At 42.4% G+C, this 129,599-nt stretch overlaps 4 protein-coding genes across 5 annotated transcripts in view; 2 read left to right on the top strand and 2 right to left on the bottom strand.

Moving 5' to 3' along the window:
• The first annotated feature begins 1,023 nt into the window (after positions 1-1,023).
• Positions 1,024-27,254, top strand: ERICH5 (glutamate rich 5). Its single transcript, XM_049633057.1, has 3 exons — positions 1,024-1,455; positions 21,985-23,010; positions 24,470-27,254. Exons 1-3 carry the CDS (start codon positions 1,398-1,400, stop codon positions 24,580-24,582), a joined length of 1,197 nt encoding a protein of 398 aa, XP_049489014.1. The 5' UTR covers positions 1,024-1,397; the 3' UTR covers positions 24,583-27,254.
• Positions 27,255-33,354: 6,100 nt separating this feature from the next.
• On the bottom strand, positions 33,355-46,984 carry RIDA (reactive intermediate imine deaminase A homolog). The gene is made up of 6 exons (XM_049633048.1): positions 46,822-46,984; positions 38,775-38,880; positions 36,561-36,615; positions 36,242-36,310; positions 35,437-35,492; positions 33,355-34,131 (listed from the first exon to the last, which is right to left on the bottom strand). The coding sequence occupies exons 1-6, from the start codon at positions 46,884-46,886 to the stop codon at positions 34,069-34,071; spliced, it is 414 nt and encodes a 137-aa protein (XP_049489005.1). The 5' UTR covers positions 46,887-46,984; the 3' UTR covers positions 33,355-34,068.
• A 55-nt stretch (positions 46,985-47,039) lies between these two features.
• Positions 47,040-82,446, top strand: POP1 (POP1 homolog, ribonuclease P/MRP subunit). 2 transcript variants are annotated; one of them, XM_049633047.1, is made up of 16 exons: positions 47,040-47,191; positions 48,143-48,286; positions 49,987-50,154; positions 51,617-51,792; positions 53,086-53,334; positions 57,685-57,772; positions 58,198-58,385; positions 59,267-59,523; positions 59,647-59,740; positions 62,263-62,374; positions 62,948-63,067; positions 68,813-68,928; positions 71,013-71,204; positions 72,626-72,780; positions 77,671-78,012; positions 78,917-82,446. In XM_049633047.1, the coding sequence occupies exons 2-16, from the start codon at positions 48,145-48,147 to the stop codon at positions 79,569-79,571; spliced, it is 3,054 nt and encodes a 1,017-aa protein (XP_049489004.1). In that variant the 5' UTR covers positions 47,040-47,191; positions 48,143-48,144; the 3' UTR covers positions 79,572-82,446. The 2 variants fall into 2 exon arrangements, with proteins under 2 accessions (XP_049489004.1, XP_049489003.1); XM_049633046.1 differs by having other exon boundaries at positions 47,040-48,286.
• A 25,366-nt stretch (positions 82,447-107,812) lies between these two features.
• Positions 107,813-129,599, bottom strand: part of NIPAL2 (NIPA like domain containing 2) — an 82,106-nt gene continuing 60,319 nt past the window's right edge. The window contains exons 6-11 of the mRNA XM_049633045.1: positions 127,126-127,222; positions 119,677-119,812; positions 117,705-117,793; positions 113,255-113,318; positions 111,986-112,080; positions 107,813-110,586 (exon numbers count right to left, since the gene is read on the bottom strand). Coding sequence (XP_049489002.1) covers positions 110,474-110,586; positions 111,986-112,080; positions 113,255-113,318; positions 117,705-117,793; positions 119,677-119,812; positions 127,126-127,222 — 594 coding nt within the window. The 3' untranslated portion in view covers positions 107,813-110,473. The remainder of the gene's footprint in view (positions 110,587-111,985; positions 112,081-113,254; positions 113,319-117,704; positions 117,794-119,676; positions 119,813-127,125; positions 127,223-129,599) is intronic.

Below are 129,599 nucleotides of genomic sequence, written 5' to 3'. Positions count from 1 at the left end.
TCCGACTTCGGCTCAGGTCATGATCTTACAGTTTGTAAGTTCAAGCCCTGCATCGGGCTCTGTGCTGACAGCTCAGAGCCTGGAGCCTGTTTCAGATTCTGTGCCTCCCTCTCTCTCTGACCTTCCCCCATTCATGCTCTGTCTCTCTCTGTCTCAAAAATAAATAAACGTTAAAAAAAGAAAATCACCATTTGATAGCCATCATAGTAATAACTGATCCCAGCAGGAATGTTAATGTATGCTAACAGTAGCAGATAAAAGTTTGATGAGATACAGGGTATTAGTCTTAAAGTCTTTCCCCATAAATTATGAGAGTAAAATCGTAACTTTTTGGCGGCAAACCTGGCAAACACTACCCTAACTAATCAAAGTTAACATCACCAGCAAGGGGACATCATGTGCCTATGTTACGACATAACATCTTGTATTCCAGCCCAAACTGCATTGCCTGAAAACAGTCATAAGGAAACATCAGACAAATCCAAATTGAGAAATATTCTACAAAATAAATGGCCTGTTCTCTTAAAAAATGTCAAGGTCATGAAAGACAAAGACTGGGGAACTACATCAGATTAAAGCAAACTAGGGGCACCTGGGTGACTCAGCCCGTTAAGCATCTGACTTCAGCTCAGTTCATGATCTCACGCTTCATGGGTTCGAGCCCCACGTAGGCTCTGTGCTGACAGCTCAGGGCCTGGAGCCTGCTTCAGATTCTGTGTCTCCCTCTCTCCCTGCCCTTCCCCTGCTCACACTCTGTCTCTCTCTCTCAGAAATAAATAAACATTAAAGCAAACTAAAGAGGCATGACAACTAAATGTAATGTGTGGTCCTGGATTGGACAATTGGCCAACGTTGAATATGAGGTGGATTAAATAGTATTAACAGCAAACTTCCTTGTGGTAACACAACTGCTGTTATGTAAGAACAGATCTGCCATCCAAAGCTGGTCTACCAATCAATAGCCACGGGCCACAATCGCCTCCTCCCCCCGTCCCAGCTATTTAGTGATGATTCAGATGAGCCCTCCCAGTCCTTCGTTCTTTCTCCGGGGCATCCTCCCTATGACTCTCTTGAGTCTTTTTTCCTCTCCTCCTTGACCCCACCCTCCACCTCCTGCCAACCGGGCTCCCTGTTCCTGTCTTCTGCTTCCTCGTTCCCGCCTGTCCGGCCCCCTGGCCCCTTCCACCTCCCGTCGGCAACCTTCCCTCGCAGGTGCGCCCGACACTCCGGCGCTCCGCTGTGCGCTTGCGCTCTGCCCCCGCCAGAGCCGGGCCAGCCGCCGGAGAAGCTTCTGCGCCGCCGGTGCAGTTTGCGCGGGATCCGAGCTCCTGGCCGACGCTCGCGCCAGGCTGGGACAGGTGGCTGCGCTCACCCACAAGGCCGCCCTTCTGCCCGCGATGGGCTGCTCCAGCAGCGCCCTCAACAAGGCCGGCGACGGCAACAGGCTCCGCAGCGGTGAGCAGGGGACCCGGCTCCACCCTCGCCCGGGCCTCGGGGTCGCCTTGCTCCCTAGGGTTCCGAAAGGTGCGACCCGCCCGGCAGGGGGCGGGCTGCTCGCTGAGGACGGGAGTGGAACCCAGGGCAGAGCGCCCCTCCCTCCCGAACTGCAAACTAATTTGCAGCGGGTGCGGGAGCTGCGGCGTGGAGGTCCCGGTGCGCCCCAGCCGCGCGCGCTGCCGGACGCGGGAGGCCGAGGGCCGGGCCCGGGGTTATCCGCGGGGCGAGCGGGGAGGTGGCGTTAAACCCCTACCGCGCTTGGCCGGGGGTTCCCTTAAACAGATGAGTAATTTCCTGCCCTTACAAGAAGTGCTATTTAATCTCCTAAAAGTGCGAACTTTCAGATCATATAAAGCTGCAAATTCCCTGGGAACCATTAGTTTCTGGTCCTAAGGAGAAACGTGATCCCCGTTTTTCTACCAAGACCTTGCCCTTCCGTCAGCATTTCAGCATCAGAGATGGTAACGGATGCGGAGAGCACAGATGGACATTCACTCCATCAAGTAGGATCCTGCACTTTTGAAGAGGTCAGATACACTTCCCCTGCCCTTCGCTTCAGTGTTTCTTGACGAATATGCGTGCCATATAAAGCGGTCATCACCGAAATTCAACAAATATATTTTGAGCGTCTATTATGCGATAGCCAGGTGCCTGGCTAGATGCTGGAGATACAAGTGACCCTACTTTTGAGGGTCAGGGATAGAAGAGACAGGCAATAAACAAGTTAAACGAATGATTAAGATACGTTTCTGACCGTGGTAAATCCTGTGAAAAGAGTAAGCAGATTAATGAACTAGAGAATGGGTTTTATAAGCACTTCTTAGATTTTGAATGGCTGACATTTTGGATAAAGCTTCGAAGGTTAAGTAAATTCCTTCAAATTAGTTTGCAGTCATATTCAAGGCTACCTGAAGGGGAAAATTTGCACTCAAGTTCATTCTTTTCCACAGGTCTTCTTTTAGCATCTTGTGTTATTCCAATAACACAGAAATGTCTTTCTCTCTGATTTTGTAGTAGCACAGGGTTTTCGTGAATGCTGTTTCAGAGTTGAGACACCGTGTCCTAGTTAGAAGTATGTTGCGTTGAATTCATTTTCGTGGTGTGTTATAATTTATTTTTAATTTCAGTAGATAACAGAAAGCAATAAAAAGTTTAGAAATAAGCAAAGTAATTAAAGCCATGTTTAAGTGTGATTCCAAACCCTTTGTCTCTGACAATACAAAGTGAAGAAATATCCATTTCTTGTGTACAATAGTTGCTGACCTTTCTCCTAAAGAAAAGAAAGCCTCTGTACCCCAAATATGCTCTCAAGAGGCCAGTGCAAAAAGTTAGTTAACTGATTAATTAGAGGCTAGTACAAGGAGCAATTTCTTTAACATTTCATTTTATTTTATGAAGTCAGGTGGATTTTGCATCCTGCTCCATGATAAATCCTTGTTGGTTTCAATATGAAAAATTGAGGAGAATTGATGCTTCAGGAAGGTACACCATATTTGGTTTTTCTCATCCCCTTCCATGGTCCCAGATATCCTAGGAGTAACATACTGATTTAAAAAGCAGAGAACTAAATCGTCATAGATTTTTTTTGATAAAAACATGACTGAGGGGAATGTTACTCTTAGGGAAGGGCAAAAGTATCCAATAGGAGGAAAGGGTTTTTAATCCTCTCAAAAAATAATGAACAACGTTTAAAAAAGAAAAAACAACTTTATCACCAGTATTAATAACTGTCTACATAAGTCACACCTTTTCATTTTTTATTCATGCTTTCATCATTGTTCTAAGTTTTCACAGATGTTGTTCTGAAAGAAATATTTAAATGCCTGACAACCAGTTTCAGTGCATTGAAAATTAATTAACACGCTACATAAACTGCTCAATGCACGTATTAAATCAGTCAACAGGTGCATTTTGCTTTTGATGCCCAATCACACAATACTCTCTTGTAATTGGATACTATTGTGTGTTCATCAGCATTTCAATGCTGATCCATGATCTTGGAGGCTCAATAAATAATTCATTCCTGTTTCTGCAGCTCAAAACTTCTTTAAATCCTATATAGAATCCTAAGTCTGTGGGTATGAGCTTTTAGATGAAAAAATCCAAGTATATTAAATGTCCTGTATATGCATTTACTCACTGTACCCCTGGTACCTAACAATATTTGGCGCATAGTTGTTGAATGAATTACTTCATTTACTCTTTAAGACAATACTATGACTAAGTATTATGATCATCTCCATTTCACACATAAGGAGCCCTGTGACCTTGGGCAAATTATCTACTCTTAAAAGTCAGAGCTGGGCTTTGAATTCAGGTACTCTGATTCCAGAGCTTGACTTCTTTCTCTTTAAACCACCTGTGATAACTAGATTTAAATCTGATTTATTTTATTTTTTTATTTTTTTTAATGTTTATTTATTTTTGAGAGAGAGAGAGAGAGACAGCGTGTGAGCAGGGAAGGGGCAGAGAGAGAGGGAGACACAGAATCCAAAGCAGGCTCCAGGCTCCTCGCTGTCCTCACAGAGCCTGAAATGGGGCTTGAACTCACCAACAGTGAGATCATGACCTGACGGAAGTCAGATACTTAACCGACTGACCCACCCGGGCACCCCGATTTAAATCTGATTTAAATTTCAGATCACTCTGGATCCCCATTAGAGGTGTGTTCATCCACTATGCAAACAACAAAAGAAATACAATAAAATGTAATAGAGCGTTATAATTTAATAAATTTAATAATATAATCACAATATTATAATCTCTAAATAAGATATGTATTGTAATATATTATACAGATGTGATATATAACTTATAAATTTATTGGATATTAATATATAATATACATATTTTAACACATATTTGTTTACCCCTAGATAAGTTGGTAAAATATGAAGCTTATATATATTACTTCCAACTATAAACTATAAATATTTGGGGGACATTTGTTTAACCCTAGAGGTTTTTTTTAATGTTTATTTATTTATTTTGAGAGAGAGAGAGAGCAGGGAAGGGGCAGAGAGAGAGGGAGGAAGAGAGAATCCCAAGCAGGCTCCGTACTGCCAGCGCAGAGCCCAATGTGGGGCTCAAACCCATGAACCATGAGATCATGACCTGAGCTGAACCTAAGAGCTGGACTCAGTCGATGGACTGAGCCACCCAGGTGCCCCTAACCTTAGATGTACATAGATGTAGAGAAACTACCAGTGTCCTCCCATAGAGATACAGATAATCTTCCTATCATACCAGAGATTCTTTAAATTTACAGTATCAACCTTTAAAAATTTTTTTTTAATGTTTATTTACTTTTTGAGAGAGAGAGAAGGCATGCGGGAGGAGCAGACGGGGGCAGACAGAGGATCCAAAGTGGGCTCTGCATTGACAGCAAATAGCCAGATGTAGCGCTTGAACTCATGAACCAGGAGATCATGACCTGTGCCAAAGTCGGATGCTTAATCGACTGAGCCACCCAGGCACCCATCACAATATCAACCTTAAAACCCTATGGGTTGATGTTAAAATATATGAACTAGCCTGTAAACTGGATTTGTGTTGACAGTTCTGCCCAACTTAATTTTCTGTAACTGGCTTAAGAACTGTTGTACATGATGCAGTATTAGCCTATAAGCAAAAGAATCATTAAATAATGGGTTGGCGTAGGTTACCTCTGAGATCTCTTATAGCTCTAAAATCCTATAGCATTAAAATATGAAGCTGTTTATTTTCTGGGCTTAAGTTTAAATCAGGTAGCAGCTACTTGATTAGGTTGCTGTTAGGCTGAATAGGAAAAATCCATTCTACCGATCACACAGATGCATTTGTTCTGACCCAACAGACACCAGATGACTGACTAGGGAAAGAGGTGTGGAGGGATCAGGACAAAGGTGGATAGTCAACTAACTACCCAGTGCTACTCAAAGTGTAGAGCAGGGCCTGGTACATGGTACGCATAGATTTTTACTCAATGCCTTAAAATGTGCAAGGAAAGAGGCTTTTCTTTCCAGAAGGACTATTAGACAGATTGAGTGGAATTTCTTATGTTTGTGGAAGCAAATTCTAATTATTAGGGCAATATTCTATTCACAATTGCTGTTCTTTTCAGAGCCCCACGGATCTGATGGAATCTGAACACAAAGGTTTTGTTGATTTTACAGACTAATGGACCCACAGGTGTCTAGGTCTTTGTATCCGAACCTTCCTCCCTGCCAGCCTTCTGTGTACATGCACAATTATTGCTTTTCTCTTTCCTAATATAAATCGCCACCCGTTTCTGGCAGACTTTCTTCCTGAGATCTTACAGCTTAAGCACCAGGATTGACAAAGTAAATAGATGGTAATTATTGACAAATTCATTGCTAGGTTAATGTGTACATTTTCACCGACAGCTATAATCATTTGTTTATTCTCACCTGAACTCTTGCTAGCTGCTTGGAGTCCATGTTACCTAGGCAATAGAATGAGGCTTGAATTTCATGCTGTTATGTGAATTGTTCTTTGTTCTGTGGAGATACCTTCAGCCTTCAACCAATATTTTCACATAGTGACATTTCAGTCCTAAGCAGACATTTTTTCTTTGTAATTGAAGAATAAACATCAAGATTAAAACTCATTAAAAAAATTTTTTTAATGTTTATCTTTGAGAGAGAGAGAGACAGAGTGTGAGTGGGCAAGGGGTAGAAAGAGAGGGAGACACAGAATCCGAAGCAGGCTCCAGGCTCCGAGCTATCAGCACAGAGCCGGAAGCGTGGCTCGAACTCACGAACCGTGAGATCATGACCTGAGCTGAAGTCAGACGCTTAACCAACTGAGCCACTCAGGTGCCCCAAAACTCATTTTAATGGACTTTCCTTGCATGCAGATGTTATATAAATGGGGTTTCTTTCTTGAAAATGCTAGAAGTAGGAACCAAGTCTTGTATGTCTTTGTGTCCCCTCTAGAGCCTGGCATACAGAGGATGTTTGGCAAGTTTTTGTTGTAGGGTGGTTATTACATACAGCTAATTAAAATGGAACATAAGAATTGCATACATGGGGGCGCCTGGGTGGCTCAAAGGATTGGGCGTCCAGGCCTAGATTTCGGCTCAGGTCTGGATCTCACAGTTTATGGGTTCAAGCCCCATGTCAGGCTCTGCGCTGACAGTGCAGAGCCTCCTTGGGATTCTGTCTCTCTCTGCTCTGCTCTTTCTCTCTCAAAAATAAATAAATAAACTTTTTAACAAAGAGGGAATTGCTTGAGTGGTTCAAAAATTTGCAAACAGTTGAAAAATGCATGCTGTGAAAAGTATACCTCCGGTCCTGTTTGCACCAGCTACTTAGTTCCAATCACACCCATGGGTAAATACTTTTATTAGGTGGGGTTTTTTAAATTTTTCTAAAGTTTCCTTATACATTGTAAATATTGTTTCCCTCTCTAATCTTCATTATAAAATGTATTATACCCACCATTCTTCACCTTGTTCTTTTCACCTAACAAGACGGACATCTTTCTATCTTGATATATAGAGAACGTCTTTCTCCTTTTTTATCCTTGCTTAATAATCCATCGTGTGATTTGTTTAACCAGTCCCCTATTGATAGGCATTTGGTTTGCTTCCAATTTTTTCTAGTGCAAACAAGGCTGCAACGAATTCCTTTATATATGCATCATTTTGAATGTGTTCAAGCACAGCTGTAGAACAATTTCCCAGAAGTGGCATTATTGGATTAAAGGGTATGTGCATTTATGATTTTGACGGATATCTGCCTAAATGCCTTCCATAAGACTTGTACCAGTTTACACTCTCCTCAACAGTATAGTTCTCTCTCTCTCTCTCTCTCTCTGCCCCTCCCTTGCGCACGCACACACACACACACACACACACACACACACACACACACACTCTGTCTCTCAAAAATAAATAAACATTTAAAGAAAACTAAAAAATAAAAGGGGCACCTGGGTGGCTTAGTCGGTTGAGCCTCCAATTTCGGCTCAGGTCATGATCTAGCTGTTCGTGAGTCTGAGCCCCACATCAGGCTCTGTGCTGACGTCTCAGAGCCTGGAGCCTGCTTTGGATTCTGTGTCTCCTTCTCTGTCTCTGCCCCTCCCCTGCTCACACTCTTCTCTGTCTCTCTCAAAGATAACATTACAAAAAAACAATTTTTTTTTGAAACATTTCAGTAAGTTTCTTATAAAATTGAAGGACTTTCGAGATTAGTGCAGCCACATCAAAACATAGGTGTGAAGAAGTCAGGAGACAAAGCAGGAGCTCCCCTTGGTTCCAGATACTTTGGACTGTGATCTCATTTAATCTCCACAAGAGCCTTCTGAAGCAAACATCTGTATCACCAAATGCAGCTAGGAAACTACAGCTTCATGGGGATAAATAGCTTGTCCGAGATCTCAGAGCTAGCAAGTGATAGGGCTGAAGCCCAGTGTGTGTGACTCAGAAGCTGCTACTCTTTTCACAGTCCAGTTCCATCTGGAGTCTAGTCCACTTCTGCGATAACTCATTGTATGGCCTTCCCTGTAGGAAAAACACAATCCATATTTGTTTGGTGGGTGGATGGGAGAATGGATGGATTGACAGAGATGGGGACTCAGGGGAGTGAGAAGTCCTATTTAGAAAAGCACAGGGATTTCAACAACAGCCAAATGATGGAAAGAACCCAAATGTCCATCAACTGATGAATAGATAAAGAAGATGTGGTTTGTAGATACAATGGAATCCTGCTCAGCAATGAGAAAGAATTAAATCTTGCCATTTTCAACACTGTGGATGGAACTGGAGGGTATTATGTGAAGTGAAATAAGTCAGTCAGAGAAAGACCGATATCGTATGTTTTCACTCATATGTGGATCTTGAGAAACTGAACAGAAGACGTTGGGGAAAGGGAAAGGAAAAAATAGTTTCAAACAGAGAGGGAGGCAAACTATAAGAGACTCTTAAATACAGAGAACAACTGAGGGTTGATGGCAGGGGTGGGGGAGAAGGGAAAATGGGTGATGGGCATTGAGGAGGGCACTTGCTAGGATGAGCACTGGCTGTTGTGTGTAAGCGATGAATCATGGGAATCTACTCTCAAAGCCAAGGGCACACTGTATACGCTGTGTGGTTAGCTAACTTGACAGTAAATGATTTAAAAAAAAAAAAGGCAGAGGGAGAGTAGGAATCAGGACCCAGGTAATAACAGAAACTGGAAGGAAACATTGGTTGAGGTGGGCTTGGGAAGAGAATAGGTTGTGAAGAGGGTCTCCTAATCAGGCAGGAGAAAGTCAACACAGCAAAACAAAGCTTTATTGTGTTCTTTTAATTCATGTTCCTGTAAGGTTGCCACATATCCCAGGTATTATCCACAGTTTCACTTCTGTGTTAATGTTTTATAACATCAAGTTTAAAATAAAAACCTAACACTTGTGGGGGGTTACTGAAAGGCTCACCAAAACTGATAAAAGCATCAAACTTGGCCAGGCTTCAAAAGCTGGTGTGTTTAACTGCATGTAGTTCTAGGTAATTTTTTTAAGCAAAATACCAGAATATAGCTCTCCAGGTGAGTGTTAATGTCTGGGAAGTATCAAAATGACCTCAGAAGCTTCTTTACAGGGGTGCCTGGGTGGCTCAGTCAGTTAACCGTCCAACTTCAGCTTAGGTCATGATCTCGCAGTTCATGGGTTCAAGCCCTGTATCAGGCTCTGTGCTGACAGCTCAGAGCCTGGAGCCTGCTTCGGATTCTGTGTCTCCCTCTCTTTCTGCCCCTCCCCCACTCATTCATTTTCTCTCTCTCTCTCAAAAATAAGTAAACATTAAAAACAAAAAGAAGCTTCTTTACGTTCCCAGGGATGTTGCTATTGTTCACGTTCTTTGAACCCCTCCTTGGGAGTTTACATCAGGTTCTGGAGTTCATTCTTTTGTATATATTCAAGGGTGTCAGAGGTTTGCCCTTTAAAGATTAAGATTGAAAAGAAAAACCACATTGTGTTAAACAGCTAAACACCCATGGGAATTACTTTATGAAGGTAAATGAAATAGGCCAGGCGATGCCAGTGTGCTCAGAAACAAGGAGTGGTCATTGGAAAAAGGCAAGGAAAAGAAAGGGCAGCCTGTGTTGTAGGGGCAACTTCAGCTGACATCACTTTCTTCCCCATGGAAGGACCCAAGGATCTGTGGGTCCCCAGGATAACTGGGCTGGGCTGTGGTGACTGGGTGGCTGGAGTCCCACACCTAGGAGGGATGACCCTTTTTTCTCAAGACTACATACTCAACAGTTCCTTATGGCTGCTCCTCTGTCCTGGCTTCTCTAATGAGACAAAAGAACTCAAGACCCAATAACATGTTCTTCATTCATACTGAACACTGCTTGACATTCAAATCTGTATGGCTCTGAAAACTTGCTTGAGATGAGCACATTATATCAGGCTAGTTTAGATAAATGGAGTGTCCAAATGTACATTAAGTAGAAAAGTCAAGATGCAAGAAGATCAAGAAGCATCCGTAGACAGCAAAATGGCACCCCTGCCCTATTGATCTACTGTATGGTCACCAAAACTCACATTTCATTTATAAACAATGTACTCTGTAGCCATGACAGTGTAGAACAGTGTAGAACATGACAAAGCAGACATCAAAACAGCATGAATTAACACCATCCAAGATAGATATAAAATGAACATGACCTCATAAGCCAAAGATGGAAATGACTCATGTTCAAGAGGCCACTCAACAAGCCTTCTCTATGATCTGAACCCCTAGCATTTCCTGGCTTCTTTGTAGCTGTTCCTTTTGCCTCGCCCCTAGGTACCCCCTTTCCCAGACCCCCCTCTCTCAGTGACGGACCTGTCTCCTCTCCACTAAAAGACATCCACTTCCTTGGATGTAGCATCAAACCAAGGTTTTTTTGTTTGTTTGTTTGTTTTTGACTATCAATTAATAGTCTGTTCCTCTCATCAGGATTTTCCCGTGTGGTGACAATACTTTCTCAAGCCTGTAATATATTTTTCCTTACACTGAGTGAAAATGTTTTCTTCAGAGGCTTGCCTTTAAAACCTCCTCTTAAAGGGTCCCCGCAAGATGAGAACATTCCACGCTTTGCAGACAGCCCTGATTGATCTGTCATTGTTACGTTCTCAGCCTTGCCCACCTAAATACTCCTCTAGTTCTGTTGATGGTGACAGCAATATATTTGTCCCTGTGTTGCATGTATCAGAGTCCCCCAGCCTGTGAGAATGAGTTTCAGTGTGCCAGCATTTCTTCCAGCCCTTAAGGCAGCTGGGCAGGGAGGGACTTTGCTGTTATTGATAGTGATAAGGAACTCTTTCTCCTTTTCCCTTTAGTTGATTTTGGGGAGGGGAGCTATTCTTACCGTTTCCATTTTCCTAAGACTGATAGGAACCACATAGTTTCTTTTGGCTAATTTCCTTTTCCTTTGCAGTGGAGTAGTAGCCTCTATAGACTAGATGGTTATGAGAGGATTTGAATGTGAGTGTGTTTGTGTGTGTGTGTGTGTGTGTGTGTGTGTGTGTAAATTTCAACATATGGGAGACCGTATAGAGTGCTGATTAAGAATGTGGGTCTGGAGTTAGACTGGCTTCAAATCCTGGTTCATGATAACTTATTAGTGGTATAACTTTGAGCCACTCAATCTCCTTGTGCCTCAGTGACTTCATCTGTAAAACGGAATTAACAATAGTACCTATTTCATAGACTTGTTCTAAGGAATAAAATCAGTTAATACATAAAAAGCACTTAGAGGTAGCCTAAATAGTGCTTAGAATAAGGGTTGACAAACTTGCCTGCTGGCCAAATCCAGCCCACCACTTGTTTTCGTAAATGAAGTTTTATAGGAACACAATTATGTCTATTCATTTACATGTCATTTGACTGCTTTCTTACCATGGTGACAGAGTTGAGTAGTTGCAATAATGACCCCAATCCAGCAAAGCTGAAAACATTTACTGTCTGTCCCTTTACAGAAAAAAAAAATTGCTGACCCCTACCTAGAATATTGCCTAGTAAGTCCTCAATAAAAATTGCCTGTCATTAACATCAATTTTAGTAAATCTCAATTTTTTTTGTATTGCTTTTCCAAGATCAAGTTTTGTTTTTTTTCCTCAAGATCAAGTTCTAAATCCTGGAGTTTGTTGATTTCCTGACATTTTCATTTTGGTAAATTTGTAAAAGGAAAGGAACTGTTAAAAATATTAAGTTAGTAATAAGGGCACCTGGGTGGCTCAGTCGGTTAAGTGTACGACTTCAGTTCAGGTCATGATCTCGCGGTTTGTGGGTTCGAGCCCTGCGTCAGGCTCTGTGCTGACAGCTCAGAGCCTGGAGCCTGCTTCAGATTCTCCCTCTCTCTCTGCCCCTCCTCGGCTCATTCTCTATCTCTTTCTCTCTCTCAAAAATAAATAAACATTTGAAAAAAATCTTTAAAAAATTGTCTTTAAAAAAACTATTAAGTTAGTAGTAGCACAAGTGGTACAAAAATAACAAAAAATCATAAAAGTGGAATGGGAATGATCCAAGTTTATGAAACGGTTTTTCTAAAGCTATCAGATGTTATATTGCTAGGTTACATGCTCTTGTACTTTTGCTGCTATATTAAAAAAAAAACTTTTATTTTAGAAAAGTTTTAGATTTACAGAAAATTCATGAAAGTAGTGCAGAGAGTTCTCATAGACCCCATACCCACTTTCCCTTATTACTAACATCTTGCATGAGTAGGGCAGGCTTGTCACAATGAATGAACCAATGCTGATACATTATTATTTTAAAAAATTGTTTTAAGGTTTTTATTTATTTTTGAGACAGAGAAACAGAGCACGAGTGGGGGAGGGGCAAAGAGAGAGAGAGAGAGAGACAGAATTTGAAACAGGCTTCAGGCTCTGAGCTGTTAGCACAGAACCTGAGGCAGGGCTCGAACTCACAAACCATGAGATGGTGACCTGAGCTGAAGTTGGACACTTAACCGACTGAGCCACCCAGGCGCCCCACTGATACATTATTATTTACCAAAGTCCATGCTTTATTCAGATTTCCTCAGTTTTTCTCTAATGTCCTATTTCTGTTCTAGAGTCCCATTCAGGATTCCACACTACAGTTAGTTGTTGTGTTTCCTTAGGCCCCTCTTGACTATGACAGTTTCTCAGACTTGTTTTCGATGACCTTGACAGTTTTGAGTACTGGTCAGGTATTTTGAGGACCATCCCTCAATTGGGATTTATCTGTTGCTTTTCTTATGATGCTCCTAGGCTTGTGGGTTTTGGGAGGAAGACCACAGAGGTAAAGTGCCCTTCACATCACATCATATCAAGGGTACAAGTTCTCAGTGTGACTTATTACTGCCTCCTAAGCTTTTCTAAGATTCTGAAGCATGAAGGAGGGCGAATGTAGATTTTTGTTTTATACTCTAGTCTTACTGAAATCTTACAGTTAAATTTAAAAAAAAAATTTTTTTTAATGTTTATTTATCTTTGAGAGAGAGAGAGAGAGAGAGAGAGAGAGCGAGCAGGGGAGGAGCAGAAAGAGAGACACAGAATCTGAAGCAGGATCCATCCAGACTCTGAGTTGTCAGCACAGAGCCTGACCTGGGGCTCGAATCCATGAACTGTGAGATCATGACCTGTGCTGAAGTCGGATGCTTAACCCACTTACCTTGTGGAGTTTTTAGGAAGATTGAGTGAGATAATCCACAAAAAGCCCTAGGCAGAATGCCTCAATAAACATCAGCCACAAGGCCTGTTCAGGTTGGTGAAGTGTCGCAACTTATGCCTATTAGAGACATGATCTTCACTTTCTCCCTCCTCTCCTTGCTCATCGAGATGCCTTTGATTTCGTAGACTCGATTTCTGCCCAAATGTTGGATCCCCGTGTGCCAGTAATGACCATCAGTCAATGAAGCGGTCTTTTTTTAGTGGTGAATACTGTTGATAATTTCAAAAGTGATGTTTTCTGCAATAGCTTCTTTGAAGTAAGAGTCTATCTTCTAGGAGTCTAAAAGAAATAAAATGAAATTGGAAAATCTTTTCTGAAGGAGGTAACTATTTGTCATTACTTGGCTCTGTAGCTTTTAGATATCAGCCTTCCCCCTCTTCAGGCCCTACATCTCCATGTATGCTCATCAAGTGTTCCAGAAGTGTCTCTGCAACTACATGTTCTTGTTTCTTTATAGTTACATTTCCACATTAGGTTTACCTTCATATTTTATCAAATTTACTTTGTGATGGTCAAAACTAAGTTTAAATGTATCAAACCAGGTAGTTCTATTAAAAAAGATGGCTTGTTCAGGGTGCCTGGTGGCTCAGTCAGTTAAGCATCGGACTTTAGCTCAGGTCACGATCTCACTGTTCATGGGTTCGAACCCTGCGTCAGGCTGTGTTGACAAATTCTCTGTCTCCCTCTCCCTCTGTCCCTCTGTTGCTCACGTGCTCTCTCCCTCTCTCTCTCTCTCAAAAATAAATAAACATTAAAAAAAAAAAGAAGCTTCATGGGTGCCTGGGTGGGGCTCAGTTGGTTAGGCATCCAACTCTTGATTTTGGTTCAGGTCATGATCTCATGGTTCGTGAGTTCGAGCCCCACGTTGGGCTCTGCACTGACAGCGCTGAGCCTGCTTGGGATTCTCTCTGCCCCTTCCCTGCCCATGCTCTTTCTCTCAAAATAAATAGATAAATAAATAACATTTAAAAAATTATTTTAAAAAAATATGGCTTTTCCGATTTTTATTTACCATCTCTAGGATTTTTTTTTGCCTGATGGTTTCACACTTCAGTTACATGGGGTATTGCTTAAGTTCATCTCTCTTCAACATGAATGCCCTGCCAACATCTACTGACTGACAGAACGCGCCCTTGGGGCTTAGCATTTGTGCCACGGCCCGCGAGGAAAGTGTTTTTACATACTTTAGTGAGGGAAGAGCACAGACACATCTAGAATAGCTCCACAAATGTTTGTTGGATAAATGATATGATGAAAGTGGGGAGAAAACAAAGAAAGAAAATGGGAAAGAAGATGAGTAGACTCTTCCCTTGGGGCTGACTCATGTGGCATCTGGGTTCCCAAAGCCCAAAAGCTGCAGGAACCTAGAAATGGTGGCAGCAAGGGAAAATACCAGGGAACCCCCCCCCCCCCCCCCCCCCACCCCCGCCATTCTCATTGATTCTCTAGAAAACCCAGCAGACAAACCAGTGAGGTCTCTGGGATGTCTGATGGGTCATAGCCATGGGATAGGAAATATTGACCTCAAGTTTTTCTCCTCGCTGGGTAGAAACTTTTCATTTCTGATTAGGGTAATGAACGGAGTTGAAAAGCTTTCATTGTAATGTGAATTTCAGGTATGTTAGCTCTAGTTCTAATCCCTTCTGTAATGTTGCCTAGTATTTAACTTCTTTGTGTGCCTATCACAACGGTGCTTACAACCAGGGTTCTGTTAGTTCAGCTGTCACAACAAATTTGTGCATGGATCAACTTACAACAGAATCAAGAGAGATAATGAGCACCAAAGGATTAGGCCCAGAGCAGTGTATGATTTGATAAAATGTAGGGTTCAGAAAACAGACACATCTTTAAACAACTTTGGATGTGGAAACAATGCATCTCTCCACAATATTTATTATATAGTAATACAGATTAGGCACAGAATGTCTTCTGTGTGTGGACCAAAAAATCTCACTGCTTCAAGTTAGAGTGCTAGAAGAAATGATGTAGTACCTTCTTCTACCTCAAGGAGGTATATCTGGGATTCACAAAACCACACAGACAGAGCATGTGGAGATTCTTGGGTGAGAGGTAAGGCATAGGTACCAAGTCGTACTTAGTGAGGGAAGTAGCCATTATTTGAATTTCCATGCAGACAGTAAACTTTTTTTTTTCTGACAATAAACTTAAGGATGGAAGGGACCAGATCTTCCTTGTCAACCGCTGTAAACTGCTCAGCTCAGAAGAGGCATATTAGGCACTCGAATACTTGAATTCAGTGAATAAGTGAAATCAAAGCCAACAAACAGTGGGGCGCCTGGGTGGCGCAGTCGGTTAAGCGTCCGACTTCAGCCAGGTCACGATCTCGCGGTCTGTGAGTTCGAGCCCCGCGTCAGGCTCTGGGCTGATGGCTCGGAGCCTGGAGCCTGTTTCCGATTCTGTGTCTCCCTCTCTCTCTGCCCCTCCCCCGTTCATGCTCTGTCTCTCTCTGTCCCAAAAATAAATAAAAAACGTTGAAAAAAAAAATTAAAAAAAAAAAAAAGCCAACAAACAGAATGAAAGAGATTTATTTATAAAAAGCTGCTGGTGGACTTTATTAATGCCAGTCAAGTCCTGCCTGACATTATGAATACTATCACATTATTGATCAATAATCACATTAAAAAAATTTTTTTAATGTTTTTATCTTATTTTTGAGACAGAGACAGAGCATGAGCAGGGGAGGGGCAGAGAGGGAGACACAGAATCCAAAGCAGGCTCCAGGCTCTGAGCTCTCAGCACAGAGCCTGACGCGGGGCTTGAACTCATGACCTGAGCTGAAGTCGGACGCCCAACCGACTGAGCCACCCAGACACCCCAATCAGTAATCACATTTTATTTTTTTTTTTTTTTAATTTTTTTCAACGTTTTTTATTTATTTTTGGGACAGAGAGAGACAGAGCATGAACGGGGGAGGGGCAGATAGAGAGGGAGACACAGAATCGGAAACAGGCTCCGGGCTCCGAGCCATCAGCCCAGAGCCTGACGCGGGGCTCGAACTCACGGACCGCGAGATCGTGACCTGGCTGAAGTCGGACGCTTAACCGACTGCGCCACCCAGGCGCCCCAGTAATCACATTTTAAAACTTACCATGGTAACGACACAATTCTGTAGGTCAACATTGATAGTTTTATAGTGTTTAGGGGACTATTTATCCAAGCTCTTTAATGTTGACGTTCATTCTTTCTGTTGCTCAGTTAGCTATAATTTATTTGACAGGGGCCACCACTAGACCACACAGGACCTTTGTGAAATTAGAAAAAGATGCCCTCCCCGCCCCTGACACATGCAGCCTTGCAGCCTGCAGGTGCACAGAGGCTGGAGTTGAGCTCTCTCTCTCTCTCTCTCTTTCTCTCCCTCTCAGAATGCCCTGTGCAGTGAGAAACCCGCACCTGCCTAGCTGTATGCTGCTCCCCCCAGTTTACTGAGTACCTTCTCACGTCACACAGTATATTGGGGAATACGCATATTATCACCTCAGTCAATTCTCCAAAGTGGCCTGAAAGGCAGCTCTCATATTCCCATTTTACAGATAAGGAAACTGAGGTCTAGAGAGGTTAGGAGCTTGTCTAGATTGTACAGTTGAATAAACGGTGAAATCAGGATTCACATCCAACATCAGAACAGTCTGGAATGCACTGTTCCAGCTGAAGAGGAGGAAGATCAAACAGATCCAAAAATCCTACTTCCCTCAGCGGCTGGGGATAAAAACATTCTGAAGGATATGCAGTCTGGTGCCTGAGAGGAAGTGTTTGTGGCAACTGTAGACTTCATTGCTGTATTCTCTGAGAGGCGGTTTGAAATTACCATTTATTTTCCAACCTTTTCAGTTTTTTACTTCGATCTCTTTTTTTCTGAATAAGCTTAGAGAAAGGTACCGATACTAGAATGAATGAAATTACCTTACGTGTCTGTTTGCCCACCATAATGTCTTCCTTTCTAGGGCCATCAAGTGAGGTATGATACCGGTGACGGCTAGCATGGACTGTCACTCAGTGGTGCCGGTCACTGTGCCGGTGCTTTCCACTAGCAATGTGATGCATGGAGTCCTCACAACGACTCTGCTGATACTGTTCCCATTTTACAGGTGGTGAAACTGAGGCACAAAAAAGGCTTAATCAGGCTAGTGAGTACAGGAATCAGGACTTGAACCCGCCACATTATGGGTGTTGTCTTCAAGGTCATATGATCTCTGCCCTGCCTTTTAGAACAGATTGTGCTTTACTCTCACATAGGAAAAAAGAACTTTGGGGCTATTAGGTAAGAACTATTACCTCCAGGGGCACCTGAGTGGCTCATTTGGTTAAGCGTCCAACTTCACCTCACGTCATGATCTCACAGTTCATGGGTTCAAGTCCCATGTCAGGCTCTGGCTGACAGGTCAGAGCCTGGAGCCTGCTTTGGATTCTGACACTCTCTCTCCCTCTCTCTGCCCCTCCCTTATTCTCTCTCTCTCTCTCTCTCTCTCTCTCTCTCTCAAAAATAAGTAAATAAACATTAAAAAACAAAGGAGAAATAAAAAGAACTATTACCTCCAAAAGCATTCCTTTCAAAATTCAAGCAGAATGCAGTTCATTAATATAAATACAAAAGGAATGTGGTGTCACCAAACTTTTCTCTTTTTTTTTTTTTTGGTGATTATTTTATTTATTTTTGATTTTTTTCCTCAAGTTTTTATTTAAATTCCAGTTAGTTAACACAGAGTGCAATATTATAGTTTCAAGTGTAGAACTGAGTGATTCATCACTTTCATACAACACCCAGTGCTCATCACAAAACTGCCCTCCTTAGTACCCATCACCCATCTAGCCCATCCCCCATCCACCTCCCCTCCAGTAATCCTCAGGTTTGTTCTCTATAGTTAAGATTTGGTGATTAAAAAAAAAAAAGTTTTGGTGATCATTTTATTTATCTATTTGTAAAAGTTTATTGACTTATTTTGAGAGAGAGAGAGAGAGCAGGGGAGGGGCAGATAGAGAATCACAAGCAGCCTCTGTGCTGCCAGCATGGAGCCTGACGCAGAGCTCGAACTCACGAACCGCGAGATCATGACCTGAACCAAAACCAAGAGTCAGATGGCTTAACCGACTGAGCCACCCAGGTGCCCCAAGATTTGGTGATCATTTTTAAGATGTTTTATCTCCTTTGAGCTACCTTAGAAAAATATTAGAGACAGTGACATTCTTCTGTAATATTTCCCAGTTTGGCTGACTATTTTCAGGTTATATTATAAAAATATTACATGTCAAAGACATTTGCCTACTTCAAGTATATCAATAAGATTAGGAAAAGTACCTAAGAATGAAAATTGATACTGTGATCATGGGCATAAATGTTCTAGTTATGGCAAAAATTGATAGAACACTTGAGTATTTGTGACACTATTCATGGAAAATAACTTTTTATAAAACTTTTGTTTTTGGAGAAGAAAACTTGATTTAGTCTGATAGCATAATATGTTTTTCAAAATATAGAATTGAGTGACTTTGGTTTGGGTGTGTTGACACATTCCCCCCCATGGCTTTCTGCTCTAGAAGAATGATGCCTTTAGAATGCACCCACAGCTGGCACAGTTGGATGAAAGTCGTTCATGTCATTTAACTGACAGTACTAATCACCGTAATAACTATTTTACCAGAAAATATAATTTGGCAGACATCTGTGATTAGTATACTAACACATTTCCTTGTTAATTTCCTTAGACAACCCTCACCAGAACATCCTTCGTGTGATCTGAATGAATCGTCTTGTCATAATGAATTATTTTGTAGGCCTGAGAAATCACTTTTATTAAGTTGCCTTAAGTGCTATTAATTTGAAAACCTTCTTCATGATGAGGCCTGAGGGAGAGGCGTAGGATAGCCCTTCTCCCTATTCTGACATATGACCCCTGGGGGGCCCACAGCCAGGGCCCTGAACTTCCCCACATCCTTCCCAAACTCTGCTTCTCCAAGCCTCAGCTTGAATTACTCTCCACCCAGGGCTTCTCACCTAGCCCCAGAGGCCGGGTGGGAAATGATTTAATGTGAACACATGTATTAAGAAGAAAAACAATTGGCAGTGAGTTGAATTAATGACAACACATAAACTAAGGAAGTGAAGACAATGACAATTATTATTTCAGGGAAATACAAAAATAAATTTACGCAGAGTAAGAGCTTACTGTTTGGCTCAGTTCTTCCTAGCAGACATACTCATTCTATGGACATGCACTTGAATGTTGATTTACCCAAATTACAACATGATTACTATGTTAAATGATTGCTAATATATAGTTGGTGAATTGAAAGGAAATGTTAGTGTGTAATGGGAGAGGGTGTGGTGATAGAGGTAGGAGGAGAAGGAACCAAAGCCTTTATTTTCCAGAGTGGGAGTTCATTAAAAAGCCCAAACCGAAAAATCGTGAAGTAGCAATTTGCTTAGAGATATAGAAGAAAAATACCCCTTCAGACAGCTAAAAGAATTAAAATATTTGCCCCTAGGGAAGGGGAAATGGGAGAGGAGATCTGAGTATTGGTTGTGCATTTTACATTAAATAAGCGATATTCAGTATAAATGTATGCATATGTAACTGGGGTGAGGAGTAACTTAGGGAAAAAATATTAAAACAATTTTTTTTACATTTATTTATTTTTGAGAGACAGAGAGAGACAGAGCACAAGTGGGGGAGGGGCAGAGAAAGAATGAGACAGAATCTGAAACAGGCTCCAGGCTCTGAGCTCTCGGCACAGACCAGACATGGGGCTCGAACCCACAAATCGTGAGATCATGACCTGAGCTGAAGTTCATGCTGAACGAGCAGAGCCACCCACGTGCCCCAGGGAAAAAAGATTTAAAAAAAGAAGAAAAGAAAAACAATCTTTGGGGGGAGAAAAAGGGTAGAAGTATATCACCTAGAGGTCCATTTTAACATGTTGGTTTATTTTCTCTCAGTGTTTTCACCATCCATTTGTGATTTACTTTTTCTTCCTCCCCCTTTCCCTTCCAATCATTGACATTGCTATACTCATACTATATGTGAAATTGGTAGCTAACTTACTGAGCACTTAAGTGCACGCAAGACCTTGTGCCAATACACATTTTATATGCATCATTTCGTTTGATTAACCCAACTGTGTGTGCCAATATTTTAACTTATTATATCATAAATATATTTTTTAAGTTTTATATATTTATTTTGAGAGAAACAGAGATAGTGTGAGAAGGGGAGGGGCAGAGAGAGAGAGAGGGAGAGAGAGAATCCAAGCAGGCTCCATGCTGTCAGCGCTGAGCCAGACGTGGGGCTCGAACCCACGAAACCACGAGATCGTGACCTGAGGTGAAACCAACAATTGGATGCTCAACTGACTGAGCCACCCAGGTGCCCCATAAATATTTTCTTATATTAACATATCATCTTCATAACCATCTTTTTTCATGGTGCAGTAATATTCCATCCAGCAGAATATTTATCTTTTCCCCAACTTATTAGACTTTTAAGTTGTTTTTAATTTTTGCTATTGTGAAGAATACTGAGATGATATATATATCAAAAAATATATATTTTCCTGACATTTGTGCTTTTAGGATAAATTTCCAGAAGGAGGATTACTGGGTCAAAGAGTATAATCATGTTGCCAAGTTGCTTAGCTGTCTAGGGCACTTTTGTGTTCCTCCTTTAATGTTGATGCCTCGTGCAGCCTTGAGATGGGGGGAGAGAGAGATTCACTGCCATTTTACAGATGTGACAATTAGGAGCTAAGTCCCCAAGGTCACACAGCAGGGGGAAGAGCCAGAATTACAATGCATGGTTCCCAACTCTTTCTTGATTTCTGCCCCCCAGATGAAATGAAACGCAGGTTGAACTGTCCCTGCCACTTTCCTTCCCAGACATCTTGATCTTTACCGAGTGGAGCTTCTCTGTCATGGGGCATTTTCCTTCCACTGAGACCCATTCTGCTTTGGGAAAAAGTAAGACCTCTGTAGCAGCCCAACACCACACACTGAAATCTTCTAAGGCTAAGGGTGAGAAGGAGAAAGACCATGAGAAAAAGCAAAGTGAAATGTGCTTATTGAGAATGTGGGAAGGTGTCTAAGGAGCAAACAAGAAAATATTGTAGTTTTGGAGGACGTGTTAGAGCTGAACACAGTAAAGAAGTTTGACTTGGGGAATGTTTAGGTCATGGTATGGCCTCTCTTTACTCAACTATACACAGGACTCTCTCTTTTAAGTTTGTTTATTTATTCTGGGGGGGGGGGGAGAAGGGCAGAGAGAGAGAGAGGGAAGGAGAGAGAGAATCCAAAGCAGGCTCCACACTGTCAGTGCAGAGCCAAATGCGGGACTCAGTCTCACGCACCCTGAGACCATGACCTGAGCAGAAATCAAGAGTCGGACTCTTCAAGAGTCGGACGCTTAACCGATAGAGCTACCCAGGCGTCCCACCACCGGACTCTCTTAAATCTACTTCTTTTTTTTTTTATGTTTATTTATTTTTGAGAGAGAGAGAGACAGAGCACGAGCAGGGGAGGGTCAGAGAGCGAGGGAGACCCAGAATCCGAAGCAGGCTCCAGGCTCTGAGCTGTCAGCACAGAGCCCAACGTGGGGCTCAAACTCATGAATGGTGAGATCATGACCTGAGCCGAAGTGGGATGCTTAACCGACTGAGCCACCCTGGCGCCCCTTAAATCTACTACTTGATTGTGATATATTTTCTGAGGATAGAAACTAACCAAAAATTTGTATTTTTTCTTTTTCAAGTGAATATTCAAAAAGTAACTTTGCATATCTATTTTTCAACCATAGAAGAAAGTGAGTCCTGTTTTGCCCAACCCAAACCACATACTCCGGGAAAAGAATCATCTACTCTTTACGGCAAGGTACAAAAGGAAAGTCCTCCTCCATTAGAGAAGCTCAAGATTTCAGCAGCGTCTACAGCTAATGGTGTTAAATCCCTCTGGGAACAGCCCCTGGCAGATGATACTACAGACCCACCAGGACCTACAGAAGACGCTCAGCCTTTAGAAGGACCCAGGGAATCTGAGCCACTTCAGCCACATGTCAAAGATGATACTCCCGGAGCAGGAGAGAAGAATGACATGGAAGCAGTGACAGAGGCTCAGTCTTTAAAAGGAAATGCTGAGACTGAATCTGTAGGAAGAGATACCAAGTATCAGCCGTCGAGGATCACAGGAGAGAGGGACTCTCCTGGAGCAGTGGAAGGTACTGAGAATCCACAAACTGCCAGAGAGATGAAACCTCTAGGAACAGCGGAGAAAGTTCCTCCTCTGGAAGCAGCTAGAGAGCCACAACCTCAAGAAGCAATGGGAAAGGGTGAACAGACCCAGCTCCCAAAAACAGTTCCCAAGGAGAATGAATCTCCAGAAGGATTGGAAGGGGGTCAGTTTGTGGAAATGGCTGGAGAGCAGAAACTTCAAGAAACATTGGGAAAAGATGAGCAATCCCAACTTCTAGAAACAATTCCCAAAGAGAGTGAATCTCCAGAAACATTGGAAGGAAGCCAGTTTGTGGAGACAGCTGGAGAGCGGCAACTTCAAGAAACAGTGATAAAAGATGAACAATCCCAACTTCTAGAAACAATTCCCAAAGAGAATGAAACACCAGAAGTATTGGAGGAAAGTCAGTTTGTGGAAACAGCTGTAAACAATGATTTGCTCCATAAAACTCCTGACGGTCTAGGAAACATGGAACAGATTCAACCTGAAGGAATAGTTGGAAGCACGGAGCATCCAGTGGGAATTCTAGAAACAGGAGCTAATATGGAAACGGTCAGGAAAATTCACACTAATGAAGAGGACCAACACATTGAAGGTAAAAGTGATGTTGTCCAAAATTCAGGGTTGTTTAGATGTGCTACGTAAGAGATCATCCCTGGGGATCTCTATTTCAGGGGTTTGAACTTCATTTTACCCAAACCAAAAAGACTTCCATACCTGAAAAACAAGCTCTTAGCTTTCTAGCAAAAATTTTCTAAACCATAGTCCGTGTCTGAAATTTTTAACCTGGAGTTTCATTGTTGAATACACTTGGATGTTGAAGGCAACATGTTAAAATTTCTGAGTTTTTCTGAGTTCGCTTTTCATCAGGCCCCATGGAGGGTACGAGGATCCAAAGTAAAGACGAATAGGTGGTTAGTGGGGGAATTAAGCTTCTAATGAAAGAATACCCACATAATGGATCTTACACTATAATTTTCATCTTTGCCAATCTTATCCTTAGAAAATTACGGTCAGTCTGCTTGTGTCCTCGTATAGTCCTCTTGTCTTTCTGGGAAGACTGGAGGAAATGTATTATGTCTTGGTAAAATGTGTTTTTAAAATGTACCTCGCCAGCATAAAACAAAGGGTATCCATACTGTTCTTTATTAGAATTATAATTTAAAAATAACATTTCTTCTGGGACATGATTTACATTTTGGTAAATTTTAGCTTCATACTACAGCATAATTAAATAAAGCACACATCTGTCTGTTTCTTGATTCATTTATTACCCCAGCAGTTTTTGAGTGCTAATCATATGCCAAGTTCTAGGGGTACAGGAGATAGGCCCTGTCCTCACGGTGCTCATAGGCTAGCGGGAAGAAGGCAGAATGGAAACAAGTTACCACAATCTATCGAGGTAAGTGCTTTAATGAAGGTGTAGAAAAGTGCTCCAGGAAAAACAGGGCAGATGTACTTGTTGCACTAGGGTTAGCAAACTCAAGTCGTTAGGGCCTAGGATAATGACCGTGAGTGAAGCGAGGGGCACATGTTATGGCATGGGGAGCCCTGGGGACCGTGGTGAACAGGAGCACTGTCCTAGCAAAAGAGGCACCGCTTCTTGGCTCCATCCATGAGCATGGGGGTCAGTGTGGCCCATTCTGATTTCTTAGGGAGACAGATTTGTATCTACAACGTCCAGACTTTTAAATATTTGCAATCTTTTTTTTTTTAATCTCTCTTTTTTTAATGTTTGTTTTTGAGAGAGAGAGAAAAAGAGACAGAGTGCCAGCAAGGGAGGGGCAGAGAGAGAGGGAGACACAGAATCTGAAGTAGGCTCCAGGCTCAGAGCTGTCAGCACAGAGCCCAACGCAGGGCTCAAAGTCATGAACCGTGAGATCATGACCTGAGCTGAAGGTGCCCCAGGGCAGTTGCCTTTCTAGATACCATCAGAGAAATTTATTAATTTGACCTAAAGAGCAGAAACTGCCCCACTGGAAGTCAGCTGTGAGGTGCTTTATTGTCAATGATAAATGAGAGTATCTTAATATCTCCTTTGGTTACTTTTCCAGGTGAGACAGGAGAAAAAGTTGAAACAGAGATGGAGGATGAGAAAGTAAGTGAAGGGACTGGAACAAAAGAAGAAGAAACAGGGGAAGCTGTGGACCTTTCAGCAGCCATGTAGATGGATGTGGTAGCAGAAGGATGAATAGGCACAGGTGTTGTGATAGAAAATGTAGTGAAGTGTGTGACTTCGGATCTGATTGTGTCTATAAATGTCTATGTGTTTTATACAAGGAGTATGGTTATCATGTTCTTGATTACATTGTTCCATAAAACTGCTAAGCTGTAAACAGTTTTCTCAGGCACTTAGAATAGTTATACATTTAGAACTACAGTAGCCACGGCCAGTAAGGACTGGGGTATAGGATCACTGAAGAGTGTGAGGGTATTTTCTTCATTGTGGCAACACATCCATTCGGTTCAGAAAATGACATCCTAAAAAGAAAGTATAAACCTTAGGTGTAGGTGGCTGGAGAAAGGAGTTAAATTTTAGGGAGCATATGATAATCAAGTAACACAGTTATAATTACAACGGGATAAGAATGAACAACAACATCAGGGCAAAATATATCTAGTGGGTTTTTCTTTTTTATTTCGTTTTTTTTTTTTTTTTTTTTTTTTTTTTTTTTTTTTTTTTTTTTTTTCCTGTTGCAGAATTTAAAGCTGGTAGGAACTTACTCACCTTAAGTCTGTCTACTACCATAGACTCTTATTTATGTCAAAGGAGTGCAGTCTCTGGTGCTGTTGCAAGATCAGGCATTTCCACACTGAAAGGCTACACGTTTTTCCAGGTGCCATTTTAAATCAGTTGTTGATTTTACACTTATGTGAAGGGTTTCATTGGTGTTATCCTTTTAACTGACATTAAAGGCGTTTGAAACTTATTGACTTTTAAACGTATTTCAGAGACAACAGACAGCAAGAATTAAAACCTAGATTTGCTGCCTATGTGGAATTTATTCCCTGGGTCCTGTTTTGTTTTGTTTTTCAGATTGCTGTGGCTTAATGTTAGGCTTTAGAGGTAGAAAGGAGCTAAGAAATCAAGATTTAGAAACCATTTATAATATTGCATTAATGTTAAAATGATGCACCATTGAAAGTTACTTTTCACGAATTCTTCCTAAGTTGCCAAGGGATTTTGGTAAAAGATTATACATGAATATAGTAATGACAATAGCAATCTTGTCTACCATTGAGGACCTGTTTATGTTTATGTATATCAGGATAGAATTATATTCTGGAAACATTTTCTTTCCTTTTCTTATTTGTAAATGTGTATTTTTAAGATAACTGCTCAGATGAATTAACTAGACTCTGTTATTTTTAATTTTTTTTAAATTTAGTTAACATATCATGCAATATTGGTTTCAGGTTTAGAATTCAGTGATTCATCACTTACATACAGCACCCAGTGCTCATCACAAGTGACCTACTTACTACCCATCACCCACAGCCCATCTGCCACCCACCTCCCTCCATCAACCCTCAGTTTGTTCTCTGTTGTTAAGGTCTCTTGTGGTTTGTTTCCCTCTCTTCTTTCTCACCACCCCCCCACCGTTCATCTGTTTTGTTTCTTAAATTTCACATATGGGTGGAATCATATGGCATTTGTCTTTCTTGGATTTGACTTATTTCACTTAGCAAAATATATTCTAGCTCCATCCACATCATTGCAAATGGCAAGATTTCATTCTTTTTGACGGCCGAGTAATATTCCATTGTATATAAATAATCTCTTCTTTATCCATTCATCAGTAGACTCTTTTACTTTGGCTTTTATATTAAAATGACTACTAAGATGACTTGTAATTAATTTCAAGAATATAGCATACAGGGAAGAATTATCTTTATTCTGATTTTAATATTAGTTTATGTTTCTGACTTTAGAGTTGAAGTAGACAACAAGAGGGGGTACTTGAGTAGATGATGTCCCCCTTTCTGCAAAGTAGCTCGATTGTGATTTTATTGAGACCAAGGACTGTTTTGTGTATCTTTGATTCAGGCATTTATCTCCTTTCATGGAACATTATAGGCACTTGATAAATATTTGTCAAATCAATACATGAATAATAAATACCCATTTATGTTTAATTCATTAGAAAAGAATATATTTAAGATATCAATTTGTGTAGCACTAACATTTTCTTGAGGGCTGCTCAAACTCAGCAATGTGCTATATATTTGGTGTAGTTTTCTGAAAACAGCAAAATTTTGAGGTCAGGAAGTGTATAAATCAGAACTGATGTAACATCTCTCAAGCTGACTTTTATAATCCAAAGGTGTTTTTCCTGACCAAAAGGTATTTTTATACAGATATCTAGTAAGTAGAGAATGACAGAGCTCAGTGTAAAATATATCTGATCACCTTAAAAGGTGGAATTGTACTTTGTATCAAGTACTAAAATAGTAAGATTCATTTACTTAATAGACATAAAGGTCCATTCTCCGTTGTGTGAATTTTTTTTTTAATCATTAACATGTGTTAAAGAGACCTATTCAGAACTGATTCTTGAGAGAACTCGTTCTCAAAGGCATTATTATATAGTTGTAATATAAAAGTTTTCAAATTGTTTATTAATCCTACTTTTTCCACGAATTACTAAAATAATTTATTCTTAGAAAATTTTGGAAATTTGTATAAATTTCTGGTGCTTTTTATACTTTTGTCTTTCGCCTTTAGTGTGGTTATTAAGACATTTTTAGAAACCGTTCTCATTCTCTTAGATAATATTAGTAAATTTTTATTCAAAACCTATAAAGAAAATTAAAATGTTCCATAATATTTGAATATTCTAACATTGAAATATTTCTTCTAAATAATTATTTATTTTTAAAAATAAAATGAAAGTAATAAGTGCCTGTAGTAAAATTCAAATAATACGGAAAGCTATAAAATGGGCAGCGAAGTTCTTCCTCCCATATCTTTTAGTCCTTCTATGAAAAGATAATAAGGTTTCTTGCATATAGTTCCACAAAAAGGTAATGTACATGCCATGCTATATGCATAAACCAAAACATGAATGTATATTTTCATATCCACATTGTAAAACACAAATGAGAATTTACATAGGCTTTGTATTACGCAAAGTGCATGTGAAACCACGATTCTGTTCTTTCCCGTGTTTAAATGTTTCCCTTTTGCCTAAGACTAGTAGACAGCACACCCAAGTGCTCTCTGCTTCTAAGTGCTCAGACTCTGAGAGATTATTAATTTTGCCCCAGATTCAAAATGCACAAGTTGGACAAAAGGCTTGAACTATTCATGATGAATTAATAGAGAAACTACCTTTGGGGCTGGATTCTCTCATCCTGGGGGGCTGTCTGGCCCCAGGATTGTAGCCCCGTTTGTGTTCTACCAAGATAATCTCAGTATTTTCTATACCTAACTGGGAGGGAAATGGTGAACAAATGATTTGCCTGCTAGCATTCCCAATAGGGAGTGAACGTTTGCATTTACCAACAGAGGGTGCCAGTAGCAAAGCTAGGAAGTTCCCGGTCTGACTCAGGAACACTGGGCCAGAAGTGCTCTGTACCCAGAGTCTCCCGGGGAACCACAAGATAGGAGTGTGTGGTCAACCTGTGACCTTACTGCCTTTTCCATTTCGACTTTGGAGTAAGAGCTCCTAGCATAGCCTTGCGCAGTCAGAACACCAACGTGCCTCCTAACAAATGCTTTGTCCCACACTTGGCCTTGAATTAAGAATGGCTTTAAAAGGAAAATGTTTTTCCCACATTTAACTAATCTGATAGTGTTGGGGAGTCATCACCAAATAACCTTGACAGGGTTTACATCTGTGCTCTCTTGGAAAATACAAAAGCTTGTTAGAGCACCTAATATCACAAACATCTCATTTTTTTTTTAACATTTATTTATTTTTGAGGGAGAGAAACAGAGCACAAGTGGGGGGAGGAGCAGAGAGAGAAGGAGACACAAAATCTGAAGCAGGTTCCAGGCTCTGAGCTGTCAGCACAGAGCCCGACACGGGGCTTGAACCCACAAACCATGAGATCATGACCTGAACCAGAGCCGGACGCTCAACCGACTGAGCCACCCAGGCGCCCCACAGACATCTCATTTTTATAAAGATAATTTGGCGACCTACCTGTGAATTGTTTCACAAATGTCAGCAGTGCGAACATCATAAAGCCACCTACATTTGGAAGGGAGGAGAGAATGACCCTCTTCTTTTTCTCTCCCCACACTGCACCAAATAGCAGGGCAGAGGTGTGTCTGAGAAGTTAAAAGTATTCGTTTACAAGATATCCTTTAATCTGAAACTTTGTCAGCTCTCCTCTTCCTCAGAGTTTATAAAGTTAACGAACATTTGGTTATAATACAAGGTTTTAATTGCAGGAACAGAATCCGTGTAATTCCAGAGAGCAGATGGCAGGTATGGAATTTCTGTGTTCAGTTCTTATTCCGGTCAACAAAAGCTAGGGGACTCCCCAGCATTACTAACCCATGTAGAATCAAATCGGAGGCCATTATTAGCTTTATTCAGTAATGCCACTCAGCGCATTTATTGGGCAATATTTGAGATACTGCAAGCTCACAACTGTATTGTTATTTTTGTGCCTAATGAAAGAAGTCTCCAGACATCAAAGCCAGCCTTTTACCCCTTTGGTTTCATAATGTGCTCTTATTGACATGAATAAACATGTTACTCCTACCCATTACTGGGGACGGAGATCAGTAAGCCTTACCAGTTTCCGGAAAGAGTTCTGAGAAACCAGTTAGGGATACTAATTTTTTTTTGACACTGAAGTATACTTGACAAACATTGGTTTGAAATCTGCCTCAGTTTTTTTCCTTGTAGAACATAAATGGCTTTCAAATTTTTCTTAATAAAAGTAACTGTAGCAAAATATCATTTGTCTGATTATATAAATTGATGAAAAAAGTAATGCATATTATATTGATTTATACAACCGTCATTCCAAATACCTTTACAAAAATTTTTTTAACGTTTATTTTTGAGAGAGAGAGAGAGAGACAGAGCATCAGTGGGGGAGGGGCAGAGAGAGAGGGAGACACAGAATCCGAAGTAGGTTCCAGGCTCTGAGCTGTCATTACAGAGCCCGATGTGGGGCTCGAACTCACAAACCGGGAGATCATGATCTGAGTGGAAGGCAGAGGCGCAACCGACTGAGCCACACAGGCACCCCCAAATACTTTTTAAAAAATTACCCGGGGCACCTGGGTGGCTCAGTCAGGTGAGCGTCTGACTTTCGCTCAGGTCATGATCTCGTGGTTCATGAGTTCAAGCCCCACATGGGACTCATTCCTGTGAGTGCAGAGCCCGCTTCAGATCCTCTGTCCCACTTCCTCTCTGCCCCTCCCCCGCTTGCGCTCTCTCAAAAATAAATAAACCATCTAAAAAATTACTCAATGACAAGAGCAGAGGCTTTCTATGGCAGCTGTACTGTGGTAGGGTGACTTTGGGTTGGCAAGAGTTCAGCCCCAGCACCAACTAGGAAGTCACAAGGTCCACAGGTGACTTTCTAACCATCACCACACTCATAGCAGTTCTGTGAGGGGACAGACAAGTAGTTTATTTCAATTACAGATATTTCTTCTTTAGTGGGTCAGTACGGATTTATTTCATGTTTTCCGGGTATCAGAGTTTTGTTTAAAAAGTGTTTTTGGCAAAAGTAACACTGGTATTGCCTAAGTATTTGAATGTGACACAATGATTATTTAGGTAATAATTGCAAGGAAAGATTTACTATGAAATAATCACTTTTTTCTTAGTGTGAAATGAGCACATGTTCACGGTAGAAACTTCAGATAATATAAACCTTAAAAGATGAAATCTAAATTTTACACATAATTGGTCAAAACTCACGTTGATGTATATGAGGGGTTCTTCTTTTTCTTCAGTATTGGAATACAAAGTTAGCTAAGCTCAGCTATGGATAGAACTTTAAGTCTATTGAAGGGTTGAGTGCAGCATTTCCAGATTTTCCTCATTGGAATCTACTGGGGATAATAGGTTTTAGAGAATGTTCCAATAATAAATATGTGCTATGTTAGTAAATACTAATTAGTGCTATAGAGAGAGAAGCTATGCCCCAGTATGTTAGCACTTAGCTGGCCACAATTTATGATAAATACTTTTTTTGATATCTTAGGGAAAAACACTGAAACTTAATATTTTATTTAGAATCATTTTTAATACTAACTGCTAACCAAATGTTAAAGACTGTGAGCTCTTCAGAGGGCAGGGATGGTGCCCTACTGAGCCTAGTATAAATTTGGCACTCAAATATTTCTTGATGATCAATGCTCTTTAATTTTATATAATCTTGATGGTTTCCTCAGAACTGAATCTAACTGGCTGTAGGGGAAAATGTGGCCAATTTTTTTAATAATTATTTTGTACTGCTGGTTCAATATTTACAATTTTGATTGAATATGTTATTAGAACTAATAAAGTGTTTGAAAATGTTTTGTGGTGTATTTTTTATCTGAAACAATTTTTTATTACAGAAACATACAAAATTACTTTTGGCTCTTTGTGTCCTTCAGAAAGAAAAGTATTCTTTAAATTACACCCTCTGTGAAAGGTAAGGAATTTGACAATAGCAGGGAAATATCTTTTTAGACATCTCATGATCATTTAGTGGTTGCACATTTCAAAAAGTTTGCTATTTCTGTATGTTTGAAAGATGAACTTGAAATAAATGTTCCTTTTCACCTTTAACAAAATCTAGTGATTCTCTTTTAGTATGAAAAGAAGACTCAAAATCCCAACCCAGCCACTAACAAGTTAATTAATTTGGGTAGCAGCATTTTATTTCCAGCTTTTTCATTCTAGGGTTTGAATTGAAGCTATGACCTATTTATAATTATGCCCCTTAGACCCAGTCTGGCTTGTGTCTCTAATTTCCTGGCTACAGTGATTGGTTTAAGAATGGGCCCCTAATCTGAGCTGGACCAATCAGAGGCTTCTCTGGGACACTTGCCAGAGATACCAGGAAATGATGCCTTAATGCTGGAGTTAGGACCTTGGTGGTCTGTGTGTCTGGGCCTGCAGCTACTTCCTCTAAGAGACAGGTGGAGCCAGGAAGTTTTTGGTGTGTAGATGGGTAAATAAAGCCAGCTGTACTCTGGACTTCTCTGCTACACGAGTCTAAGAATTTCTTTTTTTCCACTTAACACTAGTTTGAGTTGCGTTTCTGTCATTTACCAAGAAGAGTCTTGACATTAAAAGTAGAAAGAGATGTTTTATAAAAGAGCTGGAGAAAATATTAAATATAAGAGCAGAAATTAATTATAATAAAAAGATACAATAGAAAGGATCAAGAAAGCCCCCAAAATGATTCTGTAAAAAGGTTAGGAAAGTTGATAAACTCCTGGGCAAGACTGATCTAAAAAAAAAAAAAAAAAAAGAAGGGGTGCCTAGTTCCGCCTTTTCTAGAATGTCCTATAATTGGGATCGTGCTACATACAGCCTCTTCAGATGGACTTCTTTCACTTAGCAACATGCATTTAAGTAAATTTATGCCTTTTAATGGCTTGACAGCTCATTTCTTTTTATTGCCAAATAATGGGAAGGCTTCTAGGATTATCATCATCGTCATAGCTATGTGCCAGGCATTATTCTAAATGCTTTATACATATTAATTTATTTAATCCTTATAACTTTATAAGGTAGGTCCTACTAATATCCCCATTTTATAGATGAATCAGCGCCATTTTACAGAATAGCCCAGAGATCTTAAATGACTTGCCCAAAGTTACAAAGCTTATAAATGGTGGACCAGGATTTGAACTCAGGTAGTTTGGCTCTACAGTACATGTCTTTAACCACTAAACTATACTGCTTCATGTAAAAGTGTCTAAAATAATTTTCAGTGCCTAATCTCATCAATTTACTCTGCCATACTCCCAAACTTGCCTACTTGAAGAGTTGTCATACTTATCTTTTGTTAATAAATTTAGCCATTTAAATTGCAGAAACTTTTGCATCTAGCATGTTATTCCATACGATTAATAATTGTTAAATACTGGTAAATAGAGGTGGCCTTTTTGAGCCTTTGTTGTGTGTTAAACTCTGCAAAGTAATTTTTCATATTATTTCATCCTAATGACATCCCTTTGAGAGGTGCAATTATGTCTCAGGAGTCTGAGGCTTTAAGAGGTTAAATAACTAGCTGAAGGTCGTGTGACTAAGTGGTAGATGTGGGCCTAGAACCCCAATGGAATTACTCCAAAGTCTGTGCTCTTGTTAGATGCTCTAACAAGATTTTGTATACTTAAGAATGGTATGTGTACGTTTAAGAATGTTATGGCGGCCTTGCTGTAATATGATCATCTGGAAAACACAGAACTGTTTGGAGGAGGGGTTAAATCACCTAAGGCATGTTCTCACAAAAGAACACTCTCTGACAGTTTAAAAAATGAGGTAGACATATACCTATGTATACGGAAAATCTTCAAGACAGAAGACAGCAACCTGAGAATAACACAATAAAGTGCCACTTACGTAAACAAGTGGAAACCAAACTGGATGATCAAGTATGTAAAGAAAATGGTCTGCTGGTTATAGTGAAAACTCTTAGCAGTGGTTCTCTTTGGGGAGGTAAGTGGGATAGACAGTGAGTGAAGGGTACTTTTACTTTTTTAAAAAGTTTACTTATTTTGAGAGAGAGAACGCGTGCATGTTCGTGAGCAGGGGTGGGGCAGAGAGAGAGGGAAAGAGAGAATCTCAAGCAGGCTCTGTGCTGGTGGCTCAATCCCACGAACTGTGGGATCATGACCTGAGCCAAAATCCAGAGTCAGACACTTAATCAACTGAGCCGCCCAGGTGCCCCTGGGTACTTCTTTTTAATCTATACACTTCTGCGTTGGAATTTATTCTACAGCAAGGAAGTATTCATGTAGTCCTCATCTAAATTAAAAGACTTTAATGAATCAAACACAAAATAGTTATACACAGCCTGATTACAACAGTGTAAACATGCAGAAAGTCAGAAATAAGTTTTGAGAAAAAAATAGTTGGAGTTTTAACTTCATGGTTCCCCCACCTTTAGGTAAGTGCTTTAATGTATAAATTAAACTGTTAAAAAATAAGTGAACAGATCACACCAAGGAAAATCTGCATGTCTGTTTATTTCCATTAGAAAAATATTATCTATGAAAATTGTGGTCCACTCTCTTCCCCTTCACCTCTATCATTCAAACTTCAGTACTTTAATTTTACTCAAGTGAAAGCAGAGTTATACAGCTGACGTGAGAATTCAATATTGCACATCGTTAAATTAATAGGCTTTAATTGAATTAGGTGTGCTTTTATTATTTATCAGGAATAGCAACCTCTCTCTCCTACATGTTATTTCCCTTTACTTTCATTTATTTGAGGAAGTACGGAATGCACGTTTTTTTCCCCACATCCAGTCACGAGTATGCGTGTGATTTATAACACCAGTAACGGGAGTTGTCATCCAATCTTCAGTTCACACTCAATTCCCCTTATTATATGGTATTTCCATAGTGACTTCCAATGTTTTAGTCAATCATACACTTTCCAACGTCAACTGTAAAAATTAAGATGTTAATTTAAAAACATTATTGAGATTCCAGACTGAATAATGCCGGCCCCGCTTATAGCGACGCCGTTGTGAGAGGTCCTTGGACAGCCACTGCTTCAATCTCCACACGGCTTCCCTGCAGGGAAAATAAGGAAGCAACGTTTAGGTAATTTTTTACAAATTAAGAGAGCTGTGCAATACCTACTAAAAACGTATGCAACTAACAGCAATAGGGCGTTTTTAACATTAAATTTCTCAAAGAAAGAAAGGACGAGGAGGCGTTCCCTGGGAACCTACCACAGGCCAGGCTCCTGTGCCGAACACGTCCATAAGCATTAGCACATAGGATTCTCACTGCAGCTATATCAGACAGTGTTCTCTCCTCAGTCCAGAGAATGATATGCTGAAGCCTGGAGAGGTTATTCAACCTGTCCCAGGACACAGAGCTAAGTGGCAGAGGTTCAAACCCATGTCTTCTGATTCCAAGTTCAGAGCTCATTCTACTATACCCAATACCTTAATTAAGTTTGATGATACTGAGCATTCCGGTAACAGCCAATTAAAACAATAAAAAATACCACTCACAATTACAAGTGGAAGTCAGTAGGGGCTGCTTCTTTGTAGGCAGGAATACCGTGCTACTAAGAGCTTCTGATTAGGCTCGAATACCAAATTAGGAATGGTGAGAAAATATGTGAGCCACTGGTTTTGAGATTCTTTTTCTAATAGAAGGTCTATGTGTGGCCTTAATTTTTAATTTTCTTAATTTTTAAGACAACTTTTAAAAATTTCTTAAGTTTCTTGGGGCATCTAGGTGGCTCAGTCTGTTAAGTGTCAGATTCTTGATTTCAGCTCAGCTCATGATCTCGAAGTTTGTGAGTCTAAGCCCTGCATCAGGCTCTCTGCTGACAGCCCGGAGCCTGCTTGGGATTCCCTGTCTCCTCTCTCTCTCTGCCCCTCCCCGGCTTGTGCTCCCTCTCTCTCTCTCAAAAATTAATAAATTAAAAAAAAATTCTTAAGTTTCTTAATTTTTTTTCCTTGTACATATAATATTGGGTATTTCCTTTTAGTCTTTAAGATCCTGGAAACCAGAGGGGTGCCTGGATGGCTCAGTTGGTTGGGCATCTGACTTAGGCTCAAGTCATGATGTCATTACTCGTGAGTTTAAGCCCTGCGTTGGGCTCTATGCTGACAGCTCAGAGCCTGGAGCCTACTTTGGATTCTGTGTCTCCCTCTCTCTCTACCCCTCCCCGGCTTGTGCTCTGTCTCTCTCTCTCTAAGGTAAATAAACAAACAAACAAAAAAAACAGATCCTGGAAAACAGAGATTATTTCTTTTTTTTCTTTTAAAAATTTCCTGCAAAAGTGCTTAGTTTGTTATATTCAGAAAACAATGTAGGCATTTAAAATTGTGTACATTAGTCATTTTAAAGTGTACTTACTTTGGGCAAAGCAGCAACCTGGTAAGCAGCTCTTGCAGGAAAACTGCTCTTAAAATCTAAATTTAAAAGAATTTCATTTTAGTTTTCAGACACTGTATTGTGACTGCACAATCAAGAATCTGGTAAGTGCTTCATAGATCTATCAGTGCTTAGATACAAGCAACACTGAAAAAAAAGAAGCTAACATTCATATTAGTTTGATAAAATATTTTGCCATAGGATTCCTATGACAGTGAATACTTTTAAACATGTCTTCGCTTTCTGGGAAAAAGGAAAATATTCACATGCTTTGAGACTTTGATCTTGTTTGATATGAATAGGGTTTTATTTTTAAAGTGATACTTATGTGATATGAACTCATTTAAGCATTCAAACAACCCTATAAAGTTTTATCCCCATTTTGCATATGAAGAAACCAAGGCATAAAACCATTAACTAATTAACCAGCTAAGGATTCTGAGAGCCAGAACAGAGATGGTGGCGAGGTCATATCACAGCACTAAAAAATACAATCTATGTGTTATTATTAGGAGGGCTTAAAAGCCTGAGAAGAGTGTATCGATATTAAGCTTTCGGAAAATGAATTTGTAAGACTGTAGTATATTATTCTAGGGAATCCCATAGAAGTATCTTGGATCTTTTTCATGGGGGCACACTGTTTCCAATCAGACAATTCTTTTAGGACAGGATCTATGGCCATTTCTTTAGCATCTCCTATCACTCTTAATTCATAATGGACAATCATTAAGGTCAATACACTCATTTCTCTTAAAACGGAATACAGTAATGAAGCCAAATTACTTACACTGTTTGTAGACTTCATTGACAGTGTTGAAGTCATTTATGTCAGCCAGCAAAACAGTTGTTTTTACCACTAAAAGATACATACATCGTTATTAGGTTTAGCTATTTGGTCTCACTCAAAATATTACTTAGAAAAACATATGGTTCTGCGACTGAATTGATTAAAATGGGACTGAAATTAAAACAGCTTTCAAAAGCAACCAAGATATGGCATGGCATGTTACTGGATGCTCCATATTCTTCAAAAAGAGTTATCAAACAGAAATGTGAAGGAATCAAACAGGTATCAAACAAATGTGAAGGAATATCGAGTTGCTCACCGTTAGTGAAGTCACAGCCTGCAGCTTTCAGAATTTCACCCATGTTTGTAAGAGCCTATGAAGCAAGGCAAGAAAGACCTAAGGCACTGGATGGATGTTACATTAAAGCTTTATTTCAACTCAATTAATCAACTTTTACCAATATCTCCTTAAATAGCTTATATTGCAGAAAAATCCTCCCGTTCTAGGAAATTCTACTCCTTCTGGGCCACCTCTATACAAGGGAATTGCTTCTTGGCTTTCCTGTAATGGAATGAATCTTTCTGAAATATAGTGAGACCTTGTCTCCTTTTGTGAGTAGAAAGACTAGACTGAAGTCTCTTCTTCAGTGCTAGAGGGTGCAAAGTTCTCAGCCAGTGTCCACTAAGCTGAAAGAGATAGCTTCTGGAGTTCAGAACTCTGTATTGCTTTGAGGGTAAATAAGAGCTAGTGAGCATTAAAACATGTTTGCTTTTAAAGCGATAATTGATTTTAAAGAGTTCTTTTTCTCAAAAAACAGTATCAGTAAATTATGCATATGCTTGACACTCTGGCCTTTGGAAAAACATCAGTTTTTCACTCATTCCTTAATGTACAATTTTTTCAATTCATTATTCCTCTTTATTTTACTGGGCACATTATATTTGATATTTTTATTTATTTTTTTCTTCTTTTTTTTGAATTGAGAGAGAGTATACACATGCATGTGGGGGAGGGGCAGAGGGAGGAGGAAGAGAGAGAGAGAGATAGAAAGAGAATTTTAACCAGGCTCCACGCTTAGTGTGGAGTCCGACGCAGGGCTCAATCTCACAACTGTAAGATCACGACCTGAGCTGAAACCAAGAGTCAGGTGCTTAACCGACTGAGACACCCAGGCACCCTGATATTTTTTTTTTTTCAACGTTTTTTATTTTATTTTTGGGACAGAGAGAGACAGAGCATGAACTGGGGAGGGGCAGAGAGAGAGGGAGACACAGAATCGGAAAACACCCTGATATTTTTATTAAAAAAAAAAAAAGTCTTCTAAATAGGTAATACATAGATATGGCAAAAAAATTCAACAGCTATAAAAAAGCCATATACAGTGAAAAGATGTCTCCTACCCTTACTTCCTTCTTCCCCAGCTTCTTGTATATCCTTGAAGAGACAGTCAATACTTACACCAGCATAAATGCACACCACTCCCACCCCACACACCCTCACACACACACACACACACAGATGGTAGCATATTGTGCAAAGCTGTTTTGCATCTGTGTTTTATTCTATCACCTACCAATTTATGTTGGGAGATTTTTCCACATTAATTTAGTTGTATGGAACTAGCATGATTTATTTCATTAGTTCCTTACAGATGGACATTTAGATTGTTTTCTATCTTTGGATATTATAAATGACTCAGTGAATGCATAAAATTATAATTTAATTCTATTTATTGGATTAGAATTATACTCCTCATTCTTATTTTAAAAGACACATATTGCACATAATCTTTTTTTTATTTTTTTAAATTTATTATTTTTTTTAACATTTATTTATTTTTGAGACAGAGAGAGACAGAGCATGAATGGGGGAGGGTCAGAGAGAGGGAGACACAGAATCTGAAACAGGCTCCAGGCTCTGAGCTGTCAGCACAGAGCCTGACGCAGGGCTCGAACTCACAGACCGCGAGATCATGACCTGAGCCGAAGTCGGCTGCTTAACCGACTGAGCCACCCAGGCGCCCCTGCACATAATCTTTGATAGTTCTCTCTTACTAACAAATGTTGACTGTTACTTCTGTGGGTTTGTTTTTTTTTTTTTTCAGCTAAGTGGCCCTGATAAGAAATTTCCCAATCCGTGTGGAAGTGGCAAGATGCTATCTGATTTCAATAATTTAATTGAGATTTAAGTAATTTTATTGAGAGAGCTGACATATAATATTGCATCAGTTTTAGGTATGTAATATGATGATTTGATATATGTATATACTATAAAATAATTACTGCAGTTTAGTGACTATCCAAACATTCAGGTTTGAAGTCACCCTTGGAAGGTAGACTTTTTTGTTGTTGTTAAATGATTCCTCAAAGTTTGGACTTTCTGCTGATATAAAACTGTCTTAAATCAATCAGTAAGTAACTTTAAAAGCATTTATCTGATAACCTCTATAAAAAATCAGCCAAATGTATTCTTAATACTTTCAGTATTAAAAAGCAATAAAGAAGGGAACTTCAAGTGTGAAAAATGACTTACTTGTTTGGCTTCCTCTGCCACCCCTCCTGGCACGAGCTGTCCACTTGCAGGGTCCATGCCTATCTGTCCTGAAATGTAAATGGTCCTGTCGACTAACACAGCCTGACTGCAATAAACGGAAATACAGTATGTATATAAAATATAAAACACAAAATTCAATGCTAAAAGATTTCTTTGCTAGGACACAAAAAGCACAAAATGTAAAATAAAAGAATAATAGGACTTCATTAAAATGAAAACCTTTTGCTTTTTGAAAGAGATCTTTAAGAAAATGGAAACACAAGTCACAGATTGGGAGAAACTATTTGCAAAACATATATCTAACAAAGCACTTGTCCCCAGAATATATAAAGAACTCGTATAGCTCAGTAACATAAACAACCCAATAAAATATGGGCAAGTGATTTGAGCAGATATTTCATAAAAGAAGACATATGAGAGCTAGAGAGTACATAAAAGATGCTCAACATTATTACTGATTAGAAAAATGTAAAGCAAAACCTCACTAAATACCATTACACCCAATAAGATGTCACTGATAACAGTAAGGATTGGTGAGGATGTAGAGTGACCAGAATCCTGTAATATGTACCCCATCGGCGGGAGTGCAAAAATAGTCCAGATGCTTTGGAAAATAGTTTGGCAAGTTTCTTAAAAACTTAAACATATACTTAATATACAACCCAGCAATTTCTTTCTTAGGCAGCTATACCAAAAAGAAAGGAAAATATATGTCCAAAGACTTCACATGACTGTCCAGAACAGCATTATTTATGATAGCAAAAAAGAAAAACAAAAAATAAACATCCACTGATAGATCCAACTAAAGACTACATATTATTTGATTCCACTTATATGAAATTCTAGAAGAGAAAGTGTAACAGCAGAAAGTAGATTAGTGACTTCCTGGGGACAGTGGGGACTGACCACAAATGGGTATGAGGGAATTTTTGGGGGGTGATGGAAATGTGCTAAAACTTGACTGTGGTAGCAAATGCATGGCTCTAAGAATTTACCAAAACTCATGGAACTCTAAACTTAAAATGGGTGAACTTTAATGTAACTTACACCTCAACAGAACTGCAAGACAGTAACAACAAAAATGCAATGCGAAGAGCACTGCTAGAAAAGAAGTAGTTATTCTCGGACAAGATTCATTACTGCTTCTTGAAGTGTCAATTAAGGATCCACCTATGATGGGAACACTTTATTTCTATAAAGTGCTTGTTTTTGGAAAAGGCTTGTTTTGTAATGAGGATACTAAATTTCAGAATTAGGGTACAATCACAAGAAACAGAATAAGCCATGCTGAGACCTGAAAAAGAGTCAAACAAACCAACTTAAAAAAATGTATTAGTTTTTGGATAAAGAAAACACCTCTGTTGTTTCTCTTTTTAATTGTGGTAAAATATATATATATATACATATATAAGATAAAATTTATCATTTTAACCATTTTTAGGTACACAATTCAGTGGCATTAAGTACCACCATTTTTAAAATCCTGATAAAGAAAACTTAGTATCAATTTAAATTTAGAAGTAAAATTGTTTTATCATTTCCATGTTTATTTAGAAAGAGCATCTTCTCATTTCCAACGTTACATTTCTAATATTACATTCTCATTTCTAATCTTCGTTTCCCCTGATTTTCCCTGACCATAATTTTTCTCTTTATGATTTAAAATATAGTATGTATGTATATACTTATGTATGTATGTATGTATGTATGTATGTAAGTTCTACACCAAATGTGGTATTGAATTCATAATCCTGAGATCAAGAGTCGCATGCTCTACTGACTGAGCCAGCCAGGCATCCCTATAATTCTTTTCTTAATTTTTTGAATAAGAGAACATTCACATGGATCAAAAATCTAGAAATACAAATAATCTCAGTGAAAAATCTCCTCCTTTCTCTCCTTATCCTCCTCCTGCCCAGTTTCCAGCCCCTACAGATAACGAATGCTCTCCTTTACGTATTCTTCCAAAGTTTCTGCACGCATATATGAGTAAAAATGAAATATATCTTTTCCCTGTTTATATAACATATGGTATACTAAATGCTCTTCTACATTTTGCTTTTTTCACTCAATGGTATATCGCAATCTTTCTGTAACTATATGCAGAATGCATCCTTATTCTTTTGACAGCTGCATAGTATTTTATTGTTTGGACATACTTTACTAGTTACCATCGATTCCAATATATTTTAAAAATGTATTTATTTATTTATTTAGAGACACAGAGAAAGATCGCAAGCAGGGATAGGACAGAGAGAGAGAAGGAGAAAGAGAATCCCAAGCAGGTTCCGCACTGGTAGTATGGAGCATGATGAGGGGCTCGATCTAACCAACGGTGACATCATGACCTGAGCTGAAATCAAGAGTCCAACACTCAATCGACTGAACCACCTGGGCACCCCTTGATTCCAATATTTTGCTACTGTAAACAAAACTACACTGAAAACCGTATCACACACACACACACACACACACACTTTCCCTGGGCAAGTACTAAGCCTTTCTTTCATCTGAACCTCAGAGGAGCCATTCTTATACCATAAGCAGGATCTTGTCTTATAGTATAACTAGTTCTGTTCTTATCCTATTTCTGGGGTATGCCAGACTGACTGTAAACCCCTTGAAGGCAGGAGCTGTGTCTTACTGTCTCCAGCTGTGCAGGGCCTAGGTGATTCCTTGCACTAGTGGGCACATAATAACTTCTTGTTCATGTTTTGCTCTCTAACCACTTACTAGCTTAAATGACTTTGGCTGTCAGTAAAGTAGCTTTTTAGCAGGACCCACTGGCTTATTGTGTGGGCTTGGAGAGCGAAAGAGGGTAGATTTAAACTTGGTTAATAGGATTTAGAAAGTCTAGAAATTCTTCTCAACTATCTGGGCCATAATAGATAGCTATTCACCCTGGCCCAGAAACAGGTAACTATGGAGTTTGTTAATGTGTAAGCTTTCTTCAGGTTGAAAAGTATCATCAACTAACAAGGTTTCTATTAACTGTCCTATGTAGAATTAGGCTACCTTAGGCCCTTTGCAAAGTAATTTTAACTTTCCCTATATTTGAAATATAGTTTAAGCCCATTTGCATTACCATTGGTCAAAAAATTTATTGGGGCACCTGGGTGGCTCAGTCAGTTGGGCATCTGACTTGGCCTCATGTCATGATCTCACAGTTTGTGAGTTCGAGCCCTGCGTTGAGCTCTGTGTGGTGAGAGCCCAGAGTCTGGAGCCTGCTTCAGATTCTGTATTTCCCTCTCTCTCTGTCCCTCCCCACCACTTGTGCTCTGTGTGTGTCTCTCTCAAAAATAAACATAAAGCAAACAAAAAAAGTAAAAATTTATGATAGTAAAAAGGAATTCATTTATTCTCAGAAAACTAACAGACCTCTAAGACTATCCGAGCTATGTGAATTATCGCTTATAGATTAGTGAAGAGATGTTCACAAAAATAATTAGCTAGTTAGCTCTTCCTGAGAATAAGAAACCTACTATCCACAGACAAGTCATTAGGTTTCCAGAACATTTAAGTGTACTGTTCTACTGCCAGCTCAAAGGATAATAACACTTTCAAAAGAATCTTAGTAAGAATTCTCATTGTAATTGTAATGTATTGTAATCTATGCCACATGGACTATCGCTTCCAAATGTCATGACTATTTGGATAGTGCGCTAACAAAATGGAAAGCAATGCAATGTGATGTTGAAATCTCTCAAGGTTCTGTCCTGGGGTACTCCTGAAATGTGCTCAGCTGATTAGTGAATTGGTGACAACACCCCATCCATCACAATGCCAAGGATTGAAAGTTCAACACATTTGAATTCTTCCTAGAGAAGACCTGGAATTTTCAACAACTGTGCTCATAAAAACTCTGTGCACAAAAATTTGTTTTCAAATGGTTCTTAAAACATGTCTAATTAACTTTATCAGGATATAACTAGTTACTTGGGAGTGTGGTTTTCTTCAAGATAAAATATTGAAAATTAGCACCATTTTTAGTGGCCTTGTATGATCTCTGGATACAAAAGAGCATTAAGGGCACTATGTCCTGGGAAGTCTCCACACAGTGACCTGGTTGATGTTTTTTCTCTCATCATACTGGTATATTAAATTTCCCTTCTTTTTTCTTGCAGCTCTATAAAGTCAACCAGCATATTACTGCCCTGCTTGCTTTCTTAAACAACGTACACACTTGAGGAAGGTGTATGCTCCAGGCTCTATAATCACTTTGTCTGGTTAAGTGTTGATTTTGTTCTGAAGTAAAACCACTGGGTGATTGAGGAAGAACGATCAGAGCAGAGGAGGAAAAAGATTGCTGATTTTTACTTTTATTGTAATACCCCCATAACTATCTTTAATGTCTTCTCCAAATAATTTTTCCTCTTAAAAGAAATCTGACCAGGGGCGCCTGGGTGGCTCAGTCAGTTAAGCGTCTGACTCTTGATTTTAGCTCAGGTCATGATCTCATGGTTTGTGTGTTCAAGCCCCACGTTGGGCTCTGCGCTGACAATCTGGAGCCTGCTTGGGATTCTCTCTACCCCCCTACTCTCTGCCCCTCCCCCACTAGCGTGTGTTCTCTTTCTCTCTCAAAATACATAGAAACATTAAAAAAAAAAAGAAATCTGATCATGTCATTTCCTCTACAAAAACATTTGAATGCTCCTCAATGCATACAAAATAAAGTTTATACTCTTCAGTTTAGCACTGAAAATGATCATAGTCCAGACCTTGCTAAAAGCTAATTTTTAGCAAGAAGCAAAACAAAAATTTAGATTCAAAGTCCAACTCTGAACCTGTGTTTCCCAAAGTGTAGGTCATATACAAACACTGAATCACAGTAAGGAAATGATTCCCTTTTCAATTTTCTTTCAGTAATTCCATAGCAGGAGATAGCAAACTAAATGATGAAGATTGAGCTCTAGAGCTTGACTAAGTTCAAATTCTGTCATATCCCATCCTAGTGGTTGACCTTGGGCATATTATTTAACCACAAGTAGATCAATTTCTTCACCCGAAAAACGAGTACTGTAATAATAACTGTGCACCTAAAGCACCTAGAAGAGTGCTTTGTGCTGAGTGAACATCATTAAATGTTAGCGATTATGACATCAATCCTCTAATTATATGAAAGAAAAAATACCATTTTAGGGGGAAAAAATCTTATCACTTTTTTTTCTCTTTTTTTAAAGTAGGCTTCATGCCCAGTGTAGAGCCCAATGTGGGGCTTGATCTCATGATCCTGAGATCAAGACCTGAGCTGAGACTAAGACGCAGATGCTTGGGGCACCTGGGTGACTCAGCTGATTGAGCACTGGATGCTTGTTTTTGGCTCAGGTCATGATCTCAAGGTCAAAGGACCAAGCCCCGTGTCAGGCTGGGTGTGGAGCCTGCTTAAAGATTCTCTCCCCCTCTGCCCTCTCTGCATTGCCCCCATCCAGCTTGAGCTCTCCCTCTCTAAAAAAAAAAAAAAAAAAAAAAGCCCAACACTTAATCTACTGAGCTACCCAGGTGCCCTGAAATTTATCACTTTTTTTTTTAAGTTTATTTATTTTTGAGAGAGAGAAAGAGAGGGAGAGGATGAGCAGGGGAAGGGCAGATAGAGAAGGAGACAGAGAACCAAAGTGGGCTCTGAGCTGTCAGCCCAGAGCCCAACACGTTGCTTGAACCCACAGACCGCGAGATCATGACCTGACCTGAAGTCTGCCACTTAACCAACTGAGCCACCCAGGCGCCCCTGAAATTTATCACTTTTAACAGAGAGAGCAGTCTTAGGTTCTGAGCCAACTGTGGCAGCTTCCCAGAATTACGCTTTTTACTTATTTGAGCTTATTTTTTTTTTTGACTGTTACCTTCCTCAGGTTGTTTTCTATTTAGAGTACTGTTGTAAAGTTTCCTTTTTAAAGGTGTTAAAGTGAGCCCTCTTAAATAAAAGCGTTAAGTAAATTATGATATAGGTGGTACACAGATTTGGCAAATGGAAAAGAAAAAGAGTAAAAGTCGTAGTTGGATTACTAAAACTTCCTCCAAAAAATATGCCATGTATTCTTCCACCACTATGCCTCAAGTCATTCCCTCGATCTGGAATGAACTTCGCCCAATGACTTTCTGCTGAAGTTCTTAATAAAGTAATTTAAAAATCACTTTACAACAGTACTATACAAATGGCAAACCTAACCTTCAAAACCCAGCTCAAGGACCACCTGTCGCAGGAGTCCTCTTAAATCTTTCTCTTCCTCTGTCCCCAGTTACCAGCAATTTCTTTCTTCTCCTTTTTTTTTTTTGCCATCCCTGCCCCCATGACTCCTTATTCCCACTGCACTTATTTCTAACCCTGCTATCGTAATTATTGTTCTGCCACCTAGGAGTGCTATTTCTCATGGCAGTGTGGTTTAGAGGACGGAGCTAGGGCTTGTTCAAATCCAGTTCTGCCACTTACGGACTGTCTGACCTCGGACACAGGTTTGTTTTTTTTTATAAAATGAGGATGGGACTCAGAGAAGAAGGTGGTTGTCACAGTGGCCGCCATGCAGCATGCACTAAATGAAAATGTTTCCTTTTCTCTCCTCTATGTGTGTGAATGTCTTTCACACTGGATTGATTCTTACACATTTTTTGCATCCTCTGCTGTGCTTGACATAGTGTAGGTACTCAATACATGTATTATATCATAGTCCAAGTGGTTCAGTTGTAGAAGTTTTCCATCTGTGATTCTTTTAACCGTGATCAGATACTACATTTTTAAAAGGAAAAATGGGGAAAGGGTTACATGGTATACTTTATGAAGTATTTAACGTAACAAAAATTATATTAGAGACAAAAAGTCTCCAAGAATGCATAGGATGAGATTTAGTAGTTTTAAAGCTGAGACATTTTAAGAAAATACAGTTTTTTTAAAAAAGTAATTTAGAAACTTCTGGGTGGCTCAGTCGATTAAGCATCAGACTCTTGATTTCGGCTCAGGTCATAATCTTGAGGTTTGTGGGAATGAGCCCCACGTCGGGCTCTGCGCTGTCAGCCTGCGACTCTCTCTTCTCTCTTTCTCTCAAAATAAATAAATAAACTTAAAAAAGAAAGCAATTAACTTTTTTATATTAACAGCACTTCTGACAAGTGGGAGTACATGTACACGGTGTAGACTTTCTGGCCAGTATATACACATTTAGCTAGAGCATGTCAGGGCAATCTTAGCAAATGATTTTCGTTGTGATCTGTTTTTGATTTTATTAGTGGGAAATAAGCATGGGCAACTAATTTATACACATCCCACTGCATTTCTCTTTGGGTTGTAAATATCAGTGTCTTAGGTAGATGAGCAGCGATTTTCTAAGCGTCTCTGTCAAAAAAATTCAGCTCTCCAGAGAGACACATCTGTTCATGGGATTTATTCCTTTGAATTAAGAGAGGGTTAGACCAAACATTATACGAAGTGAAAGAAGTCAGTCACAAAGGACCACATATCGTAGGATTCCATTTACAGAAGTCCAGAACAGGCAAATCCACAGAAACTGAAAGTAAATTAGTGGTTACCAGGGGTTAGCAGGAAAGAATGGGGAGTCACTGCTAATGGGTATGCGGTTTCTTTTGGAGGTGATTAACATATTCTGAAATTATGTATTAGTGAGTATTTTGTGAGTATAATAAAAACAATAACGACAACAACAACAACAACAACACTGACTTGTACACTTTAAGGGGGTGAATTTTATGGGCATGTGAAGTATATCTGGATAAAATGGTTACAAACAAAAAAAAGTCCAAAAATTAAAAAAACTGACCACTTGGCAGGCAGAACTCTGTGGCCTCCAGTTCCGGGCAGAGTCCCAGGGAACACAAGCTCCTGTTGCCAGTGGGGCTCCCACTGGAAAGGGTATGTTAACCCCTTTCCCGGGTTCAGTTTCCCGGGTTCAGCGTGTTCGAGGAGGTTGGACCCGATGAAGGTCGAAGCCCGCTCCAGGTCTGACCCAGAGTTATTCCAACCTCGGATCCCCGACCCCACAAGCCCAGAGTCCATCCGCGCACCCGCCCGCGTCGTTACCTGTATGGACCGATGGCCCCTGGAGCTTTCGCAGTGCTGATCACCTTTCTGATTAAAGATGCCATAGCTAACCCTTTTACTTGCTGCCCTCCAAGAGAGAAATGCTGCACACCGCCCCGGTTTGCGTCTCACGGGACTGACCAACCCAGGGCAGAATCCCGGTGGTAACTTGTTTCCCGGGCGGGGGGGAGGGGGTTCGCTCCGCATTCTGGGAGTTGTAGTCTGTGAGGGGCTCCCGGCCACGTGGAGGCCACGGCCGCGCTGGCGCATGCGCCCTGCAGATCGCTTGCCACACACGTCTCCACGGAGGGGAGTGTTGCAGAGCCTTGTCGTTCTGACCCGAGGAGCCCTGCCTCAGAGCCTTTGGCAGGTAGGTCGTGACGGGCTGGTGTCCCCAGGGTCCGCGAGTTTGGGGGGAGTGTGCGTGGCGGTCCCCCGCCCGGCGCCCGCGCACCGGGCCGGCTTTCCTCCCGGTTTTCTTCCGCTCAGACCCCGCTGACCTCCTCTTCGTCCCTTGCAGCCTGCGCCTGGGCCCCGCTTTGCGGCCCCGCGCCTCCTACGGCCCCTGTGCTCGAGCCCCCTGCGTTGGTCATTTCCTCGCATTGTCCCGCCCGACGGACGCCGTTCTGGGAATGGGCTTGCACCCCTATCCTGCTGACCACTCTAAGGAATGAGTTGGGTCATTCAGGGGACCACGCTGAGATCTGGGCGGCGTCGTCCACCTAACGCCCCTCCCATGTTCCCATTCACGGGTGCCTCTTCTAGCTTTACAGGTCTCCACGCATCCCCCTCACATCTGAAGTGAGAGCCCTGGTGACTGGGATCTGCTTTCAAAAAGGAAGATAGGCTGGTCTCTTGGCAGATAGTCATGCTGTGTCAGAAGGCGTGGTACTTGGCCAAATATTTCTTATTCTGTTCATAAATGTATTATAGGCACACTTTATTCCATTTATGCATGCACGTGTACACTGAGCAAATTTATGTTGAGCCCCACTTTGTGCAAGGCACTCTGCTAGGTGTGATCTGGAATATACTAATAATGGTCTCTTCCATCAATAGACTTATTTTTTTTTTTCTTTTAAATTGGGTTTGTGGTGTTAATACCATTCATGGCTCCCCTAGAGATGCCCTGGTGATGAATCTCTGCTGTAGGTCAGGATCGCGATAGCATTTTGATATCATCAATCCACCTATAATAAATGAAGATTAATTTTACCCAAGAATCAAATTTTGAGTTACATGAATATTTATTTACTAAATGTTTTTTATTTTTGCATGGAAGTTCCCTTTCCCTATACCAAATTTATTATTTTCTTTCCAGAAATGTCTAATGCAAAAGAAAGAAAACATGCTAAGAAAATGAGAAATCAGCCCACCAACGTGACTTTATCCTCTGGCTTCATGGCTGATAGAGCCACAAAGCACTATAATGGAGGTGGGAAATCTTTCCAAGCTCAAAAACAAGGTAAGATACACACGGTACTCTCTCCACTCTGTTTGGATCAAAATGCTTATGTCAGCTCTTTTTGATAGTTATTATTTAAATGGTTAAATGACCTGCACTTTTTAAAAACAGATCAGTTGACCTTCATTATTTGCACATTTTGTTTTGCCCATTCACTTAGTTGTTAAGTTTATTTGTAACCCCCAAATTAATACTCATGGTACTTTGGTGGTTATTCGTGGATTTGCGAGGAGAGGGAAAAAATTTGAGTCACTCCATGTGGGCATTCTCAGCTGAGGTTCCCAGCTGCCTTGGTTCAACTTTCTTACAGAGATGGCCAGAGGGTGGAGACTCTGATGGGCCAGTGCGGCATAATTCGGGAAGCCCCTGCTCTAGCTGGGGATTGAGTTCTAGTTGTGGGTGGCCTCAGACAGATCACTTAACACTTCTGAGCCTCTTTTTTCTAGTTGTAAAATAAGGGAAACAGAATCTACTAGGATGAGTTGTTTTTATGATTTGAGATCGCAATCCATGTGATGTATATGTATATATATATATGTATATATGTATGTATGTATGTGTGTATATATGTGTATATATGTACGTATATGTGTATGTATACTTGTGTACGTATATACATGTATATATTTCTTGGAACAGTGGTTCAGTATTTGCTAATTCAGCGTTCATTGTGACTTTATAGAGCATAACTATTGGGAATGACAAGAATTGGCTGTATGTATCTTAGAACAGATATATTTCTACCTTAACAGTTATTATTAAATTACACTTCTTTATTTTCTAAAAGAAATAGTGTGTTTTGTATACATTTAACTTGTGTGCTGATTTTAGAACCTTATAAAGTGATATCAAGGTGTTAGTTGTTCATTGGGTAGCAATAGAAAATGCCAGTTTGGGAAGATAGCAAGCAGGTGAGCAAGAACTTTTGGGGGACACTTTAAAGAATAGTGTGCATTGGGTCTGGTGAAGTAAGTTTTAGACTCTTCTATTTGTAAGATTTAGATTTCAGATCCAACAGTTGATGCCTGTCATGCCACATAAGCCTTAATGGGTCTTACCTCATTTAAATCTCCCAGTGACAAACCTTGTAACATGTTTCATGGTTTATAGGGGCTTAATAATTAACAGTGTAATGGGAATAAGAGGAACACTGTAAAATTCTCTGCTAGTCTCTCCCTCCCTTTGCAGACTGTGATTTGATGTCTTAAAGTCAGTGGTTTCAATGCACAGACATTTGTATAGACTTTGCTTTTATTTCTTTTCTTTAATTTAACACAGGCTCCCAACTTGAGTGTGGCAGAGAATTACGACAAAAGACTGAATATACAAAATCATGTAAATTGTAATATTGAAGGGAGCTTAGATTTAAAATTTATGTTGTACTCATAATTTATTGGAGAAAAGTTCGGAGAAAAGTTCCCTCATAATTTATATGCAAGGTTTATTTGTCATGCTGACAAGATGAGCCAGTATGCTGCCTGCTAGCTTTATCACCTTGGTCAAATTAATTCACCTCCCTATTGTAGGTAGATTTCCTCCTCTTTAAGGAAAGATAGTAATAGCCACCTTACTGGCTAGTTGTAGCATTAAAAACCTAATTAGCATTGATTGCCACCCAGCAAATGATGTTCTCCACTGTAATCTGTATTGCTCGTAAGGCTGACATATTTCTTTTTGTTTTCTTTTTGAAAACAAACTAGAGCTTCTTCCTGGAACTTCACGACCGCGGCATACCAAAATGATCCACCATTCCCCAGTTGATCCTGATGTGAATGAACAGTCTTCCTCCAAAATAATGTTTAAAAAAAAGGGAGGATGGAAAGCAGGTCCTGAGGGCACCTCTCAGGAGATTCCCAAGTATATAACTGGTAGGTGTTTGTGAAGAAGTGAAGTTTGATTATACGATGAGCCCTTTGCTTCAGTGCTCTCCACCTTGGCCCTGCCTCCCGGTCTCTCTCCTCTCCTCCTTCCACTGAGGGTTCTTCTCGCCTCTAGTCTGGACTGTGGCTGTAGTTTCCTTGGGCCTGATTGCTCTCCATTCTTCAGTTTCTCTTTTTTTCCTCTTCTTGTTCTTGTAAGTCCTTATCTGTAAACTGTTCTACTTTGTCCTAAAACCTTTTCCCTCGCCCCACTCCTTTTTAAAATATAAAATGGCGTCTACATGCATTCTCCAAGGATGAAACCGAATTTAACACACTCCGAGGGCAACCAAAACCTTTATTATTTTTTTTTTTATTAAAAAAAAATTTTTTTTAATGTTTATTTTTGAGACAGAGAGAGACAGAGCATGAACGGGGGAGGGTCAGAGAGAGAGGGAGACACAGAATCTGAAATAGCCTCCAGGCTCTGAGCTATCAGCACAGAGCCCGACGACGCGGGGCAGGAACTCACAGAATGTGAGATCATGACCTGAGCCGAAGTCGGACGCTCAACCGACTGAGCCACCCAGGTGCCCCAACCAAGACCTTTAAATACCTGTCTCCAGGCCCCTTCAGATCTCTTCTCCTGTTACTCCCTCCCCCCATCACCTGCACCCCTGGTATGCATAACTCTGTATTCATTAGGTATGCCTTCTGGTCTCTGTGCCTGGTGGGAAAAATGCACTTAAATGTCCCCAGCACTTTGTTTACTTCAAAAAAAGGTCTGCTTTTCAATAAGGAAAACTAGTAAAGTTATGATTATATATTTAGAAAAAGCAAAAAATATTAAAGAAAACAAACTTTTGAAGTCACAACCTTTGTGACTTCAATTTTACTTTTTCTTTGTTTTCTTATGTGATTATTGCACTTGAAAATGGTTGTGGTTGGGGTGCCTGGGTGGCTCAGTTGGTTGAGCATCTGATTCTTGATTTTGGCTCAGGTCATGATCCCATGGTTTGTGAGATCAAGTCCCACGTTGTGCTCTGTGATGACAGTGCACAGCCTGCTTGGGGTTTTCTCTCTCTCCCTCTCTCTCTCTCTCTCTGCCCCTTCCCTGCTTACATGCTCTCTCTTCCTCAAAATAAATAAATAACTTTATATTAAAAAAATGGTTGTGATTTATATGCCATGTAGCCCTCTGTTTTAAGGAATTGTTTGTAAACATGCTTTTAAACTTTTTTTATGGTTAAAAAAGTAACACTGAATCCTTATAGAGAACTTGAAAAAAAGTAGAAACAGAATGGCTTTATATATAATACAGATATAGCCACCATCTGTATTAATCTAATTAAGGGTTTGGGTGGTGGGTGAATTTTAAGTTCATATACTTCAAATCTGTCTTCCTTCTGAGATTGACCAGAAGTATTGATTCTAGACTTGTCTTTAATTATCATGCTATTTTTGTCTACAGCTTCTACTTTTGCTCAAGCCCGAGCTGCTGAAATCAGTGCCATGTTGAAAGCAGTGACCCAGAAATCTTCTAATTCACTGGTTTTCCAGACGCTGCCCCGGCACATGAGACGGAGAGCCATGAGCCACAATGTCAAACGCCTTCCCAGGCGGTTGCAGGAAATCGCCCAGAAAGAGGTATATGTTTCACTTAGTGTAAGTGTTCAAGTTAGTAGTTCCTAAAAGAAATTGAGAAATGTTAACCTAATAGAATTAAAGTGAAAACCAAAAGCAATGTACTCTTTTGCATTATTTTTGGATTTAATCATTATCCCCCCACCTTCCTCCTTGCTATCTAATTGGCAAGCAGTTGGATATTACATATAGCATTTGGAAACCCTTTCTTTTTTCTTTCTTTCTTTCTTTCTTTCATTTCTTTGTTTCTTCCTTCCTTCCTTCCTTCCTTTCTTCCTTCCTTCAATTTTTTTTTTTTTCATTAATTTCAGGTCCCTTTTTTTTTTTTTAATGGTGTTAAATAGTTGAGGTTCCGCTGTCAGATTAAAAATAAAATCCTGACCTTCTTACCACATAAGCAATTTTAGCTCTACGTTTTGAGGGTGTGGCCAGCTTAAAGTTGGAAAATCAAGAGAAAAAGCGGCAACAATGCCTAGTACTTGCCTTTTGACTTTTTCAACGTTGAAAACTTGAAACTTGGATTTAATTTTTCCTCAAGTCTAGTTGTTTTTGGCTTTATCAAAATTCTTCGCTTGGACATTTTCAGGTTGTCTCAGCTACCCATGTCTTTTACTAGTTGATTCAAAAGTTCCTCATGGAGTGCCTTCTGTGTGTGGTACTATACTGGTGTTGGGGTGAGAGGAGTTCAGCAAACTAACGGAGAAGAGTTTTGGGTTTTTTTCCCCCATAAAAGTTTAGCTCAGCTATGGAGGAGAGTAAGAGTGAAAACTGAACAGGAATTTTGTGCTTTCTAGATTTAGATTGTCAGGTTTGTCTCCCATGGCATTTGTCTATCAGTACCTAACTGACATTGAAATGTATAAGTTTTCCTCACTTCACGTTTTTCATCCTGTTTTGGGTTTAGTTCCAATCCCAGAGGTTTACAAAACAATAAAACCAATAACAAAAGAGCTGGCATCTTCTTCTCTTGCTCTCTAACATGAATAGCCACAATAAGCTTGCGTTACTGTGTGGAGCATTTTATAAAGACTCTAATCCTCATAGTCCACAAACTTGCCGGTTAGTAAGTGATAGAACTGTGCTTCCTCTCTGAGTTTGCCCGTTTCTGAAACCTTCACGCTTGCCTTCTGTCTGCTCTTTCACTGGAGAAATTGCCAAGTCAAAAAATTAAGCACACTGATGGAGTCTGAAAGGTACTCCCACCTAATCTAAAGTTAGTTGTTTGAATTCCTCACATGTAACTTTTATTTTGAGATAGTTACCAACTAGGACCCGCCTCTCTTCTTGAAATCGCAGGCAGAGAAAGCAGTGCACCAGAAAAAAGAACATTCAAAAAATAAATGCCATAAAGCTCGAAGATGTCACAAAAACCGGGTGCTAGAATTTAACCGTAGACAAAAGAAGAACATATGGTTAGAGACTCACATCTGGCACGCCAAACGGTTTCACATGGTCAAGAAGTGGGGCTACTGTCTCGGGGAGAGGCCGACAGTCAAGAGCCACAGAGCCTGCTACCGAGCCATGACAAACCGTTGCCTTCTCCAGGTATGCTTCTCTAGTTGGTTTTCATTTTATGTTTGTTTAGACGAAATGGAAGTGATGTTTGGGCTCAGCTCTAAAGGATCAGGAAAGGAGAGAGTTGACGTGGCAGAGGAAGTCAGGTAAGAGGGAAGAATTGAAGTAAATTCGATGTGATAAAGATGAAGAGAGTGAGACCATTAAGAGAGGATAACATTGGGGCGCCTGGGTGGCTCAGTCGGTTGAGCGGCCGACTTCGGCTCAGGTCACAATCTCGCGGTCCGTGAGTTCGAGCCCCGCGTCGGGCTCTGTGCTGACGGCTCAGAGCCTGGAGCCTGTTTCAGATTCTGTGTCTCCCTCTCTCTGACCCTCCCCCGTTCATGCTCTGTCTCTCTCTGTCTCAAAAATAAATAAACGTTAAAAAAAAATTAAAAAAAAAAAAAAAAGAGAGGATAACATTAAGGGGAGATTAGTTCTGGAAAAATAGGTAGGAACCAGGTCCTGCAGGGTCTTGGTGGTCATGTTTGAAATTTATTCAGCATTGATTCATTTGGAAGTCATTCATCAACAACAAATATTTGTGTGCCCTTAGCAGTGTTCAGAATGCTGTTGTAGATGTTTAGGATTCAGTGGGATGCTAGGAAGTTTGTTTTAAATTCTCTGAGAGGACAGTTTGTTTTATGCCTGGTAATAGTATTTATCTGGTCGTCCCTCTCCCCTTCCCCAATTGGTAAATCAATGGCTTTCATTCTTCCAGGACATATTTAGAAATTTACTCTTGGAAGATTCTGTCTTCAATGGCAGGATGGCCTTGACCAGGTTTTATTGTTTTTTAAGATTTTTTTATCTGCGTGTAGTTGACAAACAGTTACATTAGTCGCAGGTGTACAAAATAGTGATTCAACTTCTCTGTATTTTATGCTGTGCTCACCACAGTGTAGCTACCTACCATCTGTCACCATCCAGCACTATTGCAGTATCATTGGCTGTATTCCCTGTGCCTGACCCTTTATCCCCCTGACTGATTCGTTCCATAACTAGAAGCCTTGGCCAAGTTTTGAAAACCATTGGTGTTAGGAGTCTCTGATGCCTCTTGAAAGCAGTAGAGGAGAATAATCAATATAAAAACCTTTAAAAAAAAGTTGTGGTAAACTATACATAACATCAAATTTTACCGGTTTAATTACTTATTTAAGATTTTATTATTTATTTTTTAAAGTTTACTTATGTATAAAACATTAAAAAAATTAATTAAAAAAGGGGAACCTGGGTGGCTCAGTTGGTTAAGCATCTTACTTCGCTCAGGTCATGATCTCATGGTTTTGAGTTTGAGCCCCACATGGGGCTCTCTGTTATCAGCACAGAGTCTGCTTGGGATCCTCTGTCCCCCTCTCTCTCTGCCCCTCTCCCGCTTGTTCTTGTTCTCTCTCTCAAAAATAAATAAAACATTAAAAAAGTAATTAAAAAAATAAAGTGCATTTATTTTTAGACACAGAACAAGTGGGGGAGGGGCAGAGAGAGAGGGAGACAGAGAATCCCAAGCAGGCTCCATGCTGCCAGTGCAGAGCCCAGTGGGAGGCTCAAACTCACGAAACTAAGAGATCATGACCTGAGCTGAAACCAAGAGTTGGACACTTAACCGACACCCATGTGCCCAAGGTTTTATTTTTGAATAATCTCTACACCCAGTGTGAGGCTCGAACTTGCAACCCTGAGATCAAGAGTCACATGTTCCACTGACTGAGCCAGCCAGGCACCTCTTTTAAGTATTATTATTATTTTTTAAGGTTTATTTATTTTGAGAGAGAGAAAGAGAACAAGCCGGGAAGGGGGAGAGAGAGGGGAACAGAGAACCTGAAGCAGGCTCCATGTTGACAGCAGAGAGCCCAATGTGGGGCTCAAACCCACAAACTGTGAGATCATGACCTGAGCTAATGTCGGATGCTTAGCTGACTGAGCCACCCAGGCACCCTACCCTTTAATTATTTTAAGTGCACAGTTCTGTGTCATTAACTATAGTCATATTGTTGTCTAAGTGTTATCACCATTCATCCCCAGGTCTTTTTCATCTTCCCCGTTGCTCACTCGCCTACTCCCAGCAACCACCATTCTACTTTCTGTCTTTAGGAATTTGCCTATTCTAGATACCTCATATAAGGAGAATCACACAATATTTATCCTTTTGAGACTGGCTTACATCACTTAACATAACGTCTTCAAGGTTCAGCCATGTTGTGTCGTGTGTTGGAATTTCCCTTCTTTTTAAAGCTGAATAGTACTCCATTGTATGTACATACCACATCTTGTTTGTCTGTTTATCCAGCAACGGACATTTGGATTGCTTCCACCTTTTGGCTGTTGTGAATGATGCTGCTATGAAATGAACTTGCAAATATCTTTTCCAAGTCTCTGTTTTCAGTTCTTTGGGTATATACTTAGAAGTGGAATTGCTGTTTCACATGGTAATACCGTGTTTAATTTTTTGAGGAACTGCTCTACTGTTTCCCATGGAGGCTATGATATTTTTCATTCCAACCTGCAATGTGCCAGCGTTCAATTTCTCCATGTCCTCACTGATACTTACTATTTTTAGTTTATTTGATAATAGCCATCCTAATGGGTGTGAAATAATACAAGAACCTTTTAAGGGCTTTTGATTTGAAGATTCAGCAGCAGAAATCATTGATTATAGTAAAATCCTTTATCTATATTGTGGAAACTGGGATCCAGAGAGATAAAGTGACTTGTCCAGGGTCATGCACCTTGTTGGTGGCTAGGTAGCCTTTGGGCAGCTGATTTCCCTGGCCTGTGCTTTTTCTGCCATACACTGCCATTTCCCAAATTTTAAGACAGATGGGTAAGTTACTTCTTATTTGGGGCAAGATTTTTGCTGCCGTTATCAGATATTTTCTTTACATTTGATCAGCCCTAAGTAATACAAATAATAGCTAATAGTAACAGACATTTTTGAGTACTTAATCTTATGCCAGGCCTGGTTTTAATGGTTTATATACGTTTACTCTTTTAGTCCTTACAACACCACAGCAGACGTAGTTAGCATTATTTCTACTTTACAGATGAGGAAACTAAGGAACAGAGAAGTTATGTAATTTACCCACGGCTATACAGCCAGTGAGTGGTGACGTTGAGATTTCAGCCCAGGTCTGATGCCACGACTTCCAGGCTATTAACCGTTGTTTGGTGCTGACACTCAGTTGTACAGATTTGGGTGTGGTTCACCTGTACACTGATAGCTGACGGTGGATCCCTGCTGCTGGGAAGATTTGTGTGTGTGTAATAGCACTGATTTCTGTGAGTTTGTCAGAAGCTTAGCTGTAGTTTCCCTTTTAGTCTCAGGTGCTGAGTGTACTGAAATTGCTTAAATGTGATGTGGCAGAGGGGCTGGTTTGGGGGTCAGTGAGCCCAACTCGAATGCTGGCTTCTCCACTTGCTGATGTATAGCTTTGTTCAGGGACAGTCTCTGTCGGTATCCTCGTCTGTCATACGGCAGCAGAAAGTACCTGGCTCGTCACGTGTTGGTATGTGTACGATGTAGTAGATGACAGCCCAGGCCCTGGCACTCAGCATCCGTTCAGTGACTGTTACTGTTGTTTTGGTTCTTTAACATACTTGTTTTACTAGCTCAGTTGATCTCTTGCCATCTCATTTAAGTCGGTAAGGTCTTGCTCTCATTAATTTCATTTTTCCTTGAACATTGTTTAGTCAGAGTTGAATATCCTAGTCAAGATTAAGCATGGGAGGAATATAGGATAAATTAATTACGACATTATGTCTCTAGGTTCAGTGTTAAATAATCTTGGAGTCCTGAATTAGCTAACCAAAGTGAACTTTAGCATAACTTTGCAGAATATATTGATATCGTGGTATTCTACTCTGATTTCTTAGATAGATTTGGGGGAGGAATAACCCTTTACTTAGAGGCAGCAGTTTTTATACTCTACTTAAAACTTGTTTGTAAAAATGGCATAAAACGCAGATTAAAAAAAAATGTTTTATTTATTTAAGTAATCTCTGCACCCCATGTGGGGCTCGAATTCATAGCCCCAAGATCAAGAGTCTCATGCTCCTCTTACTGAGCCAGCCAGGTACCCCCACAGATTTTCTTTCTAGAAAAGACACAGTAACTTAAATTTTAAATGAAAATTCATTTTGATTTTGCTTTAGATTGGTTTAAAAATATTTGCTAATGTCCTAAGAATAGACAGGTTTCAGGTTTTGTCTTAAAGAAATGATAGCCTTGGCAATTTGTTCTGAGTCTTGGACTGGTAGAAGTTTTTCTGATGTGACTTTTGGCGTTTTACAATTTTCCCCCATGTCCCATTCTAAGTATTTGATTACGTCTCTTCCTTTGTGCAGGATCTATCCTACTACTGTTGTTTGGAGCTGAAGGGCAAAGAGGAAGAAATACTGAAGGCACTTTCTCCGATGTGTAGCATAGACGCAGGTAAACTGGTTTTAAAGCTGAATGCTCTTTTAGTCTTTGCGTATTTGTTCATTTCATGAGCAAGTAAGTGTTTTGGAATTTAAATATATATAAAATGCGTAAGACAGTTCTTGTTCCCAATGAGAATGTTAATGTAAGAAAGGTGGGGTGGTTTCAAATTATTTGTAGCATTGTTAAGTGGAAGGTGAGAGAACCTTTATTTTGGTGTAGTGAATTCAGTGGGGCAAAAACTCAGTCCCCATTCATTCATTCATTCATTCATTCAGTGTTTATTGAGAATTTACTGTGTGCCAGGCTTTGATCTATGCAGTGGTCAACACCAGCACCTCATCCCTCATAGAGATAGACAGTAGGTAACACGATGGCAATCAGGAAATACTATCTCAGCACTGGAAATCAGAGAATTTTGTTTTTGTTTGTGTCAGGACTGACTTTTGCAGCAGTTCACTACTTGTCTGGAAAACGCCAAGGTAGTGTCATACTTTACCGGGCAAATAAATACCCTAGAGAGATGCTGGGGCCTGTTACGTTTATTTGGAAGCCTGAGTGGACCCCTGGTCACACTTCTGAGAGCAGGCAGTTATGGATCTGGCTTCATCCAACTCTGAAACAGGTATAATCCTTGAGTTATTTCCTCATGACTCTGTTACTGCATTCTTAATTCCTGTTGAAATCAATGCTCTGGAAATTTAAATAGTATAAAAGTTTCGCCGAGAACTTGGTATTAGAATATAGGGAAGAACGTTACGTGAATATGAAATGAAGCAAATCTTGACCTTTCACTTTTTAGTAAATCCTAAGTGGAAGTAGAGATAAAACCCACCATATTATGTATGCAGTGGCTTGAAATGCTGCATTTGGTCTAATGGTCCTACCAGGTCTGAATTGCTTCGTTGGTATCCAGGTCCTTGTAAGAACCTCTTTGATGATAAGAAGCTATTTTGAGTAATTCAGATGATTTCTTTTTTTTTTTTTTTTAAGTTTATTTATTTTGAGAGAGAGAGAGCATGTGTGTGTGTGTGAGGGAGGGACAGAGAGAGAGAGAGACAATCCCAAGCAGGTTCTGTGCTGCCAGCGCAGAGCCTGATGTGGGGCTCGAACACACCAACCTGAGATCATGACCTGAGCCGAAATCAGGAGTTGGGCGCTTAACCGACTGAGCCACCCAGGTGCCCCAAATTCTGATGATTTCTAATCTCTCTTTTTTTTTCTTGGCATAGTCACTGCTTTTTTCTGGTAGACTATAAATTTTCTCTTTAATCTGATTTTGGAAAATGTTAATTGTTCAGAGTAGTCACATTATTTTCATTAATCTTTGACACTTTGAAGTTTTTTTGTTTCAAGTGTTGTGCACTGTTCGGCAGCACCAAAAAAGCTTTTTGATAAATCATGATGAATTTCGTTTAATTTGTAAAGGTATAAAAATGTGTATTTTTAAAGGAAGAAAAAAATAATACGAACTGAACTACCTGAAGTTTTTAAATATTTCCTTAGGATATTTTAGAGGAAATAAAAGCAGCGTGCCAGTGTATGGAACCCATCAAATCAACTGTCTGTACCCCGGAGCCCCTGCTGACACCATCGCAGGAAAAAAGCCAAACGGAACTACCTGATGAGAGAATTGGCAAGAAAAGAAAACGGAAAGATGATGGAGAAAATGCTAAACCGGTTAAAAAAGTCATCGGTGATGGAACTAGAGATCCACATCAACCATATTCTTGGGTCTCTCCAGCCACGGGCGTTATAATCAGGTACAGGTGAATTCTCTCTGAATCCTCCGAACAATTTTAGTGAAGACTTGTTCTGTTTTTGCCAGTGGCTCAGACACTGTGTATGATGAAGGTTTCCATCTTAAGATCTTTTCTCTCTTTCAGTGATTTGACGATGGAGATGAACAGGCTCCGGTTGATCGGTCCACTTTCCCACTCCATCCTAACTGAGGCACTAAAAGCTGCTTCTGTCCATACCGTAAGAGTAAATGTGACTGTAGTGGTTTAATCCAGTTATGTCCTTCCTAGCAAATTTGAAACCTAACATATTTCAGTAGCATTTTGGGCCACGCCCTATGAATGTTTATTTCTCTACTTATGTTTAGTATCAAATACTTTGTCATCTTTCACTTCTAGAGGAACAAATCTAGGGAAATCTAGTAAGTAAACTAACTTGTTTAAGTGCATACTCTCCTTGCAAGTTTGTGAGTTTTGTGGGTAACAGAGAACCCCTAAAATCACTGAAAGTGTGTACCGGGTTTTATTTGTTTGTTTGTACTTGTGTGGTGCGTATTTTCTGGGGCTTGTTTTAAGGGTCTGTGATCCCTAAAAGGTTAAGAGCAATATGTCTAGTGCAGCAGTGTCTAGTAGAATTTTCTGCAAGGATGATAGTCTTCTGTGGCATCTGTATGGTAGCCATTAGCCACATGTAGTTCTTGAGCACTTGAAGTGTGGCTAGTGTTACTGAGGAACTGATTTTGTACCTTCGATTAATTTTAACTAAATAGAGATAGCTCTCTGTGGCTGGTGGCTACCAAGTGGACCACGCAGATATAGAGAGGAGAGATTAAGTTAGGAATCAGACACTCGGATTCAGATCCTATTTGTTTCCTCTGTATTAGTGCAACTCACCCTTCTGTTGACTGTGCCTCTCACAGATTTGACATGGCCAAATAAGATGTTAAGCCTGAATAGGTTTTGAGCTTTTAATGAAGAAAGATACTTTAAAAAACAAAGGCAGTGGGGCGCCTGGGTGGCGCAGTCGGTTAAGCGTCCGACTTCAGCCAGGTCACAATCTCGCGGTCCGTGAGTTCGAGCCCCGCGTCAGGCTCTGGGCTGATGGCTCGGAGCCTGGAGCCTGTTTCCGATTCTGTGTCTCCCTCTCTCTCTGCCCCTCCCCCATTCATGCTCTGTCTCTCTCTGTCCCAAAAATAAATTAAAAAAAAACAAAAAAACAAAAAACAAAGGCAGCTTCTCCTTCCCTCCCTCTCTCTCTCTCTTTCTCTCTCTTCCCCTCTCCATCGCTTCCACACCTGCCTCAACCTCTGTGTCTCTTGCCTGAATACCGAAGCAGCTTTTTCGCTTCCTCTACTGTTCCTTCTTTTCACTCCATTCTCCATGCAGGCAATGGAATAATCTTTTAACAATTTATTCACATCATGTTACTTTCCAATTAAAAGCTTTTGAATAGTTTCTTATTGTATTTATGGTAAAATCCAAAGCCTTTAATATGACTTCATACTCTTGTGCCTTCCTGCGTCTGCCCTCATCTCTCCTCACCTGCATCTCAGTCACACTGGCCTTCTTTCAGGTCCCAGAATATGTCAGATCTCCTCTCCTTTAGAGCCTTCACACCCCCTTTCCCCACCGGGCTGAACTTTCTGCCCCCCACCTCCTCCTCCGGCCCCTGCCTTTTCTTAGCTAAACCTTCCTTGTTCTTCACATTTCAGCCTCTATTATCATTTCCCTCTAGAATCCTTTCCTGACCCCCAAGTTAACTTATATAAGTTATATTTCATTATATTTTGCACATTTCCTCAATTTATATGTCTAGATCTGCTTAGGTACTTATGCGATGTTCACATGGAGCTTTGATGGCAAAGATTCTGTCTCCAGTGCTTAGCACAGTGCCTGGCACAGAGTAGGGGCTCCACTCTAGCTAATAAGTTGCTCAGTGAGGATCTGAACCTAAGAAGTTAGGTTCCAGAGCCTGTACTTTAAACCTGTAAGCTATGTTGTCTGAGTTTCTGTGAGGTAAATAGCCCATATGTTAACATGGTGCTTCTTTAGAATCTGTAGGAGCACATCCTACTTCAGTGAACTTCAGTATGAATCATGGCTATAGGTTCTCTTCCTTGGTGTGTAACTGGTGCTTGAGGTGCTCTTTGGTTTTTTGTTTTAAGGGTTTTTGTGTTTTGTTTTGTTTTGTTTTGTTTTAAGTAATCTCTGTACCCAGCATGGGGCTTGTGACCCCATCGAGAGTCATACTCCTCTCTGCCAACTGAGCCAGCCAGGTATCCCTGAGGTGCTTTTTGAAACCTTGCTCGATTCCTGTTTCTGTCTGAGAAAAATATAAGTAAAGCATTTGTGTGTCTTATTTGAAGTTTTTTGGAATAATGTGATTATAAGATATCTTTTTGCTTTTTCAAACAGAAGGTTTCGTTTTCCTTTGGTGGGGAACGTTTTGTTACTTAAATTGGTATGAAGTTGGTGGTAGTAGGAGAGGAGCAAGGAGCAGGCCTCTTTTGTCCATAGTGTGCTGACAGAAGAATGCAGCTATGGAGTAGCTTGGGTGGTCTCTCTGAAAACCATGGGTATTGTTGTTAGTGTGTGAAATCTCGAGAGAACTGTAACACTATGTCCTTGCCTCTAGTGAGAAGAGTAGTCAGTCTGGTGTTAATTACTGTGTTAAATATAATGGCAGTTTCTCCCATATCACAGCCATAATAAAATTATCAAGTCCAATTCATTATTTGGTGAATAGGAATTGTTATTTTTCAGGAGGGAGAGGACACAGAGAAGACACCTCACCATTGGTGGATTGAAACCTGTAAGAATCCTGATAGCGTTTCCCTTCATCACAAACAAGAAGCCATTTTTGAATTGTTGGGAGGTATTCAGAGGGAATGCTGACTGGGTGGTTTGGGGAAGAAGGGAGGAGTGGGAAGTGGGTTCAAAGAGTGTTTTACAGTTGGGCTGCCTACATGGAGTGGTACTTTTTAACTTGTTACTGCTTGTCATAATATAGCAAGAAAACATGTCGGAGAGGTACCTGACTCAGTGAGCGTGGGAAACGCTATTTGAGTATATGTTAGTATTCCAAATAGCTCCCATTCTGTTATGATAGGTAAACACATAGACCAGGTACTAAACCAAGGACTAAACTTACTTGTATGTAATTGCATTTGTGTATAAAGCTACTGTAGTTATCAGTGATGGCAATATACATGTTCGTGTTGTAAAATAATGTTTTGTTAATTTAATGTTTTTGGTAAGAAACGTCATTCTTTATGAATGTTAATCTACTCCCTAAAAGTATTAATAGGAAAAAAGAGGAATACATGTTTTTTAATAGCCCAAGAAGAAATTTTTATTAAAAAAACTGAAAATATAAGCATATGTATATATATTGTGAGTGACTTTGTGTAAACTTGTTTTTTTTTGTTTGTTTTTATTTTTGTTAAAGGAATAACATCACCAGCAGAAATTCCAGCCGGTACTATTTTGGGACTGACAGTTGGGGATCCTCGAATAAATTTGCCTCAAAAGAGGTCCAGAGTTTTGCCCAACCCAGAAAAATGCCAAGGTAAAGTTTCTAGAACACTCTTGGTTTTCCTTACAGTTTTGAGTAGTTTAGTCCCATTGGAAGAGTTCTGTCTGACACCTCTGCATTAACTTCACTTATGAAAAGTTGAGATGATCTTTACCTGCCTCCTTTTCAAGGTGATTATGACCAAAGGAGATGGTGTGTTTGGAAGTGTCTTTTAGCTTTGAGACATGTAGCCTGATCCTTACGTTCATTTTTTCCCCCTTGAGTTCTTTATTTTTAGTATCTGGTAAAAACTTTCTTTCTGGAAACTGGGTTCTCTGAAAATGGCTGGCATTTCAGAATTTTAATTGTGAGGAAGGGATCCGCACCCGCAGCTGGTCTTGTGCTCATTGGAAGCCTCTGTCTGACCATACAGATGATCCAGGTTCGAATCCTGGCAAGGCCATCCCAGGTGCTGAAGGGTAAGATGTCTTGGTTTAGACTCAGTGGAGTGGCTCACGGGAGTTGTTTGGTGGGGGTGGCCTAGGGCAGGAGCTGGCTAAAATTTTAGTCTAGTCTCACGTTTGCCACACTGGTGCTAATATCTCATTGTATTTACTGTCATTTAAACACTCTTCATTGGAGGAATCATAAAATTTCTGTTGTGAATTTTGAGAGGAAAAATACAGGTATGTGTAGTAACAACTTCAGTTTTGTTTGTTTTTTCGTTTTTTTTTTTTTTTTTTTTTTTTCACCTCCACATGTAGTTAATAGCTTATTAAGGGAGCAATAAATTACTGTCTCAGGACCTTACATGAAAGGTGGATTGGATGAGAGAGGTGTAGAGGTGTTTGAAGATATATAGGCAACTTAGTTAATTATGGAGCCTTAGACTTTTCTCAATGAGTTGTTGCCTCTTTCTTTTCTTTTTTAATGGCATTATGGTCTGGTGCAACCATGAAAATTGTAGTGTTCACTATGCCATTAAATGTTGACTACAATAATCGCCTTAAAGCCATAGTTAAACTCTATTTAGTTTCCTTGGCTGCCTGAAATCCTTTTTTGGAATGAGGCAGTTATATATTAAACACTTTTAAAAAAATGTTTATTTATTTTAGAGAGTGAGTGAGTGGGGGAGTGCAGAGAGAGAGGGAGACAGAGGATCTGAAGCAGGCTCTGTGCTAATAGCAGAGAGCCTCGTTTGGGGCTTGAACTCAACGAACTGTGAGATCATGAACTGAGCTGAAGTCAGAAGCTACTGAGCCACCCCTGTATTAAATACTTTTTAAGGCTTTTATCTTAATATAAATCAGTTCCAGGAAAATTAAAGTTCATCTTGAAAAACATGATTTAATTTCTATAAAAGCTTACTGTATTATCGGTCATTGTATTTTATTAAAACCGTTTTAAGTAATTTCTTTGAAGACATAGTCATATGTGAGTCACATAAAGCAGTAAACTTTTTTAAGCAGTATTATATCAATATTACTAACAAATGTGATATATCATCTAGGATTATAATTCAAAATTAAAGTTAGAAATAAACTTTGATGAGCTGGGTCAATTGATGGAATACTAATCCTTGGAAGAATCTCAATGTCACGATCTAAAACTTAATTCTCTGATATAGAACTTCCAGTTTCTCTTTCTATATCTGAAGTCATTATCTGCCTTTTTGACTTAGGAAATTACAAGGGTTTAAGGAGCTATATGCCAGGAAAGGGGCATTTGCCCCAAAACCTAAATACATATTTTCTTAATTAAAAAAAATTTTTTTAATGTTCATTTTGAGAGAGGGAGGGAGGGAAGGTAGGGACAGAGAGAGAGGGAGAGACAGTATCTGTAGCAGTTCCAGGCTCTGAGCTGTCAGCACAGAGCCCGACATGGGGCTCAAACTCATGAACTGCGAGACCATGACCTGAGCCGAAGTTGGAAGCTTAACTGACTGAGCCACCCAGGGGCCCCATATTTTCTTCTTATATCACAGTATCCGAATGATATATACCCTCTCTTTTCAGAGTTCTCTAATTCCTAGTACACATGAGAAGATAGTTTGTTATCCACATAAGTCAAACCCTTCTTTATGGTTTAAGTAGCACCAAAATTGGTCCATTTTGTCTGTTAACAGCCTTAAAACCTTAAAGGCTAAAGGAGTGTCTTTTCTTACTCATTAAAGCCCCTTTCAGTCACAATTTTTATGTTAATGAGGTGGAAAGCCTCTAAGGATGGTGGGCTGGTGACCAGGGGAACCAACCACAAGGTAAGAAGGTTGGAATTTTCAGCCCTTTTACCCCTGCCCCATCCAGACCTGCTTGTGGAAAGGGGCAGGGGTTAGAGATTGAGTTTCATTGTCAACAGCAATGATTTAATCAGCCTTGCCTACTTGATTAAGCCTCCATAAAAATCTTACACTGTTGGGGTTCGGAGAACTTCCGGTTTTTTAAACACATGGAGGTTTTGGGAAGGTGGTTAAGTCCAAAGAGGTCAAGGGCATCCCTTCCCTCATACCTTACCCTATGCATCTCTTCCATCTGGCTGTTTCTGAGTTAAATCTTTTTATTTAAAAACAGAAAAGAACATTACATTAGTAGTAAGTAAACTGTTTTCTTGAGTTCTGGGAGCCATTCTAGCAAATTATTGAATTTGAGGAGGGGGTCATGGGTGAGACCAATTTATAGCCAGCTGGTCAGAAGTACAGGAAACCAGGGACTTCGAATTGGCATTGGCATCTGAGGAAGGGGCAGTCTTGTGGGACTGAGCCCTGAAACTGTGGGATCTGACACCATCTCCAGGTGGATAGTGTCAGAATTGATTTGGATTGTAGAACATCAGCCGGTGTTGCAGAATTGCTTGCTCTGGGGAAAATGGCTACACATTTGCGTGTCAGAAGTATTGAGAGTAGAACAGCAAGAGTGCAGAGAAGGAAACAGTTTCTTTCAGTGAAGAACCTGAAGTAATGATGCATATTGATGCTTTGAGGGGGGCCTGGGTGGCTCAGTCAGTTGAGTGTCCAACTCTTGATTTCAGCTCAGGTCATGATTCCAGGGTCATGGGATTGAGCCTCTTGTTGGGCTCCGTGCTCAGCGTGGAGCCTGCTTAAGATTCTCTCTCTTTCCCCACCCTGCTCTCTCCCACACTCACGCGTGCACGCTCTCTCAAAATAAAAAATAAAAATGAAGAAAAAGTTTACTTGATCATTTGATTCTTGAATTTGATTTAAATGTTAATAGTGTGTTTTTGCAAATCTTTTCAACGTAACACAGTATTTCACCATGTAAATAAAATCGAATTTCTCTTGTACTGTTATTTTAGTATGTATTCTCTTTCGCATCTGCTGATTTGCCCTGATTGTTTTAACTAGTCTTTGTCTTCCAGAGATGGATTTGCTTTAGACAATGCTTTACGTTGTGCTCATGGAATTTTTATAATCTTTCTCTTTACCCATTCTTTGGTAGTGTGTACCCAAACCACGGGAAGAGTCAAGTTGCCTTTAGAGTGATAGGTGAGAGATTGTCCCTTTTTACAGCTTTTCCAAGCACCTTCAGAGCACTGATCTATAGTTGACTCTGCAAAGTGTCCAATTATTGGTCATTTTGTCCCAACTTCTCTGTTTCTGCTCTTGGGAGAAAAATCCCTCAGCTTCAGCTGTGCCCCTTAAACTGTTCTGCATATTTAATTTAGAGTGAATCTAAAGATTATAAATTTGGTTTATTTGATTCCCAAATGAGAAAAGCATTTATTAATTTCCTTTGCTTCTGTAAGGAAACTTATTAAGAAAGTTTTAATTTAAAATTTGGTCATCCTCAAATCTACTTAAGAAAGGAGGAAACAAGCTATTTCCTTCAACCTTTAAGTTATTCTGGAGTTATGTAGTTAATTAGAAGGCTTTTGCCTGCGTATGAAAGAAAATATGCTTAATATGAGCTTTGGGCAAAGGACTTAGAATTACATTCAGAATTGATAAGTCATTCGAGCCCCACTGACGTGCATGCTGACTCAGCTGGTAATACTCTCTTTCTCTCAACTACTGAAGACTGTTGACCTAAAAGGGCCTTCCCTTTTGCCTTCAGACATATTCTGTTTTGTTTTAAATAGATGTTACATTTTAGAACAGCTTTAGGTTCATAGCAAAATTGAGTGGAAGGAATAGAACGTTCCTGCTCCCACATATGCACAGCCCCCATGAAACTGCATTGACACATGGTTGTGCAGAGTCCATCGTTTATATTACGTTCACTCTTGGTGTTTTATGTGGGATTTGACACATTTATAACAACACGAGTCCACCATTGTAGTATCATAAAATAGTCTCACTGCTCTAAAAATCTGTGCTCTCCCGATTCATCTCTCATTCCCTCTCTCAGCCTTCATCTTTTTACTGTCTTCATAATTTTCTTTTCCAGAATGTCGTATAGGTGGAATCATACAGTATGTATCCTTTTCAGATGATCTTCTTTCACTTTGTAATATGCATCGGAGCTTCTTCCATGTCTTTTCATGGCTTGGTAGCTCATTTCTTTTTAATTCTGAATAAAATTCCATTGTCTGGATATACTACCTACTTTGTTTCATCTATTTGTTTACTATTATTTTTTTAGACTATTTAGAGGTGAGGTCGTGCTTTCCTGTGCCATGTCTTTTGTCTGCAGCCAGCTCTGAATAGAATCTCAGTTCTGTCACTCAGAATCTATGGTGGGACCCCACAGGAAGGCATTCTGGGTAGATAGGGGCTGTTTGAAATGGAGCCCGTTTGCTCCTAGACAGGCTGTGTGAACTTCACGGCACACAGCACTGTTACTCGGGATGCTGTTGGTTATTATCTCTATGAGGAACCGCAGCAACTAGAGGCAGTTTCTGCTTTAAGGAGCTTTTATCTCCGATCTTTTCATCAATTTAATATTCTCTATCTTTGTTCTCCCCTGAAATCTGTCACACTGTGGCTCAGTCACTTCCAACTTCTTTTTTTCTGGCCATCAGACCCATGCAGGTACGTGCCTTTGAGTGACCTTTTTTTATAGGCAGTTTAGACCTTAGCCCAAACTCAGGAATTGTCTTTCTTTCCTTCTTTTTTTTTTTTTCTTTTAATTTTTCAGTCCAAAAAAATAAGATCTGGAAGATTTTTTACCCTTAGTGGACTGCATGTAGGAAATCTCATCTATCAATATATATGTTTATAATTGAAAAAGTTTCTCCTTTTTTTCCCACTAGAGTACTTTTTGGCACAGTGTAGCTTATTTAAAGGGAAGAAGCGATAGATTTCACAGAAAATACGCTCATCTTAAAGGAGTGGGAAAAACATGTTTTACAGAAGGAATAAATACTCCGTGAGAAAGGGTTTTAAGAGACTTGAAATAATAGGGCAGAAGAGAAGGCTGGTATCTGTTGGCTCACCACCATTGGGCCAAGAATGATATTAAGAACCCTGAAACCAATAATCAAAATGTGGCTTGTACTGTCATAGCACATTATAAAGAAATTATTCACCTGTGCAGTAGTTCCTAGAATTTGGTTATCTTAAATGTGGAATTAGACAATTATTTAGAGGCAGTTGAATATGATGTTTATATCTTATACATTAAAAATAAACATCGGAAATAATAAGTTTAGGAGGCTTTGCTATTTCACAGACTAGTATGAAGCCAGCTATAGGGGTAACATAATTTCTAGTCAAGTAAATTTTTCTAGAGAAGTTGAGTGCCTACAGAACATTTTCTTGTAACAGAAGTTCAGCCGGCAATGTTTATAGTTTGACTTCATTGATCTAAAGGATGTAGTTTGAAGGCTATTTCTTTTCCCTCTTAGATAATGAGAAAGTTAGACAGCTGCTTCTGGAGGGTGTGCCTGTGGACTGTGCGCATAGCTTTATTTGGAACCAAGCTATCTGTAAGAATGTCACAGAGAATAAAATCTCGGATCAGGTAACTAATGGTGTAAGGATTATTGGTAAAGTCCTGAAGACAGGTTGAAATTCCTCACTCTAGATGCTGTAAAAGTTATTTCATCCTTTATAGAATCTCATAGACTTCTTTTATTTTTAATCTATTGATCCCTTATTTATGATTTTTTTTCTATTCTTAGAGAAGAATAATCTCTCTAAAAAGTTAACACAGAGAATTTTTCTTAAAATGATAATCCCATGGTTTAAATACATTTTTCTTTTATTGTTTTTTTTCCCCCTTATAAATGTTCTATCTTTAATTTCACAACGATAGAGCTCCTACCAGGACCAGGAATCATAGTAGATGATGGGATAGATGGCTAGGGTATGTTCGAAAAAGTATAGGGTCAAGGGAAGCCGAAAGCCCAGGTGAGGGAAACTGGGGAAGCTTCTTGGATGGAGGAGCTGGAATTTGAGCTCTTAGGTGGGTGGTCAGAATTAGCAAGACTTCTTGGGGCCAGGAGCCAAGGCTGCAGTGAAGAAAGGATTGCTGGAAGTAAGACCAGCATGCGTGAGGGCCCAGGCTAAAAACAGGATGATGTGTTCAAGAGTATCCAAGTAGATTGGTGGCTTGGAGTTGAGGGTGAGGCAGGAGATGAAGAAGTGAATAGGGGCGAGAGCATAAAAGACCTTGAGGCATTTTAAGGATTTGAACAGAAGGTATCAGGTGCCATGGGAAGGTTTTAAGTCGGCCACATGATCAGACATGGCAGCACTGTGGAAGATGCATTAGACTAGGTAGGAATGGGGCTGGAGGTGGAGGAGCTGGAGAGAGGACGTGTGGTTGGATGGCCTTAAAAGAGACCTTGGAAATAGTCCTTAATTGAGGATGTGATGGGGGCCTGAACTGGGGCAGGGTGGCTGGAGTGGAGGGCCTGGGGTTGAATACAGACTCCTGAAGGTAAATCTGACAAGACGCAGTGGTTGCTTCGATGGTGGGAAGTGGGAAAAGAGGAGCCTGGTAGATTAGTTCCTGACAGTCTAGCTTAGATTCCGCACCTCAGGTAAAAGAGAGCCAGAGCCTGATTTGTCACAGCTGCATTCCCAAGTTCTAGAAGAGCGTTTGGCACAAAAATGGTGCTCAGTAAACATTCGAATGGATGAGTAAATGAATGGGCAGTAAATATGAGAATGGATGAATGAATGAGTGACTGAACAATTGTGGCATCAGTCAGCTAGGAGGGGAACATGGGAGGAGAGCAGATGTAGTGGGGACAACTTCAGTCTGGGGTAAGCTGACTGTGAAGGTCCTCAGGACTTTCCAGAGCAGATGCCCAGAGGACAAGTTTTGATCCCAGGAGGCAAAGTCCCGGCTAAGGAGGTAGATATTTTGGAATTAACAACATGTAGAGATGGTAGTGAAAACTCAGCCAGAAGTAAAAATAAGGGAGAATCAGGGCTTGGTCAGGCTTGAGGGAGCAGTTAGACTTGGCAACACGGAGGCAGTCTCTTGCATAGTTTCTCCGGTGAGTGCTAGGCTTCTCTCCTACCTGCTCATCTCTTTTTACAGCTGGCAAGAAAGTCTAAGACGGTGTTGTTCACTGCTCCCTTCAGTACACGTAACAAATAATTTATAGCATCTTCTCTTTTAAATCTTTAAGACCTGGTGAGAAAACCTGGTGAGAGCGTTTTCCCACTTGCCCCTCCTTGAAAAAGTTGTTGATTGTTTGTACCTCTTTCACCTCATGACAACAGATCTTAACCAAAGTAAATGTAGGGACTGAGAATCAGAAGATAAGATTAATCCTGATAGAAGAGATTAGTAGAATGGATGTATATTATTTTATAGCTTTGAGTCATCTGGTATATTGTAGCTCAAATTTAAGATAATTTGGCATTTTCTAACAAAGCTCTTGTATAGAGGAAAATCGTTGTAGGAGGAATACCATGTATTTCAAATGGCTCACATTTATTTATTGATTATTATTTATTGATTGATCATTATTTATTTTTTCTTGTTTTTTAAAAGAGCATTTAACTTTCTAAAGCTGCTTATAGGGAGAACCAGTAGAATCTCCCAGAAAATTAGGGTTGTTTGTCTTGAATTATTTTCTTCCACTTTAGGATTTAAACCGGAAGAGAAGTGAATTGTTGGTGCCCGGGTCACAGCTTGTTTTAGGTCCCCGTGAATCCAAGATACCTATACTTTTGATTCAACAGCCAGGAAGGGTGACTGGTGACGACCGACGAGGCTGGGGAAGTGGCTGGGATGTCCTGCTCCCAAAGGGCTGGGGCATGGCTTTCTGGATTCCATTTGTAAGTTCCTTTTCGATTCTGACTTTACAGTGTGTAAAATACATTCCCAGTAAATACCAAGAGCTGAAAGTGTTCCAGACATTACGCACAACTTAGAAATTGAGTTCTATTTTTCTACCCTTTGAGCTATGATTCTGATATGAGATACTTCATAAAGTCCCTGGAGCCAGATTTTCATTAATAAGAGTTGGGCTGACATAATGTGGATTTCTGAAATTTTAAAAGTGTCCTGATTTTTGAATAGTAGTGGTAACAAAATGTTGAAGTTTTTTTTTTTTTTTTTTTTTTAATTGAAGAAATTTGTTACATTTTAAAAGAATTTTGGGGGCACCTGGGTGGCTGAGTCATTTGGGTATCTGACTTCGCCTCAGGTTCAAGCTCCACATTGGGCTCTGTGCTGACAGCTCAGAGCCTGGAGCCTCCTTCAGATTCTGTATCTCCCTCTCTCATTGCCCCTCTCCTGCACACACTCAGTCTCTCTCTCTCCTTCAAAAATAAACATTAAAAAAAAAGAATTTTTATAATTTTCTAATGTTTACAGATGTATAGAATACATTTTTCATTTTTAAGTGCTGACCGTGTATTCCTAAGTGCAGCTAAAATTTTTATTAAAATCCAGTGTGTTTTTTTCTTCCAAATAGTTTAAATATTATTTTAAGAGAGTAGAAAAGACATGTACAACTGTTAATTCACACAGGTGATTAATTTTAGCAATTATGCCTAGTACAAGAGATACTCAGTTAATCATTTAAGGATGGGAATATTTCTTGGGCGCCTGACTGGCTCAGTCAGTAGAGCATGCAACTCTTGATTTCAGGGTTGTGAGTTCGAGCCCCATGTTGGGCATGGAGCTTACTTAAAAAAAAAAAAAAAAAGAATGGGAATGTTTTTAAATAATTTTAATTTTTAAATTATGAAGTGTTTCAAGCATACAAAAAAGTATAAATCCTGATATAGTGAATACCTGTGTACCCTTCACCCACCATCCAACTTACAGATTTATTGGAAGCACTTTCTCTCTTTTCTCTCCAGTTCCATTTCCCACCCTCCTTCTAAAAGAATCACTATTCCTATTTCCAGTGTTTGTCACTACCTTGCCTATTTTTATAGCTTATTAAGCATGCTTGTATCCCAAAATAAAGTAACTATATTTGACATGTTTTTAAACTTTATATATCTCACCATATATATGCTTTTACAACTTAACCATATTCACTCAACATTGAGAGTTTTCCATATTGATGGGTGACGCTCTGTGTCATCATTTTTACTATTGTATAACCCCTTGTAGGATTATCCCACACTTACCCATTCCCTTTTGATGGGCATTTAGGTTGTTTCCCATTTCCCCAAACAAACATTAAGCACTAATTTTACTGTAAGTTGGTACGTTGTTAAGATCTTTTTGACATTTCTTTTAGATCTATCGAGGTGCAAGAGTTGGTGGGTTAAAAGAGGCTATGGTGCATTCTCAGTATAAAAGATCTCCTGACGTCCCTGGTGATTTCCCAGACTGCCCTGCTGGGGTTCTTTTTGCTGAAGAGCAAGCCAAGGGTCTCCTTGAAAAGTACAAAAGGTAAGAAACCGGCTTCTTTGGTTCCTAATGTCTTAAGAGGAAGGGAAGGGCCTCCTCACTTTGGCCAGTGACATTTGGAATAGCTTCAGTAACTCTTACACTACGTGGAGTTTTCATAGACTTCCTTTAGTTCTTAGTTCACATGACCAAGACATAATTAAGTTAGGATTGTCTCACATCTGGCCCTTCCAGGCTACAGACCCTTCCTTTGGTCATTTGCTGACATTGATGATGGTGCATGCCTAAAACTATGGGCCTGAGTCTCAGACACTTGTTCAAGATTTCCACTACCAGCCCCTGCCCCCTCAAGATAGAATTTGTGTTTTTTTATAACTGGTTATTGAGGTAATAACATATTTATGAAATTAAAAAAAATTTTTTAATGTTTTTCTTTTTTTTTTTTTAATTTTTTTTTTTTTTTAACGTTTATTTATTTTTGAGACAGAGAGAGACAGAGCATGAAGGGGGGAGGGTCAGAGAGAGAGGGAGACACAGAATCCGAAACAGGCTCCAGGCTCTGAGCAGTCAGCACAGAGCCTGACGTGGGGCTTGAACTCACGGACCGCGAGATCATGACCTGAGCCGAAGTCGGACGCTTAACCGACTGAGCCACCCAGGCGCCCCTGTTTTTCTTTATTTTTGAGAGAGAGAGAGACAGATTGTGAGCAGAAGAGGGTCAGAGAGAGAAGGAGACACAGAATCTGAAATAGGCTCCAGGCTCTGAGCTGTCAGCACAGAGCCCGATGTGAGGCTTGAACTCATGAACAGCGAGAGCATGGCCTGAGCCGAGATCATGACCTGGGTCAGATGTCAGATGCTTAACTGACTGAGCGCCCAGGCGCCCCCCATATTTTAAAATTTTATTGAAACTATGGTAATGTGCAAAAATGCTTTGTAAACTGGTGTAGTCCTTCCTTCCAAAGAGATAAGCACTATTTTTGCATTTTGGTATCTATCCATCTAGACTGAGTTTTCTTTTCTTTTTTCTCACTGGGGGAGTGGCCAGTGAGGGGCTTCACCAACCCTTATACTATGAAGTGCATGCTAACTTTGAGAACCTGTATCCTACGACTCTGTGGGCTCCCGGAAACAGAAACTCTCTTGTTTGTTGTGGAATCTGCGACGTCTAGCCAGTGCCTGGTGCACAGTGTCCTTAATAGCTTGTATTAGTTGATTGATGAAGGAGTAGAAAGTGGGATGTCGTAGTTCCTTAACCGTGAGCTCAATTATCGTGCTTTCCTGTTCACGCAGCCACAGAGGCAGGCAGTGCCTGGTTTTCAGACTTTGTCAGGGGATAGGTGAATGAGTGAGTGAGTGAAAGCACAGAGACACTTTCCTGGATTGCTGGCTTACAGGCTCTTAGAGGGCAGTAATCATGTAATCTGTGCCTCCTATAATACGTAGCTCTGGACTTCGATGTGTTTGTTAAGTAATCGACAGTAATACTTATTTCTCATCCTTTAGATTTTTTTTCATGCATACAAATTTTTCTTAAGTACAAATATTTTTTTTCTAGAATGTTTAACTTCTTTATTTAGAGAGCACGTGCAGGCTCGAATTGGGGAGGGGCAGAGAGGGATAGAGAGAGAGAGAGAGGGAGAATCTTAAATAGGTTCCATGCTCAGCACAGAGCCCAACTCAGGGCTTGAGCTCATGACCCTGGGATCATGACCTGAGCTGAAATCAAGAGTTCAGTGCTCAACTGACTGAGCCACTGAGGTGCCTTTGAGGTACAATTAAAACTTTTTTTTGATCTGTATTATTTTTGAGAGAGAGAGAGAGAGAGAGAGAGACAGAGTGCGAGCAGGGGAGGGGCAGAGACAGCGGGAGATACAGAATCTGAAGCAGGCTCTCCAGGCTCTGAGCTGTCAGCACAGAGCCTGATGCAGGACTCGAACTCACAAACTGCAAGATCATGACCTGAGCCGAAGTCAGATGCTTGACTCACTGAGCCACCCAGATGCCCCTAGGTATAATTTTTTTTGAAAAGGGATTATAGTATGAATACTATTTGAAAACCTGCTTTTTTAATTTAGTAATGTATTACGGATGGTTTTCCCATATCAATAAATGTGACTCTAAACCAAGTGTTGGCAAACTTTTTTCACAAAAGGCCAGATGATAAATATTTTTGGCTTTGTGAGCCTTTTGGTTTCTATGGCAGCCGCTCAGCTCAGCCCTGCATTGTGTTACAAAGGCAACCACACATGATGATGCATAAATGAATGAGCATGGCTGTGTGCCAGTCTCACTCTGTTTACGGACACTCAAGTTTGAATTTTGTGTAATTTCATGTGCCATAAAATATTCTTTTTTTAAAACCATTTCAGAATGTATAAGCTTCTTAGCTCATGGGTCATTTAAAAGCAGACAGCAGCCCAGGTTTGATGTGTGAGTCATAATCTGCCAACCCTTGCTCAAAATACATCTGAACAGTTGCACAGGACTCCAGTGTGGGTGTACTGTAATTTATCAGTGGCCCTTTGGGTTATTTCTGATTTTGTGCTATGTGCTTTTATAAATAGCTTTCCATATACATCTTTACACCTTTGTCCGATTTATTCATTCATTTAATATATGTTTATTTAGAACCTGCTATGTGTCAAACACCTTGTAAGCACTGGGGCTACAGCAGGGGAAGGCAGGCAAGGTCTGTTCCTGCCTCCTGGAGCTTATACTCTTTTTGTTTGTTTTTTTGTTTTAGAGTGAGAGAGAGAACATGCATGCGAGAGCTGGGGAGGGGCAGAGGGCAAAAGAGAGAGAATCTGAAGCAGGCTCCACACTCAGCACAGAGCCCGATGTGGGGCTCGACCCTGGGATCATGACCTGAGTTGAAATTAAGAGTCAGAAGCTCAACCGGACACTCAAGTGACTGAGCCACCTAGGTGCCACCCAGATGCCACCCACTGAGCTTATATTCTCGATGAAAGCACATGTTTCCCTGCTGGTGGGAGGGACCCAGGAGAGCGGAGGGAGGCTAACTTTGCAAGAGCAAAGCTCTTGAGTGGGGAAGAGGGGATGGTGTTCTATAGGGTCAGGCTCAGATCTCATTTTAGCAGGCCTGAAGTCTGGCTCTGAGTGAGACGTGAATACAGATTTAGGTAGACTAGGGCAGACGCTAGTGCAGATTACGTGCTACTCTTCTGATCGTGACCGTCCTCTCAGTGAACAGAGAGGCAAGGGTATCAGCTAGGAATAAGAAGGGACCAGAGGCTGCTGGAGATCTGAGGAGAAAAGAATTAACGTGGATAGTTTTCCAGGAGCATGGAACATAGAACTGGCTGGAGAAGTGTAAGGTAGTCCACTTGAGTTTTGTGTTTACGACAGGACTGTTCAGCACTGCTGTGTCTTCTTCCCCAGTTGTGTTCTGCCCATCAGGGGCTGGTGTGGGGTGGGCGGAGGGTTGGATGTAACCGGATGGGCTTTGCCAGCTGGGGTGGGTGGAGGGTCCACGAACAGGAGAGTTTGAGCTTTATAAGGAGAGGTGCAGCACGGTGGTTTACAGTGAGGGGATGTAAATGTACAGTAAACTCTAGTGCTTGACTCGTGGTGGGGAGAGGTAGGTGGGCTGGACTAGGAGTGGGTGTGTGGGCAGCTGATGGGGGACCTGGCTGAGGAGGGAGAGCCAGTGGTTTATCTGATGTCACGTGCTTCAGGGGGCTGGGGTCTTGGGGGGAGGAAGGAGAGGAAGGATGGTCTGTGGGCATCAGGAGGACATCTGCCCCACTCAGGCCCGTGGATGTAAAAACCAAACAGCTGCCTCTGGAGAGGAGCTGGAAGGGAAGAAAGCACTGACCTTAGGCTAAGTCCCACGAATAAGATCTCTGGTTTAAAAAAAAAGATACACATCTCAAGGATTTGTTGTACTATTGACAATTGCTGTTTGTGTTAATTTAGGATTTCATCTGTAGTTAGGAGAGTGCCTGCTTCCCCTTACTCCCAGTAACATAGGATATCACCAACTTTTATTTATTTATTTTTAAAGTTTATTTATGATTTTGAGAGAGAGAGAGTACAAGTGGGGGAGGGACAGAGAGAAAGGGAGAGAGAATTCAAAGCAGGCTCTGCACCCTCAAACTCAGGAACTGTGAGATCATGACCTGACATTTGTGTAAAATGGGTACAAAAAGGAAAGAAATATGTACGTATCTGCACATATGTACAGAAAATGTCTCCAGAAGGGTATGTTAAGAAATGGTACTATCTCTTGTAGGGCAGCTGGTTCATTAATTTCCTTTTAAAGGTCTTCGAGTGAGGCAGGTACCCCAGGAACATTTTTCACCAGCCACAGGTCAAGAGTGAGGGAGAAACTTCACCATCCTTTCTGTTCCTTTAGAACGTAGAATGTTGTAATGTGCAGGGACACCAACTGCACAACTCCAGGGACACCATTCACTTGTAGTCTTTCAAGAACAGCACTCCCTGGAGTTGTGCAGAGGCCACATGGGGCCACTTTGTGGATGCATTACCTTTTGAAATTAAAACTAAAGAGGGATGCCTGGGAGGCTCAGTTGTTTGAGTGTCTGACTCTTGATTTCAGCTCAGGTCATGACCTCACGGTCATGGGATCGAGCTCCACTTCGGGCTCCGTGCTGAGTGTGGAGCCTCCTTAAGATTCTTTCTCTCCCTCTGCTCCTGTCCCCTGCTTGTGTGCTCTCTCCCTCTAAAATAAAAAAATAAATAAATAAAAATAAATAAAATCAAATTAAAACTGAAGAAAACATAAGCTTGGCCAGTAGAGTTGGTGGTTATTCTTTATTGTATTTCTTGGAAAACATTTTTTTTGTATGTTTGTGTTTTAAATAGAGATGTAGTACAAGTGGCCATAATTATTTTAATGGTCCAATCCTAAATTGTTCAAAATTGGTTCTCCACCTTGATTTTCACCAGGCGCCCTCCTGCAAAACGGCCCAACTATGTTAAGCTTGGCACTCTGGCACCTTTCTGCTATCCCTGGGAGCAGTTAACTCAAGAGTGGGAATCAAGAGTCCAGGCCCAAGAGAAATCACCTGTAGCTTCCTCTCCACGTGGCAAGGAGAGTAACTTGAAAAGAGAGAAGGTGCCTTGTACCCCCACGCCTGAAAAATCCGATCAGCTGTCTGATGAAGTGGGCATGTCTCTGATCAGCCCCAGCGAGCCCAGAGAAGTGATGGACACAGAGTGTCCAGCCCAGATGGGGACTGAGTGGGTAACAGGACCAGCTGCCACCAGCAGTCTCCTCTGCGTTCTTAGGTAAGTGCACACGACTTCTGGATGTGTTCTAGATTGTCTGTTTTAATACTGACCGGGCTACAGGATGAAAACGTTATCTTTGTTCCTTTATGCAAAGCCCAAGGGAATGCATGGACTTTCTGGAGGGGAAAGCCAGTCCTCCAGTGTCCATAGAGGACTCAGGGAAATAGCTGAGTCACATTTGATTTGGGGCATGATACTAACTGACCAAATGATTTAAAGTATTGTCATCCATAGACATAAACCAAGGCAGTTGTTCCCTGTGACCTGTTTCATTGGTTTTTGCTTAGAAAGCAGTACCCTCGTGACTGTGACCTTCAGTAATGAGGAACCTCTCGAAGCTCTGAGCAAGTGTTCTTTTCTTAAATCACTGAATTAGATTTTTTCTAGTTCCTTTTCAGTGATCTGAATTTATGAGCGATTAAGTGCACATTCATTGGACCATCATCACGTTGAAGAGGCTACCGTACAAGACATGTTCCTGCTGTAGCCTATTAGACTGTGCTTAAGTTACCTTCTAGTCTGTGCTCATATTTTTAATAAGTGCCCACCTCTCTTGCCTTATATTTATTTTTTATACAGTAACCTTAGATTTCATATCCTTCATTCCCTGTAACTATCTCTCTCAGCCTTAGGTTCTGTCTTTCTGTCTTATTTTTTTTCTGCCTTCATCTTCTTAAACCTTTAATCCTTCAGTGTCTAAGAATAGTAGTCACATAAAAACAAAAATATCATTACAGAAGTGTATTAATGTCTGTTTTTAATTTTTTAAAAATTAGTTTTGATCCTTTCCCACGTAGAGTATTAAAAAAGTCAAATTAACTCTAGCAGTGCCCAATCTTCTAATTGCATGTTTTCTCCTCAAACAAAATATCCTCAAACGTGTGTCTCTAATTCCATATAGGAGTAGAAAATCACTGAAGCAGCTGTCAGCCTGGTGTGGGCCCAGTTCTGGACCCCGTTGGGCAGCCCAGCGAGCTCCCAGCAGCGGGCAGCAAGCATTGACCAGAGAGGCCTGCCTGTCCATCTTGGACCGTTTCCCCAGGGCCCTGGTATGGGTCAGCCTGTCCCTGCTGGGGAAGGGCAGCCCCGAGCCGCACACCATGATCTGTGTTCCAGCCAAGGAGGATTTCCTCCAGCTCAGTCAGGATCGGTTGTACTGTGGGCCCCACGAATCCAAGCACAGTGACCCATTCAAGAGCAAGATCCGGAAACAGAAAGAGAAGAAGAAAATAGAGAAGAGGCAGAACCGAGGGTGCACTGTGTCTGAGGGTCCGGCCGGGGCATACCCTGCGGCTGGGCACCACACTCTGACCCTGGGCTTGTGGTCAGGCCCTCTCCCGGATGTGACTTCTCATTGCTCCAGAGTTCTCCTTGGCTTTGTCACCCAGGGAGATTTCTCCATGGCTGTGGGCTGTGGAGAAGCCCTGGGGTTTGTTAGCTTGACGGGTCTGCTGGATATGCTGTCCGGCCAGCCAGCCGCAGAGAGGGGCCTAGTGTTGCTGAGGGCCCCTGCCTCTTTGCAGTATCGGTTTGCGAGAATTGCCGTGGAGGTGTGAATGCTGGTTTACGTCCTTGCAGGGCGTAGATGTTAACTGTTTGCCAAGTCCCACCACTGGAGAGCTTTGTTTTTGCCATGTTCTGTTTTAAAATACCACGTGAAATGCCTTGGAGACCAGAATAAAAGAATTCTGTATTATGCATGTGATGAAATACTGACATCATTCCATTATTCCAAGATCATTGGTCTCCATCTTTCCCTGCCCTTGCTCAACACTTTAAAATTATTTGCCACGTAGCTTTTATATTTTGGTTTCTTGGCCTGCGTAATTCTTGCTGAAAATAATCAGAAGCTCTCCGTTTTCTTGTTCCTTTTTTATAAGGAACAAAGGGCTGTCAAGTCTGTTTGAAAAGCCTTATAGATGTGTGATAAGCAACAGTGGTTGTTTAATGACTTGATTGCTGCAGAAGAGGAAAAGGCTCTGAACATCTGGCCTCTGTGCATGAAATAGGGTTCCCCCGTCTGGACCATGTTCAATTCCATACCGGAACCCACATGCCTAACGCTTTACACCATGCAGACGGAAATTGTGGAAAATTTATTGCTGCCCATTTTCAGGCAGGCTTGGTGTATGGCAGAGGTGTTGGGGTGGAATCTGAATGGGGTGCTGATCTTTAGGACCCTTTGTTCTCTTTGCTGTTGAACAACGCATGATTCTAGGAGTTTCTGGATTTTTCTGTGCTTTTTGTTTTTGCAAAGAATTTCTCAAAAACACCATAAAGGATGGTTTCTCAAAATATGCTCTATGAAATGTGTTATCTAAAAAAAGAAAAAGATTCCGAGGTCAGATTGATTTGGGAAACTCTGGATTAAACCCAGTTAAGCAATTTCTTTTTAAAGGATTTCTAGAACCTTCCATGTGATAATGCACATTGTGCCTCTCCAGGAAGTGGATAACAGCTTACAGTATTTTCTAAATCTCTTTGATGCCAAACTTCGTTTTGCAAGGAGCACTTTGTAGGACCAGTGTTTTTAGGAACACACTTTGGGGAATGTGGCTGTATACTGCAGCACTCTGCAAGGTAATGACTTTTCTTTTTGATGTTTATTTATTTTTGTGAGAGAGACAGAGTGCAAGTGGGGGAGGGGCAGAGAGAGAGGCAGACACAGAATCTGAAGCGGGCTCCAAGCTCCGAGCTGCCAGCACAGAGCCCGACGTGGGGCTCGAACCCACGAACCACGAGATCGTGACCTGAGCTGAAGTTGGATGCTTAACTGACTGAGCCACCCAGGCATCCCTGCAAGGTGATGATTAAAATAACAAGCTGCTTTTAGACACTCATGCAGTCATGATGTCCACCGGACGTTTGAGCAGGGTGTGAAGGTCTCATCTTGTCCCACAGGAAGAGTAGAGTCATTGCTTTTTTCACTTGTGGAGAAAGTAGGTGCTCATTCACTTTTAGTATCCACGTGTATGTCACACCGTCAGACCCTTGTCTTCCGACCACGCATTTCTAGCAGAGTTTGAGTGTGGTTTGTTTTTTTAACTTAAATGTACAGTTAAGCATTATTTCATGTAAATGCGTTGGGTTTTTGCAGTAGCATTGGTATAAATGCCTTTGGGGGTGATGAGTTGGGGAGAGAGACAGCAAGTGTTACAGTAGCTAATGAAATGTCTGATGTTTCTCCTCTCGCCATGCCTCTGGATGTATTTGTATCCAACCCAAATGAGACTGAAAAAAATAGTGTAACTTAGGGGTGTCTGTAAACAGAATAAATTAAAGTGTCACCTGATGTTCCATTGTGAACGTTTATTGGACCATTCCTCAATTTGTTTTCTAGGCTCTGAGCCACTTCATCTGTGGCTTAGCTCTCTGGATGACAGAAGTCTGAGCGTGCTGTGAATCACCTGACCTCATTCTGTGCAGCGCCCTGCCTGGGGCCTGCTGCCTGCGTCATGAACAGGGCAGTTAACTCTGTTTTGTGGTAGAAGGTCAAAGAACTAGGTGCTGAAAGGATAGACTAGCATTTCCCAAAATCTGTTCGTGGGAGCTCTGGCCCCTGGAGATGTTTCCTGGAAAAATGTGATGGCTAAATAAATTGGGGAAAAGCTGTATTCCGTATTCTCCTATTGAAGATTCACAATGAAGGAGTGTACTCAAGGCCCTGCAGATACCTGCAGGAAGGAAACTCTCTCACAGACCCGCCCCCCCCCTTTTTGTGTTTTTTTTTTATGCCTATTGTCCAGAGAAGACTAGTTTCATAGATTATAGTTTGCAAAACACTGATAAAATATGCACATATTCAGTGAAGGATGCATTTCTTCTATGAAAAAGACATAGGAATGGTCTTATTCTCTACAACAGTAGAATGAATAAACGTGTTTATTTTGATCCTACGAGTGCTACAGAGCTACCAAAAAAGTAGTGTGGCTCCTGGCCTCTTGTCATGGGGGCAGAGTCTTCAGAGTTTGCAAAATCAGGAAGTGTCCTAAAAAGCAGAGTTGTGAGCTGAACGCCTGGAGACCAGCTACTCACTTCCTGAGTTGTGTGAGAAACAACTGATTCTGTAGGATCATGCTCAGCTTTTACATAAGTAATATTTTTACATTAATACATATTCATCATCGAAAACTTAGAAAAAAAAAGAAAACTTAGAACATGCAGATAAGCAACAACAACAAACTTAAAATCACCTGGATTTTCACCACCCAGATGTAACCACTGTTACCTTTCTGGTACATATCCTTCCAGGCCTTGAGGCGTGTGTCTGTAGTTTTCTTTTCGGTAAAATAAAAGAGCTTCATGGGGCACTTGGATGTCTCCGTTGGCTAAGCGTCTCTTGATTTTGGCTCAGGTCGTGATCTCACAGTTCGTGAGTTCGACCCTTGCATTGGGCTCTGTGCTGACAGTGCAGAGCCTGCTTTGGATTCTCTCTCCCCCTCTGCCCCTCCCCTGCTCGTGCACACCTTTCTCTCAAAAAAAAAAAGCTTTGGTAATTGCTCATCTGAAATCCTACGTGGTACCTGTGCAGGTTAAGTGCATATTGCCAGTTCCTTATGGAGCTTGTTTAGTGTGACCCTGAATGTTCATACCTTTATTGTAGGTAACTGACCCATCATGCACTCATTGTATTGCTGACTTGGCTGCTGCAAGCCTGGGCTGGGGGGGGGGGGGGGGGGGGGGGGGGGGGGGGGGGGGGGGGGGGGGGGGGGATCCTTTCTTCCCAGCCAGGGGGAAGTGAGGTGGGCAGTTGACAGCTGGGTGGACTCTGCTGTGGTTTTAACTGGTCGGGACTGGGCTGCTTAGCAGGTAATAGAAGATAACAAAGACCAGCAACTGCGGGTTACTCAGAGTGCCACCCCCAGTTACACAGCGGTTCTGGCCACTGCCGTTCTCTCCAGAAGTCAGTAGCACGGGTCTCTTTGACAACCGTGGCTTTCAGTCCTGGCTGCACGTTAGAATCACCGGACAGCCCAGGCCTCTTCCTCCAGAAAGCAGTCTCGGGTTGGGCCCAAGCAGTGGTATTTCTTTAAAGCCCCAAGGCTGTTCTGATGTGACTTGGGCTGAGGCTGTGGTGGCAGGACGTCTGGCTCTTTGGAGCCCCTGCACCTTGGGAAGGTGTGAATGAACCTCACCACTCTTGTGCCTTTAGCAGGCCCAGCTCACAGGTCTGTCGACTGCACTGTGAAGCAGCTAGGTGGGAACTTAATGAGAGGGCCGGGTGGCCCTGAGTGGGGACTTCCACCTGGGGAGAAGGCCTGGTTTTGAAAGAGAAAACAACCTGGCTCATTACATGTATAGCCTTCACTATTTGGGAGTATAAAATATTTTCTCTGGGTGAGTATCCTTCCAGATCATCAGTTCTCAAACTTGGCTGCACCTGGAATCACTTGGGGAGCTTTCCAAGCCCTGGGGCCTGGGGCCCACCTCCCAGAGATGCTGATTTAACTGGTGAGGGCTGTGACCCAGTGTCTGGGATTCTTAAGAGCTCCCAGAGGTGACTTGGCAGCCAGGGTTGAGAACCAGTTCTAGACTTTTAATATGAGGTTCCGGTATAATTAGGCAAGGACACAGAAGCCTGTCAGTAACGCGGAACCGTGCAGGGTGGGAGCAGATGTAGGCTGTCTTGAGTGGGGGGCACAGCTAACACTGATGGCCCTGGGTAGGATCCTGCTGGACCTGAGGAAACAGCCAAGTTCACGTAATGGCATCTTCCCTTTCCCGCTTCTTTAAAGTTAAAATTTAACCAGGTACGGTTCTGGAAGAACCGTGCTGACCATCTGTGTGCTTTCACCAAGGAAATGTTTATAAACATAGAACTTTCCTTGTTCTTCCCTCCAATGGCTTGTTTTTTGGTTCCTTGAATAACCAAGCTCTTGGTGACTCCAGGACTTGGATGCCCTGTGCTCTGTGTTCATGGAACGTTCCTTCCCCTCTCCTCCCAGTTTCTGCACCCCTGTCCCCTTTTATCCACCCTTCCAAATCGATTTCATATTTCTCAGAGAGGCTTCCCCCTGCCTACATTATTTTCTATCACAGAAGGGGTTTATTTCTTGATGATACCACAACATTCTTTGGTTGTTTACTTGTTTATTACGCTGTGAGCCTCACGAGGGGGAGACCATGTGTTATTTGATCACTCTTGCACCCCAGGCTCTAGCTGAGCCCCTAACCCGTGCCTTGTATTTAGTATATTTTTGTTGAGTTGCTGCATTAATCAAAGCATGTTGATAGTAAATTGTAAGATACTGTTTTATCCGAGGCATATGTTGCAATGGACTAAAGAGCCACTAGGTGGTGCCAAGACCTCATGAGAAAGCAGCCTGCTGGGCAAAAACAACTAAAATACAATTCAGTCGTGTATGTCATTGTGTAAAGGGGGGCGGGGGGTAACGAAGTTACAGATCAATCAATATTCTTTCTTTTGGGGCAGATCCATACTCTTAAAATCCTAGTTTGAAAAGTCTCTGTGATTTTTAAAGAGGGTCCTAGATAAGAAACAATTTGCATATCTCAAAAATGAATCCCTTCCACATTATCCCTGGGAAGTACCCCCCCCCCCCAGCCCCATCACAAGCCGAATGCCTCCAATGGCAGGGAGCTCATTCCTTCAAGGATGCTCCCTTGGCACCATAAGGTGGTTGAACTGCCCCTTCAGCCCCAGCTTAAGCCTATCTCCCCTCCTCCTGACTTATGTCCGCTGATATTGAGAGCCAGGCCTTCTAGGAAGGGAGTTTTGCTTTCTCTTCTCCAGGCTAAACAAGCCTCATTTCTTTAGCTTTCCTTCTTGTTTCCAGCATCTCACGGAGGATCTTAAATTTATTTTTTGGACACAACATAATTTGTTCTATGCACAATCCTGCAAAGCTGGGTGATCCTCAGGCAGGGCCGCTGGCTTCAGGGAGTCTCAAATGTTCTGGGTCACCGTGGGCCCTCTCTGAAGTCTCTGGCTTCCTCTTCCCTTGCTCTGCAGGATTCAGCCGCTACTACTTGAGGCATGCGTGAGCTTGGTGTTTCTCAAAAGCAGAGCCTGGGACAGCTTACCTGCGGGGTGTTTATTTTAGGAAGTGACCTAAGGGGACAGAAATGTGGAGACTGGCAGAGTGCAGGAGGAAGGAGTGGAAGCTGATCCAAGCGTGCATCGTGCATCGTTTAGCCGGTTGCCTGTGGGCTTACGCGCCTCTGAATTGTCCACGAGAGAGAAGGCAGTCTTCAGTTCCCAGCTTTCAGTCCTGCTGGTCAAGGGTTGTCCCGGGGAGCATTCCTTTCCTTGCCCCTCCGGGTTTGTACAGGTGCTAGAATAGCTGAGTCTGCTCTGTGGGCATCCCATGGAAGGCCAGCAAGAAGCCCCTAGGACAGAAACAAGAGGTGCAGCTAAGACAAGGTGCTGTTGGGCCACACCTGTGCCCCGCAGGTTGCTGCAGCTAGAGCTGGACAAGAAGTGTGCCGAGGGAATGTGAGCCGGGACAAAAGATGTCTAGCCCAGAGCTCTCAGGAGATGGGGTGGCTATTTCCCATTGTGACTTGTGAGGAGCCAAGAGGTGTGTGTGTGTGTGTGTGTGTGTGTGCGCGCGTGCGCATGCATGGGGGGCGTGGGAGGAAATGTCAGGGGTGCCTGATGAGCACTCTGGAATAAGTACCAGCAGTTGGCATATAGATGTAAAGTTGATCTTGCCAAAGCGGGGCAGGGGAGGGACAGTTACGGTCAGGCTTCTGCGAGCCCTCAGACTGGATCTGGGCAAGAAGCTTGATTCTCCTGTTTGTGGGCACTACCCGGCGTGGTTCTGAATATTTGCCACTGTGTGCCTGCAACAGTCATTAGGGCACAAGCCCTGACACTGTTGTCGGGAGATGTTCTGTGGGCTCCTCCAGGGCTGGCTTTCCCAGCATTCTTGCCCAGCGAGGCCTGCAACTTCCTTGTGCTCACCCCCTGCCCACTTCATCACCCCCACTCCCAGCCCTCACCCCCTCATGTTGATTGGTTTCCTCAGTAAAGTGGAGGAGGTTGGGGAACAGTCCTGCCTCTTACAGGGCGGTCCTGAGACCCGCAGCATTAGAAGGGCAGGATCTCAGGCTGCACCCCAGACCTGAAACAGGTCTGCACTTGAATAAGACTGCTAACAGGGATTCGTGGTCACAGAAAAGTTGCAGGAGCAGGGGACTGAGTCAGTGGCTTCCGGACCTGGTGATCATCAAAAGCATCTGGGGAGCTTGCTGAAAGAAATTTCTGAGCGTCTGCGGTATGGCCCCCAAGTCTGTCATTTTTATTAAGCACCCTGCATGATTCCAACACAGACCATTCTTGGGATCGGGCTTGAGAATCACCAGGATGGGCATCTTTGGGTTTTTGCCAATCCTGAGATTCTGGTATTTTTGATGCTGACTTTTCACAAATGTGAATGCCACTCTTTCTGGGTGTTAGGCATTCGTAAGGCCTAAATGTTTGCTTGTTTTAATAGTGAGGCCTAGTTTCTGGTTGCTAAATATTCTGGTTGGGAGCTTGTGTTTCTTCCAGCATTTAAGTAATGTCCGGGTACTTTGCCAGGCCCCGCGAGCTCCCACGACCTCACACTTTGGGGATGCTCCGGTGGCGTCTGGGATGGCCCCTCAGCCATTAGGCTCTGGATGGATTTGTCTGAGATGCCAAGACCTGACTCCCTGTTGAGAGATGGAGCCTGAAGCGTCAAAGAGAGAGGTCAGAGCGTCTGTTTGCATTTGGTCTCATCCGGCATCTTGGATGGCCCCGAGTCATTCCTGTCCCCCTACATCATGCCCACACAAGCCTGAGTGGTCTCGAGGAAGCACTCCAAGCCTTTGCCCGGGGAGCCGTGGCTCGGGCGCCTGTGGTGGTGCCCCCCCTCACAAGAGGAGAAGAGCCGAGTGGGCTTGGCACTAACTGGCCCTCAGAGCGCCCAGCACTGGGAGGTGAGAGGAGGGAGGTCGAAGCCCTCAGGGCACCCCACCAGGCTGAGAGGCTACAAGAGTCTCCAGACTGAAAAAGATTTCCTCAGAAGGTCTTCCTGGAACTTGGGCTCTCATGCAAAATAATACCTCATGTCATAAAATTCCATGATGCATCATTGTTTTCTGCCTGTCACTAGCCTATAGGGCTGTCCCTTTGGAAAAGTAGGAACTGCTTCTTACCAAGGGCAGAGCTTGGCTCCCCACACAGCTTGGCACTCTTACAAGTGACCATACCTGGGCTGGGTACTCCCTGTCGGGAAGGAAGTGGTGGCCAAAGAGAAGCAGGCCTTCAGTACGGGGACAATGACGGTTGGAATTTGGGGTTTTGTTTTTCCTGGGCAGGCATCATCACAGAGGGCTCTCCCCCTCCCCGCCCTTCCCAGAGGCCAGAGATGAGGCTAGCTGTGGCCTGGGTGTCCGCCGTGTTCCCAGTCTAAATCTGTAGATTCTTCCCTAAGTCAAAGGGGAAGGGACGGTGGGAGGTGGGGGGTGTGGTAACCAAGAGTCAGGCCAAGAGCAGGGATGGCTAAGGGAGCCCCCAAACCCCAGCATGACACCTCCCTCATCATAGTCATCCATGGTTCCTTAGCCTTTATCTCCCTGAGGTGTGAAAAAAATTGGTTCTACCGGTTTGGCCTGTGGAATGGAGTTTTAGTTCCCAGTTATTTCATTCAGCCATTAGTAATGCTAAAGAGGGAACACTAAGAACCCACCATACACTAGGCTTCATGTGCAATATTCCATTTAGTATTTGCAACCACACTTTTATCATTATCACCATTTTTGCAGACAAGGAAACTGAGGTTTAGAGAGGCTTGATAATTTGCTGGAAAGACACAGAGTCGGGGTTTGGGCATAGATCAGCTGACTTCAAGTCTGAGTTCACAACAGCATGCCATGCGGTCCTTCCACCCATCCCCCATCCATTTGGGTACAACGTGTCTCCTGTTCTGTGCCGGGCACCGGAGGGGTTAGATGCAAACATGAATCAGGCGTGGACTTGTCCTTAAGCACTTCAAGGTCAATGACGTGTTGCTGTGGTGCCATGTGAAGGGTGTTGGGGATTTTGGCTCTTGGTCTGGCATAGGAATCAAGCTTTCTCATCCTGATGTTTTCCTAGGAAAAGATGGTCCTGAGTCCCAGGAGATTTATTTCATTCGCTTTTCTTGCTGTTTAATTTTGCCCTGATATGCTGCTGTTATTTATGACTCCAGCACCACCCAAACCATTCATCTTGCCATCGTTAGGCAGTTATGAAAGGCCTGTGATTACATCTCCCAGTTGGCCTGCTCGTATTTAAAACATCAGCCAAAAGCAAAACATGAAAACACACACACACACACACACAGCCACCCCTTCACCTAGAAAGAAGTGGGTACACTATGCAGCATTCTTTTTCTGAATCCAGAGAGGTCGTCACCAAGCACTGGCCTCTCCTCCCGCTCTGCCCCGTGTTGGTCTCCAAAGCCTCTGCTCATTTAACTTTTTGAATGCTGCCCATAAATCAGTGGGCCTGGCTCCCCAGCCTGCATCACTCTGAGCCTGCTGCTCCCTCGGCGGCTCGTGTGGGCCTCCTTGGGCAGTTACTCAGTCCCGGCAAGGATTAATGTTAATCTCCCGTTCATGTGATTGAGTCAAGAGTTATTCTTTCCATCTGTCACCCCCTAGGCCAGAGTTCTATGTCCTTGCTTCCTCCTTCCCGGAGGTTTCTGAAGGCAAATGGTGGCACCCTGCCCATGGACGTCGCAGGGTGAACGTTGGGCAGCTTTCCTACAGGGCGCCTGGATGAGGCACAGACTTGAGTGATGCGGTGAGAGCTGAGGGGCCCTGAGCAGGCAGGTGCCTTCTTCGACGTGCCCCCCCCCCCCCCAATGCTGCTGAGAAGGAAGATCCCCTAGTCACACAGCTGCCCCGTAGCAGAGCTGGGACCAAGAACCCAGGTCTCCTGACGGGGCCAGGTGCTTTCAAGACCAACTTTTGAATATGGATTTTTTTCCGGAAGAGTCTCAAATCCCTGAAGGAAGAGAGCACGTTGCCATGCTGGATTCAAGTTCTGCATCTCCTCTTTCTTCCTTGCAGCCATCCCAACTTTTCTTCAGCGGTTCTGCCCTGCGCGTTTCTCCTCTCAAGGTGCCACCTAGAATGCTTCCTTCAACTCCCGTCACTTCTTGGCTGAAAGGCAACGGGCGGGTCCTTAAGCAAACTCAGTGTTCTTGTCAATAAAAATGGAAATAAAACTGTTACCTACCTTGCTCTTTTTTTTTTAAAGTTTATTTATTTATTTTGAGAGAGAGTGAGAGAGCATGTGAGTGGGAGAGAGAGAGGGAGAGAGAGAGAATCCCAAGCAGGCTTTGCCGGCATGGGACTCGAACTCACAAACCGTGAGATCATGACCTGAGCTGAAACCAAGAATCATGCGTAACCCATTGAGCCACCCAGGCGCCCCTCTACCTCGTTATCTTGAAGTGAGACTCAGAGGAGCCATAGAAGCCCAAGTGTCTTGTTGAGCACTTGCTGTGTAGCTCTCACAGAGCCTTGGCTTATTTGGCATGGATTATATCTTTAGATCCTCGTGGCGATTCTATGAGTTTTATCATCCCCATTTTATAGAGAGGGAGACTGAGGTTCAGTGAGGTGAGGGAACTGCCAGGGTCACGCCACTCGTTGGGATCAAACCCACATCTGTCAGCGTCCTTACCCAACATGCTCTTTGGTGAGGGTTCGCCACACCCTGTCTTTGTCCCTGTGTCTCACATGCCATTTGGGTTCTCACAGCGACTCCTTCTTCAATGTCTTGGAAAACAGGGCTTAAGCTATCAAGATCAAAATAACCGTGGTCAAAGCAGTGCCTGTCCAATTTCAGGGACTTCACAGGGGAAGAGAGTGGGCCTGAGGATGACCGGCCCAGGACCCGGGTTTTCCTAACTGTGGGCAGGAGAGGATGACGCAGCGACAGGGGCCCGGGGCGCTTCTCCGTCCGTGCAGTTCCCAGGCATGGCCGCGGGGTGGCGCCGTGGACCGACACAGGCGCCCCCATAGGTCTCAGAGAGGAGCCTCAGTTCAGTGCCAGGACTGCTTGGGATGGAGGGACTTTGGGGGACCCAAAAAAGCACCAAGGGAGAGGCGTTCGGTTTTGTTGCTCAGTGCTGCAGCCTGAGAACTGGCCAAGCTCTATGTTCCTGTGGATTCAACGGGTGCTTGTGGAGTTCTATATGCAGACCGGGCCCCCGGCCTTGGGGACCCCAGGGACATGCATGACCAGGTCTATCTTTGTCCCCTCGGAGCACGCGGTCTCTTTGGGAAGGCAGAGGAGGACAATGTCGCTCCCTTCAGAATGAATACAAAGAAAGGACCGTTTGTCATGGTCTTAAAAAAGAATGAAAACTTGTGTTTTCTTTTCTAAGACCAAAAAAACTTCATTCTCTCCCTCATCCACCCCTGGCTGCTCACTGAGGGTGGGTCATCCCCAATCGAAAGTGGAGTCTGAGGATCTTAGGACTGAGATGAATGTTCTAGAGACCAGAAAAGGGCCCTTCTTACTAACACAGCTCACCATTTATACCCAACACCCTATCTCACCTGGGGCAGACCCCTGCCTCACTGAACCTGGCAAGCTCTATTTCTTTCTCAAAACACTGCTCATTCTAACCCTTTTCGTGTCACTTTTCCTGACTCCTCCAGAATTAACTACTCTCTCCTCTGTTGTGTCCCCTCCTATAACTGGGCATCTAATCACATTGTGAAAAAGCTGTTTGCACATCTGTCCTGTTAGACTAAAATGTCCCCCGGGGGGCAGAGCTCCTGGACTTGGATCCCTAGCACCTCGTGCAGTCCCAGACAAGCAAGATGCTCATTAGGTACTCGTTCAATTTAATTGAGTTACTTGAGAGAGAAGGCACACAGGCTTCTTAACACTTATTATCTAATTCAATCCACACAACAGCACTATTTGCTTGGTATTATCTGCACTATTTTATTTTTTTATGATTTAATTCTTAATTTTCATTTTTTAATGTTTATATTGAGAGAGAGAGAGAGAGAGAGAGCAAGCAGGGGAGGAGTAGAGAGAGAGAGGGAATCTGAAGCAGGTTCCAGGCTCTGAGCTGTCAGCACAGAGCCCAAGGCGGGGCTTGAACTCACAAACCGCGAGATTGTGACCTAAGCTGAAGTCCGATGCTCAACTGCCCGAGCCACCCAGGCGCCCCAATAATTATCTGCACTGTTTTATAGATGAGATGATGCTTGCTGCAGCAAGAGATGAACCTTGAAATCTCAACGGCTAAGCACACTCAGCAGTTATACCTTGCTTCACAGTCTGGTGTGAGTTTGACAGCCTTTTCCCCCTTGAAGCTACTTCATTTAGAATACACTCTCCAAGACCTGGTTTAGTCGGCTCCTGCTCCTATAACAAAGTACCGCAGGCGGAGGGAGGAGGGGGGCTTAAACAATAGACGCGCTTTTTTTCACGGTTCTAGAGGATGGGAAGTCCAAGATCAAGGTGCCAACATATTCCGTCCCTGGTGGGGGCGCTCTTCCTGGCTTGCAGATAGTTGTCTTCTGGCTGTGTCCGCCCATGGAAGAGAGCGAGTGAGCAGGACAGTTCTGGTCTCTCTTTTCTCTTCTTATAAATACACGAATCCCATCTTGTCTCCTCACCTCCCCCTCTAAGACCTCACCTAACCCTTATCACCATCCAAAGGCCCCACCTGCAAATACCATCACATTAGGGGTTAGGGCTTCAACATAGGAATTTGGAGGGGGGACGCAAACGTTCGGTTCATAACGGCTGCCACCACACAGGCACATGGATTGTCCTGGCCCCCAAGTTAACCTCTGTTCACGATTCAGTGGCCAAAACTAGCCATGTTGTCCCAACATAAAAGCAGGGCTGGCTGAGAAACTTAACACGCATATTGGGTCAAACACTGCCGCAAAACCACACACACGTGTGCTTATATACACATACATCTACACAAATGCACACGCATCCACGTAAAGATACACATACGTGAGTGCACACACCTATGAGTCATGCTCCAACACAAGTACTAAAAATGAAACGCCACCATAGACGCAGAGAGCTTGCACCATACCACGTGTCCAAAAACTAGAGAGAAAGGACGTGTGTAAAACAAATCTGCAGGCTGGGAAATTAAAAGGGCTGTGTTTCTTAAAAAAGATTTTTTCCCCGCACCATTATTTAGCAAAGTATGATGCTTAGGGCTGAAAGCAAAATGCTGCTGTGGAGGAAAGCTCGAAGAGCAGCAGGCAAAAGCAAGGATGACGTGGAGAGATGCTAATGTTCTTTCTGTTTCTGAGGATAATAGTTCTGGAGACAAGCAGTTCTCGGGCGGTTTATAGAGAGCAGCAAGACATAATCTTTGCAAGATTTAGCTTGAGCACCAGAGACAGTTGTTTTATTTCTCGGAACGAGTTTGCATATATATAGAAGCGGGAGAAGCAGGTGGGGGAATACACCTACGGCCTCACCCTCACCGGGCTTTGTGCTGCGCCCTCCTGGGGGAGTTGGCTGACACGGAGGTTCAAAGGAACTTTAGGGAGGTTACTCGATGACATTTTGACATTGCCGAGATTGGAGGTGACACATCTTTGTGGGAATTAAAATATTTGGGCCAATTATAACAATAAACATGCCCTAAAAGGGAAAAGAGAAAAAAAAGCAGAGGTTTTAAGCCCTCGGTGTTGACTGATCTCTCCCACCCTCATGGGGGAGGCCTGGAGCGAGTGTCTGGGACACAAAGACTTTCTTTCACACGGGCATTTCTGGCCCGGCTCAGGAGATAATGCGATTCCCTGGGAGCTTTGGATTTCACTCTGACAGTTCGCTCCAGTTTGATCAGCATTCTTGGAGAGACAGCTGGGGTTTGGCACCTGTCTGGGCACTCAGAACACGGAGTCCTCTTGGTTTCTGCCTGCAGGGAGCTTGCAGTTTGGCAAGAAAGACAACACATGCATTTTAATAACTGTAAGACAAAGTGGAAGGTGGGAGACAGTGCTGAAGGGTGTGTGTGTGTGTGTGTGTATGCGCATGTGCATGTGTGTGCGTGGGGAGAGGGGGAAAGCGAAGCGATTCCGGGAGTCTTCAGACCAGGCTCGGGAGCATGGGTACAACTCAACCCTCTGACGTGGGAAGAGCACAGGCCCCTGCACACGGTAGCTCCCGCAAGCACCGCAGGGTGCAGCTGGCTCTCGAAGGCAAGTCCACGGGAAGGGCGGGAAGGAGCTGGAGCCATGCCACGGCGGCTCTGCATGCTGTGACATTTGACTTCCTGTGACCGTCAGAAGCCCCCACATCAGCACCAGGGCAGTATGGGAAGCTGCATCTTGCAGTTGGGCCGTGTCTAACGGGAGTGGGGAAGGATCAGAGGCCGAGACAACAGTGTGGAGAGGTGGGTGTGGCCTCGGGGACAGGTGCTTGTCCCTGTGGGGTCTGCTCTCCACACCCAGGCAACCACGGCCAGGGCAGCTGCCTGAACTAGAAGGAGACATCATGATTGTCATCAGTGGCCAGTACCTCCGTCACTGAGTACTTACCTTGCACCAGGAAGCATACGAAGTGCCTTCCACAGGGAGCCTGGAGTCAAGCAGCCTGGATCCAGGGCCCAGCTCCCCACCTCTGCCAACTTCTTAGGCTCAGTTTCCTTATCTGCAAAGCAGAGCAAGTAATGGGAAGTACTGGTTGAGTGCTTACCCTTTGTCCGGCGGTTGGTTTCTGAGCCTGTGCGGTTAGCAGCAAAAGTCTCCTGCCTTGGGCAGCCCTGCTGGGCAGTGATGAGGGCAGTGTGAGATAATGGGGGTGAAGCACTCAGCACTGGGCCTGGCACACAGGGACACCTCCTTGTAAGATGCTGTTATGGATGGAATGCATGTTGCCCCACCCGCCAATTCCTATGTCAAAACTCTTAACTCCACCCCCCAACCCCAGTGTGGACATGGGGCCTTTGGGAGGTGGTTAGGCTTAGATGAGGTCATGTGGGTGGGGCCCCCAACATGGGGTTAGTGTCCTACTAAGAAGAAACCTCAGAGAGCCTGCACTCTCTCCAAGCTTGCACAGAGAAGAGGTCATGTGAGCACATGGTGAGATGGCAGCCACCTATGAGCCAAGAGGACAGGCCTCAGAATGACAGCTCCCTTACTGACACCTTGATTTGGGACGTCTCGTCTCCAGAACCATACGAAATACATTTCTGTTGTTTAAGTCACCCCGTCTATGGCATTTTGTTATGGCAGTCAGAGCAGACTAAGACAGTCACCTCACTTAATCCTTAAATCCCCAGGTCAGTGCCATTAGACCCATTTTCTAGATGAAAAACTGAGGCAAAGAGCATTTCGGGGGCATGACCTGGGCAATACAGCTGCACAAGCTCCAGTTCTAACCCCGGCTCGGAACCGCACCTCCCTGAGGCAGATGGGAGCGTGGTTGCCAGGGTTCAAGTCTCTTGAGTCCTGACTCTTTGTTGCCCACGACAAGTTCCCTTTCCTCAGCTCAACTCAGGAGTCTTATCTGTGAGAGGAGCACAGTTTGGAAAGGTTAATTATGACAGCGACGTTGAGTACAAGCAAGTGCAGGTTCTCTGTCGGGATCTGAGCCCAGATCCATGAGTTACATGAGAAAGACGTGTGGGTGCTGATAGGGCTTTGCAGGGTGGTTGCTTTCGCTAATCCTTCTACTGCTATTAGCTGTTACATAATAACTGGTTCAGAAAATGGTATGGTGCCTTCTCACAAAAGTAAAAATAGAATTACCACATGAGGGGCGCCTGGGTGTCTCAGGCAAGCGTCTGAGTCTTGATTTCAGCTCAGGTCATGACCTCGAGGTTTGTGAGTTCGAGCCCCACATCGTGCTCTGTGCTGACAGCATGGAACTTGCTGGGGATTCTGTCTGTCTCTCACTCTCTCTCAGAATAAATAAACGTAAAAAAAAAAGAGAATTATCATATGATTCAGCAATGTTATACTTCTGATATAAATCCGAAAGAATTGAAAGCAGATACTTCACTATGAGGGACTCGTATATTCATGTTCACAGCAGCCTTATTGACAACAGCCAAGGCGGAGAAGCAATCCATGGATCAATCAACAGATGAACGGATAAACAAAATGCGGTATATGCATACAATGAGATATTACTCAGCCTTAAAAAAGAAGGAAACTCTGACACACTGCACCATGAATGAACCCCGAGGCCATTTTGCTAAGTGAAATACGTCAGCGCAAAAAGGCAAACACCGTGCAGTGACTGTGACAATTCTCATGGTAAGAACTAGCGTAAACATCCAGCCAGAGAGGCCGGCACTGGGCCTTTGGAAGACTGTCCCCTGGGCGAGGGAGGTTTGCCCAGATGGGACTGGGTGAAGATGCCTACCGAGGTTTGCCTCCCCGGTTCTGGAGGTGACAGGACGGAAAGCCGCCAGCCTGTGGTCCCGCCTGGGCTTCACGTTGGTAAGCGGCAGTGGTGTCTCTTCCTGCTCCCGGCCATCTGCCAGCCCTGTGGTTCCAGGGTCCCCTCCCCGCGACGGCCAGAGAGCCGTGTCCTGCGTGAGTCGGCCAATGTGCTGTTTGGTGGCTGGAGGTTAGAAAACTTGGCTGTGACTTCCTTTGACAGTGCATGAGATGCTCAGCCTTTTCTGCTTATTTCTCCAACTGTACAGGGACTGGGAAAGCTCACTTTGATGCCTCCTCTATGAAGCCCTCCTGGTCTCCCCCACCCCAGACTCCATGCAGCTCTTCCTCTGTGCTCCTGTTGGACCTTGATACCCACATGGGAACAGAAGCCACCTGGAACTCTAAACTTGGATGGGAGGGCTGGGTCACTACGGGGCCCCTAGCACACCATGGTGCAATCCCTGTTTGTTCTAGAGGCGAATGAATGAGCAGGGGAGCCCTGGGCATGCAGGAGAGAAGACCCTTGTTCAGCTTTTCCCTCTTTCCTTTGGATCTCACTTCCTTTCCCACGTCCCCCCCCCCCCCCCCCCCCCCCATTCACTGTCATGTTTGTTTAGCCTCCCCTTAGACTTTCCCTCATGCCTGGGGAAATAAAACCCAGTTAGAAGTCAGTTTCAATAGGGTAAGAATTGGGTTGATGTGATTTAATTACTGCCTTTCCCAGAGGCCCTTGTGGGCAATGACTGGATGTCACAGAAGACAGGGTGGTGGGGCACCTGGTGACTCAGTTGGTTATGCTTCCGACTCTCGTTTTCAGCTCAGGTTATGATCTCACAGTTTGTCAGTTCAAGCCCTGCATCTGTCAGCACGGAGCCTGCGTGAGATTATCTCTCCCTCTCCCTCTCTGCTCCTCTCCTACTCATACTCCCTACTTCTCTCAAAAAAAAAAAAAAAAAAAAAAAAAAAAAAAAAGACAGGTCGTAACTGGCTTCCAAGGGAGCTCCCAGGGCACACTCACCTCTGGGTATCCCTTTCCACATTGAATTGGGGCTGGCCTGCATGATGAATAGACTATGGTAGAAGTGATGGGGGGTGACTTCCAAGATCAGGTCAAAAAGGCACCGCAGCCTTGGTCCTCGGATCACTTGCTCTGGAGGGATCCAGCCGCCATGACATGGGGAGACTCAAGCCGTCAGTCCTGGGGAGAGCCGCATGTGGGCAGGAGCATAGGCCCCACGTCCACAGCCAGCAGCAATTTGCCAGTCACATGTGAGCTATTTTAGAAGTGCATCCTCCAAGGGGCGCCTGGGTGGCGCAGTCGGTTAAGCGTCCGGCTTCAGCCAGGTCACGATCTCGTGGTCCGTGAGTTCGAGCCCCGCGTCAGGCTCTGGGCTGATGGCTCGGAGCCTGGAGCCTGTTTCCGATTCTGTGTCTCCCTCTCTCTCTGCCCCTACCCCGTTCATGCTCTGTCTCTCTCTGTCCCAGGAATGAATAAAAAACGTTGAAAAAAAAAATTAAAAAAAAAAAAAAAAAAAAAGAAGTGCATCCTCCAGCCCCGCCACGTCTTCAAATGATGGCTGCCTTCCCTGGTATCCACCTGCAACTTCATGACAGTCCCCTGAGCCAGAAATGCCCACCCAAGCTGTTCTTGAATTCCCGACCCACAGAAATGATTAGAGATAATCAATGGGTATTGGTGTTTATGTCTCTTAAGTTTTGGAAGAACTTGTTATGCAGCATTAGCTAATTAATACACATAGGACTCAAAGGGTAGAATTTCAGACATGAAGACCCTTCCTGTAATTGAACTGCCCACTTCCGCAGTGCAGTCTGGAAGTGTTTTATTTTGTATTTTTAAAAATCTTTTTAGTGTTTATTTATTTTTGACAGAGAGAGAGACAGAGCATGAGCAGGGGAGGGGCAGAGAGAGAGAGGGAGACACAGAATCTGAAACAGGCTCCAGGCTCTGAGCTGTTAGCACAGAGCCTGACGCGGGGCTCGAACCCACAGACCGTGAGATCATGACCTGAGCTGAAGTCGGACGCTCAACCGACTGAGCCACCCAGGCGCCCCTGGGAGTGTTTTAAAGTCACAAGTTCCATGTTGTGGCCCCACCACCAGGCGTCCCGTTCAGCAGCCATGGATTCCCACCCTCATCTGCTGACCTTCAACCCTTCCCTCCTAAGGGGGCCCCAGGAGTATTACACGTGAAGCCCTTGGCTAGGGTTGCAGGGACACAGGGACACAGGGGCTCCCCCGCTCCCATCCCGGACACACGCTCTCCCAGGAACCATGAGGAGCCTCGCTATTGCTTGTCCACTGGAGCCCCACATGTGAGCACCAGGCTGGATGCACCATGGACTCCGGGAGCTGGTGAAGTGCAGGTTCTGTGCAGGAGCAGAGAAGAGGCCATCGTCCCCTGCCTGTGTTGCCTAGGGGAACTGCACAGCCACACTCTTGGGGGCTCCAGGGACCTTAGTCTCCCCACCAAGCAGCATCTACGGCTTGCCTCTCAGCTATCTGAAAGCTCACACGCAGAACCTCAGACCTTCCTCTGCTCAGTTTGGCATTCTTTTGCCCAATAGGAACTCTGTCCTACTCCTTCTGACACCAAACGGCCAGATTCTGGCAGGGACTGGAGGTGATGGAGTGCCGTCGACACCAGCAGTGTCTGAGGGCCCGGGCCAGCCAGCCAAATGCCCTGGGATGCTCAGGCGGAGCCGCTGGCATTACTGCCCTGAGATCCTGTCCACTCTCCTCTATGCTCGTCACACTCCATTTCCCGTGACCGCCTTGCAGCTCCTGGAAGGTGGCTGTGGGCTCCTATTCTGCCCTGCACACCCTTCTTGTTTCTTCAGCACCTACCAGGTTTTGCTGGTGGCGGACTTTCATCGTACTACTTAATATCTGACTCACGGAATCGGTGCTCGAGACCAGCTTTGCTTGATAACCCTGGACACGTTAGGTGTTCTCTCTGTGTGCTTCTGACTCCCACACTTTGCATGCTGTGTGTGTGCCCACAGCACAGCGTCCTTGTCCCTTTGCTGAGCAGCATTCAAGCCGGGCTGTTATCCTTGCTGCTCCAACACGGTCTCCTTGCCATTGTTTTCTTCTTCATTCCTCAGACCTCATCTGAGATAAATCTTCAAGCCCTCCACTCCTCCCCGAGCTGGTCTATGACTCACGAAGCCCCATACTTCAGAACAAACAGGCCGTCCCCAGCCTCCCTGCTCTGCCCTCCCTGACCCAATGCTCTCTCTCCAGCGATGATGGACTTTATTGCAGCGCCGGGTTAGGGTTTGGTCCTGGATTGGTGATGTTATTAAAAACAGATTTAGTAATGCTCCAAGCAGTCAGTCCGCCTGTCCAGTAATGGTTCATCATTGTCATAAAGCTGAGGGGTCAGCTCATCTCTGCTTTTAGGCACGACCACACATACGTCATACCAGAGAGAAGGGCTGATCTTTTATTTGTTGTTAGTTTTCAAAGACCTCCGGAGAGAGTTCGGCCTCCCTCGGAAACCTACTCCGGTGAGAGCCAGCGGCCCCCAGGCTGTGCCGCTGCGCTGTGTGTGTGCATGTGTGCGATGTGCACGCTCCAGGGGTGCTGCAGAGACAGGGACCTTCTGCCCCCACTGCTTGCCCCCTGCCCCCTTCTGCAGGTGCAGGGTGGGAGACAGCTGCAGCAGAGGGGAGCAAGCAAGGAGGGCAGGAGCAGTGCGCCGAGGACTGCGCCGTGCCTTGGGTCCCCACACCACTGAACTCTGTGACCTAAGGCATGCTGATCAGTTTCCTTGCGCCTTAGGCCCTCAACTGTGGTGGGGGAATGATAATGGTTATTTGCAGTGTTCTGAGGCTTGCAGATGATACACGCAAAGTGCCTTGTCCTTAGAAAGTGCATCATAAATGTCTGCTATTATTGGGAATAGAGAAAAAAAAAATGATGCCTGGGGGAGGCAATGGGAACTTTTGGACTTGAGAATCTCCTGAGAACAGAATGTGTGGTCTGTGTGGGCAGACGTCAGCCGGGGGTGAATCCTCCAGGGAGGCTCCTCTGCTCACTGCACCGGGTCACGGAGAAAGCCTGAGGCCGCTCCAGCTGGTAGAGGGGCCCGTCCCTCTCTTGTTTGCATCCTGGATACTTCCAGCTGACTGGCCATGGCATCATGTCCTCAGGCCGTGGGGGGCATGGGCACACTGCTGTGTGTTCTGTAGGGGGGGGCAGTGGGGGGCGATACACATTGCCTGACTTGATGAGAAGCAACTTGTCCCTGGGCTGTTGGTTTCCATGGCAGCACCAGGAAGAGCAGCCAAGCAACCAGGCAGTTGTGCTTGAAAAAAAAAAGTAGTATGATTTGGGAACCTAGTGACTGTCATAGCCCTGTGTATGCAGAATACAGAAATTCATTTATGTAACAAATATTTGATGAGCATCTACCACATTCGAGGCATCGGAGGGCATAACAAAGATCCCTGTTCTTGGGGAGTTCCCACTGTGGCAGGCGAGGGTGGAGAGGCAGACAGCAAACAATAAACATAATAAAGACACAAATTATACAGTATTTTAGGGGGCAAGTGATGCTATGGAGAAAAAGAGGAGGAAGAGAAAAAGGTCATGGGAACTAAGAGTGCTGGGTGAAGGTGGGATGGGTTGCAGCATTAAATACGGTGGTCAGTGACATTTGAGCAAAGATTTAGACAACTTTCAGGGTTAGCATGGTTGTGAGAACAGCATGTGCAAAGGCCCTGAGGCAGAAGTAGGTGTGGTATGTTCAAGGACCAGGGAGAAGGCAGTGAGGCTGGAGGGGAATTGGAGAAGGAGGTCGGAGGGGGCCTTCAGGGCAGAGAGGTCATGGAGGTCAGATCACATAAGGTCTTTGGACTTGGGCCTTTCTACATGAATGACCAGTCAGAGGCTATAGCAATAATCCAATGGGAGATGATAGTTATGACAGTGGAGGTGGTGACAAGTCCAGGGCAAATCCTGTTCCACAAAGAGTTATAATTAGATACCAGGAATCAGATGAGCTTGTAGATGACTAACTCTAAGTGGAATAACCTAAGAGTTGCACCAAAACAACAGCAAAAGAAAGTAGAAGGGATTCTCAAGAGGGAAGGAGCACATCTGGGTGATAAAATCATTAAATCTTCAAGTGTTAGAGATGGGCTTTGAAGGGTGGAGGGTTCCAATGGGGAACAGATGTGGGAAGTCAGTTAGGGCAGGAGTTGCAGCCTGGGAAAAGCAGGAAGGGCAGAGAGGCCGGGACAGGCTTAGGCCTTTCTCTCTCCATCTCTACTCTCCTGCCTCAGCCTGAATCTGAGGGAACAGATTGGGGCAAACTGGTGGGGGAGCTGGGGAGCTGTTTCAGGTAGGAGGTCAGGAGGACCTAAAATGAGGGCAGCAGCTAGGAGTCTAGGAAGAAGGGGAAGCATGGGCAGGATGCTTGGGAGAGAGGTCTAATGTGATCTGTGCGGTGATTGGCTGGCAGACAAGGGAGGAGTCAGAGATGGCCCTGAGGCCCAGCTTGGGCCTAGGGAGCATAGGGGTGCCCCTAAAAGAAGTAGCTGGGTGGCAGGGGTGCAGAAAAGAGGAGAGGTGGTTGGGCGATGACTTTGCTTTTGGACATACCGACACCAAGATGTCCAGGGGGCCGTGGTCAAGCAGGGTTGGGAATGCCGGTCAAAGCTCCACGGCCACACTCCGCTCTCTGCTGATCTGCGCCGATTTGTTTGTTGAGGAGATCACAGAAGCGGCGGGAAGTCTGCAGGACTAGGCTGGGAAAAGGGGCAGGAGCCAGGTGAAACCAACTGGCTGGCTTCGGCAAGCACTGAGTGGTGTCACCTGCACGGGCGCACTGGCGTGACAACTGAACGTCGGATGCCGACCCCTGCCGGTGACAAATGAATACAATCTTACCCGTCTCGTGCTTCAGACTCCGTGTTCCCGGAGGGAGCGTGAACTTCCGGGGGTTGAGGACAGGGGTGTTGCCTTACGGCTTTCACAGTGGGAGGAGGGGGGAGTTTCCGCTTCCCAGCAAGGTCTGTGCCATGGAGGTTCCCCAAACAGGGGGGGTCACGTGCTGGAAGCCACAGGAGATACGAGCCCCTAGGTTACTTGGTTAGTTCTGCTGTAACCACAGATTGGGGGTGCATAAATACAGAAGTGTATTAGCTCATAGTTCTGGGGTCTGGAAGTCCAAGACTAAGGTGCGAGCAGGATCGGTCGCTTCAGAGGGCGGTAGGGCAGAATCTTTCTATGCCTCCCTCCTAGCTTCTGGGAGCCTCAGGTGTTCTTGGGGTCATAGATGGCTGTCTCCTCCCTGCATCTTCACATTGTTTTCCCTCTGTGGACCTCTGTGTCTAAATTTCCCGTTTTTTCCACAAGGACACCAGCGGTAACTGGATCAGGGCCTGCCCTAACTGATCTCATTTTTAACTTGATTACCTCTGTAAAGACCCTCTTTCCATATAAAGTCACATTCTGAGGTAGTGGGGGTTAGGACTTCAGCGCCTACTTTGAGTGGGGGGTGGGGGGTGGGGGACACAAGTCAGCCCATAACCGTCCCCTACAGTGGCACGTTGGTTTGGCTCTTTTTTGTCACTTCATTTCTCTTCCTCTCAAGAACAGGATGGTTTTCATCCTGATGACTTTAGAAAGCTATTTATGTAATTGTCAATTGCTAAATTATGGAAATGAAATAAATCTGCTTTGCTGCTTCAATCATTCATAAAAATCAGTTAATAAGCTTTGGTTTGCTCTCAGCAACTTCTGTTGATAGAGTGTGGATCCAACACTCTGGTAGTGGAGAGTGTCCCTAGCCACGGGATAAATGTTTTTTCCATTATTAACTTTATTGTTGTGGTGCAAAAGTCAGTCGGCAAAGTGAGGCTGTTCTCATTGCTTTTGGACGGGAAAACACGTTCGGCACGTGGGCCATGCACAGGGGCCATATACCAATTTGCAGCGAGGACCCGTCACCCCCAGCCCACCCAGGCACTGGTGGTCTGGTTCGCCACTCAGACCTTTTCTCCAAACCTGTTTGACGTCCCCACGGTTGTCAGAAAGGACTTAAAGTCACACATGTGTCCTTAGGCCCGATATATTTGGCCCCTCTGCTTAGTCCTTTTGAATAAACTTTTTCTGTCTTGTCACCCTGGGCCTTTGCTGGGGACCCCGGGCTCTGCCTGCATTATTCTGAAGGAGGACGTGAGGTCTTTGTTCCAGCCCTCAAGCCCCCTCTTTCTAGCAGTCACCCAGTCCCTCCTGTATCTTCTCTGAGGTCCAGCAGGCCAGAAATAATGAGCTCTGCTGTATAAGTGGGGAAACGGGGTCACCAGAGGCAGACAGGCACCCAGAAATCTGTTTCCTTCTAAATAGAGCTAGAAAAAGGAGTTTGGGGATTCATCCAGCAGAGCCCCCAAGATAAACCTACAAGCAACCAAAGAAAAGGAAGTGGGAACACGGAAGAGAAGAAATCATCACTTTTATGTTCTTTGGAGGGGGTGTTCTCTCCAGATGTCCAGAGAAGCCCCTGGCCTACAGAGAGCAGCGGCGCTGAGTAAATAGGAAACACCAGGAATCTATTTTTATTTGGTGCTGTCTTTACTTTCCCTTGTTTCAGTGGAAAATGAGTCTGGATTCCACAAAACTCCTTAGTGAACAGCAAATATAAGCGGAGGCAATGCCAAGGCTCTCGATCCTCAGCGGTGGTTTGGATCAGTTTCTTCTTTGCGGAGACCTTGGAGGCTGGGGCTGGCTGTGCAGGAAGCAGGTGGCTTGCTTTAGAGGAGGCCCGTGGAAAGGCAATCGAGGGGAGCACTTGGGCCCCTGTAGCAGATTTCGGTCCTCCTCCTCAGAAGCCTGCCCTCCCCACCCCGCTCCACGGCAGCAGCAGTGGAGAAGGGGGGCGCTCCTGCTCATGTCCCCTCCTGATCACGTCCCCATCAGAGTCAGCCCCTGGGGCTGGAGGCTGGAGACCTCTGCGCCACGGGGAGAGCGTGGCCATGGCTCTGCGGTCTGCAGGGATGTCCGACTGGTCCCGAAGCAGGGCAAACTCCGCAGGAGGAACTCCTCGTTTGGCCAAAGGGCTGCATTGCTTGGAGATGCCTTCCTCCACCCCTGCCCTGTTCATTTCTCTGGTGTTGCCGTAGGGCCACCCGTAGGGAGCTGGTGGATAGTCAAGGAATGAGGTGATCATAAGCCTCTTTTGCTACTGAACTCGGGACTTTTTCTTGTTTGTATGTTTAGGTGCGACTGATGTTTCCCTCTACATTGGGAAGGTTTCCCATTATGTCTGCTGCTCCCCTCGGAACACCTGTCTTCATCCCGCTGCCCTCCTCCAGCACCGCCCCCCCTCCCCCCCAAGCAGATGCCTTGGCTATTCTTAAATTACCATATATCAGGTTTACTACACTTTTAAAAAAGAACAAGGATATGATGTTCATTAAGAATAAGCCTAGGAGCCACCAGAAACTTGTGGTCATTTTCTTGGGCCCACCTTCTCCTGTCTCCTATCTGAAGACCGCCCCCTACTGGTTACGGACTGTCATTGAACAGTGCTGCCCTGTAATTTGAATGCTGGGAAGAGCTTCTTCCTGAATTTCCTGAAGCGATTCTCAAATGGGCTTATCCTTTCCCCTTATGTGCTAGCAGCAGCCACATCTAACTAATGTTTTCTGTTAACCCCATGAGTGTTGGGAAAAATCAGACCCTTCCCGTGGCCAGGAACTCAGTCTCTCCAGCCAGCTGGAGAAGGGGTTGGCTGTTATTTTTTTTAATGCTAATTTATTTTGAGACGGCAAGTGCAGGAGGGGCAGAGAGATGGAGAAAGAGAGAGAGAATCCCAAGCAGGCCCCGTGCTGTCAGAGAAGAGCCCAATGTGGGGTTCGATCCCACGAACTGTGAGATCATGACCTGAGCCGAAATGAAGAGTGGCACGCTAAACCCACTGAGCCCCCCAGGGCGCCCTGGCAGTTGGCTGTTTATTGTAAACATGCCTCTGAGTGGAAGGAGGTGAGCTTCACTCACCTGGACCTTCCCATGTTGGGCCTGGGCCTTGGCTATCTGTCACCAAAACTCGCTGGTCAACCCCACTCTGCATCTACTTCTTGTATAGTATTGCTTACTGCCTCTCTTGCTTCGCCAACAGATTTGGTTCTTCTATGCTCACAATTCCTTCTTCTCTATAACTTCAGTCTCCTACTGACCGTGGCTTGCTATGGCCCTTGCTGTCCCTTCTGCCTTCACACCTCCCCAGGAGGGCTCCCAGCCTCAGCTCCCCGCCTAACCCCTTGACACTCTCCACATCTCCCAATTCAGGTTCTGGGGAGTGCAGTTCTGGCTGGCCCGGCACATCCTTCTCTGGGCCCAGCTTTTCTGCCCAAGGCCATCTCAGGGGTCACCACCCAGCCTTTAAGGCCTGGCTACACTGGTCATTTCTGGTAGGATGTGATGTGCCACAAATGCAAAGCCTGAATTCAGTCCTTGCTTCTTGAATGTTTATTATGCCATCTAATATCGATGGTGAATGACTAAGAAAGATAAAGGGGAATGTCATGAAATTCTGAGAGGCGAGTTTCTTATTATGTCCTTAGGTCCACCCTGCACCCCCAGAACTGAAGTTAATGCCATCATTTCCTTCCTAAATCAAACCCAAGCCCTTAATTCTGTGTCAGAGCTGGCCACTCAAGGCCTTCTAACCTGCATTTCTCATCCTATCAATTGCCTTCCTCTTCGCGTGACTCCATGTTGCAGATGTTTCCAAGCTTACTCTGAGCTATTCAGCTTCTCTTTCGCTCACGGGCTTCCATCTAGGTCTAAATTCTATATGGACTTTGAAGACCAGCTCAATACCTGCGTTAGTTTCCTAGGGCTCCCGCAGCAAAGTACCACAGGCTGGGCTGCTTTAAATAATAGAAAGGTATCCTCTAATCAGTCAAGGTGTTGGCAGGCTGTGCTCCTTCCCAGGGATCTAGGAGAGAATCTTTCCTTGCCTCTTCTCATTTCCGGTGGCTCCTGGCATTCCTTGGCTTATGGCTTCGTGACTCCAATCTCTGTCTCTATCTTCATGTGGCTTTTCCCCCAGTGTGTCTGTTATCTTTTCCTGTTCCATCTCTTATAAGGACCCTATTATTGGATTGAGTAGTCCAGAATGTAATCTAGGATGACATTGTCTCAAGATCCTTAATTTAATTACATCTATAACCCTTTGGCCAAAGAGGTCATACTCATACGTTCTGGGTGTTAGGAGGTAGACAAATCTTTGTGGGGGGGCACCATTTAACCCACCACAATCCCCAATTTCTTTTTAAAGATTGCCTCCTAGTAAAAAATGACCGCTTTCCCCTCTGGGCTCCCATAGCCTTTATTCAAGTCTTTTAAGGAACTGTTGATGTTGTCTTGTGCAGTGTAGGTATAGCGATACTAGTGATAAGAGTGTGGATTGCAGAGTTAGATGTCCTGGGTTCAAATCCCAGCTCTGCCAGTCGCCAGCTGAATGACACTGGTTGAACCACTTCACTTTTTTTGCTAGAGCTAGGATGCAAGGAGGTGCTTAGGGCACAGCATTTAAGGAGCAACTCACTCTCGGGCCCCGCAGGTGCTGGGTCAGCCCTGTCACCATACTGAGAGTAAGATTTCCATGATCTTTCTTCAATTTCATGCCCCAGGTGCCTCTCTTGACTTACCCTGGTCTCTGCCCTGCCTCTTGCCCTGTTTTTTTAATCTCTAAGATAGGGATAATGACTTCCCTGGTACAGAAATTATAAGGGTTAAGTGAGTAGCACAAGTGAAAGACTTAGCACAGCACCTGGCACATCATAGGGGCTCAAGAAATGAAAGCTGTTGTTTACCAGACAGTACATTCCTGCAGAGCTGGTCTTCATGTCGAATTCATTTTTATACTAAGAACCTTAAACACACTACATCGAAAATAGTATGTGATCGATTATGTTTAAGCGAATTAATCAGTCTTTGGGAAGTTTGAGGCATGTGGTGATTGGGTCTATAATCAGGCAAACAACTCAAACTTCAAGTCCCTGGATCAAGAGTGCTTGAGTTGGGTCATTTCCTTGTTCGTGTTTAGCGTTTTAGAAGGTTTAGGTGAGGAACTTTGGACGGAAGGAGTAGAGCCCAAACCTCAGAAAATTGCTGAGGTTGGTTTTCAAATTAGAACCATGAAGGAAAAGTCTCCCAAAGTGGGATGTGTGCACACTGGAAGGATTAGCTTGAGTCTGGGTAGCAGCAGCTCAAATGTGCAAAGTGGCTTTGGTTCACGCGTGCTGGTCACGTCAGGAGTGGAGGGGCTCCTTCTCTGGCACTTGCCAGCTCCCTGGGAAGGAGATTCTTTCCTGGAACACGGGGGCTATCTTGCACCTTGCCTGGAACTCTGTGAAACTGCTGGCAACATCTGGCTCAGCTGGGTGCACCCCAAAACACATTTATTTGATACTGGAGTTGATATGCCTCTCTTACATTGTGGTTGGGACTCATTAACTCTCAATAAGGACCAACACTGAGGGAGGAGTTTCCTCTCTTTCTTGCAAAAAATGTTTCCTTGGACGGGTCATAGCTCCTGTAACTGATTTGCTCTCCTGGCACAGGGCTGCATGTTGTGTGGTACCCTGAGGCTGGTAAGAAAGGGGACAGACTCAAGAATTCCTGGGTGGGAAGGCTTTTCCCTGCACTTACCACAACTGCTAAAAACGCGACGTTTAATAGCCCAAGATCGGTCTGTATTTGCATGGAAACCATGTTTGTGTGGATTTTTTTCTTTTTAATTTCAAGACAGCCATAATAAGAGCCAGACTGTTGATGAGTCCAACGATTAGAAGCAGCTCCTAAATTTCCCACACAATCACGTTAGGTTCAATTCTGAGATCTTCTTCTAAAAGTTCAACACGTGTGGTGTTTATCTAGCAACTTCACTAAAGCACTCAGATTCACTAGCGCCAGACATGTGAATTAGGTAGGCAGTGGCCAGTGCAAGGATTATCTCCATAACCAGCCCTGGAATTTAAGTAAAGCAGTCTGGCGGGGGGGTGGGGGGTGGGAAGGTTCATTTTAATTACTGCTATATTTATGTCCATAACATCACTATTAAATTGGCAAGTATGAAGCAGCCTTTAGCGTGGCCGAGCGCAGACGGTTACCATCCCTGCATGAGCTGTGCGCTTGGAAACAAGGAGCATAGAGAGGGTTCTTGGCTTCCAGGAACTTGGCTCAGTGTTTCAATCCATTTAAGTCATACCCACCATTTACACCTGCTTCTTTTGGAGCCAAACTTGCACATTATCACCATTACTCTTCACTAGCACTGACATTGCAATAATCTACGAAATCTGCCTTTTCCTGTTCTTTCTTTGCCACAAAATAGAATTTCCAGGAGCTTGTGGGGGTGGGATGGGGGTGTTGAAAAATACATTCTGAGTCACTGCTTGAGAAGTTTTTATTGTATTTTTTTCCCAAGTGATTCTGGTAGTGAAAGTATTATGGTCATAGACTAAGCAAACACTTAAAGTGAAAACAATCAGATGGTAAAGTCCTCTGCTTTGATGAAAGGTAGCTCGTACTCACTTCTGAGGCTATTATCAACTTGGACTATGGGACTGGAAAGGCTCTTCCAGTTCAGGTAGTGGTGCTCACAAAAGAACCACTGCTTTCAAGAGAAACTTGGGCACCCATAATGAACTCACCGCTTCCATCTGTATCTTATATAAGCAACAAGATCCTAATGTAAATATCAAGACATGGCTCCACCATGCCGCAGTATCCTAGTTTGTCATGGACCATGAAGTGCCACTTTTTCAACTCCTGAATGTCCAAGGAACAAGAAAGACACTGCATAGGAAGGGCAAGGGAGTCTGGATTAGGGCTTGGCAAACTACAGGCCTAGGGCTGACCACCTGTTTTGTAAATAAAGTTTTACTGGCATACAGCCGTGCTCATTCATTACGCATCATCTATGATTGCTTTCATGCTATCATGGCTGAGTTGAGTGGCTGCGACAAGCAACATTGGCCAACAGACCCAAAAATATTTACTCTCTGCATCTTTACAGGAAAATTTTGCAGGCCCCTCGTCTAGACAAACAGTCAAATGAGTCAAGTATTGGCTAAAGGTCCCCGATTCACAATGCCAAGAGAAGGACTGGGTTGGCTTTGGTTGTTGTCATGCACTTTGTAATTTAAAAAAAATCTTATGAGCCAGTACAACTAAAACTCCTATTCACCTGGCTTTGAAGAAGCAATGTGGAAAGTAAAATTAGGTCTCGATATATTTTGTATGTTGCCTGGACTTCTAAAGCGTTGCTGGATTGCTCAGATGTGCATAAGTCAATGTCATCTCACAGAATTTTTAAAAGATGCGAATGTTGGCAACTACTAAAGCATTGGCATCATGCTTGTGTCTGTGCAAAATTCTGCAGTGCTCAAAACCACGTGCTGTAGCTATAAATGGAGTCCCACTTCAAGTACAACTCTTTAGTCTAAATATTTTCGCAATCTTTGAAACCAGTTTTAAGAGTCATCAGAAATCTGTAGTTTAAGACACCAGACACATTTCTTAGCTGAGCCTTCAAGTGCCAACATGTTGGACCGATTCAGTAAAACATGCCATAAATTATAGGACTGTTTTATTTGAATTAGGGGGATACTTTCCACAACAGCAGGAATTCTTACCAGGAGTTCAAAAGCCAGACACGGGCTCTAGGTTATTATTCATACGTGGGTGATAGATTCGGATCTTGCCTTTGTGGCCAGGTTTGGTCAGGAGCATAGGTTACGACAAGGAACGAGGCTGAAAGACCCAAAGCAGTTCAGACGACAGCCTCAAGAGCTCCGAGATAAACAACCTTTACGAATGCCAGACAACTGGCCTGAACAATTTTGGACTGGCATGTCAGACGTGATCTGAAGGTTTTGAAATGTCATTAGGGATAGGGCTTATTACTTGATTTTGGTTACAGTGAAGGCTAGCTTTTTTCTTCTCATTTAAATATATTAGCAGTTCATAAATAACAGATATGATTATGGACTCTCCCTACAAATATATCTTAGTAGGTATCTGACTAGTCACAGCAGTGGAGCCAGGCAGGGTATAGCAGCACATGGCCTTCCTCTGTGGTCTCAGCTTGGGCCACCTGGCTATGTCTACAGACTTCAATGGCTAAAATCCAGGTCTCTAATCATAGCTGTCCTTTTGCCTAGAAGAATTTATAAAGCTCGAGATAATAACTTGGGGAAGAAATGGTACGCTAGTGAAGGTAACACTAAGAACTTAAATATGAGTTTTGACCCTTGTGTCAGGAGTTAAAATATACCCAGTAGATAAGTCATAAGAACTAAACAAATACAGGCATAGGATATGAAGTTTTCAATTTCAACTCAAGTATAATAGGATCATACAGCTGAAGAAAATGTTCGTCATTCTATGTTTTTTGAAAAATTAGTCCTAATTCTGAGGTGGTTCCTTTCTTAATCTGAAAAAGTTCACCAGCCAAGGTACACACCATCACAGAATGCCACTTACAAACTCTAATTTTAAAGATAAAAGGATGGTTATAATAGGGCTCATTTTCAGGAAAGATGATTCACCATTCTAACTTAGGAATAGAAAGGTGAGATCTTTATGGGGGAGGCTCATAAAAGATGTCGTAGGAGAAATGAATGTTCTCAAACCTTTGGTACCAGAATGAGGTTGTGGGATTAACATGTCTCTTTAAAGCAAAGCAGCTGACGCTCTAAGTCGAGTGGGAAGAGCCTATGTGCTCTGTAGCCAAATCGTGAACGCACATTTTTGTGTGACAGTCCTGCTTGAGTAGCCAGGCCCTAATTAAGATCTAGCCAGTTAGAAGTTCACTAGGGGCAAGTCCAGGGTGTGGGGAACACTTCAAATTACATTCCATGAAGACATGAGACTGTCAAGGCTTAGGAAGGCCCCGCTGTCCGCACAAATGGAGACACGGTGAAGGACGGGTAATGCTAGCTAGCACATGTCAGCACAGAAAAGCTGTGGACACAAATGGAACATGTGCAGTTTTTTTTCAAAGGTGATATCGAATAACAGGCCAGAAGCCATCCCTCTCGGCATTTTAGACCTCTTTCTTCTCTCCACTTTGGCTCTTCGTTGAGTCACTTCCATCAGGCAAAGTTCCATAGGATAAGCCATTTGAATCTGGTTGTATTTTGTCCAGTGTTTGTTTCCCTGTGGAGATAGTAATCACAGAAAATCTTTTGTGCTCATACAAAAGGATAAGTCTTAATAATTTCTCCTCTCTCCAAGACACATTTTATTCCCCCCCACTTTTTTTTATAATATGTGGTCACCCTCTAAACAAGAGATAAACACCGGGAAGAAAAGGCCTCAGAACTCCATGTCCCTTGACTGTGACCATGCGCCGTCCACAGGACGTAAGTGGGGAGAGAGCTGTCTCCCCACCGCACAGGGCCTACTGTGCTGGGCATGGAAACCAGGTTGGATCAGTCACGGCAGGGACATGAAGCATCCACTCATCTCCACACCTTCCTGCCCGGTGTCCTTCCCCCTTTTCCGTGTTTGTTCTAAGTATATAACAACAGAGAAAACAGACTTTCATAGCAGATTCTGGAAGCTGCTACTGATCCTATGTATGGGGCTTTGTGAAATGAAAACTCGCGTTAAAAATATGAAAACTTTATTTTCTACCCAAGAACTTCTAACCATACACGTCATTTATAATGCACACCCTTGCCGTGAATGCCAATTCTTGCCTTGAATGCTCTTAGCTGATCAGGGGACTCAAGAGGGAAAGAGAACACAGAACTTCTTGGGCCACATTTTCCCAGTCATAGGGAGAAGGCTTTAATGAATTTTGCTTCGAAGGTTTGGGCCTAACAGAATGGTAAAGGAAGCTGTCAGATCACCGTTACTTCCGTCTAGAAACCTATAGGTCACCCCAAATCCTTAGCAAAGCTGGAGATACTGGGTGGGCAGGAGAAGGGGTGAGGACACAGCAAACTTTGCTTTGTTCTGAACATTGCTTCTGTTGTCTACGTGACTAAAGCAAGTTATTTCCCAGTGAGAGTGGGGGACTGGGAAGACGGTGCATGTTACGTGGATCAGGATGAAGGCAAATGTGGGGGAGGGGAAGAAGCTATTCATGTTCAGGTGACTGTGAAGAACATCCCTTTTGGTCCCACAGTGCAGAGGCCACCGCAGTCTTTCCAGGAACTATATTCCTTAGCAGCCCAACCTCTTGCCCTTAGATGTTCCTTCAAAGGCTCCCCAAGCAGCAGGGGTCTGCTGTTGGCAGCCATTCCCCACTCCTACCCCTCACCCTTTTTCAGTTTAAGGAAATCCAAAAAGGAAATTTGCGACATCACCCAAATCAAGAAAACAGGGCCAGTTCTTTTATACCCCCAGTGTTCTGTGCGAAATTGACATTCAAATAAATGATTACTAACACTTACAGTTAAAACATCACTTCTGGTTTCATCGCTAAATGTACATTTTTTAAGGAGAAGAATTGTGTTTTATAGTAATTTTAACACCCCAAATAATAGCAGCGACTACTAATTTATATGGATAAAGTTTTCCATCATAAATTAAAGAATAGACAGTTTACCAGGAATATTTCCAAAATCAATGTAAGACTGTGGCAGATGTTCCTTATCTCGATTTCTTGTGATCAGAAACACACCAAGGAATGACAGAAAACACCTGTAAGAGTAATATTAATAAGGAACACAAGAACACTGAAACAACTCATGGTGTTAAATAACCGAGCTCCATATTCTACATGATGACACAAATTCCGTTGGTCTTGTTTTTTCTGTTTTTCATGGTAAGCCTTCTAGAACTTGTCTTAATTGCTGCAGCGAATAATACTTTCCCCCAGAACCAGGACCTGGGCAGCTTCCAATAAATCTCTGCCCCAGGTTTTTACCATCTGGAGGCTAAATCAGGCTCTAAACCCTTTGGGTAGACACTAGGTCTCATTTTCTATCCATGCATGCCCAGACCCATTACTGGCATGCAACACAAGCAAAAAAAAAAAACAAAAAACAAAACAAAAAAAAAAAACAAAGTTCTTTAATTTTCTAAGAAATTTAATTGTCCTTGGCCATAAGAATAATCATAGTTTCCAGATCCTAGAAGTTTAGGCTCGCCCAAGCATCTTATGAAATTGAATTTTCAAGCTAGATGGTTTGCTACACTGAAAATAGTCTGGGCTCAAGTCTGCATAACAATGGTCATGCAGAATACCAGATCAAGAAACAGCTAAAGTGCTAAGGGAGTGCCAGCTGGAACCAACAGAGGATCTTAGACATTGGTGACATTCTGTCAACATTCTGCCCTCTGTTTGCAAGGATGTCAGCAATGATGCCCACCAAATCTCCAGGAAGGGGGAATGATGGGCGTCCAGATACAAGGAAGGGGTACCACCAATCTGATGTTATTAGGTCCAAAGCTAATAATCTGTCCTAGACTTGACCTTTTATTCTAGATAATCCCAGAAGCATCTGTGGTTCCTGAGTGAGATCTAACCTAGAATTTTCCAAGAGTGAGGTAAATCTGATTTAGTACAAAAAGGTCATGGAGTAGCTACAACAACCAGTGGATTTATCGAGACTTTGGCTGGAACTGAACATCCCCAGTTTTAGAACCCTCAGAGAGATACCCAAATCACCAAGTCAAAGACACGGAGTCCTGTGTAGGGTCATATAGCACCCTGTGTAGGGTGTTAAATCGAAAAATATGTTTCTTTTAAGAGCTCAGGAAACTAATGTTTCTTATATTACCTTCCAATTTTCTATACCTGAGGTACAATGCCAAAAATCCTACATAAAAGTAATAGGATTTCACATTCCTTACTTCTGAGACACTTACTCACCCAAAAATATATATAAATATGGTAAGAAAAGCTGCACCAAGGAATTCCTGATAAAATATGATACCTATAACGGGAACGAAAGACAAACTTAATTTTAGGGTAAGAATATATATAAAAGCTACACACTGTTTTTTAAATTATGTTAATGTATTATTTTTTCTAGGCATAGGTACCCTTAAAATGCACATCCAGTAGCTTAGTTTGAAAATATTTGCAAGCCACACTCAGATTTTCAGTGATTTCAAAAAGAACATAGATTCGTAGGCTCTATGTAATGTATTCTTATTATACAATCAACACAATTAACATAACTTTTGCAAATAGAAATTTCTTATCCAGTTTAGGATTTAGCCCACTGGAACACGCAAGAAAACAAAACTCTAGTGCCATTTCCTACCTACAGTTTTAGGCCAGGGGTCAGCAAGCCTGACCAGAGAGCCTGCGTGGACTCTGGGGCCTCTGACACAGCATTCCCTTCAGGGCAGTTGTTGGCCGCCCAGGCTGTCACTCTTGGCAATGCCCCGTGTGCACTCAGCCACTGGAGGGCGCCGTAGTCATTCCACACAGCCCCATTTCTCACTGTCAACCCCCTCTCCCTTCTCTTTCTTCTGGTTGCCCTTTTGGTGGAAGGAAAAGGTGGAAGGATGCGTTGTTTACTATGAGGAACTTTTCTTCTCTCCTTGTTGGTCTCAAGGATTTCTTCTTGGTCTAAGGTCCCAAAGCCTTCACAGAATTGTTTTTCTCTTAAAGCCATCTTTAAATTATGTATTACTTGGAATTGGATTTTTGTGTGTGCGGTGTTATCCTTGCTGGTTAGCCAACGAATGTTTACTGAGTCCTTTGGGTCAGCTACTGTTCGGGGTGCTACAGACACCATGATGAACAAGACAGAGCCCTATATGAAAGGAGTGCTCTCAGAAGCCCATCTCCTCACCTGGAGAATAAACTTCGTACAGGAAGGAACCACGTTCAGCCCTAATACATATCTGTTGAATGGATGAGCAGGTTTGGAAGCATTTTTCCATGTTATTGCACACTTTTGTGTAATCATTTCAATGTTTCCATGTTATTCTAAGTAACTGCCCTATAATATTCATTTCTTTTAAGGGCATTTTCAGCTGTTTTGAAATTTTTTTACTGTGGAAAATTAGTGATAAACTTCTTCATATGTATTTTTTTCTCAGCATTTTAGGATTTTTCATTTATTTATTTGTTAATTTGCTTGTTTGTTTATTTGTTTAGAGAGCTTGCACATGTGCAGATGGGGGAAGGGAGAGGCGGGTGGAGAGAATCCCAAGCAGGTTCCACGCTGTCAGTGCAGAGCCTGATGCAGGGCTCGATCTCACAGACTGTGAGATCATGACCTGGGCTGAAATCAAGAGTTGGTTGCTGAACTGACTGAGCTACTCAGGCACCCCAGGATCTTTCTTGTTATTGCTGCTTAACGCAGAATTTCTGCTTCAAAGAGTAGAAACATCTTTTTTAAAATGCATAGTAAAATACACATGACAAAAAGTTCACCATCATAACCATTTTTAAGTTTGTAGTTAAGTATATTCACATTATTGTACACCTAATGTCCAGACCCCTCTCACCTTGCAAAACTGGAAGTCTCTACCCATTATATGACAAGTCCCCATTCCCCCTCCTCTAGCCTCTCTGGCAATCACCATGCTACTTTCCATATCTGTAAGTTTGACTACTCTGATACCTAATATAGGTGGGATCATACAGCATCTGTCTTTTTGTTACTGGCTTATCTCATAATGTCCTCAAGGTTCATCCATGTTGTAGCATGTCTCAGCATGTCCTACCTTTTTAAGGCTGGATAATAATATTTCATTGTATGACATACTATTCCACTCATCTGTTGATGGACATTTGAGTTTCTTCCACCTTTTGGCTGTTGTGAATAATGCTGCTATAACCCAAGCATACAAATATCTGTTCAAGTCCCTGCTTTCAATTCTTTTGGATATGGACCTAGAGGTGGAATTTCTGGACTGTATGGTAATTCTATGTTTAATTTTTTGAGGAATAGTGTTTTCCAGAGTGGCTACTCCATTTTATATCCCCATCAACAATGCACAGAGTTCAAATTTTTCCACATCCTCACTAACACTTGTTAATTCTTTTTTTTTTTATTTTTTGCTAGTAGCCACCCTAATGGGTAAAAGGTGGTGTCTCCTTGTGGTTTTGATTTACATTTCCCTAATGATTAGTGATGTTGAGCATCTTCTCGTGTGCTTATTGGTCATTCATACATCTTCTTTGGAGAAATGTCTGTTCAAGTCCTTTGCCCATTTTTAAATTGGGTTATTTTTGTTGTTGTTGTTGTTGAGTTGTAGGATCAAAGATTAGAAACATTTTTAAGGCTCTTGATGAAGACAATGAAACCCAGTTCTCGGAGGGTAGTACCATGCTACCCAACTCCACGAGAGTGCCAGTAATACTGCAGCCTTCTTAGCGTTAGTTATTGCAATAAAAAGAACAAAACAAAAACTTCACTAGTTCGTAGGCAAAATATGGTATCACATTGTAATTTTAAGCTAGACTTTTTGATGGGGGCAAAAAAGGAAAATTAGTCAAGAAGCTTCATCTCCATTCCATACTTCAGTAATAGCAGATGAACTATTATCACTTCCAGAAAGTTCCAGCCTCCCTGACTCATCAATTACTTGGCGTGCTAAATATTGAGATTCCAGCCCTGTTGGTCCTACTACAAAAATGTTCTTTTCAAGGGAAGTACATTTTTTACACGTCTTTACAACATTAACTATTAGGCTGTATGTCATGCCTGTACCTCTTTTTGGGCCCTATTATTTTTGTTTCTAATAATTCTAGGGCACACTAATGTGCCATCTTTTCATACTTTCTTTTGTCAGCAAGCATAAAATTCTAAAAAAAAATCAGATGTCTTGATATATGATCTTTCTCTTTAAACGTAAGGTTCAGTTTTGGGAAATAAAAAATGCATCGATTACTTTTAAAAACTGCCCACTGGCAGTCACATTGCCATGAAATAAGAAAGGTGTGTCAATTAGGAAACATAATCCCTAATTGCTTCCAAAATACATAAACTTTGCTTTGGGAAATGAACTTCCAATATAAGAAGGTAGTAAATATATCCAACAAGCCAATAAACTAGGGCATAACAGTACTAACCTTAGGAGTGGTATACTGGAATCTATTATATTTTGGTTTGGACCAAGTTTCAAATTTATGCTTTTTTTTTTTTGATCTCTTCTTTTTTTAAAATTTAATTTATTTTTTAAATTTACATCCAAGTTAGTTAGCATACAGTGCAACAATGATTTCAGGAGTAGATTCCTTCATGCCCCTTACCCATTTAGCCCACCCCTCCTCCCACAACCCCTCCAGTAACCCTCTGTTTGTTTTCCATATTTAAGAGTCTCTTACGTTTTTGTCTCCCTCACTGTTTTTATATTGTTTTTGCTTCCCTTCCCTTATATTCATCTGTTTTGTATCTTAAGGTCCTCATATGAGTGAAGTCAAATTTATGCTTTTTAAAAAAAACACTATTGTGTCTCACATATATGTTTCTGAATTGTCAATAAATACAAAAGGACTGTAATAGTAGAAAAATAGAGGCCAGAGCAGTGAAGATAGTAGCTTCTATTCTCATCTGCCTGCCTTTCCCTGGAACACTGGATTCAGTTTTGGACCCCAGTCTTTGATGTAGGTGATCAGCGGTGAGGGGCAAGGAAGGAGGAGTTAATGGAAAGAGGAATGTTTGGCCCAGAGACAAGGCACAAGAGGACCCTTCAGCTGCTTTGATTATCAGAACGGCTGGCAAGGAGGGGCGCCTGGGTGGCTCGGTCGGTTGAGCGTCTGACTTCGGCTTAGGTCATGATCTCGAGGTCTGCGAGTTCGAGCCCCGTGTCGGGCTCTGTGCTCACAGCTCAGGGCCTGGAGCCTGCTTCGGATTCTGTGTCTCCCTCTCTCTCTGCCCTTCCCCCACTCGTGCTCTGTCTCTCTCTCTCTCTCTCTCTCTCTCTCTCTCTCTCTCTGTCAAAAATAAATAAACATTAAAAAAAAAAAATTAAAAGAAGGGCTGGCAAGGAGAAGACTCCAGAAAGCAGACCTAAGATGAGAGTCTTGAATTTACAGGGAGACTAGTTTCAACCCCACTATAAGGAAACACTTTCTAATAATTAGAGTGCTCCAAATAATTAGGGGGATCCAAAACAGGACTAAGCTGTCTCGGGAGACAGAGAGCACTGGGAAGCCTTCCCACAAAGCAGAATAACCTGTCTGCGAGGATGTTATGGAGCAAATTCAGACCCAGGTGGAGGTTAGCAGGGTATGATACCGGCTACGTAGGTCCTTTTAACCGAAGATTCCTTGGCTGTCTTGTTTACTCCGAGAGAAGCTTTATTTATGCTTTTGCGGGGGTCGAATCACCGGAGCAGAGAAAACCCAAGCTCACCTGCGATAATGGCGCTGGTCGTGAAGAAAACGTGGTTAATGGGCACCACCATCGCTGTGTTGTAGAGCTTCGTGGCATGATTCAGGAACCTAGAGCAGAAGGCACTTACTGAAGCTCTGGCTCTAAGAGACGTTCAGCAACAAGTTAACAGTAACCTCAAGAAATGCATGTCCTTAAGCTACAACTACAAAGGGAAAGGAAGTGCAGTAAAAGGGCATTTCCAATCAGCAGTCATAGCTTATATGCATCTGATGTATGAGATCAGATGTCAGGTTTTATGGTCTGTTTAAACCAACAACAGTAACAATGAAAAGCAATTAATCATATTCTGAGGCCACAGAAGTTTGAGTTGGAAGTGAGTCAAGCTGCTGGACCAGTATCACACTGGAGCTGATTCATTAGGATAGACCCTAGAATCTGTTAAATATCATATCTGGGGAATAGTGTAGCTATCCATTGACATGCCACATGCCAAGAAGGAAGATGGAGAAGTAAAGGAATGTTTAATGTTTCAAAAACAATGCTCCGTGCTCCAGCTGCACAGCACATGTGGGGAGCTCAGTTTCGCACTCTGGCCACCAGCGCGACTCAGGTTCCCACAGTGAAGCCGTGCTGCCCTGTCATTGACGTCAACTGAGCAATTTTAAAAAGCACTGACGTTTAGGTCCTGTCCTAGCACAATTAAAAAGAAATGCTTTGTGGGTAGATCCCAGGTGTGCCTGAGCACACGTGTGTGTACATGCATGCATGTATATGTGTGTGTGTACATGTACCTATCTATGAACAAACAGACCACTCCTCAGGCGGTTTTGATGGGTGGCCAGTTCTACAGTTCTAGTGCATTCACGGGGCATCAGTGTGGAAGAGGCAGGGACTGGGACAAGGGTGGTGGGAATGCAGGGTGCCTTGGGTTGTACCTGCCTCTTAAAATCATAAAGCTGAGTTTAAAGCTAACGATGCTAATCACCAAATTCCAAAAAGATGTTATAGCCGTGCTGATGAATTCGGAAGAAGAAAGGGAGATGAAACAAAGTGGCAAGGCTCAAGCATTAGAAACACACTCATTCTCATAAGGAAATGACAAATGAAACAGTGACAAAACACTGGGTTTTTCCAGTCACTCTCCACCTTCCTTGCAACAGGCCCATGTCCGACCCAGAACTATTAGGCTTTGCTGCTAGCATCTATGGAGGGAACTCTTCCCTAAACTCTTCCCGAGTTTAGGCCCTGATTTCCCAGCTGGCTCCGGGATGGAGCTTTTGCACAGCATTTTGGGATAAACAGAAAACTTTCTGGCTGGCTAAAGACAGCCTCGCAGGCAAAGGCGTAATCATGATGTGAAACGGAGGGGAAGTGACTGGAGCAGAAGGAGGTGGCGGAGGGTGGGGGGGAGAGAAGAACAGAAATTTAAAATGTTCCATGTCACCACTCTTAGGCCCCAAGAGAAACATAAAACAATCATTCTGCGATCCCATGGGTACAAAGAAAATTCTGGCCAAGGATGCAAAGTTCTGGGGAAAGGATTTCCCTCCCGGCCAAACGTCTGGTTTTGTCCATCCCTGGGCAATTAATGAGCATGAGCTAAGAATGAAGGTGAAGGGTTCATGTATTTCCTATATTTAGAATGAAATCCTGGATGTGGACCTTCCCCTTTGATTTATTGCTAATGACAACCTGCGTACGATGGATATTAATTACAAGCAGAAGAGCATCAGGAAAGTATCAAAGTGCACTTAGCTAGATTGCGGCCATACTTTAGAACTCACAAGACATGAAGGCAAAGCTTAGTAAAAACTTATTATTGGACGCGAAGGAGAAAGCAAGGCGTGCTGGCTGAGGACAAGCTGAAGGCCCTTCACCCTCAGAAATCAGTTACACCTCATTTTAATTATCCACGGACGCCAATAAAGATTAATGCTCAGAGAAGCACGGGAATGTTGAAAGATTAGTGAATAGGTAGAAGCTAACTTACTTGACTTGGAAAACACAAGACGCTATCATGATGATAAACATGATATAGAAGATGGGATAAGTTAGTTGCATTTTATCCGTCACAGAAAAAGTGATCATGCCTGAGACTGCTTTTACTGAAATGACAGTCAACGAGGCTGAAAAAGAAAACAGAAGACACAAATAAAATACATTTTTGAGACAGAATTACCAACAAATATCTGAAGCTTACACAGTAGAGTGGTCAATACTCCAGTCATGCTTTCAGGACGCAGGCTTGTGAGAGGTGGGGGTAGGACGTGGCTCCGGACAAGGGGTAGCCCGGCCGCTCAAGCCGTGCGGCACTTTGAATTTGCCTAAATCAGCTAAAGATCTGCTACGCGACTGGGTGCTTTTTATCTTGGGAGCAAGATGCTTATTTTCCAGCCCTCACTGCTGAAAGGATGTCGCAGAGGTTATAATTACTAGGAGATGGGAGAGGAGAAAACAATGAAGGTGGGGGAGAGAAGCAAAGTCAGACAGTCCTTGTGACATGAGTGGGAAAATAACTATTAAACGATACTGAAAAATCGAAAGCCAAATAGATGAGAAAACTGGAGAATGGAAAGTGACTCCCTCTGCGAGTTTACTAAGAATTGTACTGAGTCTATGTCTGAGGCTTTTTGTTCATAAATGTCTAGAAGTCTCATGAAAAAAAAATTTTTTTGAAGACAGTAATAGGAAGCAGGACCGGAGCTGAGTATCCATCTCTCAGAGTCAACCATAAATCTAAGGGTTACATAAGCACTTTCTATTTATACTCTTATGCTAAAGAGGAACCTGGCCTTAGGCAAACCAATTTTTCATAGGTTCCAAATAGCAATGAAGAAGTGACTTGATAAGGTTATAATATGAAAGCAATGAGGCATTTTCTAGAAACACCATGTCTCTGTAGGAAGAAAATAGTGTTTTCTTTTGGTTTTAGGTTGCTTAAATTTAATGTCGCATCTAATTCCGTAACTAAGCTGAAACCTACAGAAAGTGAAAAAAATAATTTTTACGTGAAATCAAATAACTCTAAGTCAAAGGCAATGAGAACAAGAAACATTTTCTTTGTGCTGTTGGTCTACCTGGTCATGATATATCTGAGCTTTATCCCTTTTAGCTTTTGAAAAGGCATTATATAGAGAGAATGTTTAAAATAGCAGCTGATGGCCAACCAGGGAAAGCCTCCTATAACCTCCTTTTCCAAAAACTGAAAATATACTTCAACTTGAAGAGTACCAGGGCACACTTCCAAATCAGGCATTTTCCTTTCCATTAAAAATCGTAACAGAGAACAGGTGACAAATTCTAAAAACAAACCCCCAATCTGAACAAAGAGGCCCTTACAACTGGGTCCCTCTTCATCTTTAAATAGCTTTTGACCTGATCATCTTACATGTTTTCTACAGATTATGACAATAGTCCTATCTCAGCTAATCTAGGAATTTTATCTGCAGTGATGTGTGCCACTTGATGGTTTACGTTTGTAAGGTTAGCTCTTGAGGGACCTTGATTTCCTCTTCAAAATTTTGCTTGAAATTAGAGTACAATGTGGTTATGGCCTTGTGGTCTGAACAGCCAGGTTTCCCAAAGGGATCATTAATGGGGGAGGAGTTGAACACACTATTCCATTAGCCTCAGAACCTCAGGATTGCAAAGGCCCTTCAAGGTCATCTAATGCAACTACCTACCATCTGATGTTAAATTATACTTGACCGCAAAACAAAAACAAAACTAGACTTTTTATTAAATAGCTAAACCAACTATTGGTTTGCTAATATAGTTAATCACTGTATTTCCAAAGCATGTACAATCACCAACCAATTAATCACTCTTTATTGTAACTCTGCAAGTTATTTCTAGGCTGGTGACAAGTACTTCTGTTTTATTTTTGGGTGGGAATGTGGTTGGTGAGGACAGATAAAAATACAAAATTTAATATGCTATCATTCTAATGTATACATAAAAAATATAAAGTGCTTATATATTTTCTATTTTTATATACAGAAAAAAAAAGCTAGGAAAAAATGCCAGAAGAAACAATGTCAAGATCCTATCGGTAGTTATCTCTAGGCACTGGGATTATGAAGAACATTTAAAGTCATTTTTTAAAACTATAAAAGTTTATATGTTCCTTTAAGAAAATTTGGAAAAATGCAGAAAAGCCTGGAAAGAAAAATGAAAATCACCTGTAATCTCAACACTCATCCCCAAGTCATTTTTAACATTTGGGAATATTTCTTTGTAGCTATTTTCCTGTCTCTGGATATGAATACATTATAACATATGTATATACATGTTATATATATATATAACAAATAGTATATACTATTTAGGAACCTAGTTTCAACTGCCATCAAGTATTTTCTATGCCATTAAATATTCTTCTGAGCATGATGTTCATCAGCTGTGAAGTATGCCTTTGCATGAATTATACTTCATCTTGGTAATTCCCTATTTTTTGCATATTTAGGTTATTTAGGTACATCCTTTTTTTTTTTCTGGAATTAAAAATGAGGTTGTGATGAATATCCCTGAACATATATCTTTGCAAAGCACTCTGCCAATTGCCCTAGGAAAATGAGCTATGGGGCGGGGGAGTGGGGTGGGGGTGGGGGGCTCTGTGACAGATGCTGTTCTTCTGAAATATACTGGCAAGCTGCCTTCTACAGACTATCAGTCACATTCCCATAGTACTGTGAGGCAGTGCTCAGTTACATGGATTTTTACCTTTTTCTTGATGGCCCTCTCTGTTTTTCTTATTTCTCAACAATAGACATGTATTACTTTCGTCATCACAGTGGTACTGCTTTTGCCTGACATAGCTGACCTGTGTTTGAAATCTGGCCTTCTCAGTTTCCTCCGACTTCATCAACTGTTCCTTCCAGAGACTTTCCCAAATTGCTACCAATGTCTCCTTATTAGAGCCACAAATATTTCACTTATTAATTTGGCTTCCATAATCTGAGTATGCTAAGCATAGAGAAGGACTTCCTAGCTTTCTCAGCTTCCTGATCAGTTGAAAGCATCTTTTTAAAAAATTTTTATTTATTTATTTTGAGAGAGAGAGCGGGAGAGGGGCAGAGAGAGAGGGAGAGACAGAGACTCTCAAGTAGGTTCGGTACCATCAGTATGGAACCTGATGCGGGTCTCGAACCCACAAACCGTGAGACCATGACCTGAGCTGAAACCAAGAGTCGGACGCTTAACCAACTGAGCCACCCAGGTGCCCCTAGTTGGAAGTATTCGGTTGGGAGTTTTAAGACTTAAGAAAGACTGCAGCCACAGGCCTGGGGAGCCCCTCACCAGAAGCCAGTTTAAAGACTTCCTGGTTGCCCTCACTTTCTATTTTCTTTTTAGTTCATTTTTTTTTTATCTATCACATGAACAATATTAACAATAAAGTAAAAACAAATCCACCTGCATACTATTGTTACCTCTCACTCATCTCCAGCGTCTGCTTCATGCGCGCTTTTAATCACAACGAAGGTAGGTACCGTGTTGTGTGCTACATTTTCCATTTAATTTGACACTCTAACTATTTTTCAAAGCGGCTACATGGTTTCCATAATCATTTTTTCTTGTAGAAGTCATCAGGGATCATTGTAAAATGCCTAACCAGCACAGATAAGTATCAAGGGAAGAGTGGGCAATCTTTTCCTCATTTCTTAGTATGATGACAGCACTTGTGCTATTTCTCCAGCATGTAGGCTTCAGCTTTTGGTTTAAGAGAAATATATTTTTCCAATTTCACAGAAACAGAGACTAGAATGGTGGTTGTCAGGGGCAGGGAGTAGGGGGAAGGGAGTGATGTAGGTCAAAGGGTCTAAATGTTTAGTTTAAGAAGAGTAAATTCTGAGGATCTAAGACACAGCATGGGGACTACAGTTAATAATGCAGTATTGTATACTTCAGAGTTGCTGAGAGATCTTAAGCATTTTCATTACACACACACACACACACACACAGTTCACTATGTTAACTATAGGGGGTGATAAATGCATTCATTATCATGAGCTCAGTAATCATTCTGTGATGTATATGCGCATCAAATTACCACGTGGTGTACTTGAATACATACACTCTATGTGTCAATAATTTCCCAATAAAGTGAAAATTATTAAAAAGAGAGAAATATGTTTTTAACACAGATATCTTTCTATTCTGATTACATTTCAAATTCTTTATTAGGAACGGATATTAAATTTTAACATGTCTTTTCAGCATCTGGATATTTACATGATATTTCCCTTTTTGAGCCATTAACATGATGAACTATATCAATGGATTTCTTCTTCTTTTTTTTTTTTTAATGTGTATTTATTTTTGAGACAGAGAGAGACGGAGCATGAACAGGGGAGGGTCAGAGAGAGAGGGAGACCCAGAATCTGAAACAGGCTCCAGGCTCTGAGCTGTCAGCACAGAGCCTGATGCGGGGCTTGAACTCACGGATGGTGAGATCATGACCTGAGCTGAAGTCCGACGCTAGCCGACTGAGCCACCCAGGCGCCCCATATCAATGGATTTCTTAAAGAACCATGCTTTCATTCCCATAATTAATTTGGTTAATTCAAATGTTTTCTCTGTGCTCACTGTCCTCAGTTCTAGGTAATTACATACAGTATAACTAGAACAGACATGGCTGTGTCCTCACAGAACTGATTAGGTGGAGAAGATGAGCAATATCAGAATGTAAATATGTAAGTAGGATATATAAGCATAAATTGTAAGCGTTACAGAGAGAAAGAACCGGCTTCATTAAGACCACTTGGTCATGAAGTATGTCGGGTTTTTTTTTTCTGGATTCTACTTGCTAATTTTTTGAGACTTTTACATTAATATTGAGTGGGGAAATTAGTACAGGGTATTCTTACTGTGTGCTACTTGGGATCAGTATTGATACTCATTATGTAAACAAAACGGGAAAGCTTTCTTCTTATGTCCTCGAATAGTGTGAACAACAACAACAAAACAGAATCTGTTTCTTAAAGATTTAACCTTCTAGGTTGAAAGTAAAGATGGGGGGTGGGAGGGAGGGGAGGGTGGGTGATGGGTATTGACGAGGGCATCTTTTGGGATGAGCACTGGGTGTTGTATGGAAACTAATTTGACAATAAATTTCATATAATAAAAAAAAAAGAAAATCAAGTATGTAGGCCTGGTTCTTTTCAGGATGTAGCTTTTTAAACCGTTCTTCCATGTCCTCCATATCTATTTTCCTTTAAAAAATAATCAATTTAATAAAATTTTCATCTTTGTTGTCGCTTTTATTTCTAATTTTGTATATTTGAGATTTTTCCTTTTTTTTTTTTGTCTTATGAAGGATATATTTTAATGTCTTTTAAGAATAGATTCTTGGGTTTATTTATCAATCCATTGTTTTTCTGTGCTCTATTTCATTAATTTTTACCTTTATTAATCACTCCTTTCTGCTTGCTTCAGCTTTATTTCAGTGTTTTTTTCCCTCCTGTTTTGAGCTGAGTGCTTGACTTACATTTAATGTAATGAATTTCCTTCTGAATACAGCATTAGTCATAAACTACAGGTTTAATATTAAGTGTTTTCATAATAATTTAAAAATATATGCTGCAATGAAAGCTTGGTTTCTACTTGGGCCCAGCTGCAGTTTAAAAGTAGTGTCAGCATTTCCAGATGTTACAGTTTTACTGGTTTCTGTTATTTTTGTTATTATTTTCTGTTTTTATTTCACTGTGATCTGAGAATGTGGTCCATACTTCGACTTCCTGGAATTTATCAAGGATTTCTTTGTGGGCAATTACACAATTAACTTCTGTAAATGTCACACAGGCACTTGAAGGCAGGTGTATGGTCTGTTTTCAGGATTTAGAGTTCAACGTTAGAGCAACGTTGAGGACTCATTCTTCTGTCCTTATAGATCTTTCTGTCTACCTACCTTCCATGAACTAAGAGAAGTCTTCTACTCCTCTCATATTTCTATTAACATCGGTTTCAAAAGAGCTGCTGCCTGAATCTCCTGAGGGCCCCTGGCCTTGGTGTCTCCCCCTCCCAACCCTCAATTCTGCCACGATGAGCAGCTAAATACTAATATGGGGCCTCCAGGAGCCTTTGCTTCTGCCTGGATTTTAACTTAGATAGTAATAGTATGCCCTTTTGCTTTCTTTTACTTTCAGTCTGAGTTAACTTGTTTTAGATGACATTTATGTATGAAGTCAGAGTATTTCACAACCAGCAAGGGCCGGTTAGAAAGGTCACCATTTCTACAACTCTTGTGGAGATAAACCAGAGAACTGTGGATGAATCCAATTTCAGAATCTTTTTTCAAAATCAATCTGGGAATTTTTCTGAAGCCCAATATGGGAATCTTTCTTTATTATTAGGTGAATTTACCCTATTTACATTTATGATCATAACTGCTATGTATGATCTTAATTCTGTTATCTTATTTTCCTATTTAAAATGTCCTTTATTCTCAGTATTTTCCTATATAATGTGCATTTTATCTCTTAGTTGTTTGCTTTTGTTCTCCCTATCTGGCAATTTGGAAAGAAACAACAGTAAAGTTCTTCTTCCGTTCTTTTCATCAACAGCATACCTGACTGTGGTATAAATTCATTTCTACAAGTAATTATCACAAGTACAAATCTTCCAATTCAAAGGAGAGAACTAGTTTGTGAAATGAAGATGGACAAATGAAACTCAGCCCCTCCTTAGCATGAAGGTTGCTGCCTGTCCCAGTGGTATAGGTATAATCTACAGAATCATAGCAAACAACACACGACGTATGGTTCATTTTATTGGCAAGGAAGAGGAAAAAAAAGAATTATAAATAACTTTTTAAAAGGCAATTTTCCAAGTGATTAGTGAGAGCTCCTAGTGTTGATTTATATGAAGACATGTGTGTGTGTGTGTGTGCATGTGTGTGTGTGTGTGTGTGTGTGTGTGTGTGTAAGAGGAGGGGGAAAGGGCAGATTTAAAAATACACAGTGGGCTTACAGAACCAACAGTTTTAAAATCCTGGGAAAAAAGGAAATGGGTAGATAAACAATGAATGAAAGAAATGTTGTATTTAAGAAAATCATACTGCTTACATTTACATTTCATATTAGCCATATTTTGGTAAGTAATTCCTGATAAAAAAGTTTCAATTGGGATCATTCTTTTGTTCCTCTTTTAATATTTTCCAATTACATCCTAAGAAACAAAATCCTCCAATTGTCAGAGAGCAAATAAAATTACTCAGAAGTAAAAACGCTGACATGTTTTTAAAGGAACTAAACAGACACCACTTGTAGATATGGATGTGCAAAATACAGTTTGCGTGATTGAGCCTGGGTTTCTTTCTGCAGATCAGAGTTGAAAAGTAGAAACAATGAGAAAGGAACAGAATGCTTAAGTGTTCTCCTTCAAACCTCTTTTTTCACTTAGCATGGTTAGATTGGAGAATGAGAGAACAGTACGTTCTTACCTAGAAGTGCCACCAGGCTTAGCAGGATCACCATGTGCTTCATTGCTTTTCTTTTATGGAAATAGAGGAGGGTGCAGAAAATTAATATTTCGAAAATCTAGAAGTGAAAAAGACGCAAAAGAGTAGAGTATAAATTATTTTACACACAGCCTTCTGAATGCCACACTTCTCTTTCTGGTTTTGCAACAGTTCGTTCCCCTGTGAGAATTGAGGGTGCCTGGCGTTCCTGAGGACAATTACAAACATATGAGGACACTATATGGAACCTCAGCCATCCAGACCCAGAGCTCTAACCTCACCTATATGCCAACGATGCCGAGATCGGCAACCCTGATCTCATTTACCCAACTATCTTCTAGACATCTCCACGCGTACATTTAATAGCATAGCACACAAATGCGGGCAGTAAATTCCTGAAGGCCTTCCTTCCCCACCTATCCCTCGTGGGGCCTTCACCCCTGCAATGAATGGCCTCACCACACACCTTTTGCACCAGCCAGCAACTCCTTCCTTTCCATCACTCCCCGCCGCCCTCTCCCTGACCACTGCAACAGCTTCCAATTCGTCTCGGATTCTACTCTTGCCTCTACAACCCAGCCATTCAGCGGCCAGAGGAATCATTTAAAAGCACAATTTGAATAATGAACTAGGTCATTCATAGAGAATGTATATGATACACATATAAGGTATTTACATAATATGACAAGTAGTCATGTGCCCTGCACCTAGCCAGAGAAAGAGAACCTACCCATACTTTGAGGTCTCCTGTGCACCCCACCCCAATTGCACCCCCCTCCTCCTCGGCTCTCCCCAGCAACCACCACACTGAATTCTGTGTTTACTCTTCATTTTCTTTACAGTTTACCACCTTTCATGTGTCTCCCAACAGCGCCTTGTTTATTTTTGCACATGTCTGGACTTTATACATGCAGAATCATACTTGGTTTTGATTACTTGCTTTTTTCCCCCACTGTGCATTGTTTATGAGATTTATCCAGGATGATATATGTAATAGAATTATATATTATATCCAGTCATTCCTCTGCTTAAATCTCCTATGGTTTTCTATCACATTAAGAATAAAATCCTGGATGGCCCACCTCTGCCAGGCACAGATCCCCCACCCCCTGCCAGTTCTCTGCAATGCTCAGATTGCTCTTGCCTTTGCACTAACTGCACTAACTGTTGGAGTTGCCTGGAATACGCCTTCCCTGATCTCCCTACAATGGCTCCTTCTAGTCACTCTAGTCACTCAAAGGAGTCACTCAGCTTACACATCACTTCCTCCAAGATGTCTTCTCTGACTGCTCTAACAGAGCCACCCCTCATTTACTGTGGAGTGTAGAATATTTCCTGTTCATGCATTTGTATGTTTCTTGTCTGTCTCCCCAACTAGCACATCAGTTCTATGAGAACAGGGACTTTATCTGTCCTGTTTGCTACTGTCTTTAGTGCCTGGGCACAGTCGGCTACTCAATGAGTATTTATGGAATTAATGAATAAATTACACCTCAAATTTATTATGAACACCTTGCCAAAAACCAAGACTTAATGTCTAATAAACTGAGTGTTCAATAAATATTAATTGACTGAATGTCTAAAATTTTCCTGCCCATAAGAAAACTCTAATGTAACTTTGAGTTCTCAGTTTTATTTTTGTTTTCACTTTTTTCTTTTTTGAAGTCCTTAAGATAGCCTGATGCAAGTAATTTTTTTTCAAAGAGGTAGTATCCCTGGCCTGAAATCGTAAATATGAATGTTTACTTTTCTGACATAAAAACACCACCACTAATTTTTTCCTTAAAAATTACTAGAGTTACGGACTTCAGTACATTCAGGACTATATTTTACTTATGGAGCCATCTCTAAATCAACATGAATCTCTACTGTTTCAGTTCAAGGTTTGCTTTTTTCTTTGTTTAATCCTCTGTGGGCATGGAAAGCAGCAAGACCATATCTTCCTCATTTAAAAACCTTTCATCTCATCTGGAAGATTAAGTCATCCCTCAGCTTTTTCCTGGTAAATTAAACCAATTACTTTAACTTTTTCTTAAAGGACTTTTTGCCAGGTCTTTAATTGAATCAAGCCATGCTACAAAGGCTATTAAACTCCTATCACTTTGTCTTCCCCCAAACTGCCATCACAACATGGGTTGGGTGTCCCCACCTCTGTGCAGCTCATCAATTGTTAGCAGAAATACCCCTGTCGGCTTCACTCCCCTCTCAACCATAGGCTTCCATTTCTCACACTGACATAAACAACTCACGGCAGCATTTGGGACCACTGTATTTGTTGCTGGAAAGAAGGTGGCTCAGCCTGCATTAATGCACAGAGTGTCTTAGCTAAATCTGTTAGCGGGAGGATTATTAATTGGGGGGAAGGGAGAAATGAGGGTAGTTATCAGTTCTAAATATCAAATATGACTTTCTTTCTTTCTTTCTTTCTTTCTTTCTTTCTTTCTTTCTTTCTTTCT

This window comes from Panthera uncia, chromosome F2 (assembly GCF_023721935.1).
Source record: "Panthera uncia isolate 11264 chromosome F2, Puncia_PCG_1.0, whole genome shotgun sequence".
Lineage (NCBI taxonomy): Eukaryota > Metazoa > Chordata > Mammalia > Carnivora > Felidae > Panthera > Panthera uncia.
Note: the sequence above shows the minus strand (reverse complement) of the source record. Positions and strands in the feature narration are given on the sequence as shown.

Bases quoted from the DNA above. Each gene is read 5' to 3' on its own strand.
- ERICH5 (XM_049633057.1), top strand. From the start codon at position 1,398: ATGGGCTGCTCCAGCAGCGCCCTCAACAAGGCCGGCGACGGCAACAGG. The intron at 1,456-21,984 runs GTGAGCAGGGGA...TTTCAACCATAG, and splicing joins CGGCAACAGGCTCCGCAGCG to AAGAAAGTGAGTCCTGTTTT. The intron at 23,011-24,469 runs GTAAAAGTGATG...TTACTTTTCCAG, and splicing joins AGAGGACCAACACATTGAAG to GTGAGACAGGAGAAAAAGTT.
- RIDA (XM_049633048.1), bottom strand. From the start codon at position 46,886: ATGGCATCTTTAATCAGAAAGGTGATCAGCACTGCGAAAGCTCCAGGG. The intron at 36,311-36,560 runs GTGAGCAACTCG...TGTATCTTTTAG, and splicing joins AGGCTGTGACTTCACTAACG to TGGTAAAAACAACTGTTTTG. The intron at 35,493-36,241 runs GTAAGTAATTTG...TTTTAAATTTAG, and splicing joins CAATGAAGTCTACAAACAGT to ATTTTAAGAGCAGTTTTCCT.
- POP1 (XM_049633046.1), top strand. From the start codon at position 48,061: ATGAATATTTATTTACTAAATGTTTTTTATTTTTGCATGGAAGTTCCC. The intron at 48,287-49,986 runs GTAAGATACACA...AAAACAAACTAG, and splicing joins TTTCCAAGCTCAAAAACAAG to AGCTTCTTCCTGGAACTTCA. The intron at 63,068-68,812 runs GTAAAGTTTCTA...TTTCCCTCTTAG, and splicing joins CAACCCAGAAAAATGCCAAG to ATAATGAGAAAGTTAGACAG.